Raw genomic sequence first — 114,843 nt, forward strand, 5'->3', positions numbered from 1 at the left:
TTGCTATTTTTTAAACTACTGAAACTTCTCATGCTGGTTGTTTAATATATTAAAATTGTAGTGTTTTATTTGAATAAAATCACAGATTTTTTTTTATTGCATTCATTGGCCACATGAAGCAGCATTTGGTTTTAGAAAGTCAACTTTTCTACCCGCCCCCTTACCAACTTTTCTTCTAAATGTTTATCTCTAAAAAGCCCCCACAATGAATGTATAGTACAGTATACGTGGTGCCTTGCTTCCTGCAGCCCAACAACGTGTCTGCTGCCATAGCAACTGCGGAGGAGCACAGAGCAGCGCCGCCTGCTTTGTGCAATGGATGTCGCTCTTAGCAACGACCAATCACAAGTTGCCATTCTTTTCTTTTCTTTTTTTTCTTGTGCAGGGGCAGTGTGAAGATGGAGGGATTGAGTGGGTGGGCTTTGGCCGTCATGCATCTGCCAAGCAATAGGACGCACGCGTCGTCACTCTTGCTTCTTCTAGACGTGGATTGGTGGAGCCAGCTTCATTTTGCAATCATATAAACATGTCTGCCGCTCGCGCAGAGTGTGAGCCAAAGCCTTAGCAGGAGAGCGCGCTGCTCTACATCAAACAGCATAAAAGTCTCGTTATGTATTTTCCTGCCTTGCTTGCAGGAGTAAATCTTGATTACTGCACGGGAATATGCACAGAGCTGCGCGAGGACGCCTTCCCGCAAAGACTGTGCTTTCATCACTATAATCAGCTGCCTAACTACTCGCTCGTAACATTTTTGGCTTTTTCGCTGCTCGGGTGAGAAGTGACAGGAGTGTAGACCACTCCTCTGTTGGGCGGGGCGTGCATTTCATTTTGTATTTTGTGTGTGTATTTTTTTTTTTCTCTCCCCCCTCGTGTTGCCTGCTCTGACACGTCTGCACTGAGTGAGTGGCATTGGCACACTGTCAATCGCTCACTATCAAACAACATAAAACACACACAGGCACACAAGCTGCACCTCATAAATTTTAGCAAGGCATGGTCTTTTTTTTATTTTAGTTTATTTTTGGCGCATCGCTTTATTATACAGCGCTGCATCCTTATTAATTTCCGATCCTTGTTGCTTTTTTTCTAAACAGCATCTCGCAACTTTTTTTTTTTTTTCATTTAAAACTATTCGGACACTACTGTATTTTCTCAATACATGGACTTCATTCCTGCACTAAGGTTTTTTATTTTTATTTTACAAAGAATTGTTTGCAACGTTGGATATTTTTGCCTCCCGATGAGGATTTTTGAGAGGAGATGCACCGGAAACCCCACGAAGAGCGCCAATAAATGAGAGATCACCAAAGGAGCAATTGTTTCCAAAGCCGTCAAATCCCACTGACAGAGAGAAGATACATTGGCGTGAAGATTCGCGGAGGATAAGATGGACAACCTTCGACAATTTTGACCTTTTTAAATACTCTTATTAAGGCATTATTCTTCATCCGCCGATCCCCGTTTTGGCACCTTGGACCGCGCGTAAAGAGACGCGTCAACTTGGACACATTTACGCCACCACAGCGCAGTTATTTTTCCTCATTTATTTTTGTTTTGTTTTCTTTAAACAAAACGTCTGTGTTTTGGGCCACGCTGCCGTGTACCCTGATTATCTTCGGCACATGTTCTAGCCCATTTCGTATATGAGTTTTTCAATTTGTGTGGCTCAGTGCACGGACTCTTTAGCGGTTCCGATGGATGATCAAGCCCGGATCATGCAGTCGATCGGCGGCGTCAGTTTGGCCGGCCACTCGGTACAAGGTGGCATGGCCCTGCCGCCTCCACATGGACACGACGGCACGGACGGGGACGGACGCAAACAAGACATTGGCGACATTCTTCATCAAATAATGACCATAACTGATCAAAGTCTGGACGAGGCGCAAGCAAAGTTGGTTGTTTTTTGTGACTTGTAAACCCTCTTTGACAACACGCGTTATTGTTATTATTATTGTTATTATTATTATTATTATTAAAACATATTCCCCACCGGGCATAAGAGCAGGCTGGGGGCGCGTTTAATGACACTGACAATGATCAGGTGCATTTAGTGCCTCATAAAGCTTAAGCACGGGTTGTCACTGTGAAGACAACATTTTTTTAATTGACATGACTGTCAACGCAAAACAGCCCATTTAGTGTTGTTCAAAAAGTTTACGTGCACACATCTTGTATTTGCCAAAGTGTAGTAAAATAATTGGAAATATTTCAGCTGGTTTATTGAATACATTAGTCAATTTGGACCTCGCGTTTTATTCAAGTGATCGTTTAGTTTGACCCAATATTGGCTGCATTGTTTTGTTACCTTAGAAATACATTAAGCAATCGTGTTGGAGAAAGTAATGATAATTAATAGAACAGGTATGACTTATCAGTGAACTTATATCAATATTTTCTCTTGTCTTATACTGAAACAGGAAACATGGACTCAACTGTCACAGAATGAAACCAGCCCTCTTCAGCGTTCTCTGTGAAATCAAAGAAAAGACAGGTAAGCCTTTCCTAAGTCTATTTAAGAACGTAATTAAATATTTAATAGTTGAACAGCAGAACAATCATACACTTTTTCCTGTCAGGGTTCCAATGTCTGCCATCCAGGTTAAGCAGGGGACCTTTGTCCATTTTAATCAATCACCCATTTAAAAATAGCAGCAAACAGTGGAGGTATATACATACAGTATATTAGTCATCCTTTGTTGCTTTATCTATCTAAACACTGGCTACTTGTAGAAAAAAAAATCCGATGCATTTCAGCTTTTAAATTACACACACGTGGCTTATATAGCTGACTGTATGCTCAGTGTACAAATAATAGCAATTACACTCAGTAAATTTGTGTATTTTTACCTTCACGCAGACATCTTTTTTTTTTTTTAAAGACTTTTTGAAAAATACAAATAACACATTTTCCAATTGGACTATGCATGTTAATCCGGGAGAATTAGTCTGCACAAATGTCTGATTTCTATGACCATCATGTGTGTATATTAGTATGTGTGTCAATGTAATGAAACATCCAAGACTGATATTGTCACTGATTATTTACAGTATGAAAAACTTTAAAGGTGTCACGTTTTGAAGAAAATTTCTAAAAATGCATGTGGTAAAATAAACCAAAATACTTCATTATAAAGAGATAAAATAAAATACAAAAATGATTCTTGCATGGAGCATTGCATCACCAATTAGAATGGTTATTGAAACCGCCCCTACAAAAATGACTTTCAGACTATTGCATTTCACATATGTACATTGTGTCATGCAATGCTAAAACAAGTAGTAAACAAATAGGAATAAGAAGGAAACAATGTTGTGGGTTCGGAGTAATTTTAGCACCCCTGATAACTTGTCAGATTTGTGACCTTTGTGCGGTTTATGAGGAAATTGGCTCGGGGGAGATCATAAAAGTTTATGAACTCCCCCCCTACTCAGGTGCCGGTCACAGAGGCAGACAGAGGGTCTGCGTTCGAGCCGAGGTGCTCAGCTTTTTGTCGCCTGTTAAGACAAAGCAAGAAACAGAAGGAAAAAACAGTAGGATGTCGCTCACGTAGTATGTCAGTTTTTATTTTGCAAGAAACCTCCCGGTGAACTGTAGACTTTTTAGAATTATATTTTATATTCCCACAATCACATCTCATGTTATGACACTGAGTAATCAGGTAAAATTAGATTACTGATTTGTTGAAACGATACGCCGTGGGCTCATTTGGAATGTTTCTGCTTTCAAATAAGTGCCACAGTTTTAAGCAGCTGTAAATGTAAAAATAGGCAAAAATGACAAAAGCTGCATGAGAAAGGTGTACACCGCTACATACATAATGGACTGTGGATGTGCATGTAAGGTAACCTGTGGTTTGGAGTCACTGACAGAGAGCTCAGCTGGTGTGGTGGCCTTGCTGACCGCCTTGTTATTGCAGCACACAGTGCACCTTTCACTGGCCCATGTAGCATTGCTCAGAGGGATTCCTTGGCCCTTTTCATGTCTCCTCAAATGGCACACGGGGAGGGGGATAGGGTTTGCTATGGAAATGAAACCCAAAAGCCATGTCATTTGCTGAATATTATAGATGGCCATCGTTTGGTATGGATAAAAGCCGAAGTGCATGTAAAGGTTAAATATTCGGCAATGTAAAATATTTGGATGTTGCATTTGAGAGGAGGGCAAAGTCAAGCAAAGCGAGAGGTTTTCAGGACTTTTTAAAACTTTCGGACACTTTCGTTTTCGTGGAGCGCCAGCATATTTCTGCATTACTAATGCCCTGGAAGTATTAATTCACTTTGATATGCTAATCAAGCATTATACAAGAAATGCGATTAAGTGGCAGCATGAACTCATTTGCCTGTCACTAAATTTTGTGTTTTTAGCAGGCATTTCACCCCCCTCTCGCCTCCACATACAGTTTCCTTTGGTGGGCTTTTTGATATACACGTGAGAGGTCCTTTATTTTCTTTGCCGTAGAAAAATGTGAGTCCAAATACAAACAAAAGTAATTGATTCTCAATCATTTTGGAACAAAGGGCAGCTTCACGTTGTACCTTCTGGCTGCAAGCTGTATACAGTGAATGCATTCACCGAAAATTGCCTGCCGTTCAGATGAGTTTTGCAGTTATTCCCGTGCGCCGGGTTTATTTTAACCTGCTGGCGACTCCCCTGTCTTGCTTTCATGCTTGGAAGAGTGGCTCACAGCGGCAGCAGCAGCGGGAGAGGCAAGAATAACAAAGGTGAAAGATTACCTCCATATGGTATTTCTGACCAGGAAGAGAGAGGTTCTGTTGCAGGACTCCTCTCTGAAGTGAGGTTTAATCAATAGAAAGAGATTACCGAGAACTATTACAGGCTAAATCACGGAGCGCCACTGAGAGGCTTAGTCCTCTCCACAGCTCTCTCAGCTGCATCGCGCTCCTTTGGCTACGTATTGACTTGTTGTTTTGCTGACCTTTGACTCATCAGGTTCCAAAACAGGGGGAGGGCTTCTCAAAACGTAGTACCGCCAATTAAGGGGAGACCGCATTCACATGAATCCTGCACTATGTATGAAAAGCTCAAGATGCTTATCAGATCTTACATGTTACATGTGATGCTGAGCAGGGGAGACGGTGTTAACTAAATACAGGCCAAGATGAGACTGTAATTAACCGCAAGCAAGGCAGACTAAAAGCATTACCTGCAGTAAATAGAGTTAAGCATTTCTGAAATCTATTGGGAATGTTTAATTCAATGTTACTCGACGAACCTAATGAGGCAGCTCATTTCGATTGCTGTATCGGCATGATCAATGCATGCTTGGTTATTATTTTATTGTACATACGCTGCTTAAAATATCTATTAGCCCATTGATGCTACTGTTATTTGCACTCACACCATATAGCTTACTTAAAATAGCTTATTTTCAGTGAACTCTTCACATGTTACTATTTTGAACAGAAATTAGAAATTTACCGTTAAATGCGCACATTGGAGCAGTTTTTTTTTTCATCTCTGAGAAGTCAGAAATGACAATATTTAACCACTAAAACAAAACTGTGCTGTTCAGAAATGCAACGATATATTTTTTTTCAAAAAGTAATTATGTGGTTTGCTTTTTTTTATTTTTAAATAATATATTTCATTTGAACATTTTGGGATAGTTAAAATTACATGCATTTTGATTTAAGAGATTTTACATACAGTACGTGTGTTTTAACCAAAACAGAAATAATAAAACGTGATTAACAATTGGGTATGTTTGGCATAAACCTTACATTAGGTGGTGGTTTAATACAATTGTTAAGCACTATATATTTTTCTGCTTAAAGCCACATAGCAAAAATATATACACAATAATGGGGTTTTATAATTTGCTCATTTTTGCTTTTGTGATTTGACTGGTGTTGAAAAAGCTCCAGCGCGCTCACAGGAGAGAACAGCAAGCTATTCAGCAGCAAAGACAATTGACTTTGGCTGCTTTTTGTCTCAGGGAGCCCAGCGATGCGGCTGCAGTGACTAGATAGTGTTGCGCCCAATGGCTCGCGCACAGCTGGGTTCCTGACTGGCTTCAATAGCGGGGCTGCATGTGCTTCCTCTGCTAAAGCACGACGGGGACACGGGAAGATATAGCTATTATCTACACAGCTCCCAAACACCCTCCAATTCCCCATCAGCAAAGACGAGCTGTAGGCGAACCAAACAAAGAGAAAGGGGACCAAAAACAAAACAAAACAAAACAAAGAATATGTATCAGTTTCATTTGGAAGGCTAAATGTCTTTGTCCTGTGGCTATAGATGTCTTTGCATTGCTACTATCAGGCTTTTGCACAATGATCCAGTGGTGTCTCTCCATCTGCACCCATCTTGCACGTCTCTCTCTCTCTCTCTCTCTCTTCTCGCCCTCCTCCTCTGTCGCTGGAAGCGTTTTTCGCGGGCTTCTGTGCGATCAACAGCTCATAATGTTTTTTTTCCACATACGTTATGCAAATGAGTCTTTATGGCAACTGGCATAACAATTAGCATCCTCCAACAATATTTTAGTAGGTTAATTGCAAAATTTCTGAATTGTACGTCTGAGCTGTTAATTAGGCATGACAGAGGTGGTGAAATAGTTATCTTCAGGCGGTGGCAGCCAGCAGAGGCTGCTTGGGATGCAAACAGGAAGGATTGATTGAAATGAGTTTACAGCGCGTGGCTGCTGCCGATTTGTTCCTCCTCGCGCTCTCTTACTAAAGTAAAAAAAAACAATATGCAAACATGAAATACAACAAAAGAGGCTCTCAAAGGTTGACCCGAGTAGAAATAGACTGCTGCTGCTGACTTGATATAAAATGTACAAACAATACTTTAAATCAGACTTTAAATCTAAGGTTGCTTTTGTTCATGTCACAATTGCATTGTTCAGAGTTTATAATAAATGACCCTTCTATAATTTGGGCTTGCAGAAATATTTGCTCTGCAAGGGAAAAAAAAACCTTGTATTTCAACAAAAAGGGGAAACTGCAGTAAGTGAATGAGGAGCCACAATACGGCTTGCTGATGTTCCACTGGCTACAAGCGCTGCCCTTTTTCCTGAATATCTTTGTAACTTTACTCTTTACTCTCCTGTGTCCTCTCGCATGTCTCTCGAACTGCGAGCTGCTATGCAGCATATGTAAGGTCACAAAGCCAGTTATTACTACCATACAAAGAGAGCTTGAGTGAGACTGGTGCAAAGCAAGTCCTCTCTCAGTAATGACTCTGCTATTTATAGGTCCCTATTTCATTAGCTCGAGCATTTCCTCCTGGGACAATAGACACCATGATGTTCATTTACTCTGTACACATTACATGCGGACAACTAAATGACCGATCATTTGCGAGTGCAGGCATGTTGCAAAGAGTCCGGCTGTCCTTTGCTGTCGTGCTCCTAACTTGCGTTGGAGGTGTGTATCTTATAAGTAGTTGAATGCGTGTTGCTTTGTTGACATTGTTGCTACCCGCACATTTTACATCTTTGTAGGGTGAGCAATAAAGACTCCAATTCAAAATGCATTCGTATCACATATATTTATGATATCATTCTCCGATGAAAATACATTACCCTTTAGACATTTTCCTCAAAACAAAAAAGGGACTTATATGTTATTTCTTTCATTTATAAGCCAGAAAATAAAGACCTCCACAATTCTCCACCGTTCAGCGTGAGCCTGCATTAGAATGATGTATTGAAGGCAGAAATAGGAAAAAGACGTCAATGCAATGAAATTTTAATCAGTGTCTTCTGCCGCTTTAATAAGGCAAATAATTCTTATTGGCTGTTGTGTTAAAATTTCTAATATTTAATTCATAACAAAGCTTGCATTATTCTGTGTACGCCTTGAGTTAAGCTTCACACTGCTGCGGGGATGATGAAGTGCACACTGTGCGTTTTTCTATGAGTTGCGGCACACTACTATTAAATTGTTTTGATGTTGTCTCTGAAATAAAATATGCATGTATAATACCTTTAATTAACTATTGTACTGGGAGACTGCAATGACCCCAGCCGCCGATCAGTGTGCATAAACACGGACTCTCCTGCCTTTGTAATTTAGCCAGCTGTCAGTAAGGTATGAATGACCATTGGCTGAGCGTACCATTTTTTTTTTATTATTATTATTCTAAGTCCTTGAAGTGCATTTTTGTGTCTGAAGTAATGGAAAGATGGCAATGGGCCAGCAGGCTAGGTGCTGGCTCATGTTACACTGAAAGAGCGGGCCCTGTTTTCGTCTCTCGGTGAAATGGCTTAATTGGTGTCAGAGCCCCGGGGATAAAGGCTTCTTGCTCTGAAACACAGCCACACAGGCCCTGTCTTCGCTCAACCAGCAGCAGTGCCCGGCGTCTGCTGGTGAACGAGCACTAAGCCGTGGCTTAACAATACCAAATGATGTTTGGGATGACAGAAATTAATATGCGCTTGCTCCCAGAAAGCTATGATTAATGACAGCGAGCGGGGGAATGCTGTTCCTCTCTTTGCTCCTCTTTGATAGGCTTTGAAAAACAAAACAAAAGACACAGATACAAGGGTCTACTCTCATTCCAAAGTGGAGGTCATCAAGGATACAGAAACGTACTAAACTTTGCACTGAGCATCACAAAGGGACATCCAAACTTGGACATGCGTATAATTACAACAGAGAGCATTTTAAATATCCTGAGTGTCACACTGATAGTATTTTTCATAACATACCGCAAGATGATTTAAAGTGATAATATGGCTGAATTGGCACTCAGCGCAGCGCCGACCGTGCCAAGACCAAACAATCCTAATTTGGATCAGCACCAAATTGTTGGCCTTCATGGATAGCCACATCATGCATATGTCTGCATTTTGTCATCATGGTTCATGCATTATTCAGTGAGAAATTAAGCAAAATGTCTAACAGTGCTTGCTTATATCAGAAACAAACCAAAACAGAAATCCGCATCGTTACCTGCATCATCAATTGGTGAATCTTCTTTGGCCAAACCTTCTTTTCTTAGCAACTTTTTGTGAAAAATCAATGATGATTTTTTTTTTTTTGCGACACACTAAAGGCTATCAAAATCCATACCTCTTAAAGATCTTATGACTCATTGCCTCTAATTTTAAATGCCGTCATTCCATTGAAATTGTGCACACAGACACACACATATTGAGCCAGCACTAAATGTGTGAACAAAATGGTGGTGCGATGTTGCCATGATAATGATCTGTATCTGTTGTGTCCTAGGTGGAGACACATGAATATTTAATTGTGTCTGCAAGAGAAAATCCCCAGACCGTTCTGTTCATTTCTTACTTCTTATACTGTAATGGGTTCCCCTTCCCTCCCAGGTAGTTCCTCACTAAGTAATGGTGAATTAAAATGATATAAATTGCAACGTAAGGGCTTTCTCAGGACGTTTATCTCTGCAAAATGCAGTTTGAAATTCAAATGGCAAGTTTTGTCAACCGCCATTCTGCTGACTTGGTGCGTGCGCCTCATGCTGGCTTCTTGAAATAAGCACTCCCTCTGTCAGAATGATTGATGTGCATTAAGCGTGCACTTTTTACATCACGCCGTTCCGAAAGATGATGTGGGCGCAAGGATATGAGTTAAACAGTGAATGAGTCTCCTATTTTATTGATCCATTTGTAGTGCGGGTGCTCCGTGAAGAGTGACAGTGAGCTCTCTTCCTCATTGTGGGTGCATTTGCTTGATCAAAGAACCTCAATGTTGGTCCGCAGCACCTTGTCATCTTGCATTTTCAGGAAAGGGACAGAGACCCTCGTACTTAGGTTCGTTTTGTGCCCATAATGCAATTAAGTAAAAGCTCTCCTTACAAACAGTCAGTTGTTGAGGGACAGGAGGTGTGGTTCCTCTCCTCTAAATATTCAGAATTAGTTGTTAAATTTTGTGTGCGTTTGTGTGTGTACGTTTGTGCACGCGTGTGTGTGCGTGTGTGTGTGTGTGTGTGTGTGTGTGTGTGTGTGTGTGTGTGTGTGTGTGTGTGTGTGTGAGTGTGTTGGCAGGCCTGATAGGCTGCAGTGTGAAGGTGAAGTGTGTGATGCTTGGAGATGCCTGTATAAGTATGCAAAGCACGGCAAGCGTCTCCCGGGTGCTGAAGGAGAGCATGGAGTGGCAGAGTTAATTTATTTAATGACTGAGCGTCTTATATCTCCCAAGCCCTGATTAGAATCCATGCTTGATGAGGGAAGCGATAGAAGGCTTTGCACTGCCCCCAGGGCCTTGCACGTACATTCTTGCTTTGCGTTTTTTTTTTTTAATCCACCCTACTGCCTCTGTAGACTTTTATATGTATATACAAAGAAAGAAAGAGGGACTAGTTCCAAATGCTTGGCAACTTTGGGGCTATGGTTAGGAGTCTATCCACACAAATGCAGGTACTTTTAAAACCTTGCATATATGTTGGGGTGTCGTGGTACTTTGAACTTATGCAATCAGCGACAATGATGTCGTTTTTGGAAAAAAATATTTCAACCCACATTTGAAAACTTTTATGTTCAGATGAGATGAAAATGCTGGGCCTTTTTTAAGTGAGTGCAAAATTATATATATTCTGAACAGACTTTTAGTCAAAGTGAATTTGTATTTTATGCATGGATATCATTCATCTGACAAGACTTATTTACTCACAAAAATCAATACATTTTCATTGCCAATATTCACATGCCCAGAATTATTCTTGAAGATTCCATATTATTATTATGTGTTATTCTTGAAGTGTTATACTGAATTATGTCTAGCAAGTTAGGATTTAGCCATGTCAGTTAAGATAAAGTATATGAATAAATGTTATGATGTAAAAAAAGAAAAAGAAAAAGCAAATAGTAAGAAAAAGGTCATTGGTCATGTGCAGCCATCAATTTTCTGAATCGGATCTCCTCATTTTGGTCACGGGCCATCAGCAAAGTCTTGGACACAACTTTTAGGTTTAACGTCTTTGTCAACTTCCTATGACAGTATGACAATTTTGGTACAGTTCCAATTAAGTCCACATCCATAATTCTGAGTTTCTCCTTTTGCAAACATTGTTTCTGTCACTTTCCCAAAAATAACTTTCTCCAAGACTGGTTAAAAGTACCTTTTCTGCCTTATAGATTTTATTTCATTACGTCAGTGTGAACTTTTTCTTTTCACACCTTATTTGCGTGAACATCGAACAATAATGCGTTTGTTTCATTGTAAGTGCGAAATTGTGTTTGTGTGTGGTGAGTTCGGCGATAAAGACAAAGCTCTGGTGCACTCTATGAACGTGGGAAAGCCAAACAGAGTGTGTCACTTTGGCAGCACAGGCTGTCAGCTATGGGAGGGCTGCAGTTGTAAAAATCATGACCTTCCTCTTTGCCAGCATGTCGCTCGCAGAGCCAATCCTCTGCCCTGTGCTGGCGGTGGGAGGGAATACAAACAGCGGGGGGAAAAATAGTCAGAACCATAATTGTCACTGGGTGTGGGTGACGATATAATGAAATACTTCTTGGTGTGATCATGAAAGCGAAGGTGAGGCTGTGGAAGCAAATGGACGGGGGGAAAGAAGGGGAAAGAACTTCCCGGCTTCTTCCTTTTCCACAAACTATCATCGGTAATGTCGCAGCAGCCTCACAAAGCAGAAATTATTTCTTCAGGCGTTGCTGTCAAGTGTTATTCAAATAACACCAGCCTCGCATTTGAATAACAGCCGACATTTTGAATTAATTAATCAGACAAGATAGTCTGGGCCTTTTCTCATTAGTCTACAGGTCAGGCCGAGGAAGATATATGCGCTGGTGATGATATACTTGTCTTCAATAGTGATTTATGGAGATTTTGGATTGTACTCGATTTGTCAAAGGGCCTGCTAGCAGAGAAATAGGACAATGCATATTTCATTACCTAATCTTTGATACGTTCCGTGATGCTGAACGATACCGTCCTGTTGTTTAGACGCGCTTTTATCGTCACTCTTCTTGATTCAGTACACACAGACATTCGCACAAACGCACATACACACATACACGTACACACACGTACGCGCACACACACATACGCACACACGCTCGCATGCACACACGCACGCACACACACGCACGCACGCACACACACACACACACACACACACACACACACACACACACACACACACACACACACACACACACACTTTTAATCATCTTTCAAAGAACTTCCCCATTTTACTTTTCATATGCAATTAAGCTCGAGCTGTAAATTATAACTGTGTCGTACTTTAATTATCACGGTGTAAAAATAGAGTTCCTGTCTTTGATAGGATTTCATTAACTCACTCAGTACTCCATGTCAAAGTCAAACTTTTTTTTAAAGCAGCAGGTTCAAATTGAACATTGCTTGAGGTAGGTTTAAAATAGTACTAAAATATACACATACTAATATACTAATATATTTTTACATTTTTTGTACTGGGGCAAACTTTTTACAGAGACGTAGAGTGAGTATTTTATGTGTGTGTTTTTCTAGAATAAATATAGGCATGGCTGTGTGAATGACAAGTATATTTTGGAGTAATGCAAGTGTTAATGATCTAGTGACACCAGCCATTTCAGGTGTAAGGTAATCAACACATTCTATTTGGAATAGATTTTTACATGCTCGAGTAGTAGACATGCAGCAAATGCAGCGTGCGTCCGTGATGTGTTGCTAATCTGAGAGCGTGCGCTGCAAGAGTGTGTGCTCACGATCGGAAGGATACTCCAAGCTGTTCCCATTGCGCCGAGCAGCCCACACAAAATGCACCAACAGCGGTGTGACAAAACATTGAAACAAATTGCTGTCAGGCTGTCGTAACAGCAAGTGCAGCGATTTTTATCTGACGTGTGGAAGCCCCAGACATGCAACGCTGACATGTATTGCCGCAACACCTTTGAAAGACGAGTGATAAAAATCAGGATATGCCCAATCTCTGAATAACAATGGCCATCATTATTTGATCTTATTACGCCTTCCTTTGAGAGCCAGGCCAAGATAGGAAGATTTGCATGTGTGTGTTTTAGGTCTTGATAATAAATGATCCTGGGTTCTTATTAGCATAGCTTCAGTGGAAATGTACAGTTCAACTGAATTATGGGTCCCTATCAAAGAGAATAGAACGCTGTTTTATATTCGTACGGAATTATTTATTGCTCAGAGCAAAGGGCCTTGCTTTGTTTGCATGCTCAGTGTAAGCTAATTCCAAGGTTAGGACTTTGCTAAAGTCCGGGCTGGAAGCATTATCCACAGGTGGATCATGCAAGGACACAGAGGTACTGTATATGTACATCATAAATAGTTATTTTAGTTTTTGTCTGTCATGACTGAACTGTCTTTCATTTTTATTCATTTGACTAAGCTAAACAGTTTAGTTTCCCTGATGTAAATATAATGGATAATGATATCCACTGAGTAAACACTTGGAATTAAAATTATCCTCATTGCTTACAATTCTTTCAAATACTGTGATACAAAGGAGTCACTGCAGGATGCACCATCTATTCTCTACTGTATTGTTATATTCTCCCTTATAGGTTCCTAATGAGGATTCGGCCCTCATTACGATTTTAAGGATGAGAGAGGAAAGCTTTTAATTAATGATATGTAAATGGTTCTGAATTGATTATGTTACAATATCAAGAGAGATGGGTAGAAGCTGTGGTGTAATATATTTTAATTAAGAATTAATTAAAAATGATGGCAATTTTATAGAGGCTCACAGAAAATAGAAAAAAAAAATCTCTGTCACAATTAAATCAGACCATGATTAAATAAACAGACAAGTGCAGGTAGTATTTATTGAGGAGTTATATATATATTAAATCCCAAGATATACTTAATATTAGAAAAACAAAATTACGGATGCTTGCGGTGTGTCATAGTCAACCGCAAGCTGGGATGTCTGGGGTTAATGGTGATTTATCTCATTCTTAATTCATGAGATCCTCCTGGTCAGCGTTGGTGGGATCAATGGTGCCGTGTTTGCCTTTTCAAATTCAACATCTACAATTAGATTTGCAATATGAAATTATGACATGAAGGTGTTTATTTTTTTTTTGTATCACTTGTGGCCTGTAAATGCATGCCTCAAACAATATCAGCCTGTTTATGAGGTTAAAAGATTTGTGTGAAGAAGATGATCCTCGTTAACCTTTTTAATTGCCGTCTGCTTTTCTTTCATTCATTCTTCAGCGCAGAAACAAACACAAGACATTAGCTGCATTAATGGTGTGAGCCGCTATTAAAGGCAGCGAGGTCTTTGTTTTCTGCTAACGGTGGCATGCACGCGCTGTGCTAAACTCTGCGATCAATGGCAGGGAGGCTGCTATCACAGCACTTGGAGCAGGCGTAGCTCACGGGGGAGGGAAGAGGGGGTCCCTGGTGGTTCATTTTGATTGGAGCACAGAGTTTGGTGTTGAAAGGCGAGGGGGAGAGACAGGCTGTTGGAAGCAAATCCCACTGGATCAGTTAGAGCTTTGCAACAAAAACACCTTGATTCCCGGGAACATTTGCTTTGGAAAAGGGTGAATTTAAATAAACAGGCAACCAGAGAACGCAATGATCTAAAGCATTTCTGAAGGTCTATGTGTTCAGAAAAAGAGAGATAGCGTAGCTCAAGCTTAGAATTAATTTGCAATTCATGTTTCATATAACAGTAAATAGCTGCAGTGTGAAAGAGAAAATTGAACTCTGAAATCTCCACATAGCGTTTGTATATAAAGAGCTCTTAAAAACAAAAATAACATGAGGTAACAGGAGGTTTAAAGATGCGACTAACGTAATTTTGTATGTGTGTGTGTGTGTGTGTGTGTGTGTGTGTGTGCGTGTGCGTACATGCATGCTTGTGTCTGTGTCGTCTGAAGGATTTTATGAGCTAACCAATCTGTTCTGGGAGGATGTGCTGCTTGAAATGGAGTGAGTGCTGAATGGATTATTAGTCCTGGTCCCTGCTCATACCATGTCACTTGTAACGGCTTGGAGGCAACATGAGCATCCCCATGTATACATACACGGCCGTGATCTTCAGACGAACATGCTCACGTGAGGGGGACGGCCATGTGCACATGTGCATATGCTATACACTGTGAATACACACAATTGTTGGAAAGAGCATCTTGTTTTTGGCATCTGCAACTAGTTGCAATACATCACTGTCAGAATCGTTTTCCCCGCCTTTCCGCATTTGACCGTTAGTTATCCATGGAGGCCTCTGTCAAAAAATGAAGTAGTCTAGGCATGGGCTCTCGAAAACGGAAGTCGTTCTGTTTTGTTGTGTGGCATCACCAGGTTGTAGACTTTTGTGTCATTTTGATTATGAAGCGAAACCCATAAAATGTGACTGAAGCTAGGAATGCCTCTGTAAATGGTTGTTTTTGGGACACTCTAGTTTTAAATAAGTGATGTCTTCAGAGATCAGTATTGTCACCGATCGTGACAAGCAGCACCAACGCTGGCCATGACAGAGAGGGGCGTAAGATGGTGGAGGGGACGTGGTGGGCGTGGTGGTAGTTGGGGGTGGGGGTGGGGGGTCAGCATCTGAACTGGATGATGGGAGCCAGAACATGAAACAATGCTGGGGGAACGTCTGGTGGGTTCGCTGCACAGAATTACAAGCGAGGGAGCAGGCCTGCTGAGGCAATTACAGCTTAATGGGGTCATTTGGAAGGCAATTGCCAGGGGTTAATGTAGTATGGAGAGATGAGGTGAGATTGAAGTAAAATTTTGGGTTTGAAAATGTGTTCAAATGAAAAGGGAGCAGGCGGACCAATCACACGATGGTGTACTGGGGGAACTTGAACGCGGAGAGGTGCTGATGCTTGCTCATATACAGAACATACGTATATACCACTTAGGCAAAAGCACACCTGCTTGCATATGATGTGTTTTTGCCTAACCAATTACCTTGAACCATTAACACTGTCTACACCTTTTTACTTCCCCATCCTACAATTTACTGCAGTTGTTGTTTACTTTTGTATTAGTTTCCTGCAAATATTACAGAAGACCATGTTATAATTGATACAGCTGAGAAGTTGTAAGAGACACCTTAGAGAATGGTTTAAAAGGTTCATTATACACTGTTGCGTTATCCAGTTCATTACCTTAATTGCCCAACATAATCTGGTGCTGGAAGGTAGCACTAGAGCTTTGGAAGGATTCTTTGCCAGGACCCCCTGGCCCTGGTCTCATCTCCCTGATCCTCTGATTTGTAGCAAGCAGACCAATCATGCTAAAGCCAAACTTTGATCAAAGCCAAGTTTACTTAAGTTGAGCCATGTGAAATCCCCTGAGAGCTGCTATGTGTGCTGAAGCACAGGAAGTAATAGTGCCGCTACGGCTGCCGCGCCTGCTGCTGCCTGCGACCGTGTTGGATCAATGCAAAAGAGTCGATTTATCATAAGCCTTTTCAATTCTTAAGCGTTTTTACACAATAATGTTCAAGAATCAAATTGAACGTCATCGGTGAGTGTAGATTAGTTGCAAGTCCACTTGCTCTATTCCTACAATCTCCTTCTGTGTGTATTGCTGTGTCTCCCCTCCCTGCCCCTCAGCATAGGCTTTTGGCCACAAGCCGGGCACTACTCTGAGGCAAATTTTCCCAGGCTCCCCAAAGGCTATTTTACCAGGAATCCCATTTGGTCTTAACCCATTAGTAATGTTCCAAATCATTTGCAGAAGCATCTATTTGCTTTATATGATAATGGATTCACAACTTGCTTTACTGGAACCGAACAGCCGACACCCACAGGTCAAACTTTCACTTCATTTGTTTTTATGGGTGGTTGTTTTCAATGCAACAGTGACTTTTCTCTACACATTATTTTAGACTACAATACTTTACAATATAGAGGTGGTAGAGCATTGTCAGTGCTGCAGGGAGGAAAAAAGGATGATGCAGCTCTGTTGTCATTTTAGAGTGACAAATAGACAGTGGCAGACCATCAGAAAGGGGGAAGAGTGAAATGGTGTCACTGACAAACTGCTCTGTCCTTTAGGCCCTTTGGCCTCCAGAGTATACGGCACATACAGTGTTTACCTCCGGTCAGCTGCAGTGTGAACATGCTGTCCGGTGATCCCCCTTTACCCTTTGGAGAAAACCTTCTGCTATTACGCCCATCATGCTCATTCACTGATCATTTAATTCAATAAAATTTCCTCAAATTAGATGTATTTTTGTGTCTCGTATCAGTGAGAGGTTCGGGTCATTTTGAAGTACATGAAGCAAAAACTTCATATCCACAAACAAGAAACATTGCACTTCAAGCTAGTAAATATTTTGAGCCCTCATCCATGTCACCAAAGCATCCCATCAAGTCTGGCCATCTTCCTGTTGGAAGGCATGAAAAGAAAATCAATGCTGTAATCTTTTCTTTTTGCCTCCTCCAATCCGTAATTGAAATGGAAAATCAAATGAACGGCGAGCAGATAATTGTTTTATCAATATTCCCTGCCTGCCCTACAAGGGTCAGTGCAGAATGATCATGAGTCGGGGATATGACGAGGACAAAATGTGAAATTGAACAGCTAGGAGGCAATAAATCAGGCCTGACAACTAAGAGTGACCAGCGTGTAGCTGCACACACTTCTCCCTTCAGAATATGTTCTGAAGCTGCCACACTAAATAGGGAATATTCATCTCATTATTGGTGCACTTAATATTATTGATATCAAATTTCATTCTTGGAGTCCAGACAGGAAGTCAAGGTCACTTGCGCTATAATTGTTGTCGCTCTTGGTACGTGATCTCAAGTGTATAATAGAGGGCAAACAATGTGGTCTGTGGGAAATTGCATTTGGGGAGCTGCTAAACTAGTAACAATTTTCCCCATGAGAATTTATCTTATCCCGAGTCAAACCATTGCCATCATAAAAAAAAAAAAAAAACTGTGGAGGCGATCTGATAAGAGTCATTCTTAGTGGCCATATAATTGCAAAACTACAACTAATATTGTTGCCAAAGTCTTGACCAATCTGTAATTATGTGATGCCCGTTTCTATCTTTCTCCTGCAGTCATAAGGCATTGAAAGAAATATGTGATTGATTTAGTTGAAGGGTGTTAAGGAGACGGCAGGAGAATGTCACAAACAATGAATGGTCACAGCTCTGAGGAAAATCAATGACAGAGGTTGAAGTCAGTCTCGCGTGCTACTTGGCAATTTTACACCGGTTGTGGAAAAGAGCTGTCTTCTGGCATTGCCGTGTTGATCAAAAGCAAAACTTGATCGCTTTAATGAAGGCGGATACAATAAAAGTGACATGTGAAATATAGACACTGCAGCAGGAATGTTTGTGTCGCTTCAAGTGGCAGCTCAACTCGACGGCCTGAACTTCATTTAAATTTGCTACTGAGGTTTGAGTAGGCAACACTCCCACCTCATGTGTCTGGGTTGCAACAGAATGACCTGATGGTTGCTTGCTAGGCGGCATTTTGCAAAGCCTCTTACGATGAGAGCGTGACTGAATTTATTTTACTTGAAATATTGCAGTTGTATCACATTGTTCAATCAACTGATGTGTATCTGATTTACAAATACAACTTAAGCCCACTATTCCATAAATACATATTTACTCTTGAATGAGGAGGGGGGGGGGGGGGGGGGGGGGGGCAATTGGCAGAGGGTCTTGCAAATGGCCAAAGTGATGAATTCCCCCCCACCAGCAACCCCCCCCCACACACACACTTTGTTGGGATTGCAGTTGTAAGCTTTGCACCATATGCTACTTTCCTCTTTAGCTGGGATTATGCCATCATTATTGCTGATAAAAGCTGTTTACTGCCTTGGCTCCAAATCGATGCTTGGGGCGCTCTGAAACTGGCATTCCCTCTCCAGAAGAGTTCATTCCTTGCCAGCTGCTCAGGATTCAACCCCTTTGTTTCAGATTTCACAGTTTTTGTAATGTTTATTTTCAATTCATCCCCGCCCTGTCCCATGACTCCCCCACAGGTTTCCTCTGCATTAGCATGTGTTTGGAACAATTTGACATTTACATTTGATTTGCTTGCAGAAGATTGAAGGTCTCTCAGACGATGATGACATAGCTGGTCATCAAATATTCCAACGAGCCTGCTTGCTCCAGCAGAGAATGTATTCAAAAACAATAATGCTTTCCCCCTTTTTTAAGTGACAAAATGCAATCATGGAATTGAAAAAGCACTGAATCTAGAACGATTGCAAAAGGCTCCCTTCTCATGGTGGTACCAATCAATGGTATAATCAGTCAATCCAGATCCAGCTCGACAGCTGTGTTAAGATAACAACTGGTTCGCACGGCTATAGCAGCCTCAATGACCTTCTGTGTCTCGTATTAATAATGTAAAACCAACACAAGACAACAACTCCCCTGGTTCTCATGCAGCCAATGATAAACTACCTTTTTGCCTTACCATCAAAGGCCACTCAGACTAAGCCATGTTTCAAGGAATGATCCATAATGACGCGTTTTTTTTCCTTCCCTGTTTTTAACCGAGGCTCCAGGTCCCTTAAATAACGTCTCTCACTCTTCCTGTAGCTCCCTACTACCCAGGGAAATCATGGTGATCAATATTTCCCATTTTAGAGGAACTGCAGCAAACGTTCACATTAGATTTACTGTAGCCCTCTGTTAGACTTTAATCTAGGTGTAATTTAGATACAACCAAACTAAACTATTCATTCACACCTCTGTATGTCTGTCTTTGTCTGTTGTTCTATGTGTCGGCCTCTGTCTATCCTTATAGCCGTCGATCCATCCTAGCTATGCGTTGTCATATGGATGTGCTTCCGTAATGTCTTCACAGCACATAAATCTCAGCATGCTATCTCACTATTGCTGAATATTGGTCAAGGGCCATTGACCAAAACAGCTTAATGCAACCTTAACCATTTCGGTCATGGCAGAAAGTGTAGACTGCTGACTGACTGACACCAGGGATCAAACGCTCTGTGGTTTATTTTAATGTTGTTGTCCAAGATAATGAGTATAATTACTTTCAGTAATTGTTGCATGTATGTATTTACCTTGTTGACTATATGGGTATTTCTAAGGCCAAACATGAAGCCCTATCAGCTTCTAAGAGCTCAAATGCAAATTGATGTTTGTACATATACAGAGGAGCCTTGAGATATAAGTTAAATTTGTTTGGTATCCACGCTTGTAACTTCTAAGCACCTACATTCCAAAACATTTTTTCCCCCATTAAAATGAATGTAAACACCATTAATCTGTTACAGCCTCTCCAACTTCCTAATTAAAAGTATGTCTTATCCATTTTTTTTTTTAGAATTACATGAATTACTTAATGGTGCAATCCACTTCATCACCAACACAACAATAGTGACTCATAAAGCTGTTTCATGCTGGTCAAATAAGGGACAACAACATGCACACTCCAGTGCGTCAAAGTCATTTTTGCAGGTCTGTATGAGTCGTGATCATCTGATGTACTTGAAGGGGCTGCAAAGGAAAACAAATTACATTTGTTTTACTAACATGTGCAAACATAGCCTTGCTATCCCACCTTATACCTTTAAATGCACATACCGTAATTTTCGGACTATAAGTCGCGGTTTTTTTTCATAGTTTGGGTGGGGGGGCGACTTATACTCAGGAGCGACTTATATACATATATATGTTTTTTTTTCACTTTTTTGGGCATTTTGTGGCTGGTGCGACTTATACTCCGGTGCGACTTATAGTCCGAAAATTACGGTAGTTAGTTGCGTGCAATGCAGGGAGTTGTGGACTCTTGTTGATGGCAGGTGGTGAAGCAGCGTGTGGGGTCCCCATCACAGGTGTGTGCAATTAGCCTGACAGCTAGTCCTGGACTTCGATGAAATAGAAGTCTCTAGTGTTTATGTGTGTGCATTTAAGCATCTGCCTTTGCCTATGTATGTGCGCCTAATAGTCACCCACGTGTATAGACTTCTGTGTGGCCTCACATTGTGCACGGTTGGTGCAGCAAGATGGTATACACTACGTGGGCTTGATCCAAAGTGTCTGTGTGTCATTACGAGGCTGGAGAATCAGTATGTCATTTATTTAGCAGCACGCTGTAGTAGGAAACGGACTTGGAAGAAAGGAGAGGGTAATGTATTGGAAAATATCCCTTTCGGCACCTCAGTATTACTTGTCATAGGGCAGGCTTAAAACGTAGCTTGATAGTTATTAACCCTAATCCAGGCATAAACACAAATCCTCAAGCACCAACCCAATTAATAATTAGCATAATTAACATGCATTTTAAACAGCGGCTGGTCTTGTCATTGCCAAAGCAAGGATGGAGGTAATTAGGGCTAACAGAGCAGTGCCAAGGGCCCGTTACCCGCGGTCGTGCTGCAGTCATTTCCCAGCGCAGGAATTGACAAGTGCAAGACAAGTGCTCTCTGCTTAGAGCGAAACCCTCTTTGACAGAATTAATAGTTGACAAACCACTCCTAAAGCCTCGGCATTGTTTCTGTCACTGGTTAGGTTTGATGTCACTGCTAGACATTATAAATCAATAGTGTCAGGATTTAGCAATGTTTATAGCCAGCGATGGTTTATTATTTCATGTGACTGTCATGGACAAATAGTATTTATCGTGGCGGTCTATAAATTACTGCAGACACACTGTTGGTTTACCCAAACCCAGTCTGCTCTTACCGAGACCATTCCGATGTCCGCTTACATATTTAGAGTAATTTATATTCTCAGCCGTAGGCCCGCATTAACCCTCTGGTTTCCCACACTCCTCTGAGACATATTGGCTCTTGATTGCTCAGTCTCCTCTGACAGATGAACATAAAGATGAACGTAAGTTTCAACATACGTGTCCCTTTCTTTTTGCAATGCAACATTTCAGACACTTGGTCTTAAATAAAGACAGACTTTTATCAATCTACTTCTCTTTGGGCAAATGCAAGAGTGTTACATTAAAAGTTCCGTGAGATGAGAGCCAGTACTTTCTGTCTTTATTGCTGTCGCATTTTAACAGTGTCATTTTGATAGCAGGGCTTCTTTCAGTTAAAAAGAAAACAAACAACAGGCTTCACCTTTACTCCTTAATGCCTCACTCACGTTAGCAGTTTGAATCCATATATTGCCAGTCACTTTTTGTACCTAACAATGTGTATACACAAGGATATATTCAATGAATGACAACTATTGTTTGGTAGCATGACTTTCACATTGATTTATTCTGACCTGACAGTTTGGCTCTGTCTTTTATTACGTGAGCTGATCACAGAAACCAAACTATAGACAATGTGTCTATATTAGTAGCATTACAAATGAGATTCATAAGAAAAAGTACATTACAAAGTATATTTCTGCCTATACTTCAGATGTGATTTACTAAATACTCCCATTCCCACCAACACTTCCACTACTTCAAACTTTATTTTGCACTTTGCGGTGTTCTCCCCTAAAAACCACCATCGCTACCGAAAGTGCCAAACCCTTACATGTCTTCAGCAGCATGCGTAATCTTTTTGAGTGATCATGCAATTTAGTGTCTGCTATTTATGAGATAGCAATCTTAGTAGATGACGGGCAACACGTGATTTTGATGCTCTATATGAAATAGATCTCGAGACAACCCTTGCTGTGATTTGTAATTCTATAAATGTTCTATAAATTTTTTACACATTTTTCATAACCCGAAAATACAAATGAGAATGTGAACTGATCGTAAACAGTGTTATTGATCAACTGTGCCGTGGGCAATAAGGTCCATGTTCAGAAGGGCGGCCATTAGTTGCTCCCGTGTGCTAATTCATTCCTGTGTGGAGGCGTAGCCGTTAGAATGCTAATTCTCTACTATGATCTGACAGCTGGGGTAAAGAAAGGGCCTCGCGTAGGGGAGCATGGCGGCTGAGTGCTTTGGGCTTGTGTTTTTGGTAATGAGGGGGATTTCATGGTGGTGGGTGCAGAGAAAAAAGGGGGGTGCACAACTGACCCCATGCTGTCTTTGCCCCCCCTAGCAGAAATGATATAAAAGAAAGATGACATTTGGTGTCCACATTTAACTTGCATTTGCAGTCCACTTGAGAGGTCCAGTATGCGTGACCTACCTTGATTAAGCCCGGGGCTGCGAGGACTGTACCCTTTAGACTGAAACAAAAAGTGGAGGCTCAGAGGAGAAAGCAGAGCCTGTATAATTGGGCCAAGTAAAGCTGCGGGAGGCAGCCAGGCTCCGCTTTGCCTTTTGTATATTCATGACCCCCCCGACTTGATTGATGGAAGGATAGCATTTGGTGACACTGTCATTTGCAAGTTGAAAAGGTAGTGCAGTGGCTGAAGCGGTGCTGTGGCTGTGCCTTAGAAGGAGCATCGAGAGGAGGCTCATTTCTATGCTGATGATATCCAGCCCCCTCTCATTTTCTTTGTCTCCGTTAGAAGGACATCTGCTGACAGCACATAGTTGAAAAAGAACCAAGTTGAAAATGAAAAGGCAAGATCAAAACATACATGCCGTGTTTACGTCGTAAAACCCTACGCGTGAAACATGATTTTAATCAGCGGAAAAGTTCGCTATTTCATATCTGCATAATTGTGTCTCATATTTCAGAGAAATGAAGCCATTTGGAGCAGATAAGAAACATTGCACAAAAATAGGAGTCGCGCAGACTGTTTTCTGATGCTATTCTGGCTGTCAAATAACTAATCAATCAATGGGGCTTTACGAACAGATCAAAATAACACCATTAGTTTCCTTCCTTCATTCCTTTCTTCCTTCCTTCCTTCCTTCCTTCCAGGTAATTCTCTCTCATACTTTATTGTCAAGTTATCTGCAAATCATCCACATGCATTTTTACTATCGTCGAATATAATATTCGATCATATACAAGGTGGATGAAACGTAACAAGACATTAAAAATATATTATGGCCATATTCCTTTTTCAAATATCTAGGCTGAAAAGATGAATTATTTATTAAATGTAAAAAGGAATGTAAATCTGCATATTTCAACATAAACATTGGTGGCATCATCAACAACAAACAGTTAAGTCACTTGACATCTGGAAAATAAGGCAATAATAAGGCAATAAAAAAAATAGTAAAAGATAATAAGAAATCCCTATTAGTGTTGTCTATTAAAAAAAAGTCTTAGTATTGACCTCAGGGATGCTAAAAAAATTATAAGCAATTTCTAATGCCTTGCACTTTTCACAAACCCTGTACCAGAGAAACAATATCTTTTCAGGTAATATTATATTTCCTAACAAGATGAAAACTTTAAAGGTTGACATCTAAAAGTAAACGTAGTCCACATAAACGTTCAAGACTGTCTAAAATTGTCAAGCTGTTGTAAACTTTGAATATATAACAAAGGAGGAGTCTGGCAGCAGAAATATTGGTTTCCAGCTGGCAGCGTTTCTGCCACAAACACACACTCATCAGAGCCACAATTTATAGCGGTAGTGCGAAGTGAGTGTCTACAATTCCCATCTTTGTATTTACACCAATTAGCACGTGAACTCCAATCACCAGGATCAACCTGTTTGGAAGTCTATAAACACAATGTCACAAAGAGTAGGATGCTGGCTGAGGGAAGCGGACAATAAATATGGACGTATCAATTAGACGTCAGTGATGCAATGATGCATTACATGCTGGATTATGAAATGCATGGGGGCTGCAGGTTCCGCTCCGTTAGAAACGGTGGGCTCTCACGTGGTGACGCGCTGGGCATGATTTGGTCCCCCTGTACAATTTAGCTCCTTTGTGACACCGGAGCACAATGAAGCACGTTTGTGTTTGTCAGTAAAAGTTATCACATTGATGTTCTTGTAAACTCAAAATTACATGTGATACTTAAAAGGGTAAGCTTCAAGTTAAAATGCCATATAACCAAAACAGAAATGGATGGTCTTATGTGAGCAACTCTAAATTGAGCACATATTTAATACTCTAAAGTCAAGGACTGAAACTGAATAAGGGGATATAGGTTCCTTGTCATAACTTGGACTCAAATCTTAAATTAATCTCAATAAACCAAACATGATCCAAGACCACAGCAGTTAAATAAAATATTGCTCTGCTCATTAATCTAACAAACATATAAAACAGGCCTTGCTCAGCTCAGTAAATGAAATGGCAGCGATAATGCTGATCCGAGCAAATTCTCCCTCCACTGACTAAAGGTCTGAATTCTTGTTATCCCACTGTCTTGATCTAAAATGTGTTACCCCATGCTGGTGCAGCATGTATTTAGCAGCATGGCCCAATGATGAACTTGCAAAAAGCCATCTTGCGAAAATAATCTGCAGTATTAAAAAGCTTCAAATGGCTCATGGAGCATTTGCTCCAAATGTACCTTTTCCCCCCACAGCATCTAAGCATAAATTTTAAAATGTTAATTACATTTCTTAGCGTGTGATGTGTCATGACTACGTTGTCTGTGAGGTTTTGCAGAATTGACGTGACTTGAAGCTTTGAAAACCGAAAAACTTCAAATGTTTTCAAAAGTGTGGCTTGAATATTTGCTGTGGAGGGCTGACTGATCGATCCGGCAGCTTGGAGCATCCTAGTGTGTTTATACATGGCTTGTATGGCAGCTTTCATAAGACATTTACCCCATGATTTGCGATGAGCTTATGTGTGAATAATTAATGGCAATTAATCCTTAATTACAGTAATTAGGCAAGTCACAGGAAATTAGGCTGCAGCTGGAGAAGCCCATGTCTAGGAAGGGGAGAACTGGGGATGCATTTAGTGACAGTGGACCTGCGGTGCTGTTGCATGGCGGGCCTGCACTGTTGTGTTCACTTGCCAGCACAGGCAACAGAAAAACACACACCGAGCAACAACACATCCAATAAAGCCCGCTGATAAAAGTCACATTACCCTGACATTTGACCTTCTCACCGTTTAAAGTTCTTCAGTGCCTCCAAATGTTAAGAAGAGCCGATCCAATTCCAGAGGTTGTGACTGGTGAGCAAACATTAATTGGTTAATGTTACACATCCAGCTCCGCTTTTCTCTCTTTTATAAATCTCGTCCCACTGTTTATTGAGTCCCTGCGGCTGTACACTTTAACACCGGTGTGCTTTTAACACTAACTTTATGAATCTGCAGTGCCTGGAAGGAGGGACAGTCCAGGAGATATTTATGTGTACCTCTAATAAAACAATTAGCCTCTTTAGAATTATTCAAGGAAAACTATAGTCAGCAGAGTTGTTTGCTTACTGATTTCATTGTTTGGTAATGGCCGGAGAGATTAGGTGTGTCTCACAAGGCAAAGAATGAGAAGAAGAATAGGGAAGAGGCTCTCTGTGTCTCGCTCTGAGCTCATTTGTGCTTCTCCATGCTTGCCTTGATGAATTTCCGCTTCTTTCTGCTCCTGTTGCTTTCAATTACACTCTTATTCACATTCCTAATTGCTATGCCAGTCTCGGTAGATGAACCATGGACTTTTTACAGTCCATATTTCTATTCTTAGACCAACGTTTTCGCCTTGGCAAAGTGGAGCTATGGAGATACGTATGAACATTTTAGAACTTGTGCAACGCTTGTGTAAAGTCATCGTTGTTTTATATACTCAGGGACTGCAAAATTTGGTTCACCGGCACAATCCAATGAGAAGTGCAATAATGCAATGTATTTTATTTTTTATTTTTTAGAGTGATCATTTAAAAGTAATAATGATGCAGTACGATTTTGCTCCATCACAAATTACAGCTAGACATGCATTCTAAAAATCAGTGACTCACATAGCAATAAAAGAAAATAACAATAAGTATAATAGCAGAATTTCAATACAGTTGTACCGGGACATGCTTGATGTTGGAGACGTATCTAATGTTGTGGCTGTACCGCTTATATGACTATACATAAGTGATTACATTCGCTACAGCACCTTTCATACGATGCATTTTTCCCTCCCACAGAATGGCTCTGCAGCTAACAGGGAATGTAAGTGAGTTGAGGAGGCATCCAACTGTGATATTACATTAACCCATAGTGCTTGGCCATGTCTGTTAGTGACTGCAGTTATAAAGAGAACATGCTCTGCTCAACTCTTTAGATTTCACAAGTGCCATTAGAAATAACGAAGATTTATAGGAAGAAAAAAAAAGGACATGTGACTTGCTCCGGAATTCTGAATTGCAGTCCACATCCTCCTAAATAAGACTTAGCGAAGATGCTCCATAAATAGCATAAGTGTGAGTATTCATGGCATTGTACTCCTCACTATTTTTTCTTCTCGTCAATAACAAGCAGGTCGGCCGAATAGAAGATTGGACCTCTTTTTATGTTTACATATATGCAATGAAGCATTTCAATCAGAGCTCAATAAGCATACTACATCGCTTGGATATTAAGTAAGCGATGTCTCTGCTGTCATATTCAAGAGACCCTTAGTTTTTCTTTTATGTATAACATGAGCAGAGCGCCGTTTGGTACCTGAACACCAGCGGGCTCCTCACTAGCAGGGCTGGATGCTGCTACAATGACAAGGTCAGCATGTTCCGCAGGCCCGGCATACGTATACATTCCTCACCATAAGTAATATAAATGAGCTTGTGTTAGTCGTAAACTCACAGTATGTTGCCTGCAAGCTAAAGGGTAACTACACAAGAGCAACACCTCCAAATCTCTTCTTGAGCAGGTTCAACTAAAAATGTCTGTCTGCAGGATGAAAGATGGAGCTGCCTGCGTAAATTGTATCTTTACATCAAAAAATGCTGCAGCATTCCAAATAACAGGCATGGCACAAGCACATACAATACGGTATACTTGCATTTCTCCAAAATACAACTTAAGGTTGGCTGTAGCCGAGTTTGTTTTGATTGGAGCATTCTTATATTTATACTGGTGTTTACTTGCACTGACAATCAATTATTAATGCACATCCACTGCGAGGTTATAGTGATATGGCGCTTAAGCTTTCCAAGCACAGTCCATAAATGAAGTCAACATAGTGAGAGCTTCAAAGGAGCTCTCTGAAATGTTTCAGGCTCTCATGGAGGAGGCTTATTACAGCTGAAATGTTTTTCTCGCGGCCCCCAGATTCTTTGTGAATGCTATCGCCTGGAAAATTCGGGGTATTTTTTGTAGTCTATATCAAGAGACATGTAAACAAAGAGACAGTCAGCACTTGGCTTAAGTATTTCAGCTCTCACTAAACTTGGAAAAATAGTTTGCAAGAGTGCACTTGCGCAGGGTGAAGTAACTCATGGCCATTATTCTTAGACATATTTTAGTATCGATGTTGAGCTTGCATCTAGAGGTGAACCGACTCTTTTTGAGGCGTCTTTGTTTAGTGCTGCCGGTGACAAATCTGTGGATCCGCTAATGGAGGTGGACCTGCAAGGCTATCCCCTGGCCTTTGTCTGACCCCTTTTGTGGAGCTGAATTCTTCAGATGTTTGCAGGATCAAGTCACTTAATCTCCAGCAAAGACTGGAGCTCAAAAAAGAGGACAGGGGAAGCAAGGGGGTAGGGGGAGGGGGGAAGGACAGCAGACAAGCACTTCTCCATGTCTGCGTGCACGGGAAAGTCGTGCACGTCTGCCTGCCTGTTCTGTTATGCACCATTGTTTCAGACAAAGCTCAAAATAGACAGAAACAGTGCAGCAGGCGGTGTGTTTTATTACCACTATAGACCGTAAAATTAGACATTAGTGAAAATGGTTCATTAAATGGCTAGGAATGTTACAATTCTACATAACTCTTCATGTATTGTCATGGTAAATGAATCCTGTTTCTGCACCCCAGTCTTCATTCCATCTGGCCCATCAGTGCTCTTTAAAAGCATTGGTCTATAATTGTCAGATCCGTGTCATATACAAAATGTGTTCTTTGTTTGGGATGCTTTGGTGAAAAATGGATAAATGACAAATAACAACAGAACAGTTGGAATCTAACATTGGAATGGTGGATGGAAGATCATGGCTAGCATGGCTGGAATAGTCTCTCCTGTTATTTGTTCTCAATCACCTTGATGAAACAATCCTGAAGGCTATGTGAATGAGACCACTGACAAGATGATTTTCCATCCCTAGCATGAGGCCGCTTTCTCCACTTAATGTCCTCCGTTAAAATGTTCCACACAAGTAAACTAGAAGAGTCTCCACTCTTGACACATGTGACAGTATTTGCATCAATTATGCAGTTTGCGGCTGCAGCAGCACCAAGCGGGTGAGAGAAAGGGGGGCCGATAGTAAAGAAAAGGGTTTGTGACAAGATGTGGTGGCAGAATTTGAGATTTTCTCTTTAAAATGCAGTCTTTAAAAAATAACATTCAAGACCATTTACATGAAAGCAGCCGCGGCAGTGAACCCGACTGAGGCGGCAACAGTCAACGGAGCGTTTTGACATGAAAGACTTTGCCAAATAGAGTACAGTATATTGAACTCTTCCTTGTCTCTGCTGTACTCAACGACAGTAAATGTTGATTATCTACCAAGAAGAATGTTACATGTTAAAAACTAGTCCGAGAGCAGGTTTGTGAATGTCACAAAGGAATGAAGTAATCACAAATTAGCAAACTAAACAGCCTCTGTGAAGTCTCGACAAAAATCTACATTTTCAGTTCAGCCTATGAGTATTTATTTATTTATTTAATAAAAACTATTTAAATGATGTCCACGCAATTTATTGAAGGTTGGCACGAGGAACAGGCTAAGATACCGTAAAATGAACGATGCATCTCAACTGTCAAAATGCAGGCCTATGCATTCACACACACAAATACACGACACCTAAAACCATTTACAAACAGTAGCGACATTCAGAAGCAAAGCAGAGAAAACAAAAATAGCTTTCCATAATTATTAAAAGAATGAACATTGACAACATTTAAAGAGCATTAACAGAAAACTTTAAAAAATATTTAAAACAAAAAGAGAGAAAAAAATTGGTTTAAAAGATTTGAAAATAATTAGACTAAGTTGGTATCTGTGTAAATCTGGCTGTGATTAAACTAAAAAAATGGCAGCTGACCTAGTTCTACCATTACTGGGTTGCCTTCTTGTTCAAAACGTGCAAATACATTGACGTGTTTGTTGGAGGGATACACAAGGAAGGCATCTGAAGATGTTTTTTTCTTCTATCCAACAACCATTTGCCGAAATGTGTGTGACAAACACAATTTGCGACGTGCCTTAAAACCAGAGCAGTGCAGCACAATGGCCGCTCCACAGCAGAAAGAATACCTTTGAAAAAGTGTCCTACTTTCAACAGACTGCAGCATAGCGTTTCATTTCACCGTGCCCAACCGTATTTCACATCCTCGTTAAGTGTAACTTCCAAATCTGCTGTGCCACGGTTTCTCGGCTCACGTACACATGCGACCACACTTACGCACACATGCACAAACACACATCAGCTGGCCCGTCACTGCCTTTTATCCAACGTCAACCTTCAGCTGTATGGTTTATCTGTAGTGACACTATAGCAAGGTGCTTGACTGCTTTTTGCCAACAGACTGCAACACTTTAACTGTACTTAGTCATGCATCATTATGGCAGTGTCTGGGAACGCCTGCAGATGGTGGAGGCCGAACCATTTAGAAGGGGAGGATCGGAGACAATGGCGCTTATTGCATGAGGATGAGCGTAACTGTGCACCAGAACATTCAACAAAAGGATAATTAAAAAAAAAAAAAAGGTGATCTTCAGTCAAAGAAAATCCTCCATGTAGCGCACATTGTGCCTGTTCGACAAAATGTATGAAATTTACTTGTGAATTTTTGCTAGAATGAGCCTTTTATGTGCGTATTGATCAGCGATTGTTCACGCCAGGGGATGCTGACTATGATTGCAGCCTCCTCTCTGTTCCTTATAGAGATTTAACCCTCTTGCTTTGCCTTTGGTTGCTTTGTTCTCCACTTCAAACCTCCTTGTGTCGAAAATGTGATAACATTACTGTCACTTGTCACTTTCTCTTTATTTCAACACGCGACAAAGCTTTTACATTCAGCACGCTGCACCACACGGGCATTTTCAACAGATCTTGTCTGCTATTGAAAGATAAACGCTACCTTCATTCAATAGAAGCTCATCTGAGGTTCACATAAAGCTGGCTTCTTCGTGCTTTAAGGAAATGAAGAAACCATTAGCACAATATTCACTGGCTGAGAAAGAGAATCTTATCTTTGTTCCGCATGACCATGCAGAGCCATATTCCTTTTGACATCATTATGTAAAACCAATTTCTCTTTCATATTTCCACTGGGCTGCATTACCACATCGATGTACTCGCTATTCCTTATTACAAAGTAGGTGGCCTAGAGGAATAATATATGCATTTGTTCCCTATGGCATTAAATATGCATATAGGTGCCTCATTTCATCACCGATCGGTGTTATTCCTTTAAATAAATCCGCACAGCCTGCAGCCCCTTTTTAATATTTAATTTGACAACTTTTAAATCTGTCTTTATGTGATGATGAAGTAATTGTTAGCTGTCACAATAATGATTGAATTATACAATAGCACCAAAGTGGCTTGGATGTGGTAGGCTGAATTACAGTATTTGTTTAGCTTCAGCCATAACGTGAGCTCCGGGGCAAGGGTATTCCTTTCACATGTAAAGCCTTCCGCCATATTCTTTTCATCTCTTCTCCCAGCCGGTCATGTCGTAGATCTGTGCAGCTTCCGCATTTGACCACACCGGGTTTTAAAGCCGAAACCCACCCCTTCAAAAGATCTTGACGATTTCTGGGTATGATCACATTCAAACTTGAACAGTCCACATCAGCAGAGCAACAAATATATAACAAGATATAAACTTCATTTGTATGCTTCAGGGCACCCCCTACAGCTTTGAGGTGGAACTTACTTTTATTTTACTGTGCTAATTACAATCAGGTTCAAGAGGATTTGTTGGCTCAGCCAATTACAAAAAGAGAATTCATCAAATTATTCAGATAAGCTGTTATATTTCTTGAAGAGGGCTACGTAACAAACAAATGGATCCCAGCAAACTGGTGATGTTCTGTCAGCATGGCGATGGCAGTTTTGTGCTATACAGCTAAGACTGTCTCTACTTTTTGTATTTCGCTCAAGGTGAAAAGAATCCCAAATCAGTGTTTAACTGTGGTCCCTCGTTGCTTTCAAATAGATAAATAGTACACACTAGTGTGTTGCCACTGTTTGCAATGCATCGTGTATGCCCCAAGAACTAAGGTGTTGTTGAATTGGTAACCTTCAGAAGTGAATATCCATTTCATAGGTCCTGCTGCCTATCAGGTTGAGTATTCCAGCTGTTATATTTCAACAGCAGACCTTTAAATCCCTCCACCACTGTAATACTCTTTCAAAGTAGCAGGGGTAAATGATTTGAATTGTGTTGCCGTGAAGATCCATACACATGCAGCTTTTGCTGACATTCATTTAGAAGCCACTCGGAGCACTTGCGACTCCAAGTAACAATGTTCCTGCTGAGCTCTACAGTGAATATACCTCTGACCTAGACAGAGGGAAGGGAGATTTATGAAATCCACATGTTTAATACATTTCATTTTGTCCGAGGGATTTGTATTGCTTACCACAGTATTTTAGGTGGGAAACATTCTGTATAGTCACAGCTTGTATTGTCTGAGGAGAAGAAACCCTGTCCTGCTCTGGCTGCTGAAGATTTGTTTTCTACTGCCTCCCTTTCTGCACACATATCAGCCATGTATTTCCTCACATATTGCATTTTGTTGCTCTGAGGTATCGGACGTACACACCCCTTAATCTTTAATGCATAATCCCTGAAAATCCGCTGCATAAATGAAAAAGATAACCCCACTATCAATGTGCTGACAGAATATAAGATAGCAAGGTAATTTAATAAAGGATTGGCGCTGGCCCTAGTGTGATATGGTGTGTGACCTCTATGTATTTGTTGTGTAATAGAGCTCCCGAGCATGGAGACTACTAGGTCTTCCTAGTCCGCAAACCCATGCAGAGTCTTTGGTGTCAAACAGAATGCAGCATATGGATTAAAGAGCAGGGAGCGTAGTCTGTGAAATATTTGCTTTCCCTACGTGTTGACACAGTCAAAGAAAAAAAAGGAAAAAACAGGAACCAAGCCTGTGCTTTCCCGTGGTAATCAGGTACAAGTTATCACGGTGAAGTGTTTGCCTTCCTAATGGTGTTTCCATTTAGCCTCAGTCTGTGTCATCGGCTTCCCATTTGGAGTGCGGGCAGAAAGAAGCTGCTAACTGCTGGCCTACCGAGACTCGGTGCGTAATCCATCTGTGTTTGTTCTGGTTGTGAGAACCAACAAAAAGACAAACAAATGAAGTGAGTGGGTGGGAGGGGTCCTGTATAAACATTTAGAAGCCTGGTCGTATGAAGCGTTCGGCAGCTGACCGCCGCAAGAAGTCATAAACACAAGTTCCAAGGTACACTTGTTTTGCATTGAAAATGCACTTGAGTGTAATGTTGACAGATATAGCTTGTGACGAGCGATAGTCAGAATGTATGAGCACACATTAATGCTGCTGTCAAGCTCTGATGCCAGAGTGAAAATAAGCGGTTCACCTCTGTTTTCATTCAGGAGAGAGCAGCAGCGTCTCCGCTGTATTTATTGACTTGTTTTACTAGGCTGAAACAGGGTGCTTTTAAACGGGCCTGCTCGCTCTTAAGACTCTCCAGACATTTACATTATTCCTGACTGAGTTACACACACTTATAAAGGACCACTTCCGTTGGCCCGTGTAGATATATGCACCAGTTCCACCTCTCTTACATTCATACACATTCATGCAGTTTATTACCCCATGCACCCTTCTCGATATTGTTACACTATACAATTCCCCTTGTTACTGTCGTGCATTGCTAACCTTGAAGGATTTTGTTGTTGTTGTGCATATAATTAAACAGCTTTCCTGATTACGTTGGAACATAAACAGCAGTTTGTTTTAACCGCTTTATAAATTGAGATTCTTTTGTAATACAGTGAGGAAAAAAAGAACACTTCACTGTTAGTGCGAAAGCTGATTCAGTAGTAAAAAGGTTTGATTTCACGAGGCTCTAAAAATCATCTTTCGTTGACTAATCTGCACAACTGCAGTAGGAGATAATGAATGCCAACACCAAAGTCACAGCCAACACTGTGATCCCCCACCCAGCCTAAACCTCCAGCAGTATTTACATGGCATTTCGTTTTAGAATAAACCTCTTTTCTCTCACACTGTGAAGATATTGAACCCTTTCACGGAGATGTCTTCTTAACCAAAGCTTATTAAAAAGATGGACATCAAAGTTGTGGGTTTCCATTTATCTTATGGCACTTTAATTGGCCACCACAGGCAAGGTACAACTCACTGCAAAATAGGAGGTGTTGAGTGCTTGGGCGAATGTCTGAAGACCTCTCAATGGGTTTGGTGCCAATAAATCGCCTGCAAAGAAAGCACAGCCTTTTTTTCCAAGGGTTGGGAGCATTATAGAATTTCACAAAAAGGTTATGAAACACAATACGGCGAATTAACCGAACACTTAGGGCCATGGGGCTCGGTTTCCTTTTTCCGGTGTATTTTCATGGTTACCATGTCCTGTTCTTGACCTCCAACTTCACTTGAGCTTGACGTCTTCAGAGCTTGACATGAGGCAATACACTCTGAAAAGGTCATGCAGTGTGATCACCATGAGCCAACTGAGATTACATTTTGCTAACTCTGTGGTGTGTTAACCCTTTCAGAGGACACTCTGCAAAAATGCATTGAGTATGTTAAAAGACACCTTTTCAGATTTCTTTCAAGTAAATGACAATGATCATATGTTATTACAGAATCACTTGATCTATTTAGTGTTTCAATAAAAATGTATTCCAAATAAAATGTGTTTCACCACCATAACCATGGGTTCATTTGTTATGATAATCCAGGGTTCGTTGTGTTAGTCCTCAATCTCAATCTGAAATTACTGCCCAGTAAAAGCGCAAAATCCAACACAGTAGAACAAATCTGGTTCAAGTTTCTATGCCCATGAAACAGAACTCAGGCTTGTGGTGAGTCATTGTTTTCCACTCAAGTGAACAATAAAAACATAAAAACAAAGCCATTAATTGTTGACATACAGTAAGTAAATGGCATCAAGAGCTGGCGTTCTCATTAACCTGTCACCTAATTATCTACCTCCAATCTGAGTCCTGACAAGCCCTGCCATCTGAACCCTCCACTAGGTTGTGTTGTGTCGTGTCAGCACTTGCCAACCGCAGTCAAAGCGCCATTAGGTGCCCGGGAAGACAAAGGCGTCTTGCAGCGGAGGTTCCCCCTGCATGCACGTCCACAGTGTTCGCCCTGTTAATGCCTTCCCTTCCAATTAAATCTGCAACTGTTAATTATTGTAATTATGAGCACGGGCTCCCAGCTCTACCCCCCTCCAGCCCCTCCTTCGCCTCGTGCAGAGACGCAACGGGAGCTGTTGTGTTGCTTCAGCGGCGCCTCATCTCTGCTTCAGTGAAGTCCAAGCGGGGGATTTGATGCAGAGGGGGATTGGGCACAGATGACAAGGGTGACATGAGTGGGACTGCACAGTTCATCTTGGATAACGTAGAGAACAAGTCACAGTCAATGCCCACTCTAACACTTCACGTTGTCGGTCGAAATAGAATTCTGGCAATATTTGGTGCTTTGGTTTTCTTGGTTTTTAATCTGTATAAACCATTTCCAAGATATTCTGTCCAATAAGAGCTAATACAATAGCGAGTTTGTTGAAAATTTAACAGCAAAATGTTTCGTTTTAATTGGCTATGTAGTTGATTGGTAGATTATAATGTTTACTAAAGATTTATTAAAATTTGGTTGCAGTGGTGTATAGCTCATTACACTCCTACTACGTGTTCAAAATGTTTTGGTTATCCTCTCTAAGACATTCGAAAGGCATCCTTATTTGTTTCGAATCTTATTCCACCTATGGTAATACCAAACTCTATTTTGTCCGTCAGAGAGACAGTTGCAATGAATGTGAAGTGATGTGTTGACTTTAAGGCGAGCTGAAAAAGAGTGGATGGCAGGCCGGCTGCCTGTTAAGTCTGTGCGTGTCTCAGCATCCTCTTTGGCCTGCTTCTGTCACAAGCTGTTGTTGGCCCGGACCTGATCTGCCCACCCACTCCTCGCGTTGCACTCTGCAGACCTAGTTGTAACCTGCAACATCAGGCTCTGGATGATTCCGGAAACAAGGCTGTTGTGAAGGTGCGTGCAGCCTAAGACACAAGAAGTGGATGTGTTTTTGTGAGCTTTAGCAGTTCTCCCTCAGAATCAAGCTCAGCCGTAACCTCAGTTACCTCACAGCAGAGTCCTTAACACGCCAGCACGCCGAGCAAAGGACTCGGCTTTACAATTTAGAGCTGGATTCGTTCCTACAAAAGACACTGGGGGAAAGAGCAGCTCCTTCTGCTTCAGGCAATGCAGCCTTTTCGTGAATACACTGCAAAATCTAAATGATGGACTGTCAACTCTCTTGCAAGAATGCCACTGCAAAGAATAATCTCTCTGGCAGTGGATCATGCTTGGCTGTATGCTACCAACGCCGTTTCTTTGTTTATGCGTCCATGTCGCTTTCACACGCACGCATGCCAACTTGTGTATGCATGCAGACGCACACAAAAATATCATATATAACACTGAGAAAATGCTTTGCATAAAACGCAGTTTATCTTGAAAATAACTGTCAACTGTAGTGGATTAATTACATTGAGCGTTTAAAATAATTAATAACAAGGCTTAGCTTGGTGTCTGGACAAAGTTTTTCTTGCAAATGTGTGGTTATCTGTGTGTACAAGACCTGCTGTGTGACCTGGTTTCATGCAATCTTCATCCTCTAATTAGGGGGCTACAGAAAGGCTGGAACAAGAGGAGGACTGATTAGTTGCCTTGGGGTATTTCATAAGTGGCTTTCAGTGCCACATTTGCATTATTTGCTTGGGGTCTGAATAACAAATCAGTCCACCTTTGCAGAAAATTTAGGCGAGCAGCTCAAGACCCTCAATACATTAAATATACAATATAAAAGAAAGCAATTTAAAAGCCAGCAAATACATAACAGCACGATGAAATGCAAGATGTCTGAGTGTTGAGCTCTTAACTCAAACACATTACCGAACTATTCTTAGACATCCCATTTGAGTCCATTACACTTGATGTTCAGTGCTACTATACAAGAATCTCTGTGATTGGAGCTCATTCATCTGGTAAGCAGACCTTGCGAACTATGTAAGCCCCATGTTGAAGCCCTGTGCTGTAATCCTGGTGGGTCAGTGTGTTTTGTGATCTGTAGCAAAGGTCCTTGTCCACTTACTTGGCCAGACTTGCCAACCGCTGCGTGCGGCCGCCACCACCAGGCCTGGTCAGCCATCACTGTACCACTTGGCCATTTGCCCACATGGACTCTTCGAGAGCTGGAAACAAAGCAGCCACTCACATGTCCAAATATAAACACACACATGCACATGCGCACGTGATCACTGAGAGTGACAGTGCCTCTTGTTTCGGCAGCCCTCCTCCCCACTCCTCGCATCCTCGTTCGTCATGTAAGGTGTCACTTCACACAAATGTCACTGCCAGTGCAGGACAGTGATTAATTTTAGTGTGCTTGGCAAAATGTCTTCAAGATATTCGTTTTGGTTGCCGTTTCCCATGCTGAGCCCACCACAGCTCCTTTCGTCTTTACGAGCAGGTCATGAGCGGCACCTTACCAAAGCCTCCGCCACTGTGGCAGACATTTGTTGGGTGGTTAAAGGGAGGGGATTATCATCAAGGCTACCTGCCCTGACAGAGATCGTCTTTTATGACCACTTTTTGTCACTCATCATCTGAGCCCAGCCCACCACTACCCTATTTGCTGCCTGTTTTCTGTGTACTGTGGGTGTGTGATGGGGGAAGTCTTGACCCAGCGCTGGCACTGAGCGGCTCTAACATTTCACTGTCAGCACAGCTGATTAGCTTATCACTCACTGTGCTGGGAAATACATCATCATTCTAGACAGGGATTCCCTTGTTTAGGTTGTGTTCTTCCTTGAATCATTCTACTTTGCAACCACCCAGCTCGCAAAATGTAGCCATTGATTTTTAATCCTTGTTATGTGGTGTATTATGATGCCAAGCTTTATCTTTGGAAAGCCCTCCACCAGTCTGAATACACTATATAGGTAGACAGAAGTTTTGAAACATACCTCCCAATTAATAAAGAATTAAGTTTGGTTCCACATAAATCTTATACGTCATCCAACATCGGTGGACGAAATCTAGGAAGTCATGAAAGCTCTGCAAAGTTGGAGCCATTCCTTAATGATGTAGCTGGAGTTTTGAGTGTTTCCTTGCCCTTTTGGGAGTTTAAGATCAGGGGATGTTTGAGAATATTTGCCATTTTTCACATGTCCTGTGTTGTTAGTTACCTAAATGTTGAACAGAGGGTGTGATTTACTGAAGTCAAATTCCTTGTTTGGCACGCTCAAACATGGCGAATAAAAACTCTTGAATCTTGAATCTTGAATAAAAAAATCTGTATGTGCCATCATACACATCTACCCCATTGATTCTATGAATATGTTCAAATTGTATTTCTGGTTTAGACAAAGGCTATTTGAGCAGTTTTTAAATCTGTCCATTTTAGTTCACTCACCCGAGACAGTGACACACAAAGTTGCTAATGTGCTTTGCCTCCCTACAGTGTGGTATCAGGTATGGTAATTACTCTGCCATTAACATTGGGAATAGTTAATGTGTATTAATGTGTTAATGGAATGTTAATTACTGTACATGCAATAGAGAGCCCGCAGGCAGTCTCTCAGTTTCTTTGTGCCATGTACATGTAGGCCAAGGTTTCAAACAAAAAAAAAAGAAAAAGAAGAAAACCTTTTCAGAACATCAGTGAAAGAGGATCCTTATGTTTCATTTGTCAGAACAAAAGAATTTCAGTGGTAATTTGATCCTGCTCCCATCTTCTGGAGCTGTAAGTGACTGATCCAGGCGTCTCAACAAAGACGATGATGTGAAGTCAAAGGAGACGAGGAACACGGCAATGGTGACACTGGCGCCTTTGTGAAATAAATACTGTAAACTCTCCGTATTCTCTGGTGTGTTGCTTTGGCAGAGAGTTTTCATAAAACGGTGGATTAGAAGCCCTGGACCCTGACTGCCAAGCCGGAGTTATAGCTCACCTTGGCCGAGACCCAGTTGCAAGCTAGATGGCTTGCTCCATCTTTCTCCTCCTCTTTCTCCACCCAGACGCCCACTGTCTGCTGCACACCTTTAAGAGAGATGACCTTTGCAGATATTGACAGAAAATAAATTCTGTTTCGATTAGTTAGCTTTGGGAGACCTTTCCGGATCAATGCAATTAGATGAACAGGGTGTCGATATGTGGCTGGAGCAGTGCACTAAAGGCACAGGCTGGGAGCAGAGCAGCAGGAGGTCAGGGTTACTTGTAATGAGAAGAATGTCCTGTGGTGGACACAATCACAGCGTGTGTCATTAAACAGCAACACGGCGCTAAAACCGGTCTGTCGCAACAAATTCTGCTAGATTTTTTTTTTGCGACCATAAATCCACAAATCTAGATGATATCTGCATGTGGCAGCATATCTTCCCATATGTTGTCTGCTGTTTGACGGTGCAGTCATTGCAGCAGAATGAGGTGGAGGACCCCGATGCTGCCCCTTCCCTCCTGAGCAAGCCACATTAACCCAGCAGGGCTCTGCCTTTATGGCTCTCCTGCTCGCACTTCGGTGATGAGAGTAAACAAGCAACGGGCCAAAGGTCACCTAAGCCCACAGAATAACGGACGACACGAGGGAAGAGGAAGTGGGAGGAAAGCAAAACGCCCTGAGGCAACCCTCGGATCACTGTCAGTGATGCAAGCAGGGAGTGATGGACGAGACAACAGACGGATAAATTTGTTAAATAGGATTAAGAACCTATACATTGTCTTTGTCCAGCAAATGCATGAAACCTAAAAAAAAGAAAAGAACCACCCCTGACTGAGAGCGATGGATCATCATAGTTTCTCCTTGTGTCTCAGCCACAAAGAGGAAATACTGCACCTTTGTTGTTTGAATGACAAATGAGGCCGATTTCTTTTTTTTCTTTTTTTTGTTTACATGATTAAATGAGTTCTAGTAATTAAAACCGCCAGTGTCATTGGAGTTCTGTGAAGTAACCAGAACAGCTATGGATTTTTAATTCTCAAGTTGCGATGGTGCACCAAGGTGACACAGCTTGTGCACGTTCCTTCGCAGTGAGATAAATCCCACTTTAAATGTGGAGGTGGATTAACCCAGATGCCCAAACTTGTTTTAATACCCATATCATCAGACAAAAAATGGAATAAAGATTTGTGCAGGCAAACAGCATTTCAAAATGTGACTACGGCTTTGCAAGTTACTATACAGATTTGTCAACCACACAGCAAATTAAAGATATTATCTGGCTGGAGTCTATTTCAAGAGAGCTGGGTGATGATGCTGGGTTGAGACAGTGATTCTGCAAACTTAAGCTTCCCCAACAAAGATGCAGAGACAGAGACACATTGCACTGTTATTCTTTCATTTTTGCCATCCCCCCATGTTTTTCTTATCTTGACTTGAATGGAAGACCGACGCATCAGCCTTTGAAACGTGTGCGTTATGAATGACCTGCCGTAGCTGATTGTGGCTCAAATACACCTTGGTGGACTCCTGCGGGGCCGTGGGCTTCACAGGGTAGCAAAGTAATCATTTTTATCCTGCTGATTTCCCAAATAGAAATGGACATGTATGATAAAAATGTCACGGCCACTCCTCATGTCAGCGGACTAACAGGATTACATGTCACTTACTAATGTCGCTCTCTGTTTTGCTTTGCTGTGAATGGCCACGTTATTGCACACATAGACTTTGTGTTAATATATGGTGAGAGACAAGTAGCTCTTTATGGTCTGTGATTATTTAGTTTGACTGAAACTAGTGATTTATGCCTATTTAGTTGAAAAGACCTGTAAATTCCCTCTGCTGCATTTCCCTTGGACACAGTGAGTAGAGTAAAAGTGACAACTAGGTTTGCTGTGGAAATGTACACTGAGTTATATTTAATATACCTGACATGAAAAACGTGCCTGGCGAGCTACAACCGGCCGCAACACCGAGGAAAAAGTACAGCCCGGGAGCTCGACTTGAATTTGAGAGCAAGTAAATAGTGAATTAGGAAAATATGAACCACAGTGGCAGACAAACCACCAGCCATTAGAGCATGCTGAATTATATCAACATTTGAATCATGTGCCATTTTTGCGTGTGCATAAACTGGAACGGTACCCCCCCACAATGAGCTTTGGGTGAGAGAGTTGTGCAGATGCTGTACGATGTGGACGAGGCTTAGTGAAGCAAGCGGCATATTGTCCACATGGTTGGCTTGTCTGTGTGAGCCTGATGGAGCTTTGTCCAGCATCTCAATGTCTCCAACACAAATAGCCGCATTCATCCACTCCTCTCACACCATTACACCTCGAAGACTCAAAGTCAGCCAATCCATAAATAGAGGCAAATTTCTTTTTCAGTGACATTGCAGCTCAACAAAATGTGGAATCAACAGTGAAGTGGATACAGATGGTGTTGTTTTTTTTGTTTTTTATTTAGTTACTGAAGAGCGGAATACAGAAGCCCAACGTTTCATAATGTCGCTGTAATGATCTGTTTAAAATCCTTGAATCGCGAAAGGGATTATTGAATGGAAACAACTCTGCCAATCAGAACGTTTGAATAGCCACTCATTGTACTTAGAGTCTCACTGAAGTGTTGTTATACTGACCCATTGTATTGTTTTGTTTTTGTCTGGCATCAAAGCTGCATTGCCAGTGTGTCCAGGTGTGCATGCATGCTATCTACTGGGTGATTACCACTTACTGACAGACTGGCGAGACAGAGAACAGCAGGGTCTGATTGCATGAGTAGAATTAATGAACAAACACTTCACATGAAATTTATTGGGCTCTCATTGTCGGACTACAAAATAATGCTATCAAATCAGGGCTGCATATTCAGATCTAAAAAAGCAAATAGCAGGTATATTGCCAAGTTCCTGACAGTCACTGTGTCAAAAATGAGACACTGGAGATATAGTTTTGTGTTTAGGATCACTCCACAAAGTAAGAATCTCTTCAGAAAGTAAGAGTGCCACTTCACAATTGAAAATTTGTCAGTTTATGGATGTTGCTGTCATGTCAACCTCACCGTACACAGTGTGCACTGCTGTGTGTAAATAAAAGAACAGGCTTAGACATAGATGGCAGCCACATAGCGCATTCACAGAAAGTGCTGACTTCATACCTGCGGGGAAAACATCACACTGGGGCAGAGTATGTCGTCGTAATACCGTAATTTTCGGACTATAAGTCGCGTTTTTTTTCATAGTTTGGGTGGGGGGGCGACTTATACTCAGGAGCGATTTATATACATATATATGGTTTTTTTTCACTTTTTTGGGCATTTTATGGCTGGTGCGACTTATACTCCGGTGCGACTTATAGTCCGAAAATTACGGTACTTTTAATTCTCTATACATACCATATATGTATGGATACAGTGGTTGCAACACTGCAGATATGCAATATACTAGATGCATCATCTATATTTTGGTTATATTATTTCGCTAACTCCATCTAAAGGGCATTTCTCAATATGGAGTTGGATGAAGAAGTGTGTGTTATGTGTATGTCACGGCATTGCTTTATCTGAGTCTCTCTCTCCTTGTCTGTTTGCCGCTGCAGGTCTCAGCATCCGGGGCGCCCAAGAGGAGGACCCGCCGGACCCTCAGCTCATGCGTTTGGACAACATGCTGCTGGCGGAGGGCGTGGCAGGACCAGAAAAGGGTGGCGGATCTGCAGCCGCCGCAGCTGCAGCCGCTGCCTCGGGCGGGGCAGCTGACAATTCTATTGAACATTCCGACTACAGAGCCAAGCTCACCCAGATTAGACAGATCTACCACACAGAGCTGGAGAAATATGAACAGGTAGGCACGTTTTCGATTGTCTCGAGGTTAAGAGCTCCCCGGCACCAACTTTGTCAAAAATGTTTTGAGAAAGCCCTTTTCTGTCAAAGCATGACTGTGCCACAGTGGGCAAAGCAAGGTTCGTGAAGTTATGCCTAAGGAACTTGGTGAGGATGAACTACTGTCTAGAACTTTAAATCAAACACGAGCCCTCCTGACTCAAAGCAGGAAGGCTCTGCTTCTCTCCTAGCTTGAAGCACCCCCAATGGTTAATTTCGAACCAGTTTTTTTGACCTATTTGCTGAGACAAGATCTGGATTCGGGTGCTGTACAGTTGACTCCCAGCGTATTATCTTTAAACTCCTGTGAACATTGACACTTACTCAAAATAATAGTTTTGAGTTGCTCTGTCCACATGGGTCGATGGTGCGAGCGAATTGGTCTCCAATTCTGTCGACGATGCCACACCAAGACATGGCGCCATATTGATTTTACAGATGTAAAAGTGCCGTTCCCCATGTAATTAGCAATTAGTGATTAAACAGATTGATATTATTGGAAATGACTGTCAGTTAAATTTTCTTGAGGAAAAAAGGCACTCTCGAGGAAAGTAAAACCCTCTGTGTTATAAGTTGCAAATTAATTAGCAAGTCATAGGATGAGACCTGTTTTTTTTTTTTCCAAGAAACAGAAAATGCGTTCCAGTAACTGTAAGTGAAATTTGTCCAGTGAATGGATCATTATCTCACTTGGTGCTCTGATCCTTCCATTAAATACAGAGACATTATGGTAAAAAAAAAAATGTAGCAGTAATGCTTCATCTAGCCGGAGAGGTAAATTAGACTTAATATACTCTCAGTGAGTGGAGGTAGCTTTGCAGGGGCATGCACCACTTTCCCAGAAGTGCATGCATCTTTCTTAGGGATATTTCCAGGTTTTAATTATCTAAATGTAAATACTTAACGAATTTTACTCAGAGTAATGAGCTAAAGCATGCACTACATAAATGGGTTATTCTAATTAATCATGTATGAATTACCGATTTAACTGAAAGCTGTTTAAATTCACTCTGCATTAGGCCAAAGCCAAATTGCAAATTGACATTTATATTCATACATGACTTCAGCTATTATGTCAAAGTAATATATAAACAATTGTACGGATTTGAAGCGTCTCATAAACTCATTCACCATATGAAAATCTGCACAATTGTCAAGGATTTTTGGGATTCGGGGGATTTTTGGTGAGTGTGCCATTTACAAAACAGACTGACTTCTTTTGTCTGTGTTTCTACTCGACAGGCGTGTAACGAATTCACAACCCATGTGATGAACCTGCTGCGGGAACAGTCTCGTACGCGGCCCATCTCGCCCAAAGAGATTGAGCGCATGGTGGGAATCATCCACCGTAAATTCAGCTCCATCCAAATGCAACTGAAACAAAGCACTTGCGAGGCTGTCATGATCCTGCGCTCCAGATTCCTTGATGCCAGGTTAGTCCATGTTATTCACAAGTTTATTGCTTCCCTTTGACCCATGGAGCCAAATCTTTCTAAATTAAAAAAAAAAAATAGAAGAAAATCTGACAAAAATGTTTGAGTATTATAGAGTATTATTAGTTTTAAACTCAACTACTATCGTAAAAAAAAAAAAATGCATTGCATCGTGTTCTCTGCGGATGCACAGCTCACAGTGGCACACTTCAAAAAAGTTAAAAGCATTAGCATTAGATCTGAAAGTAAAACTTCAAATTAAATTGTTTGATTGTTGAAATTGTTTTATTGCTTGATTATCTAGTATTGCACAAAATCTCTTATTTCTAGAGCGTTTACAAAGGCTCATACAAATATAAGAACTAACAAATATGTAGTATATTTAATATTTGTTAAATGTTTGAAAAGGTTTATGCTAATTATTTTGCAACCCTTTTTTTTCCAAAATCATTGTTTGTACTTTCTGGTCAAAACAGGCCGTTATCGCAGAGATAGAAGGTTTTAATAATATCTCTGCTCCATGCAGTTTTCTGGACAATTATCCCCGCCTACCTAAGAACAAAGTGAATTGAGGGTCAGGTCATGTGTAAAGCAAATGTTGAGTGTGGAAATGCGCAATTTTGTGAGGCTCACCACAAGTTTATGCCAAACAAGCCAAGCGGAAGCACATTTGCTGCCCACTGCCTGTGCTAGGCCCTAGTAAACACGGCAACAAATAAGCAAATGCTCACGAATGTGATAAGTAGTGCCCTTGGGAGGGAAGCGGACCCAGATCTAGTTAGGGTTTGCTTGTTTCTGCTGGAGATCCCTGGGGCTGTGGCACTTAAGGAACAATGCTCAACTGTGCATGCCGTGATTTCTATAATGTACCGAGATGCACTCCGACTGGGCTTCGCGCTCCATCACGAAGCCCACCCATCCACGGGACTAAACTCTGCACATTACACGCTTGGACTGGAAATCAGAGAGCAACAGACCAAATTAAACATTGTATGTGTTTCGTGGTTGTGTGTGCATTTGTTTGTGTGTCTGCTTGTCAGTGTGTTGGTCGGACCCCCCCTCCCCCTGTCTCTTTTGTCTTGACGAGACTTGCGGCAGGACACAGTACATCGTTCTGCTTCTCGGGGCCCTTAGAGCCCATTCCTCATCATTTTCACCATTTATGTGCGAGATTGATTGTGCAATTTGTGTGATCCAAATGGATGAGTTAATGCTGGTCGCACTAATAGGCTCGCCCGGCCTTTCTTTGGTTTTACTCCCCACTCAGGCGGAAAAGGAGAAACTTCAGCAAGCAGGCGACAGAAATTTTGAACGAGTACTTCTACTCACACCTCAGCAACCCCTACCCAAGCGAGGAGGCGAAAGAAGAGCTGGCCAAGAAATGCAGCATCACAGTTTCCCAGGTGGGTAGCACACATCCAACAGTAGCTGGTGGCTAATCAGGGTGGGGAAGGGAAAAGCCTAGAGGGACCCTTACCGTGGGTTACAGCACCAAGACACAGCGTCCTCAGCTAACCTTGACATTGTGACTGCCTAATGATGCTTCAGTCAAGGCAGTCTGAGCAGGGCCACAGGGAGGGGAGGAGGACCATCATCTTGGCCTCAATCAAAGCACTATGCTGTCCTTCCTTAACTGCCCCAACGCCTTCTCCCCCGCCATCCACCTCCCCCAACTCCCTCTCGACACTCATTCCCATCCACCACATGCGCTCTCTTTCCTGCCTGTCACTCACTCAGGTCATAAAGTGGCAAGAAATCATTAATTTTGGAGAAAAATAAGATTCCTAATGTTGTGCTTCAAAACACTGTAAGATGATGGTTTAAAGACTCCCCTAATGCTGTTATCTTTTTAAAGATTATCAAATGTGACTTAACGACTTCGCCTCCTCGTTGGGTGTAAACCTGAAGGCACTATCTCTCACACCTAACTTCCCGCCCCACATCTAAATTATTATTGTGTACACTCCCCTGTTATTTCTTGCTGACCACTATCTAGGTGCTTAACACAAACACGTTATATTGTTCTATGCTCGTCCTCGTGAGGCACAATATCAGAGAGACATCAATCTATAACATAACGATTCATCTGCAGTGTTTTGTTCTGTGTGGGGAGGGGAGTGTTAAGGGGTGTATTGAGTGTAGTCATGAAGAGTCAGATACTGTAAAAGCCCATTCTTTTTTGCCTTCAGGGGGTGGGAAGCACCATCACGGTATCTCAGGTATGTCATAACTTCTCCTGATCCACTGTTTTCATTTCTTTGTTACCTCTTTTGTTTATGTATGTAATAGCCACTTCACTGCACAGACCCCCTCCCTCCTCACACAACTAGATCATTGCTAATGCTATGATGAATTCAAAGAACAAGATTGAGTATAATTGATATTTTTAAAATAGAACAATCCACATCCCACCTTTAAATTGCACAGTTCCATTGACTATTTTGGTCAGCTCATATTTTCCAAGCACACTAATTTTCCCATCATATTTTGTGTGTACAGACTACAGTATGTGTCACATGCTACTTTGCATTTACTATTGTTTGTCTGTTGTTTGGCATCGACAGGATGTGTGATGTTCTGAATATCTACCTTTTGTTCTATTTACCCCCCCTGGCCATTGCACAATCATGCTGCAACACTTCAAGAAATGGGCACCAGTGGAACTTAGTTCAGTTTTCCGAGTGCCTTGCTAAGCAGGCCACTGTACCTGTCCCCATGAGAACAAATCAGTCCTTGCAAGAATTAGAGTGCCTTTAAAAATTCACTTGAACTCATCTCAGGCCCCATTAGTGGCGCACTCCTCGACAAACAGAGGCCACAACAGACATTACTATTGACTTATTCTTAATGCTTTAGCTCATTTTAAGTGAGTAGCAAAATGTGAGGCTCACCCTAATGTCTCGTGCACCCTAAGTGTGTTATCCCTCACAGTGCCGGAGCTTTACACACTCACAATCCAATCGCAGTGCCTTCTCTGTAGGCTTTGTTAAGTCATTTGTCAAAATCCCACGTTCTTTTTGTGGGCTTTGTTGATTATTCAAACAGTTCATCAAGTAACAACCATCCATCGTGAGCGGTCTGCCAATAACAGTCGGAAGCTTTGCCTAATACATCACTGCTGATGAAACACCAAGCATTATTGTTAGAAAGGTGGACATTGAAATTGTTTCATATTTTTTAGGCAACTCCAGAGCCATGCTGTAGTATATAATCTGAAAATTAATAAGAATTTCTTTCTTTTTCTCCTGAGCCACATCACTGCATTTAGAGAAACAAAGATTTGGGCTCATTTGTTATCTGTGGATAACATCATGTAAAAAATAAATTCTATTTGTATTGAAAGTTCAGGGTTCTCCAAACTGTAGTCATAAACCTATCATTTATTTTCATTGATTAGGGAGGATTATTGATTCAATTAGAGTACAACAGCTTCTCAGTCTCTCACAATGTGGAGCAACTCTATTGTTTACTCGCCAACAGTCCACATGCTCATTACACGATCGCTGACTTCAAGGCTGCTGATGTCAGGTATTCGAGTGGTTAACACCCCGGCTCTGCCCTTACTTAGCAGTCGACTGGATGCGTGGCCTTCTCCAAGATGGAAGCGAATTAGTTCTATAGATTAGGTTGTGATCCACACCTTGCATTGCTCGATAGTAAGCTGACCCGGAGAACCACTAAAGCCGGTATTCAGTGGGCAGGAAAAGAAAATGTGTGACATTTAAGGCTTTGCCGGACTATGTGCCTTTCAGGCTTATACTATATAGTGGTGGACTCATAGTACATGTTATCACAAAGGACAGGCACAACACGTAAATGAATACATGAACTGTAAATATTTAATATTCCCTTTTGACTGGCAAACGGAAGGATTTGCTTCCTTTCCTGCCATGGTGATTAAGGTGTGAACAAATTAAAGTAGTTCAAGGTCACATTTGATGATTAAGGTGTTCACTAATTAAAATTATGCCCAAAAAAAAGTGAGACAAGAATTCTAATATCAGTAAAATATGTGATATCCTCTTTGTGGGCTATTAAAAAAAAGAGTGTAGATTACGTCATTCCAATCCACTATAAGCAGGTTAAGTAAAAAGGATGATAGCCAGGGCTTTCATTGCTTCCAATTAAACCTTGCTTGTTAGTTTAACCTCTAGGTAAAGCCATCAAACAATTGATGTCAAGGAAACCCTGCTGCCGACAGTGGGTCTCGCCTGAATGGTCATTAATTTTAATTGCTTAGATATTAAAGATTTAGAGCGCAGAGACGTGTAGGATAGAAATGATCTGTTGTCCTGCAAATCCAGTCACTTTTTATGCCACAACATTGGCTGGCTGCTGGGGATATTAAAATTTAAGCACATGGGTGGAAATTAAATAAAACGTCATTAGGGGCAGCTGCTCTTTGGCTGGTCCAGCGGCGGGCTGCAAGGCCAGTGAGATAGAGTGGATGAGGTGGGGGCTACAGCAGCACAGCAATGAGACACTCTAATTTATAGAACCATTAAAAGCATGCATCATCTCATCATTATTCTGCTCTTATCACAGAGCCAGCATCTACTCAGAAGATTCAACTTTTTAGGGTCTCGCTAATGTTAGATGTTTCACTTGAGTGAAATTTGCATTTCAAACTACTCTGCTTACCCAGCTCCTCCCTTCACCTTAACACGTGTCCCTTTCTATAGACTTTAATTTCTCCAGTAGGATCTTATTTTAAAAAAACAAACATTTTAACACTGACTGTCCAAGTATGCACACTATTTACTACAAGTAGTTGAGTGACTAAAATACTGACAGTAGAAGTAGTAATTCACTGAATGGCTGGTATGCTCACTTGATTTGTAATTAGACCTCATAAAGTGTCAAATATGAACCAATGTATTAATTATGTATGTATGTTTTATAGAATGATGCCTGAGGGGCAGCCCAAGCTCACTTGCAGCAGTGTTTGTTTTTAAAAAAGCTCACCGATAGTGACATTTATATTTATTTACATATTTTCGAAGTGATCAAATATGTATAAACACTTGCAGAGATGTATATATTCCAATACTTATTCATACCTTGTTAATAAAATAATTATTGATATTTATTTTAAATTATTAATGTATGAATTATTGCAAATACATATATTGTCACATAGATTTAAATCATTAGGATCAACAATTTAATTGAAGAAAATTTGAACAAATATGCCAGAAATGTGTATCAAATTGGTAACCGGTCATATTAATCAGTGACCAAGTAGCTCAAAAATCTTGGTGACCCCTGACATAAACAAACATTTCTTGGGAGTAGTATACAAAAAGTAGTTCACCTCTTTCCCAAAAGTACTTTGCTGTGTTAAAAATGTGAAAAGTGTCATGTAAAATAACTTTTGAAAAGACAAAAATGGGTAACCATATGCCTATGTTTTTTTCATTCATATATTCATATTCATTTTTATTTCATCAGTTTTTTTCCCATCGCTCACTCATCTGTGTATATCATTGAGGGGAGGGGTGTATCCTTAACAGCCAGCCACGCAGTGACGGACATGTCGAAGCAGCAGGGGCCCCTCGTGTTTGGGTTTTGTCAGGAGACAGAGCTGAGAGCATGTCAGGCTCCCATCCATGAGAAGACACAAGTGGCTCCTTATTATGGCTTAATTAGCTTGTGTACCCAGTGGACATTGCTGCAGGGGCTGGGAATTGGGTACTTGATGGACCCAAACATGACATCTTGAAACAGTCACACTGCTCAGTGCACGCTGCTGTGGCTGCTTGATGTCTGACTCCTCTGCTTCTCCCCTCTGTGCTCTTCCACGCAGGTATCCAACTGGTTCGGCAACAAACGCATCCGCTACAAGAAAAATATTGGCAAGTTTCAAGAGGAGGCCAACCTTTACGCCGCCAAGACTGCTGTCAATGCAGCGCACGCCGCAGCCGCTGCAGTGCAGAACAGCCAGACCAACTCCCCTACTACACCGAACTCTGGTAGGCACTCCTGCATAATGAAGAAGAAAGATGAGGGGAAAAAAAGACCTGCCGTACACCGCAGGCCTTAACCTGCTGCCTCCCTCCCTCCCTCATGCACCATTCACGCAGGCGAGAGTGACAGGCTCAGCTCCCAGCTTGGGGATCACTGTGTCTCCCGTCTATAAGACACTTGGTGCCAAGCAAACTCATGCATAAAGGGAGCGTTCCTGACTCGTGAACCGAGAATACATGTATTTTTGGAAAAGAACAAAAAAAAAACATATCTGAATACTGCCATGGGATTTGTTTTCGCTTGACTTTTCTGTCAGCCTCCTGTCATTTTAAATGTAATGGTATGTAGTCACTTGGAATGTGGCATATTATTTGGCTATGTAAGTGTAAACATAGGAGCTAGGAGCATTGTGATTATGCTTAGATTATCAGTATTTTCCTTTGAAATAATACAAAAGGACCGTTGAAGTGCAATGAGTAAAATGTAGTATGTGATCGGTTTGGACTGGGATGAACTACGTACATTGGGATTTGGTAAGCTTATGAAGTGGTCCCTTTTTCTTGCATCCAGGATTCCAGATGAAAGATGAGGAGTTTCAGCTGGATTCTGCAGAGAGCAAAAACACTCTTTTAACCAACATGTTTACTGGTACTGGTCTTTTCATAAGCTTCTTCTCGTTCTTGTCATTTACCATGTGGTACCTTTCGCCAGTGTTAGATTGGGAGTAGATGATGTGGAGCAATTGGGAGCTTAAGCGACCAACCACATGTAGAGCCCCTTGTGTCGTGTGATTCTCACTCCATTTGTGTCCATCGTGTTGGTAAAAATCTTATTGTCCCCATCCGTTTGTTTATTTGCTTTTTTGCTTTCCTCCATCACTCTGGTAGTTGCTTGCTTTATGGGCATTTTCTCAAGTATATTTGTATGTCTCTTTGAGTTGGGTTTCATTTATTCAGACATGTTTGCGTGCGTTCGTATGTGTGTGCCCGCGTGTGTGTGTGTGTGTGTGTGTGTGTGTGTGTGTGTGTGTGTGTGTGTACGTGCGGTGCGAGTCTGCATTACTTGTGTGTGAATGTGCAGTCCTATTACAGTAGCCCGTTCATGTTATTCAGCTACTTACATTTTCCCTCTCTAGGTTCTTCAGGTTCTTTTAACCTCCCAAACTCTGGGGACATGTACTTGAGCATGCAGAGTCTGAATGGGGATTCTTACCAAGGGGCACAAGTCGGAGCCAATGTACAGTCACAGGTAGGATTAATAATCAGGGACAGTTCCTCACTGCCGGGGCAGAGAGCTGTCCTTGTCTTGCCTGTGTACTGAGCCATCCTCAGTGCAGTCTGAAGCACGCTAAAGCAAAGTGAGGCTCTCTGATAGCGCCAAACGTGTCTACTGATGATATGTTTTTGGATGGAAGGTTTGGCTGACAAAATATCATTTAAGATTTCAGACATCGTTTCTACGTAAACATTTGGTGAATGCATATGGCTTTGACTTGACCTCTTGGGTTGGTATTGGGTTTTGGGTAATGTGTTCCTCTTTTGTTACTGTCCTCTATCCTCTTTTGTCTCATTGTGTTATTGCTTGTTGTTGCTGTCTACCATTCTGTAATCTCAATGCGCAGTGGTCACAACTGTGCGCTTACAACAACCATCTGTGATATCGATTTATCCTTATAAAGTTCTGCTATACAATTTGTAGTAAATGTAGAATATGACTCCCGAAACGTCTTTTTAAAGCAAGTTTTAGAAAAAATCCTGTTTTTTTTTTTCCCTAACACATCAGGTTTTTGAGATATTTCCATTTTTTGTTTTTAGGTTTGACTTATAGAAGCTTGTGCAGTATAATTTTTCCCATACTTTGTAATTTATAGCTATAAATAAATAATACTAAATATATTACTATCTTACGATTATTATTATCATTAGTAGTAGTAGTAGTTTTAGTAGTGGTATAAAAACCTGATGTGCTGGAGGAAAAAAAGGGCAGATTCCATTATTCCATTCAAAATTAAATCTAGAAAGGTTTCCTTGCTTCTCTGATTTAAAAAACAAACAAAGTGTAATGGTAAATGCTCAATTCAACCAGTTACTGATTTTGTTCCTTGTACTTATTGTGAGTTCTCAAATGTAATTTAAATTTCAAATATCAATATCATGCCAGGAATTTACTTTCTTTGTTAAAACACATTTTAAAGCTTTATTGTTGGGTCTGCTTAGCACCTTTTCTGTCTTTGGAGTTGTGATACGCTTTCAGTCAAGTTAGTGTATGTTCTTGAGCATGTGTAAAGTAAGTGTTGCCTTGTTGCCACACACCAAGTTGAACAGCTTGTCCACCTTGTCTGTTCCTTCAGGTGGATACCCTGCGCCATGTTATCAGTCAGACGGCAGGATACAGTGATGCTCTTGGCCGAAACACGATGTACAGTCCACACAGTTTAAATGTGAGTACTTCCTATCTTTCCTCTGTGCTTTTGTGGGTTTTCTGATTCCTTCCTTTCACATTCCCCGAAAATGGACTGAATCGTGCTCTTGGCTGATTGGTCAGCAACTATAGCCCAGGGTGTAGGCCTACCCCTCCTCTCGCCCCGCTTGATAGGCTTGGATAGTTTCCAGCTCACTCGTGACCCCATAATGAATGGATATGAGTGATAGAAAAAAGATGAATGGATCTCTCTATTTACATATCTTAGCAACTTTGTGCGTCTTCTTGTGATTAGCCTAAAATCAATGTAACAGTTGCCCACAAAAGTTCCTGAGGTATTGTTTTAAAAAAAATTAATAATAATGCGATTAGATTAATATGTGATCTGGAAATCAGCTCAGTCCTCATCATATTATTTAATACGCAAGATGTATTTGAGTCATAATATACATGTGTGGAAAATAGTTGACAGTCTCTGTGCGAGAAAATACTATCGTCTGTACCGGCAGCTTCCGGTGTCATTTTGTCTCGGCTGAAGCCTTATTACTCTAAGCTTTTCCGACATGTCAGCCCCCAGCTAGATCAAGTGTTTTTCACTTTCTCACAAGGTTTCTCACTTCCATGTGCACTGTAGACCTGTGCCTAGTGGCTCACTGGAGCTTTGCAAAATCCTGACGAAAATAGCAATGGGCACTACTGAGTCATCCTCACCTTCTCCCCCACAAATAAATGATATACAAAAAGAATCTAAATGAAATACAATGGAAAATTGAGAATTAATCAAAAATATTCTTGAATAAGTCATTGTTGCACTGCATCTGTTTCCATCCAGAAAGTGCTTTGTGGACATATTAGCATAGACTAACCTTTAGCGTTGTTGATGGTGACGTAGATGGATCCAGTAAAGGCTAGGTCATGCCTAGAGCGAAGCAAAGTCAGGCTGGCTAAGACTGGCTCTCTTGGCGGGGCCCTGCCTTGTCACTTCCACTCAGCTCTCCCCACCTCAGCCAGGCCGAGCCCTCCCTCCTCCTGACTGGCAGGAGAATATGTAGCGACAAGCTGCCGGACGCTGCTGAACTCTGCTTAGACACTGATTTGAAGCATCTCTCCCGTTGGTTGGGAAGCAACACAAATTTGTCTCTTTGCTGATTTGACAGCTCAAAAGCTCGTGCAAAACAATATGACTCTTTCTCAGAAGAGGAAGCGAATTTGGTAGTTCAAGTAAGTAAGGTTGGAATTTGCCAGTTACATCATTGACCTACGGAACATTTAAAGTGTAGCCCATGGTAGCAATCTCTAATGCAAAGGTGACATGACAAGGAAAAACAATCTAAGCAATTCTGTTGATGTACATTTTATTGATCTACTAAAGTTTTATCATATACGTGTATACTGTGTCTACCCTGCCTAGCGCCCAAAGTCATTTGGGACAAGCTTAGGACAAGCTCTACTTCTCCTGCAAGTCTAATGAGGACAAGTTGAAGAGAAAACACCCTGGACCGCTCACCAGTCAATCTCATTTTATTATGCATGCAATATATGGGTGGAATTTAAGTCTCCTTTCTATGCTTGCATGGAATTTTACCTTATTCCAGCTTCCACGCACGTCTACATACAGTGTAGGCTGAAATCTACCTTTTGTGATACCAGCCCTGAGTGAGAGAGAGATAGAGTGAGAAAGAGAGAGATTGATCAATATCTTCCCCTAAAACACAGATCAGATGCCGGTTAAGGACTCGTGGGATGTTAAGTGTTTCTAGTGCAAGAGTTTGGTTCCATTTCAGGATTAAAACTGTCATGTAATCATATTGCAGAGAATGCGATAGTCATTTCACTCTTCCCCTGTTTGTGTCTCAGACTAATGGGGGGTGGCAAGATGCAACAACTCCGTCTTCAGTAATATCTGCGACAGAGGGACCCAGCAGTGTGCACTCGGATACCTCCAATTGATCCACACTCCAAGCATTTAAGCCTCAAGATGGGCAAGGACTCTGAACTGGCTGCACAACTGCAGAGGACCTCTGAAACATTTTTATGCCACATTTGGGTTTTTTATGTTTTATTTTTTTGGTGTAATCTCCCACAACTACATGCCACATGTAAGGATCTTTCTCATGAAGAGTCAACTTTTCATGATTGTCTCAGTGTTTTCTTTGTAAATCACGTTTGTTGAAGGGTGAGCGCACAAACTGCATGCGCAGATATCCAACAGCCTCTGATATTCGTCAAACGTTCAATTTATCCTCTGTATTAAAAATGCAGGATGGGTATTTACATGGCATTTAAAATGTCAAATGTATGTGATTACTCTTTTAATCCTATTTTGAAAATACTTTTTTTTCTTTGTTTTCTTCTAATAAATGGATTAAAACGGCCGTTAATGTGACAGTAACCATGCTACTGTTGACAGCTCAATTGCAGCTTTGTGGTTACGTCCAAAATTTAATTTACAACTGTATACATAAGTACAAGCCAATGATAATTCATCTCTGGAATATAAAGAAGTGTAATTGATTGTGTTACCACAACATGACACATTCCCATATTTTATCACGTGACGTTTGGTATGTACATATGTAAACATTTTGTACTGCTTGTGAAAGTCCCCCACAGTTGATCATAACTCGCAAGGCCCAGTGACACACAAACTTGTACAAAACATAACTTGAGAGTACTTCAACTTCCCAACAATCAATACACAGCTTTATTGCCTCATTACAATTCATACCAACAAAGTCCACCATTCCTGTAGCTTAGAGTGCTCACACACTACCTCTAAACATCATGACCATATTTTTTGTCCTACTTATTTTTTATTCTATTACTTGTTTTGATAACATCTTGCAACACTAAACGTCCTCATTCTCTATGTAATGTAATGTATATTTTAATCTTTTAATAAAACTCTGTTGCTATATTGCAGCTTAAAATGACAAAAAAGTGAATCTGAAAACTAATACCATGAAAAATAGAAGAGCGAGTGCATTGTTGGTCTGTGGCTTTTATGAAGGGAGTGCGATAAAATTGCGCTAAATTAACAGTAAAACTGTTGTAAATACTTAAAAAAAAAACATTTTGAATGTTGATCATCTTATTACTAAATCATACCCAAAAAACAAATAAAAAAAGATCACTCTTAAGACTGTAATGCATAGAAAGTTTCAGTATTCAGAACTGTATATTTCCAGCTCTGTTCAACAGGGTTCAAACTTCTTTTCTCTTTTTTCTATTGTATGTGATTCTGAAACTGAGAAGTCATGACAAATGATTTGTGGAAGTGATTCAAATGTAATAAAAATGTTTAGTGTTGCTTTCTAACAACGACGCCCTGGACTGAAAAGTCTTCCTTGTGGTAGTTGTGTAATTTAAAACAAATAAAACTTTTGCTTTGATGACAGCATGCATTTTTTTTAATGTGTCATGCCTCATTATAAGACACATGAACTGCCTGTAAAAAATAAAGACAGTGCAATAATAAATAATAGGAACCTATCTTGCGAAGCAATCCAAAGTACAGGATAGAAGTTCAGGATGTAACCTGGTCAGTAATGACATTAGTGCAATTTCGTGAAGTCTAGTTATGGTCGCCGGAGAGTTAATGAATCATCGGGTACCAATTTCACATTGAAAGCGACGTCCATTTATTCTCATTTTCTCTCGTTCACTCTGTGATTATGCCCAGCTCAACCCTCTTGGATACTTAACACCATCATTTTTTTCAATAGACTTCACACTCACACATAAAATATTTTCTTTGGTCTTAGGCCAATTGTCGATGGGCAGGAAGGAGACAAGTGAGATGTAACAGTTTGAGTCTAATTTAGGTGCAATGTACAGACAGTTTCCCAAGAGAGCATATTTGTCCATTCAACCAGTGCAGAATTTTGTTGAACACCTTTCTGTGAAAATCAAATCTTTGCTGTTGTAGGTCATTGGTTTATGATGTTACGTGACTAGGACCCCCACCCCCCACCCCATATAGTAAGAAAGAGTTGTTCAGCTGTCTGACATTTGTGTCATAAATAAGAACAGCTTGCAATGAAGTACTTCAGAACAACTGGCACATCAGACTCAGCACATACTTATGTGTTCAATGTGCCGCGGCCAGTTGGGGGAATTAAAAAAAAATACTCATGGTAATAATTAAAATAATGTGTTCAATTTCTACAGTGATTCAGATGATTTGATGTGAGCTGTTGTCATATTTATGAATGACATATGATAACATCCACGACACGTGGATGGAGCTCAGGAGGTGCCAACTAAGGAGTTTCATTGATTAATTGTGGTATATAATAAGGAAATACCCTTTACATTTTGTCTTTATACTGTAGTTTGCTACTGCTCTTCTTTTTGTCTACATAAAACTAAACTGCTAAGCACGAGCTGAATGCTGATTTCTAATAACAGTGCATATGCATGTTCATAGACGAAAATGATTATGAAAGCATTTGGAGTTTAAGGGCCATTACTGCTCTTCTTGGCCGTTTACATTAGAATCTATTAGCACAATATATTTTTTCAAATAGATAGATTTACTTCCTCAACTTCAAGCATTGGATTTTAAGCACTGTACTCAGCAACATTAGCCCCACAACCATTTAGACAAAAACAATAAATTTTCTGAGATTATACCTATTAGGGAAGTCTCATAGGTTCATTAAAGATGACAATATAAGTAAGTAAAATGCATTCGGAAAAGCATGCACCATTAAATATAAAAATGTAGAATTACATTAGCAATACGCACTAAGCAAGTGTCGATTAAATTAGAGAACAATATCATTTAGTGTACAGTATTCGAATGCTTATTAAATTATTATAATGTGTATTTTTCATGATTTGATTTATTGCTTCTTGTGCATAGTTCAGAGCCCTGTGTTACACTGTATTACACTCAAGTGGCTGTGAATACTTAAATGCAAAACATATAATTGCATCATATTTCGGTCGCATTTGTGAGGGGTTTCAAACAGATGTGAGAAATAAAGTGTGTGGAGGTGTGGGTGTTGATCCAAATCTGTAATCTCTCAGATGACTTGGGTATTCTCCAGAAACAACAAAATAATCTAGACAAGGCTTTTGCGGCTTTTCCATCTAGTGCGGTGTTAGTATACGCTTGCTAAGTGTAATGAGAAGTCATTAGATTAGTGCAGTTTGTTCTCAGTCCCTGGCTACGTATTTATATTTCATATTTTGTGTTTCACACTGTATTAACAGCTGCGCCTTGTTTTTGCCATCTGCAGACAATTTACAGTACAGAGAGCTGTAATAATACCATGTTTTCTTCTTGCAACTCTCTCAATAGACAGCGCACTGCAGATTCTTGACAGGTGCACAGACATTTGCTCGTGAGACAGGGCGAGGAGGATTATTACTGCATTATTTAGTTTTCCTGAAATAAACACACACATTGCCTGCCTGGAGTGATGTGTGACGATAAAGTCAGCATTGTGCTGTGCATGCACTAGCAGCCAATTATGATTTACGCCAGCCACCAAGACCCATGGTGCTTCTCCCCCTCCAACAAGCGCCACTTAGTACTGAGGATTTTCCATTGCTACCCTCTCATTTGCTCTGTATCTCCCCCTTTTATGACCTTTTTACATTCACCTTGGCTTGTTCTCCCACTTGCTATCACCACAGTGGCTCAGGTTGCACTCCACAGTCTAGTTTCAGTATAATAACTTGACACTTCACATTGCATTAGTCTTAGTCCTGACAACAAGGTTATGTGACCTATAGTGTCAGAGAGCATACACCATACTTGCTTGGAGAAGCTATTTATCAAGACAGCTTTGGGCCACCTATGATTCAGAGCCGAACAAATACAGATCAGTCCTATGGAGGACATATAGTAGTATTTGTCTACAACCTTAGCTAGCACCTTCATATTGTTTTGTCTCACCTTAAACAAGCCACCCAGAGGGATCATTACATTAGGATTCGAAAGTCATGTGCATGTGTATTTACAGTACAGGCATTCCAGTCATATTCAGCGGATGTGTGAGCACACTATCAGAACTTTGTAATTTATTATTGAACTGAATTAAATGGTGGGAAACTTTGGAAGACAGGGAGCCAATGCACTCGTTGAAAAAGGGAAAATGGAGTGTGGTTTTTGGCACCCTCCATTGCAGAGACATATATATATATATATATATATATATAAACTCATCTAAAATATTACGCTTTTCTTTACATTAATTTGTGCCTCAGAAATAGAATGTGCGGTCAATGCACTGTGTTGCGCTGCTCTTTTTCATTTTATAGCATGCGAGCTATGTCATCATTACACAATTGCAGCCTTAGTGAAGGTGTTTATCTTATTCATGTCTTTCTCCATTTCCCTGGGGTCTATTGGCCCCTGTCTGCTTTCTGGTGCTGTCTGGGAGTCCAAGTCTTTGTGGCACCAGGATCATTTTCCCTTCTGTAGCTGTTGTCACAAGCATGGATCGAGCTAATTCATCTTGCTAATGGCAGGTGGGTCAGTGGGGTGCTGTAATTGTGATTTCCATGGTCTTCTCTTTTTATTTTGTCGCAGCCGCTTGATCTAATAAAGCAAACAAACAAAAAAAGACAAACGCCTGTAAAATCCAGCATCTCTGTCATGATTTTGCATCTTCACATACCTTAATTTTACAAATACAGCTATATTATTTATATTGTCATTTACATGATTTGCTCATTAATTTTGATGTTTTCCATTTTCATATGGACCAGTAGACTGACATTTAAATGCTCATGTTTCCTCAACTTGCAACTCATAATAATAATTTGAAAAAATCCTCCAGTGAAAATGTAATGGGATATCTGCTATTCATAGAGCTAACAGGCATTTTAAGAGTAAGAGTTACCAGAATGAAGTCAGCTCTTGAAGCAGTCGGACTCGCTGGGGCATGAATCTCCAGAGAGCGCTAGACGTGGAATGAGCCCGGGCTGATTTGAGTCAGGAGGAAGGTCGTCACCACACAAATGAAAAACATGAGAAGTGGTTCAAGGTCTAATCAAGTCCTCAGACTGCACTCACTGGGAGCAATTAAGGTCCTCCCCCTCACTCAACATAGGTAACCAGATCCTTCTATTGACATTCTCAATAAAAGGTCATTTATTGTACATGGACAAAATGATCAGGCTCTATTGCCTCACAGCCTTATAACAAAATATAACTTGGCAATAAATTGGTGTCTTAGGGATTGCATTTCCACCATTTACAAAATTGACAGGGACATGATTTTTTTTATTAGGAATCATTTAAAAGATGGCTTACGCTGAGTGTGTTGTACACTGTGTGTCGCAATCAGCACGCACAGCTCTTGACTGCATGAATATCAAGACTGGTGCAGAGTCCTCCCAAACTGCTGAAATTCATTACTATCATTGCTTGTCTGACACTAATAAAGTCCTAATACTTTCTCCTGTCTTGTCCCTCCAACCACAGAGCAAGTCATCCAACAACTGTGTGTCCATCTTGCAGCTCCTTTTGACAAAGACTGTTAGAAGAAAACAACACCTATTTAAAGGCAGTGTTAATATTCTAACTCTTCTTAAGGTTATAGTAGCTTAATAAAATATCACACATATGTTTTAGGACTCAGACATCTGTCTCATTCAATGTTTCTTTCAATGTTAGTGGTTTTTTCTGGGTGTTGCTTTCTTGGTTAATAAGGCGAAGAAAGCAGATAAGAGCACAAATACATGCTGCAAAAAAAAAAAAAAATCCAGAAGGACAGCAAATGCCTTATACCATGCTTTGCTTATTAGACCTTTTTTTGTTACATTTCTACCTGCAATCAAAATTAGATTTGTGATTACATAAGTCTGGTGTCGCTTTGGCCCATGGGAGCATGTGACCAGAGTAAACCAGGAAACCGTTAACCTTATTCTGTCGGGAAGTCACAATATCCGGTCCTCTAATTAAGACGTAAAATCAAGTTTCTTCAATCCATACAAAACTGATTAAAAGGGAGAATATGTGCTTGTGTGTGTGGCTATTTGTTAGCAAACAGCTTGCTAGAAGGCTGGCATCCTCAAATTGTTGCTGTGCAGAGCCAAGAAATACTAAAAATACAAAATATAAACCCCCCACCCACCACTTTTTATTACACTTCTGTTCTATGGATTTGGCTGTTGTTGGTTTTCTTACTTTCCATTCGTTAACCAAGCCTAACCATCATCAGTATCATCAACTATATTTCCTAAATTAATATACATAAATGAAGGAATATATCAGGCTTCCTTGTGAATACCACACATCATTTCTAAAACTTCTTATCCACCATGTTATTTAACATAACCCTGGAGTAGTAAAATCCCTCCAATGCCGGTGGCGTTCAGGGAAGGGGAAACAATGAGTCTTTTGAATAAGTAAAGAGATGCTATTCCTAACACATTTATTTTGGCACGATCAGCAATGAATCATGGATGTGGCATGGAAGAGATGTATTTATCTGCGAGCAGGACAAGGACTGGAGAGGGTTATCAAGCACTTTCACACATCTATTGATTCCCATCAAAGTGAGATGTACCATCGAGAAGTAAACATGTGAACAGCAACAGCCACAAAAGGTTGGCCACATTTTCATCCAGTGATTATTTATAGAGAAGAGCATTTAAAGTAATTGCTGCACGGCAGCCAGCATGTAAGAAGTTCTTTATAGTTTTATTGGGCGCATCAGGGGCTTTGTTCTGATGGCTGCTGCAAAAAAGCTCATTTCAGCAAAAGGTGTCAAGGCCATACACGTCGTACATGTTCATCGTGCTTACTTGCAAAATGCCATTCTTATTCATGTCTGAGTGGGCATATGCCACACAAAGGCGTGCTCACACAGAACTGATTGCGCTATGAACACGCACAGTCGGGCTATGGCATAGATGCACCGACGTGACATTTGAAGCAAAGCTCAACAGTTCTCGGCTATCTTTGGAAAGTGATGATGATCTTTGCTGTGCTGCTCATCAACGTTGAGAAAGATTGCAATGTACAGCCGTCTGCGGGCCACACTCATTTGACATGTTGACACAGTAGGTCCTTAAAAGTGCATGTGTCAGGAACTTGGAACTAATAGTGCAATGTGTAACTTCAGAAGATTAGCCGTGGCCGCTCTGGTGTTTAGAAGCAGTTTTTGATGAATGTGTGTGGCAGTCGTACGTGAGGTGGGAGAAATGAAGGTGGCGTGGACGGCTCTGCAAGAGTGGAAACTAAGTGAAATATAAGATTGCAATATTTTGATAAAGTAATCACGCTTGGGGAGCAAATCTCAGACTCAGATATCGGCCTTTGGTGATTCCGTGCAGCTCCTCTGAACACGGCAGCATCAGATTTACAAATTGAAAATCATTAATAATTCTAACCAGGATGTGATAAATCTGGAATCACTCCCGATGAACCTGGACACCCTTTCATAAATCAAAAAGATTACTTGGAAATTTTTTAAAATCTGACGTCAGGGTGTCAGGCTTACTAATGGTTTTTGTAGATCTCTCACTGTGATATATCATTAATCTGTGATACATTTGAAGGGTGTCACCATGGCGATATGTGATTCCTCGAACATTAAGGATATGCTGGTCTGTGTCAATACAGCAGCTGTGATGGCGGAAAGCCGTATGCCTGTGGGGTCATTAAGTTGCTGTAGGTTCAACAATTCATTGAATGTTGACCATAAGGAGAATTAATTTAGCTTTTAGGATAATTGGTCGATTTCTTGTTCAAGAATACAACTAATTTAATAATAGAATGCAAAATAAGAAGCATTTTCTGACAAACACAACTGGCACAGTGTGTGTGATACGGTGATATGAATAAATTTGTAAAAATCACTACCTCCACATTTCCTTGTTAAGAATGCAACTATAAGTTTTCTCTCACAAGGTCTAGCTCATCTCCCATATTACTTACCTAAGACACTTAACACAATGTGCAATATAGATGCAGCAGAACATAAAACCTGAAGGGACACAAGAAATGCAGGGAAAATACATTTTTCTTGACTCCCTCTAAATTTCACATTTTGCTGCAGATTTTAAGGCCAGATCTTATTTTTAATTTTATTTAGGAAGTTAGCGCTGCCCAAATGAATCCTATTAATATTTTTAGCCAAAATTTGCAACAAAACAACAGTATGCATGACAGTTAGTGGATATGCCATTGTTCTTCACTTTTATTGTTTAATGATGGTATGCAAATTAAACACAAATTAAAGATGTGAAATATTTATATCTATATATGTAATTTCAGGAACTCATCATACTGAGGTAGCAGCGGTCCATTTCGGATAAGTCCATTGGTTGTGCTATTGCGTATCCGCAGCACGACTTGCTGTATATTTTAGCAATAATACACCACTAGTTATTCCCACCTAACCCCCGAGAATATCCACACTCCGGGATCTGTGCAGAGAGTATGTGTTGCTAAGACTGTGAGTAGTGCCATTGTAAAGTAGGAGGTATTGACCGTGATGGCGAACAAGGCACCTCTGTAATCTAAATGTCATTCACTGAAAAGCATCTCCCACATAGCCAATGGATTTCATCTAAACGCCTCTCCAAAAGATTCAATTACTTTTTCTCTCTTTCTGTTCCTTTCACCATTTAATCTCCGCCTTCCTTACCATGCACTAGTTGCTTATCTGCTGTGATTATAGTCATTATGCAGCAACTGCGTCTGATGCCTCCGACAAGCTCAACCAGATGCTTCTGCAACCAGGTTCTGTTTAGCTGACTGGAAAATTCTTTGGTTCTTCTTGTGCTGAGGTTTTCTCATACGGAATAGACATGGGATTCTCATTCCCAATAATAAATCATGGTCATAGATGTTTGCATTGTATACTAACGGGCACCTGACAATTGTTCCTACATACACTGACTGTTCCACCCGCAACCCTATTTTGTTTTCTTTTTTTATATTTCTTTGGTTGTTTATTTAAAAAAGTAACAAATTTACAATATACTGACAATAATGCAGTCGCTGAGAAACCAATGTCACAATTTAATCAAAATGAATGATAGCCCAAAAAACAGGGACCTCACAGCTCACAGTTCACAGTTCAGTCCCCCCGAGTTTATCCCACTGGGGTAAAATTCATTATTTCTCTCGATCTTATATACATGAAGATGGTGAGCTCAGCTGGGCAGAGGCTGTGTTCTGTCCTGATGGAGTCACATACAAGACATGTGTCAGACAACACAGCTGCTCTTTTCATGTTCAAACTGTCTCTTGCACGGCTTTGTCAAGGTTTCAGCTGAGGGGTGGAGTTTAAATACAACCGCACAAAACTCAATTTTTTGACAATGGCATCAAAGGAGACAGCTGCTTTTGTGTTTGAAGTGAGGAATGATGAAAGTGTTGTGAAGACAGTAGAGTGGTAGGGCAAGTTCATTGCTGCCTTGCTGCGGGTATGATTATCGTCTGGTATTGGCGCTGAGCCCCGAAACAACTGTCAGCATGACATGGGAATAATGATCTCCTTTTTTCAATTACTGACACCTCAGCAACTCTGACACCGAAACACCTTCTGTAGTACACATCAGAGAATCAACTTTTTCCTTTCTTTTACTTTAAGTCAAATCCATATGGTAAACTAGTGAATATTTTCGAGGAATTGTTTTAAAGTGGAAGAAAATATGGCAACCAAAGGTGAATAAATTAAGGCGTGGTCATTTATTTGAAGAAAGTTCAGCAACACTTCACGTGTGTGTGCATGCCCGCACTTTATTGGTTAGGTGGCTTCTGAGTGGGCATTTGGTGACTCAGCTGTGCTAAGAAAAATATTTGTGCTCAAAATGTCTCCTTTCACGCTTTTGATTGTGTCACAAATCTAATTGTAGCCTCTCTCTAAAGCATGCGAATGTCGTAACGGTTTTCTTCCTGATTTTTTTTTTTTTTAATTGAACACTCAATTTCGGATTGATATCAATCACGAGTCTATTATGATACATATTGATACTGACTTATCAACCAGCCTTGCTACATACTATACATAAACATATTGTAATTCCCATGTATATACCTCTAAATGCTGGCACCGCTTGGTGTCCATTGTAATTACATCTTGATCCATTGCTTGTAGCAGAAAATCCTGCATGACTTGAGTGATTCATGAGTAAAGTGACAAAGTTGCATTCTATACTGGCCTTCTTACATATGCCTATTGTCTATTCTATACTATCCCACTGTATGTTTCACACCCCCAATCCCGCCAACAAAACACCAATAGAGCATCGCTCCCAATTTCGATGCATACGTTCTTGCTGTACAATGACAATAAAGGCATTCTATTCTGTGGTGAAGAAAAGGGCAGAGCTTTGGACAACCAACAGAAAAAATCCTCTTTGAGAATTTCATCATTCATCACAACAAAGGCTTAAAGGTGGTGCCCAAATAATGAAAGAAAAGCTTCTCCAGAAAAAAACGGACACAGCAAGGTGCAAGAGTGGTTAGCAAACTACCTTACAGCAAGAATGTACTCTTACTTTTTCCAGCATTGCTGTACATTTAATTTTGAGTTCTTACTGTTTGGTTGTCTTTTGATTAATTGGATGTATTACCCCATTGAAAAATCTGGTTGTGAACCAATATGATCCTTTCACAATTTTGCAGATTTAGAGTAGTCTCCACACATTTTTCCAAGCCAAGATGTTTCATGCAGACACCCCCAAAACTGCTTGCTGTAATAAAATAAAATATCGATGATTTCAATTTTGATTTATACTCTCCAGTGATTTAATTTCACATTTGCTGCTTTTGAAATTATTTAAAACGGTGAAATAAAATTTCTACCACAAAAATCTGGTATTTTAATAGGGGTGAGTATATTTTCATATCTTCTAGAGTCATTTTTCATTCCTGACGATTCTTTGTAAAACTGTGTGTCCTTAAATATACTATAGGTTACATTTACCTCGTAAGATAGACAAGTTAATAGTCCTCCCGTTATGTCTTGCGAGCTCTACATTTAGTCAGGCCTCTAAAATACTCTTCTGCTAACTATTATTGTACATAGGTTGGCAGTCCATAGTCGAGCCTGTAAAATCTTTCAGGAAGGGTCATTAAGGATATTTCATTATCTCCATATTGCCAAGGTCAGGTTGTCCATATATCCACTTTACGGCTGCTGTGGGAATATGCTGCGACTGTAGTATAATAGACCAGAAAATGTCCACACCAGGAATGATGGGAAATCAATACTGGGCCCGACTCATCAATACAAACCCCATTTTCACAAGCAGGAAGAAGGTACTTGGCTCAGGGGGGGAAAATGTTGAGGAAAACATATTGAATCAGAGCTGGAAAAATAAAATAAACAATGTTGTTTTATTGTTAATAAAATGTTTGTTCTTAAATGTACTATGGGCTGGATGAGTTGTCACTGAAGTGGTTTAAAATGGTTTGGCTTGATTTAGTTTTAATCTGCCAGCACTGGTTCAGACAGTCCATAAATGTCTCCACACAGTCATGTAACCACGTTAAAGTAGAAAGAAACATGGCTTGTGACAATGATTTGGCCCATTTGTTACAGCTCTGGCAGCCAGGGGCCTCAATCTGCCTTTGGTTTGTTAGAAGAATGTTGATGCCTTCACTTTATTGCACAGTAATGGCAGAAGAAATGTAGGATGCAGACAAACAAAGGGGCGTTTATATCATTGTGACTCATGGAGGAAGTGAAGTGAACGCCATTAAATCATTACTAAGACAATTACAGTCTCACACTTGCATGATGTTTGACATGTACAAATAAACACACTTGTGAGTGAGGTATAAATAATATAACTTTAAATTTTCACTATTTGTTCAATAAACGTAGCAGTGAGTGTTGTGGTCCAACAGTACACAGAATTCACAATGTGATGTGAAGGAGAAAAGCGAAAACAGCCTCTGGTTGTTTAACCAGCCGCTAGTAGCCTTGGGTGTTGTTTGTTTATGCAGCACAGCTTCCACCAAATGAATATCATACTGGTAAACGGGTGCTGGAAACATGACGATTCTTATTCAAGCTTCCCCTTCTCTCCCTGCTCGTACAAAAAAAAACAAAACAAAACAAACCTCAATTAAATATTTATCAATGTCTTTCTCTATAAGGCAAATTATGATAAGATGCTTGAGACATTGTTGGTCAAAAACACTTCCGCTTAGTGTAGATACATTGTCTTTGTGTGAACATTGCACATTGTGTGCTGCATGCTAATGGCTTATTGACCATGTATAGTGTAATGAGACCTTGGGTGCAGGGGCAGCCATGATATATGAGGGTGACAATTGGCCTCTGCTGCACTGATGACCTGATTTCAATATTCAGGGACTTGGGGATAGAAATGACACTTTTCTCATTTCAAGCTACTGTATGTACTGTATTAGCCTCTGGCTGACTGTACCCCTGTTCAATCCCAGTCCAGGCACATCTTGGCTGGAGCAAACCCACCAAATCTCAACCATTGGTTGTAGACACAGCAAGGTGTATTCTGCTATACAACCGCCGACAGAGTGCACACAGCACAAGCTTTTGACTCATTCCAGGAGTCACCTTCATCTTTTCCGTTCAGCTGACTTGATGCATGCATTCAGGAAAAAGAAAGCAGGGGCTGATTCCAAAAGGGCTCTGTCTTCAGAGATAACCTTGAGGATGTATGGCATTTAGCATTCCGCTCAACCCTAGACATGGCTTCCTGAATGCGGTCATGGCTTCCCTAAAGCACATATTTTGATCCCTGGCCTAATGCAGGCAAACACTAATACCTTTTCATTCTAAATGGAGGAGTTCTATATTCTTCTTCTTAGAAAGGTGGCTTCAAATCACAATTTAAAAATTGACATTGCATGATAGAGCAAAATGGGAATGACGCTCAAAGACCTATTTGCATTTCTGTCTTTAAAGGAGAGGAACACAAGTGGCACAAGTGCAGTGGAAGGTTATAAAAATGCCAACTTGCGTATCATTCATCCTTTATTTCCTTTGTATTAGTGAGTGGAGTTGTCATGTATTGGCATTCGTGTCGAAACGCTGTGCCAAAGTGATGTGACGCCAAGAGAAATATTCGTTGTTTTAACCTTGAGCAAATATGAATACATTACATGTGATATCGGTTGTACCCCAGATGATGCGCTCTCACTGTGTTCTACTATGCTGCTGTATATTAAATGGAGCTTTTACAGCGAGCAGGAATATGGGATGTCACATTGCGCATGGAGGACAGGTGAGCCACAGGATGGCAGCTTTGTTCTCTTTCTTGCCAAGAATCATGGGAAAGACCCTCTGTAAAGACTTTAACGACAAAATAGGTCATTCATGGAAAGACCAACGGAAGCAAATACACCAGAGATGCTATAAAACAAAAGATAGGACAATATGTTGGCCAAAGGAAATTCTTTGTTCAAAAGTGCTGTTTCGATGAGCGCATGTCTGTGTGTGCGTGCGTGTGTGAGAGAGAATGTGTATGTGTGTCTTTGCGCCACAGGGACAGTGCAGTAGCTCATGGTGCTCCGACAGGTCCACTGTGTGTGGTGTTCTGCAGCATCAGCAGCCGGACAGGGGCCAGACGGTGGATTTATGATGCCAGGGAACGGAAATGACCTGCTTCTGTCATTGGGTGTGTGCCCCATCACGAGAGGCTCTAAACTATATTGGCACTGCGCTGACAGACATGTTTGTCATCCAGTCACTTTTGAAGATACCAAGCAAGGAGTATTACTCTTCAATCTGTGTGTGTTGTGTGCGTTACTACTTCCCAACACTATTTTTTGCCTCCACCAAGCTTGGAAATCTGATGTCATAACCCTGCATGCCACTTAGCAGAAATCCTTCCATATTCATTCTCTCAATGAATACACTCACTTTCATATAACCCTTTTTTTGGGAGCTGTTATTGACATGAATGCTTTGCATTGATATGCAGACCACCTTGGTTGGTGTTGACCCTTTTACAATAAAGTATAAAAGGTCAACGATTTGATATTGTTGGCTCGTAATCAAATTTATGACATTGAATTAGACAACCATTTGCATAATTCCACAATGCAAGAAGACATTGTGCATCTCAAACCAACAACAACAAAACAATCCATAACAGTAAATTGATGTTTTGCTTTATTAAACATAGTTGTGTAATTTCAAACCAATGAAACGTTTGCTTTGATGACAGCAAGTTGTTTTTAGTTTATGTGTAATGACTCCTTATAAGACACAAACACTGCCCGTAAAAAATAAAGGCATTGCAACACACACACACACTCACTCAAGTAAGAGAACGTTCAAGTGTATGGAGGGGGCTCACCATAACTAAGTTTGAATATTTTGGTCCTTACTGTTACTTTTTGATTATTCACAGTTTGTCGAGCACGGGCCTCTTCTTCCCTCCAGACAAAGTGGCAAAGGAGGGTTGCCATTACAGTCATAATTTTGTTATCAGATCACTAATCAGTACTATACTCATATATTGATGTGTTTATTTGTACATGTTTCAGAAGTTAAAGAATGAGACAGAGAGGAGTCTAGAACGGCAAACCAGAGCGTGATGAATTTATAATGAACTCTCTGACCACATGTATGTAGAAGCAAGCAGATAATAACGCATACCAATCTTACACGGGCAAAATAGAGAAGAGACTGCCAAGTGGATAATAAAAGACCCAGTACTAATTAAATCACAATCGTATCTTAAATCAATCTGTTGTCAGTGCAAAATGGATGAAAGATGCTGTAACAGAAGCAACCTTTGTCTGTGGCTGAGTCACAACACTAAATCACTTGATCAGCTCATTTACTGTATGCACCATACCATTTATTAAAGATGAGGCAAAACTATAAAAATGATCTTCAAAAAGTGTGTCAGATGATTTAAAGCAGCTTTAGCATTAACTACCTGTCCTACTTACAGTTTGCAATATGCTACGCACAACAGACACCAAATTCTCTCAGCATCCGCTTGAACTTCCAAACATTTCCACCATCACCATCCACGCAGCCAAGCCTCACCCATCCATGCTGATGAATATTTTATGAAGATGCAAAGATTTCCTCCTTCTCGGAGTGTAATCAAATGCACACAGTGCTGCGGGGATTTAAAGAAAAGATATAAAGTCACATCTTCAGGAAGAAATCCATTTTTCTCCAGGCTTGCATTCATTTAAGAATCAATGCAACTCTCGGGAGACTAGTCTCTTTGAATCACACAACCTTTTTGTTATTAGTCTGATCTTCTTTAAACATGGTTAAACGGTTGGCAGCAATTGAATGGAGATACTTAGTCATTAAAATGCTGCCATGTAATTTTATATAAGATCCCACTTTGAATTAAAAAAAAAAATCTAAAGTTGAATTGTGACCAGAATGCTAAATACAATTTGTAGATACCTATTCAATATTTAAAACTATCTTGCTCTCAGCTAAAATCATTTTGCTTTGAACTTGATAGATTCAACCGGAGGGGGTTTGATTGATGTATGACTTGTGTTTATTTTTATGGTCGTTCTCCCTGCCAGGATATGATTCTATTAGAATAGCTGATATCCTTGGAATCATTGGCACAGTGTGCAATCCATCCTCTTGTTATTTTTATTGTCATGTTTGAAATGCTGTATTGCTGAACTGTTTTAATTAGTACTCTGCGCTTCATGGAGATCATTGTTCACGCTTGCCTAATTATATTTAGATGGGCCAAATCTCCATGAATGGAAACCATTTATTCTGCATAGATGGTGAAGCAATGGACTTCTATCTTGGCCCCTGTGACAAGGCTATTACTGGTCTACTTTGACTTGGACACGCTAAATAAACACATCAATTTCAGAGGTCTGGAAAGTTAGGGATTGAGGCTAAGAGGGAAGTTATCAGCTGCACATGGTGGATGATATTGTACTGCATGGGGACCATATAAGTGTTTGCATTGGCTGGATTAAGCAGTACTATTTTTTTAACCTCAGCAAGAGCACAAAGCTACTTACTGTTGAAAAAGCAACAGAGCGAAATGCTATACTTCCAGCCTGCATTTGCCTTCACAATGGTTATAAAATAGAGAGTGATGGGGGGGGGGGCACATGATTGGTGATGTACTTTTCTTTTTTTTTGCATTCATCCTCGCCTGAGACCCAAGTGAATGTGATGGTTTCAGATTTGATTAGGCAGCCCAGGGGCCTCAGTAGTCCAGTTTTGCAATGGGCCGGCAGGGGCCTTGTACAGGCGTCTCATTGCTCACCATGCCTCAGTGGTGATGTACACATCGAGTATGACCGCCCGCTTGATTTAAACGCAGTGCGCTACGATGTGGGACTGCGTTCACGCTGTGCAATATTGTGGCCCATTCATCCACTCACCACTGGACTGGACAAATACATCGGGCTTGCCATCATATTTATATATGGAGAAAGAGATCATTTTGTACGAGTGCTGTGTGACTAATGGACATCACTACCTGAAATATAAACTGCAGAAACCTACTGACACAAGCAGACTATTATTGGCAGTGTCACCATGTGTTATTAGAAATGGATATTTAGCATGTCAACTTAATTATAGTATTGTTTCACAGGCATAGATGTAGCACAGTAAACAAGGGTACTCTCCTGGCCTTTAATTGTTGTTGCATTTGCTGTCAAATAAATATATTGTAAATGTAGAATACTGTACTGCCCTAAGGGTGTTTGGCATGGAGTTTACTTGAGGTATAGGGGTTGCCACTGGAATCTTCTTAAGCTCCTCCAAAGCATTTGACGCCATTAATCGTGGTATTTTACTGAGGAAATATGAATGATAAAGGTTTTGGGATGAAGGGTTGAGCTGGGTCAGCTGTACTTATTAAAGAACAGACAACAAGTTTTGAAGCTGGGTGAGCACAGTCAAAGTGTTTGGACAGCACTCGGGATTCTGAAAGCCACTATGAGTCTCTTTGGGCCAAAAGCAAAAAGCTTTGAAGGTCCTCACTGCAAGCCACTGCTTTACAGCCATACACCAGAGCCAGTAAGGACCATTATTTTCTTGAATGCAAATAAAATAAATAAAAAGAAAGAAGAGTTTGGGTATTACAAAGGCAAGCCTCTAGGAGAGTTTGTGGTTCATTAGTTTACACACACTGTCCTTCTGGTCGTACTCCGTGAGGGATTGTGGTGATACATAAATTGTGCATCCGTCCACTTTGACATTCCTGGTTGCCATTAAAAACCCAGTCTGCAATATAGCGCCACCTTTGAGATCCACCTGCTGCTATATCAGTGTTTGTATTTATCTTACAAACTATCTCTGCTGCAAGTTCAGGGACTTTATAGCTCCCGGAGAGAGCAGCTAAATTCCTGGTATAAAGACTGCTCAGAATAGCCTACAAACAGACTTTTTCAATACATTGCAGTTGCAAGGTAAAACTGCCTCAAGTGAGGTTGGGAATGTTTTTGTACTGCAGCACATACAGTATGTCATATATTTCTGGTATGCATCCCAAGGTATAAGAACCAATATCTTCTCTAATTCAAGTCTAGCATACGAGTGTGCGCCAAGCAGAGAGCACGTGATGCTTGCCACTCATTTCATAGGTGAAGCAACGACTGGTGTTCAAAAAGAGGAGGCTGGCAGGTGCATGATGTGGTTTTCACAGTTTTAGATTTTTCACTGGGCTGCCATGATGAAGACTGACATCTGAAGTATGACATCATGCCACTGGGCAGCTTCTTTGAGCTCAGCACCAGTGAGGTCACTGGTCTCCTAATGACTTCCTCAGGCTTCATAGCCGGCCTCCTTCTCTGCAGCCCATAGGGTTTCCTCAGCCCAGTGCTTGGCATAGGCTTCGTGGCACTGTGCTAGCCTTTCTGCTCATTGTCCTTAATCAAGAGATGTAGGCACACAAACATGCAGCAATTCAGTTAATGCATGCCCACTGGGGTCATTTAGAAGAAGCCGAGTGGAAAAAGTCCCCTGTGCACATACACACATAGTGCAATTATTTGTGCTACTGTGTTGACTGCTTGGTGTTCTGTACTTGTACATGTACATGCAAGTCTTTAAACATATGTTTTTCTTTTCCTTTGCACAGCAGTTTTGCTAATCGTTAATTTAATTTGAGGAGCAAGTTTCTAATTCCGAAGAGCGTTTTTATGCAGGTTGATGCCAAGCACCTGAATCAAGGATTTTATTAAACAGTAAAAATATGACACTATAATGAATAAAGAATTGGTTTCCTAAAGTGATATATTTTTTGTACTACATGCACTTCCAAAGGCAGAATGAGATTACTGACTAATAATATTTAGCCAGACTGGCTGGCCAGCCAAAGCTCGTTGCTAGCTATAGCTGGGGTGGTTCAAGTGGCACAGAGCTTGCCTCAAACTCCGACGGCTGACATGTTGGTGAGGTGAACACGTCCAGCCCAGCAAAGCTTTTTGGGCTGTCTCTGTGATTCAATTACTTAAGCCTGCAATTCTGAGTTTTGCTATTTGGTGTGTTTTGATGAAGCACAATATGCACATTTTCTCATTAACTTCAACGAAACTGTGATTGACTGGCAACCAGTTCAGGATGTGCACTGCTTACCGCCCAAAGACGGCTGGCTTTAACACGCCCGGGACCCTTGTGAGGATAAGTGGTCCGGAGGATGAATGAATGAATGAACTTCACTGCAAAACGGCTTATTTTGAGTCTTGACATGTAAGTTTGTGCACATAATCTTGTATTGGATACATTTATTTGCTCATCACTTACTCTCAATAACAAACAGCAATTCGTCATAACTTTTTTTTTTTTGCATTTTAAGTAATGGACCACAGGCATAAAGTGATATTTTTTTCATACTACATGCACTTCCAAAGGCAGGATGAGAGGCATGTAAATCAGGCAGCCCATGTACTTCTTTAATATTTAACATAGGTTATTAGACAGGGCAAAGATTTGACCCCCGAGCACTGCTGCACATCACATGAATAACTAATGTTGGCTGATTATGTTAATCAGCAGTACTAGGCGGGGAGGGCTGTGCAGGATAGCAGATACTGCTGCGGGAGAGGTTGCAATCTCAAATGCATGACAAAAAAAAAGGAAAAACATGAGAGGATAGAACCAGCGCATCATTAGCGAGGGAAACAGCCAATAACTGTGCGCTGCACATAGTGATTTACACTTCATTTGCTCAGCTTGAATTTTCCTTTCATATGGACACTGGAGACAAACATGCAGCATTTGTGATGTGACTGGCTGTAATCTCTTTTAACAGATAATCACATATTTGCATAATGATAAGGCAAATGGTAGTGAGAACATAAATCTATCCATCTTGCACACTGTTCTCCAAGCCAAGTAACCAGAAGTGGAAACCGATTGAGGGATCCAATAATAAAAGGGAGTACACTATTCACTCATAACTTTATTTTGGAGATTTCTGATGCCTTTCCGAGCCTTCACGGGATTTATGTAACCTGTCAGTTGCTTTCAAGTATTCTCTGAGAGTGTTATATAGGTGATGTGAGCGTTCAACAGCCCTTCCATCTGTGACATTTTTATCTTATGAGTGAGTGAACTTTAGATTCTCAGAAAGCAGTAATATGTATTTTTTTCAAAGACAACAGCACTCATTTTCAAAGTGTCATGAGGCCAGTGTCTGTCTTTTCTCATGTTTGTTTTGAGCTAAAGAAAAAAAAAACACGCTCATGAAAAACCATTTGGAGGGAAGAAGCGGGGTGATCGCAGCTATATTCTAGCCCCATCAGTAGAGCTCTGCGGCCCCCACCATAAAGAATTCCAACGAGACAATTTTGCGCTGTGTGGGGTGAGTTGACAGGGAGTGTTATTAAAGCACAGGGTGCTGACCGCTCTCAAAGTTATTAAAGTGCTGTGAGATTGTGTCTGTGATAGCCCCGCCGGTCGGAGTGTCCTTCACACGCAGGTACATTACAGTGGGGATATGGTCATCACTGAAAGAGGAGTGAGAAGGGAGGGTGAGGAGGAGAAGGGTGAGAATAGACACAAGGAACCGCTATGTACCATTGTCACTCCAATTCACAAAAATCATTGTTGACCCCAACCAATAGACTTCCACAGCTCCCAAGAACTAAGTTGCATGAATGCATTGATAAAAATATAAATGCTCTAGTAAGTAAATACACTTTTAAACTGGTACAAAACTTCAAAGTTTCAACTGCAGTCATGCAAGTCAAGAGAGACCTCAGCACAACTCTCAAGACTTTAGTTCATTCAGTGAGTATTCAAGGTTCACTTGATGATTTACATTAATGGGTACGGAAAATGGATGGATGGTTAACTTCTGCTTACACTTGTGTGATAGGTAAGTATCTGAAACCTAAGATGGGTGAAGCGCATCTGTGATGTGAGAGTGATTCACCTTTGCAAAGCGCCCATGTGATGTGGCATTAAAAGAGACCTCCATACATTAGTTTTGCTTTTTGCGCTTGGCCACACTATGGTTGTGGATGAGCTAGAACCTATTCAAGATGACTTTGGCCAAGAGGCAGTGTACACCCTGGAAGTTAACAGTCAATCGTATAGCTAGCACAAACAACCATTCAAACTCATTTTCATAGTCCAGAATTTTTTTTTTCCAATGAACCTAACACGTATTTTCGTAATGTGGGAGGAAGCCAGAGAGCCTGGAGCACTATGGCTGAGCAGCTACTTGCCCTGTGGTTTCAAGATTTTTTTTTTTTATTGATTATATGACTGGGCTGTTCTCTAGATATTTTAAGGAGCACTAAAATGGTATCAACATTAATAAGCTATTTGGACCTTCTCAATCTGTTTCAGCGCTTCTCTGACTTGACAGCCAGGGAGACCGCAGCACTCGATTTGTCACCAGGCCTGGATAAAACAAGACAACCACAGTTACTAGATTAGTTTGTGGCCTGTAACCACTGTACCTAATAGTATATTATCCAAGCTTCATCCAAGATCTCCTTGAGACCACTACTTCAGACATCTTGGGGAGACACGGTGGATGTATTGGCATCCCTTACACTGCTTTATGTGTAAAGGCACGCTCTACGGCTTCTTCTTCTTCTACTACTAATCCTGGTATATTTGGTCAATCTGCACACGTCAGAATGATTTTTATGTACGAAAGTGTGACGCATGAACACCCAAATCCCAACGGGATCAATATTATTAATGTCCATAAAAAAACAGTGCATCCGATCATAACTTAAATCTGAACTCTTGAAGACATTTTGTCCATGTAAGACAATGTTTCACTTTTAGTTATAAAATGATCTTCTGTAAGCAACAGAACCAGTATTATTCAGCAATTCTGGTGTTGTAAATGTTGTTAGACCTTGACATGAATCTTTGAAGGCTTTTCTTGCTTCTTGTCTAATTCTGCAGAGCTTCTCAGATCCTGCACTAAAAATCAATTGATTGAAATCCTTAATTGGTGATTAGCTGCTACTTTGTGGATCACAGGTCCTGGCAGCAGAATAAGCCTCACTCTTTAATAAGTGCTTGGTCAGTCGATGGCCAAGTATAATGGACAGTGCAGGGTTAGGCCAAGACTGTGATAGCTCCTCACTGCATCCACTCTTGACCTTGACTGACATTATGGTTCTTTGAAAATTTAAGTGCCCATCTTACAGTATGCCTGAGGCAATTTATGAGTCCATACACCTTTCCATAAGTCCCATTTATTGAATCTTTTGCTCCCGTTCACACCCAGTCTAGTGACGTGCTCAAATTATTGCTTATCAAAATGTGATCTATAAAGAAAATATGAATCTTAGCTGAAGGGATTGTTATCAGACGTGAGTCTCCGGCAAGGTGGTTATGCTCACTGTAAACAAGAAAATATTTTAAATGCATTTCCGTATAGGTGACTTGGAAGGCGTAATACAGAAATGGATATATATATACTATACTGACATTTTTTTTGTTTTTGTAGCCATACATGCATGTGCAGAAAAGTCCGAGCCCCAAATGCTCACAAAGCTGCTGGGGTTGCTTATTTAGTCTGAGATGACGACTCCAGAGACTGCTCTGTGGCTGTTTGCAGGGGGAGTCCTTTGGGGTGATAGTTGAGCTGAAAAGCCCAGTCAGAGCCAGTCAAAGGGAGCGTGGTGCAGTCTTGACCCTGGCTCCCCGCTCATTGTGTAGTGCAGCAGTGTAATGAGGCCCTGTGTGGATATTGATATGACAGAACAAAAGGCCAAGGTGCAGTAAGGACAGCAATCCACACGTTTCACACCATTTGTTTTTCACACCGTATCCATCACATTAATGGGTCACCTTTCTGTGACAGCTCATGATTACCTGCTTACCCATGGAGAGAGAAAGGGTGAGCGAGAGAGAGAAAGACAGAAAGAGAGAGGGAGGCCAAAAGATAAGGAGCAAAGGGTGCTCCACTAGCCAGGGTAAAGGGTGAGCTGTGGTAGGAAAAGGGCTTAGGGAGAGGGGGGATGGGAAACCCTTTACCATTTTTTTATTCTTTCATGAAGATTGGGTCTGGCCCTGTCATCATCCCCACACAGAATTTATGACAGGTCAGCTCTCCATGTAGTCACCTGATGGATGGAGAACATCCCGGTTTATTTGGGGCACAGTGGAAATGCACACAATTCCCAAAACTATATAAAGTATAATACACTATATCATAGTGTATGTGTTTGTGTGTGTGTGTCTGTGTATTTATACATGTATTTATATATTAGGGGCCTGGACTGGCTCCTATAATCCCGATTTGTCATTCATATTAGGGCCTGGACTCGCTCAGCCGTGGCAGCAAAACGACTTTTGTCATTTAGTTGCAGGGATACGTTTTTCCCAGAAATTAAATGTTATACTATATCTACTAATCTATCTATTGATATATAAATATATGTATATATATATTTAGATAGATAAGTAGATATATTGTAACATTTTCATGGATGGAGGATAGACAGAGGGGCGTAACTGGTAGCGGAAGCTTTTTTTCAATGCGAGTATAGACGATAGACGGGAACAGAGGGATGATTACATTATGAATAAGGACAGACGGACGGATGGAAGGGAGCCCAGGTTGCAGACAAAGGATGGTAAAATTTGGTAAAATGCCCATTGCTGTTTATTGTATTAATTCAGAACATTTTGAACCTCTTGCTTTTGCAAACCACTAGCAAGATCTCAGTTAATTTTAAAATAATGCTCTTGCTACTCTTGGTAGAAAACGGTGGCAGAGGAGAAAGCAAGCACCTTGTTTTAATTTATGTGTCAAAATAATGTGATCATTTAGACCAGTCAAAAATATGATTGAAATGCATTTAATTTGTAACTCATCAATGTATCATGCTCTGCCAATGTCTGGGAATGATGCACATATGCTATTTGTTAATTGCGAAAGGGTTGCTGCATATAACTGCAGACAGACAGACAGACAGTTCTTCATATGTCACTGCAATGCAGCAGATGAGGTGATGGTGTCAGTACATCTTGTCTTCCCAGTGAAGGCTTGCTATGCATTACACTAAAACATGAATTATATAAGTGGAACAACAGTGTTGGGACGGGACGTAAATCAGAAGGGAGAGACATTGCTGACAAGTTTTGCTATTAAAAGATAATTGCAATCAAGGTGCAAGACGAGCAATGAAGTGGTGATAGCAGATAGATAGACAGCTGCAAAAGATGGATTGTTTTAATTTGCACCAATTAAATTGAAGTTCACTGGATCATCTTCAATCTTCATGAATACTTGATTTTCTGGCCACTATAAAGCTATTAAAGAGAGTGATTGGACTCTAAGCCTTGGTGTACCAAATTTCATGCTGCTGTACTTTCATTAACATTGGAAATAATAGTGCGGTACTAAATGTAAACCAATCAGTAAACCAGGTGTACAGTATATTATGTACAGATAATTGTTGTCTCATTGTGAATGAAATATTTTACTCAATTTCACCGACTGTGCGTGCAAGTGTGTGCATGTGTATGTGTGTGTATGTGTGTTTCATCATGTTTTAGGGATAATAGATCTGTCTCTATAGTGACATTATGTGGACCTCTTGCGGTCGGGTTAAAAGCTGTACAGACACACAAGGATCATCATCAGAGGGAAATGTGGCCCGTCCCAATTTTCCTGACATAAAAAACTGCTGTGTGCATTACAAGTTCTTGAAGCCAACAAATACTCCTTCGCCATGACACATATACAGGTCATGAGGTTGAGACTACCACAGTGGTATTACAAAACTTTGTTAAAGTCGTCTCCCATATCAGTATTATAAACTATATCTATCTATCTATCTATCTATCTATCTGGCAGACAGACATATATACTATGTCCTCATGACCTGTATATGTGTCATGGCTTCAGGTCAGGCGAATGACCTGTAATGTCGCTTATCTATAATGAGATGACACATCAAAGATGCAGCTAATATGCATGTTATTACAAAGACATGCATTTAATGACAAGCGCGCACACACATGGTAGTGTCCCCAACCTTTGAAATAAATCAGTGTTTGTTTTTTTTGTTTTTTTAAACAAATGTCACTCATTTCATTACGGGTGGTTGTTCATGCTCAATTTAACTTGATTCAAACAAAGTATTATTGCTAAATTTCCTGTCTGAAATATTTCACTTGCATGAATGCTGATGCGCTCTTGATGGAATGTTGTAATGTTTAAAGGTCAGTGATCGTCATGTTTATTTAACTCTGATGTACTATATGCTATTGTTGTGTTTTCAAAACCTTAGAAGCAGAATATTGGAGCAGAAATGTCACACATTCAAGGCAGAATTGTTTGCTGGTATGATGCTGTAAATCCCAATTCCATAAGAGAAAAGAGCGCTTGGAGTGGTCTAATGCCAGACATCATTGTGGGGGCTGCAAGCCATGCTCTACAATGTTTGCTTTTGAGCCACACTTGCTCCCAGGCAGGGGTGATTAGTGCTTGTCTGTAATTTGGCAACCTTGACCATGTAACCTTGCTAAAACTGGATTAACATTTTAGCCGTGTATTGCTAGAGATGCCTTAAAACATTTTCCATTTTTCTACTGCTTGATACAAGACTACAGACACCATTCAAATAAGTGCTGCATGAGCACTCAAGGAGAAACCCTGATTAGACTTAAGCATGGTAAGTGTCAGAGAAACGTTGACATATCCATCTTGTCACTTTGTCACTTACTGACGACATTACTACATTACCTTTACTACATTACCATTATTTATTATCGTTACACTAAGTAGAATCCTGTCAAATTTTAGAAATAATTGCACTTTTCCTCACGTGAGGAAAAGTGCAATTATTTCTAATATGTATATATATATATATATATATATATATATATATATAAATACAGAACAAAATCACTTTATGTTCTCTGTCATTTTTAAAAGCTAACAGTGCTGGCAAATTCTCTATCCATTTTGGATGTTAACTTTTTTCACCTTTTCACACCTTTTCGAGAGATTATTATTGTTATGGTCTGCTTTCCACTTTAAAACTAAATTACTAAGTAAAGGTGGGAAGTGCTAAAATATACGGACAAATGATGTGGTCCTGAGAGAGACAAGGTGCCTTTTTAATATCGCCTAAGCCTTATGTGGCCAGTCCTTTCATGCTTAAAGGTTTATATTTCACGACTGGACAAGGTTGTTTCCTAATCTCTGTGTGGCCAAAGTGCTTTTGTGACATTGTTGTATTGGAGTTTACTACAGCATTCCTCTCTTACAAAAGCTCGGCCTTATTATTGAGCCTCTTTATCTTTACTGAAGCTAAGTTGTTAATTAGCTAGACCTTGAATTAGATTATTTGCATGTCTGAACAAGGGCTAAGGTATTAATGCTCCCTTAGGACAAACTGCAATAACCTGTTCGGTGACTGCAAGATCCCTGTGGAGGGGCTCCGTGGACGCTGGCCCCGAAAAGAGGGAAAGAGCACAGCCATTTCATCCAATTAGCTGTGGATTGTACTGCTCTTCTCCCTTTGAATCCTATTTGCCATGATAAGGTGTTCTTTTTCAGGGACTGTGCTGAGCTTTACTATCAGGGAAAAATGATTAATTCACAAGCGAATATCAACATGCGGGGCCTTCCATTTCGCACAGCCTGACTTGGGAGGAAGGAACTGCTAGGAAATCAATAGAGGCACTAAAGAACGACACAGGAGAGGCAGAGCTCGGCCAAGTAAACACCCCTAAACATTCTGAAGAATCTCAGCAGCAAGCTGCATTTCATTCCACACATCACACTTAGTAGCGCTCTCCATGGTGGGGGTGTTCTTGAATTATTCAGGACCTGTTAAACTGAGGGGATGGTTTTAAGACTAATGTAGCACAATATCATGTATGCTATTGTTATTGCATTGTACTGTGCAGTGTTCCCATTTATTTATCTCTTTTCGTCTGATCTTCCCAAGGGTATGCATTGTAATATGACAATCCTATGCTGCTCTGTGCATCCTCTCTGAATTACATACATGATCAGAAGCTCAATGGATTCCAATAGGCCTATTCATTTATTTATTTTGTCTTCCCTGGCTTGGTGATGGCTATGGAGAATTCAGTGTCCAGATAGGTGTTTTCCAAGCTCTCAGACGCTTGCAAATGATGTTTAAACACCCAGCACCTAGGGTTTAATTAAGTCCCTCTAATCGTGTTCCAATCAGAACCTTGGACTGATGGGCTGGAATTCCTGATGTGCATTTCTGTCAGTCTTAATTGGATAATTGATTGCCAATTTGAACCTGGCCACACACTGCATACACAATAAAGCTCCTGGCCAGGTTCCTGAGGAATCATTTTCCATTTGAATAAAGATGCTGCCTCGATAGGCTGAGCTCCAACTTCAGGTCTCATTGAAAAATAAGCCACATACACGTCCATGTATTAATGCCTTGGAATTTCTTTTAATGCATTTACATATGCAATTTTATTTGTCTGGTATTACATTACATATGTAATATAACCAGTATAATGAGCAAGGAGTCAAATCCTCCAAAACAGAACATTTTAAACCGACTTTTTGTCTTTGTTTGCTTTTAAAACTGCAACCGGTATTGCAGTTCATTTGCCTTACAAATCGTATGTAGCCTATGCTGCACGAAATTAGATATATTGGAACTACTTACATTTTTGTATTACAATGTTGATAGTGGTGGGAACTAAAGGGAACTACGTATATCATTGTTTTAGCGATTGTTTTGACTCGCATGCAGAAACCAACTCGGAAGTCCAGAAGGAGTAAGGAGTCATTATTGGAGGTGCTACAGTGGCGGGTGAGCAGGAGGAGCTGAGCCAGGAGCACGGAGCGGGAGCAGCGATGACGGAGCGTGAGGAGTTCGGCCAGAGCGGGGTGGATCTTGGCGGTGGTCCTTGGAGGAAATCTAAGAGCGTGGAACAAACAATACTTGTTCAGAGAATACAATGGCAAGAACTAGGAGTGAGATCTAGGAGCTAGAGGCACAACCGTGGAGGAGATCACATATGCAAGCCACTAAGGCGACGAGCTGCTGGCAGTACGCTCCTTAAAAACCTTCCCTAACGAGCTTGATCAGCCATACCTGACCTGTGGGGATCAGCCACACCTGTGGGTCCTCCGCCACTCGGCTCACGGCTGCCCCACGTGGATCTGAAAGGAACACCTCCCTGGACCCTGACATAAAGTATTCTGATTAATATTGCATACATATAATGCGAATTAAGCAGATTAATCCAACTATTTCCCTCCATCTCAGGAAGCCGCCATTGTGGCTAATATCACCCTCTATTGTCAACTGAAATAGATGTCACAACTGCCCTCGGACTCGTATTTGTCACGACTCACCCCCGGTTGTTTTATTATGTGGAGGTTGTCATGGTTTCTGTCTGCATCTGTGTACTCGCCCCTCCCTTCCTGTGTCTACTCACAATCAATGTACTAATCACAGTCGCCTGCCTCTCGTTACCTGTCTCGTATTTAAGTCCTGTCTGCATGTCACTCCCTCTCGGATCGTTCTTGTTTCTTGGTTCCTGTCTTTGTCAGTTCTGTTTTGGTTAGCCTGTCGGTCGGTCCATTATGTTAGTTTGCCGGTTCTGTTGGTCTTGTTCCCATCATCCTCCCTTCCAACTACCTTTTCCCTCAATAAACCCTGGTCCAAGCTGCATTTGGTCGCCCTGCTCCATTCCGTTCCTGACAGTATTGTGAACTTGACGTGACCAAACCCAGAAAACAGGTGAGCCGTGCAGAAAAACAGTGATATTTTACCAGATTCAAGTAGGTCCTGCTTATCATAATGTACTGTGTGTCAATCATACTTTTCTGTCACACTCTGAAGTGACAAACGGTAGAGTTGCCAATTTCAATACAAAGTCAACAAGGGATGTGCCTTCACAGCATTTCTAGTAAAAAGAGGAAAGCAGTCGAAAATGTTAGTGGCCAAGAACAACTAAGAAAGGATCTATAGCTATGATTCTCTCAGTTTCTCTCATGATAAATTTCATTGAGCACAGGTGCTTCAGGTTATTAAAGAAGAGTAAATGCTGTGGTCACGAAACAATCCACAAAACACCCAATGTCTCAGCTCCGGTATGACAGAAAAGCTTATAAAATTCGATGTAACAGTCTGCTCCATAACACTTTTGTCAGGAGATCCAGTCCACTGTAGTTAGGATTATTTTTATCAGAGACCAAAAGAAACACAGATATTGATGAAAAGACAGAGTAGCAAACTGCTGCAACTATGTGAGCTGCCATCTAACTTACGACGTACGATTAATAGACAGCTAATATATTATCGAATTATTCAAAAAAAAAATTTCTAACTGATAAATCATTTAGATTCCTTTTGTAATTAAACATTTTTCAAATCTTCAGAAATTCAGCTTCTCTAATTTCTGTAACTTCTCCAATTTCTCTTTTCTTGTGCATTTGTTATTTTGCATTTTTGTCACAAGTATCATCCTTGTGAAGTTTGCATTCAGATTCATGATAGAAATACTGAACAGATTGCATGCACTGTACAAGCCATCGAGGGTGGATCTAAAATCTTTCCCATGATACTAACCGTTTGATGAATCTTAAGATTGAGAAAGTTCTGAGAGTTTAACATTTTTATCAAGTAAACCATTGCTTAATTCTCTTGATGCAATGTGCCGCACTACAGTTTCGTAACAGAAGCTTGGCTGGCTCGACCAGAGTCAAGCAGCTCGGAGTGCTCGAATCTCGGCACTTCTCGGGCCGCTCCCAGGGCCTCTGTTGTGTTTTTGTGACAGGTGCGCGGATAGCTAGGCTGGAGCTTGGCCCCTTGCCTCTTGGTTAGCCAGGGAGCAAAATGGCATCCCCTGGGTCAGCTGTACAAAATATCTGGCTTTACTCACATATCCAAAAAAAGGGTGGGAAGAAGTACTAACTACGAGACTAGTATAAATCAATAAACTATCCATTATACATGAAAGTATCATAAGGCACACTTGTCGATAAAAGTGGGGTTAAATTTGAGTGTCATGATTTCTAAAAGTGCATTAAATTGGTTACCCTTGGAGAATCCACAATTTCCATTATAAGGCTCATACTCCACAGATACACTGATAAGTCAATTGGTCTGCAGTCATGATCACTTTGAAATAACACTTATGTCGCCGATGACATCAGCCAATGAATAATGGTGAACAGATTTCTAGATAACTGAGGGCAATTATGCACACTTACCTTGTCAGGGCCTGTGCAATGGTTGGATGGGAAACAGATCCAAGCAGTCACCACCGTATCAAAAGTTGCCCTTCGCTATCCAAATGTCAACAAACATACCACAATTAAATAATTTATGAAAATAATATTTTCACAGCTTTTTCTCTTGAACTTGAAGGTGACAAAATATTTGACATGCCCAAGCACAAAGCCTCTAGAGACCTAATTTTGTGTGGACAGCCACTGCTAAGTCGTGGACTGAGAAACCTCAAGTACCACTTTCAGTGGGCTCTTCAAGTCCTCGTGTCTGCCTACCATTATTTTTCTTTCAAGGGATTGCTTTTCTCCTCTTAGTACAAGCATGGAATGACCAAAAAGAGAATTCTCTTATTATAAATGGCCTTTCAACGCTAAGTTTTAGCAAGTACAACCGTAGTGGGATTAGATATTTTGGCCACCATTTGTAAAGTGTGAAGTTTCTCTGGAGTCTCCTTGAGACAAGTGACCAGTGCAAGGCAAAGTGAAGGTCTTATCAGTCACCCCACAATGGTGCCACCCAATGAATTATATTAGGGCCGGGTGTAGCTCGCCAAGCCTCTGCATTGTGCACCATCTGGGTGACAATAAACATGTCGCCACATGCTTTCCTCCATCATTCAAGTCTAGATAGCAGATCTGGACCTTAACTATGGCCCACTATCTCCTGGATCTCTGTGTGACCTGTTAGAGAGATGGAGGTGAGGCTCAAGGATATCTCTCAGAGTCTGCTCCAAAGCCAGGAGGTTATTACACATAGGGGATGGGGGGTGGGGGGGCAGGGCCTCTGTGCAGTGGTCTGTTTTCCTCCTTCGCAAGTGTCACTATGTTACAGAGATAGTGAGATACTGTTCTAAAAATTAAACAATGGTGGAATACAAAGTTCCAGAAGAAAACAGCGGTTAAAAGACCCTGAACTGGCTGCCAGTCACTAGGACTTTAGGCACTTCGCGATGGTAGATCTGTTTTTGTTTTTATGACAAATTTTGCTAAACACTGTACATGATGGCTATACAATGAAAATCAATTTCAGTGTAGTAAGAAATATTTCGGAGCTAATCAACCATTTTTGCAAAAGACAAACTCATTGAAATGAAACATGGTGTGAAATTACAAACAAAAGGAAACGGTGGTGAACTGTTGTGGGGTGTAGCTTTAATTCTTTCCTTGATCTGATTGCTGCAAGGATTTGACTTAACTTTTATCGGACCACCTCTGCTGCAGCGTGCAACACATTAAAATAAGTATTAGTGCAAGGCTCCATTCTCATGCTGTCACCAACTTGCCATCAATTCAATTGCCCTGCTGGCTTAAATAAACAGAAGTGTTATCGGTAGGAGTCTTGGCTTTGGCAAATTGTACTACTTTAGCAGCTGCTGTTTCGCTAAAAGTCTGGTGTTGTTACGGATCTCCATGTGAACCATGAAAAATTAATCATTCATAACCAAAATGATGAATGTGAGCCCAGAAACACAAGGTTCTGTGAATCTGGCAAGAAGAATAATTGGTTAATTTGACTAAACATGATAGCGCCCCTCTGATGAAAGCTAAAGCGAAACTTAAATGAAGCGTGTTAAAAGGGTGGGCAACAAAACAGTAGTGGATGACCAATGAGGAAGTAAAAAGTGAGGCATAAACAATGGCATTTAATACAATTTCATAAAACCACTTATAGAAGATGACAGGGGTTCACATGTAATCACTGTAAGTGGAGGCAAAGATGGGGGCTGAGGTGCCATCGCTGCCATGCCAGAACACTTCTCCATGACACATCCCCTGCTTCTTCTCATTAATCCCTGAAGCTACATTCATTAACAGTCACTCCCTCCGTTCAGCAAGATTACACACACACGCGCGTAGGAACTGTAGGTGAGCACACACAAAAATAACCTGCTGCTGAAAGGCAACTGGATTTGCTTAACATTATTATACCTACAGGTTGATTCATTAGTCAACACGGTGACTTGCTGGATGTGGTTTGCTGGCTTCTTCGTCATTTTGAAATTGTATTTCATCAGAAAACTGGTTGACAAGCAAGGACAGTTGTGTAAAGATGACCGTCAGGGGAGAAAGGTCCAAGTGGAGATTATAAATACCAAAGATTTACAGGTCCTGGGGGTGTCAGATGTATTGTGGAAAATAGTGCTGGGTGTGCTGTTATCAAGATGGGCCAGTTAGTGGCTTTTGGAGAAGCTCATGTTCTGAATGGCGCCGTAGTTTCTGAGGGCAGCCTTTATGGCTCACCAGTGCACTGACCACAGCCCATTAACTCAAAGAGCCTCCACAGAAGCACTGGAGCAGGGAAAGGGGCCATGACCTGCCAGAGACCATCTTATTACTTTAACACATTATGTCTCCCACTGCGATCTTTTTATTTAAGTGACTTCAGCTGCACGTATCATCTCAGGACAAGTTGGGGACAGACAGGGGGGCTTCTATACAACTGACAAAGAAGGAATGGGGGGTTCAAATGATTTACTGAAAACATCTGCTTTTGGGCGCTAGAGAAGGAGTACGAGGGTGGACGTTGAGCAGAAAATCGTTCGGGAGGAACCTGGCTGCAATGAGAGCTGTTTATGGCGATAAGAGGTTGAGCTGACCCCACAACCGCTCCTGAGAGGATTTGCAAGTTCTCACTGATGAGCCTTTGCAGCCCTCTCATGGCCACGTTGCCCATACAGCGAAGAGTACGAGGGTTGGTCCAGGCTTGGGATTTGATTTATTTTACCACCACACTGCTCTTTATGGGCCTAACCGCAAGATAGATATGCCCCAGTGTTACTGGCCTCGAGAGGAAGATGAAAACACTTTGCCTAAAAACAAAACAGACTCACTTACACAAACGATAAATGCCCCACTATGAGTGAGAGGACATGTGCGTCTGAATTTTCTTTACCGGTGTTATACCGACAGTAAAATAATTGGAGCGAAGCAATACAAATGAACGCATTATTGTACATAATAATCGTGTGAGATTAAAGCTGTAACGGGAAATTTCTAAACTGGGATTTTGCATTACAACCACAGAATGGTTGCTCTGAGATGATGTAGATTAGGCCGAGCACCTGCCTCCCATACCATGTGATACTACGTTTTAGTTGCTTTTCAAGGACAGCCAATGAGAAAAAAAAACAACATATTTTTAGTTAACTATTTACAATTGGTTAAAAAGGAGCAATGCTCTGCTGAGTGACAGGCAAAATGTCATTTCTGTTATGTCTTTTTCATTGCGCCATCATGGGAATATCGCAAATTGAAAAGAAATATAAAACATCACATACTCAAAAATACAGCAAGATGTTGGATTATCTGATAGGCTTAGTTTGCATTCTCTCACTTGCTTTAGTATAGTTGCTGCCATAAATATTTCTTTCTTTAAAAAAAAATACATGTTGCACCTTTAAAGACTGCTTTACTAATGATTTACTAATTTAGTTATCTTATCCTTATAGAAGTAAACACTGGAGTTAAACATTTCTATTATAATTATTCTGTGACATTGTCAAAAGTGGCCACTTTCTGAACAAAGTACTCATTAAAACACAGCTCAAAAGCCGTGGCTTGGTACCCATTACTTCACAAGTTCCATTAATTATTACATCTTTTCTCAGTTGTAAAAATAAAACATGATACTATCTCAATTATGAAATTAAAACTCTGGTTTCCAGGATCACAGAGTACAAATTAATAACACAAGTCCAGGATATTTAATTCATTCTGCATTATTTCTCACCATTGGTAATACCGCAAAGAAAAATGTGCACGTGTCATACTGTCAGAGGGATCTCTCTTTGAATTTTTTTTCCAGGCAGCCACCCAAACAAACCGCACATCAAAAATTACCATTAGTACTTGTTAGTTCACACTGGCGATTAGCGAGGGGCAAAACAGACTGATGCCAAGGGCCAAATGTATTTCTTCTATTTCATACGCCGTCTCTGCTTTATTGGAGACACTCACGAATGCGCAACATCCGAATGGCTCCAACAGCTCACATCAGAAAGATTCAATTCTTCAGGAAGTGGAAGTAACCGATTAGATTATGTCATTGCCACAATCTGTTACGAAAAATAAACACTGGGTCTTTTCATTAACCTAATGAAGACGAAGCACGTTGATGAGCTCTTAAGTCAATTAACGATATTTAAAAACAGGCGGTGCAGCCCCAAGGTAAATTAGCATGCAGAGAGTGAGGAGGACCCAGGTTCAAACAAATTGTGCGTGGAACCCTCTGGTTCAAGCCGCTTGACTCTCTCTCACTCTCTCTCTGTCTCCTAATGCGCACCCCTCCTCCTCTGGTCAAACACGCCTTCATTAGCCATAATTAACTGCATGCTTTTCTCTCTTTGCATTACTAAGTGAGTCCAAGAAGTCAGGATGCTGAGTAGCATGTGCTAAAATGTCCCAGGATGGCCCTTTTGGTATATACTGCTTAAATCATTTATCAGTGTGATCTAATGATTATATGATAAATATGAGGTAGTGCAAGCTTGATATAGAATATCTTGGAAAATATGTTTGTATATAGAACGTTCTTTGTTTCTCAGAAAACTTATTCTAAATACTCTTGTGGTATAAAACTCTCTCTTTCTCTCACATGCTCACTCAAGCAGTTTTCCCGACATACATGTGCACTCGGACACTCACTTGGTCTCTGGGCTGCAACAAGGTCTGAAAAGATTGCAGTTCATTTCGGCCCACGCTGGATGGAGGCCTCATTTAGTGGCTGCTGGCAACTCAATCAGGCTGCCTCACACTGATGAGTGAGTGACTACTTTCAAAGCACCAGTCAATATGTGTCTGCTGTGATAGAATGTCAGCACCCTGTGTTCCCTGACCCAATGTTATGGCTTTTTTATTTTGTCTAATCAATGATATATGAAACAGCACAGCGACGTTTCAACAAAAGATTTTTTTTCTTCAGCACTGTGTTCAGTTTAGACCGTATAACTGCTGCAATTTGGAATTAAATGAGCAGTTTATCATTCTTTTGTAGCTTTTTAAAATTGATCAGATAAGTATAGCATGTATCTGCATAGGATTTGTTTTCTTTCTTATCACAAATGCACTATAAAAACAGCGGCACGCTTTTGCGTATCGAGTGAAAGACAATGTGTACATCTTTTCTTTATTGTTTTCTATGCAGTGAGAAAAGAACAGCCAATATTCTGAGGGTGGGCAGACAAAGCGGGCTTACTTGTCCCCCATGTCCTTTATTTCACACAGCCCACTGCACATGCTCGGCAGTCTGACGACCTCTTGACCCGCTTGTCACTCTGATGGTCTCTGTGATCAGGAAGTGGTTATTTCATATAGATGGGCTTCTTTACAGTTTTTTTTTATTGAAAAAGATCATTAAAGATATTAGCTCAAGATGAATTTTCGCAATAGGTTTTAAAGTAACATTTTATTGAACATGTTGGGATTTTATGATTTGTGCACATTTAGGTCAGTACGCTGACCCCCTTTAAACTGAGTTCAATTACTTCAATGTTATGTTTTAGATCACAACTTATGCATCTTTTTTACTGTCAGGAATTCCTTTCGTGATATGCACATAAAAAGTAAGGTTGAGTAAATAATGAATAACCTGGGACGTGAACACCGTAAGATGCTCAAAACCAATACAGTGTGCTGTAATTTTCTTCCCTTATTTCAAACAATGTATGTGCAAATTATTACAACAAGCTTTATGGATCAAAATGTTCCAAACATTGAAGAGATTTAAATGTTCATTCTTTGTAATAGCCAGATTTTGGAACAAGGCCTGCAATGACTTTTTGGGATGTTTCAACAAAGTATTTGACTAATGAATACGTAATATTAGATCAATTCCCAAACTTTATGTGAAGCATATGCATAAAATTTAGACCTGAGTTGAGATATTTGTCCAATTCATTATATAGATCTTTAATTGAGTATTACCAATTGAACCCGCATTAAAAACACCATATGTAGTGGAGGACTACAGTGGAGTAATGAACTAATCCCAGACTGCCCAAATCATCCTGTTACATTAGTCATATCAGCTATATGAAGACCCTTCAAAGATGAATGAAGGCTATGACTTAATGTGAGTGTACACACTTTATAGTCTTGTCCTGCAATACAAGGGAAGAGACATAAATGAAGCAAAATTCCAACTGGCCTTAAAAGCCATTGCTAACTTTCTCCCCGCAGTCATCTACGGTTGTTATTAAAATATTTTTGTTGACGAGTAGTCCAGGTACATTTGATTACCATATGCAAAAGATATTTCACATATCCAGTATAATTTTTCAAGTGTGTGTGTGCGTGTGCGTGTGTGTGCGCGTGTGTGTGTGTGTGTGTGGTCATTGCAAACAATGCAGACAAATGCAATCATGTGCAACGTAAGCTAAAATGTTTTTTTATTTTTTTATGGGAAACAACACCAATGTCCTATTTACGTCATTGCATTTCATCAGTAATATAGCCCTAAGCAAGTATATCACTGTCCAGGCTGGGCCACTACCTCACTGAGTTTATGGCCCACCGTGCACTAACTGAATTCTCTCTCTGCGTGATATAGCCTGGAAATGGCAGCAAATAATTGCAAAGGCTGAATTTGTCATTACGAGTCATAATGAGATTCTCTTCCAGAGAGGCTTTGTTTGGTGGTGTGAGAAGACGCTTCCTTTTAATGGCTCATAAAAGAAAGTGTCACAATGTACAGCATTAGTCGGCACTCACTCTTTCATTCTATATATCATTTTAACTTTTATATTTGGAGAATAATTGGATCTGTGTTTACACTCTCAGCTTCAAACACATTATTTAAATTAACAAGGTTTAGTGATTGGTGGAATCCACGAGTCATCTTTGATATTCTTTTTAAAATTAATGACAGAAATAATATAGAGAAAGACAGTTTTGTCGACCATAATTCAATTACTCTTTTATTATGCAGATGTTTTCTCTAACTGACTACATTCTGTACAGTAGACTTGCAGACAGACTGTATCTGAACAGATATAATATGCAGATAGATAAACAGAGCATAGAACAGTGGTGTTGTGATAAAAAGATATATGCCAATGTGAAAGAAAGGAGGAGAGTGGTGAAGAAAATAAAACAGCACATGAAAAATAATCCCCCCCTTGAGTGTTGCACGCTCTTCGACTATTTAGGGCAGCCATGTCCAGCAGTGGATTTGAATATGCATGACAATACCAGCTACCCTTGCAGCACTTCTCTGTGTCCAGGCAGCAGCCTTTTCAGAGAAAGAATTCACATGCATCTCATTTGAATATGTAAAAGCCCTGTCAAACACCATGAATACATGGCCATGAAATAATATTTATGTAGTAAAGGATGATGAAACGCCCCAAACAAACGCATGCATGCAGACACTTGCTCTCACACTCGTACGCACAAACACACACACGCAAGCACAAGCACGCACGCACGCACGCACACACACACACATAATAGTAAAAGTAACACTATAGCACGATTCAAGAGTGTGCATAGAATATCACATGAACAGCAATTTTAGAATTATTTGACCCAGACTTATCGTTAGGAAGCTTTAATGCTTATTATTTTCAGTGGTTAGAATAAGTTTTAAGGCTGGTTCATTTTTTTCTTCACACAAATCATGTCTCTGCTCTCTCATTGGTCACACAGATGAAACCAGGAAGAATCTTAGGTGCAGAGATGGGGACTTAAGTCATTGGGCGTCATTTAGTTGCATCAGCATTATGTTTGATTGCTTCATTTGCCTTTTGGATCGGATTGAGATTGGCTTCCTGTCTCACCACAACTGAACCAGGCAGAAATTAGGTTTGGAACCATATCAAGCTCATTTGCTGTGATCCTTTGAACCACAACCAAGGGGAAGTTTTGGAGTAAGCACCAATGGGTGTTAACATCTAAGAATACTTGGCTGGAGTTGAACGTTTTTAGCAGATCACACTGTAATAGAGAGGGAGACTGCAAGTCGAGTGCCTTAAACAAATTACAATAATAAGATCTCAAAATCAAGTTATTTATTTTGTGGAGGAAATGAAATAAAAATCTAATCCCATCTCGGGCCATTGACGTACACACACACATACACATGTGTAAAATACACAATCTGACTGCACTCCAAGCAACAAGTACTTGTGTGATCCTCTACTTGTAGACCAGGGAGCTGGAGACCGCCACTTTGCAGCCTAAGACTTGGAAGGTGGCAAAGTAGTAAATGCATAGCCATCATGCTTGGTCCCTGTGCTAGACTAGCTAATTAAATACTAAGGAAGGAATAAAATCTTAATGAGAAACACAAGCTTGGTGTGGTGTTTGGCACTGACCAGCTCGCTCTTATTAGGTGTACTTGCCCATATGTGCTTGAGTGAAGAGCACATTACAGTTCTCCCTAATGGATGCTCATCTCAGGCACTGAGATGCTAGTGGGACCTACATTGCAGCAGTTTCCAAATTTGGCAGATGAGCGTGCCCGGCCAAGACATTTCCTTGTCTCGATAAATATTTTATGCAAATTAAAATTCACTTCTTTGGCTGGTTTAAGCAATGTCTCCTGTAAGTAGTGTATCCGTGAAAGCGATTGCAACATTTGCTAGTTTATTTATAATTTAATTTTTTATGCTGTGGCTGGCGGAGGAGAAAGACAGAACACCTGTGAGTGTTTATAATGTCCCATCTCCCTCACAGCTGCTCCTTTTCAAAACACCACACTGGTGCAATAATTTCATAAAATTTCATGATTTACCATCTGGTAGACTGAGCTATAAGCACATGCAATAAGCATTTGTATGGCACCAGTCCCAGAAAGGTACAATAACTGTATATTTTAACTTAATGGCTTTCCGGAGCATGCAAATTTACACGGAGCAGATTGCAGAGGTGCTACAGTGTAAGTCTGGCCGCGTCAGTCTGCTTCTGTCTCGCCTTGACCCCCCCCCCCCACACACACACACTGCCTCCTCAGCCCCACCCCCACCTATACACGCTCCATCATGTCTGTAAAACCACATTCACAACCGAGAAGTGGTCCATGTCAGAATCAAGATATCACACTCTGCAAAAGGAGAGACACAGTAGGAGGTACAAGCAGATTACTTCCCTTTTAGCATCTAATGTCTGTGCATTTGGGTAATTAAAATGATTACTACAACAATTACACCAAGTAATTAGAAACTAATTACACTGGCATTTTTTGTGATTACAGGAGCAGAGGAAAATAGTGTTCAAAATTAAATTCATTGCATATTCATGGAAATGAAATTAAATAGTGCTGGGTGGATGAGATAATAGAAGCTCAGAGAATGGTGTTCAGAGGGGTTTGGGAACCATCTGTAGCTAATGCTCGGAGAAGGCATTTTGTTCAATCAGGGATAATCGTTTAACGCCCTTCAAAGAACTTTATATATAAATTAGTACAAAATGCACTAAAGGGTGTGCTGTTTTTCTTTTTTTCCTACGGTGCCAGGAAGGATTAAACCTTTTAGCAGTGTAACGCAATAAAAACATTTAGCTATTATCTCCTCAAATAAAAGAAGAGCCGGGCTCTTTATGCTTCCTTTGTGTTGTTCTGTGCATGGTGATGAGATTGGATTAAATAATATCTAATTTAATATATCCCTATATTCATTTTTGGGGGGTGCATCGGTGCTAACTTCCTCCAACCTCCCATCTACAGTATGGATAATAGTCACGACTTTAGCTGCTGCAATGATTGTGTAATGAGATTCTTCAGATTAAATAGATTTCCTGTTAAACTTGGGGCCTCGTAGATCGGGTGTCAGGAATGAATGGTTATTAACATTTAAATATATCACGGGATGGGAGAGAGATGGGTGTGAGGGGGAGAGAGAAGAGAGAAAAGAGGTAAAGCGAGACAGAGAGAGATGAGGGGAGAAAACAACAATATGAATTTTTCATTGTTATCGAGTGTGGATTTTCCTGCTCACCAGATTTCTGTTGTAGCTGATGAAAGTAATTTGAGAGACACAAGTGGATCGCCTCAAAGTCATTACAGCAGAGAGACTTCTTTGTTCACGGAGCAAGGCTGCTACATCTCCCTGTGTATAGGTGTGGCTTGTGCTGTAGATTATTACAAGATATTAACAATGTACAATGCACTGGCTGGTGTGCTTGTGAAAGAACTTGTGAAATGGATGGTGTTGCAATCTATCATCATCATCATGTCAGTGTTTTTTTCTCTCTTTTTTTTCTTTTCTTTTCTTGTTGCACAAAAGCAAGAATAACATGGAGAAGGCCATTACAGTAAACTCTGACTGAATGCAAAGTTTTAAGGAGACTGCAGATATGCACTCATACTGATTCTATGCATTCACTCTCACAATCTTTTAACAAACCATACAGGGATGTATTACAAATCCTCCCTTTAGAAATGATGAGATTTACTTTATAGTTTCTTTTTCCAGAAATGCTCAATGCACTAACTTGTCACACGACTAGAAAGCTTTTCCCATAAAAATGGTCACGTCAATGGGAGGACAGGTGTGTTATTTACATAACACTGTGACTTGACTGCCTGCGAGCAGTCGCCGTAAATAAATGTCACATATCAGCTCTCGCTTGTCTTGTCCTCAAGTCGAGCAGTCCCAACTGACATCCATCAAAATTTGCTCGTGTCCAGCCCGGGATGTGTTGACATTGTTCATTCAGTATATAACACCTTTGATATGTGATCCAAAATGATCAAGTTAACGTTTCCTCTCATGTTCTTTAACAGATTCCGCCTGGAATCAATTTTTACAATGTGCCCCTTCAGGGGTGTACTGTGTCCTTTGGTATTGGGCTGATAGTTTTTTTTTATAAGATTCAGTCATTTCCCTATTTTTTCATAGTATCAAATACTATTGTTTAGTCCCCACGTGGTTGTTCTTTTACATATCATTTACTGATCTAAAGTGTAGAAAATGGCTTGCTCTCTTAGTTAATGGCTCAACAAACATGCAATTATTTTTGTACATTTTTTATTTTGGGGTTTCCTGAGAGATACGAGGTTTCTGCCTAACAGTATCAGTACGCTATATAAATAATGAAGATATACAAGCTCTAACTGGAGGGACGGTAGCAGCTTTGTAGTAGGCTATTCGACCGGACACTCTTGTCTAACACTCTTGAATTCTGAAAGAAAAAAGACAAGTGTGGTAGCAGGCTTTCCCAAGAGTTCAGCACACTACAAACTATCCTTCATGCTAGACCAGTCTGGCTTTGAGGATGTGGAAGCAGGTGTGTTGGCAGGACTGTGGAAGGCGCCTCTCCGGCACTGCTGCCCACTTGTTAATGACCTGGCTGTGGGAAGCTACTCCTTTGTGTGTGCCGTTATAAAGCACTCAAAGCCTCCAGGATGGCAGCAAGCTCACTCCTTGGCCCTGGGGCACAGTGCTGAGAATAAGACACACCTCATGCTTTGTTTTCTTGATCCTTCGTGGCTCCCCCACCTAGGTAAGGCCTGTGTATCGAAGACACTTGTGTGTCTAGTTGTGTAAAATAATTTACATGGAGAAAATTATATTGCTTTGATACTTTGAATACAGCTTCTGACAGGATAATTTGCAACTTGTCTAACATGTATTTTTCGTTACGATCCAACAACAACTCGTCGGGAGCAAATTCAAATACAAATGATAATGTATTTTGTGCTAATCGCTGAAAAAAACCTTGAAAACTCGACAGCAACTTCAAATGGTCAAATAATGTGCAAATCTATATTCTGTATGATTTTGCTCAGTTTCACTAGGGTTTAGTTTGTTAACTCATTTTTCCAACACAGACCATCCAGAGTTGATGCAATTTACATGTAGCCTTATGTTCATTTGACATTCACATCAATATTTATTATATTTATCACACATGTTCAAGGTTTCACTGGTCAGACAATAATGCTACAGTCCAAAAACTCGTATTAGTTTGATCCCAATTACTATTGATTTTACAATTGGATTACTGGTAGACATTGTTTTATTGTTAATATATTTAATCTGAAAATCAATATAAACAATTGTTGTTCACAAAATCAAACACACTTCTCATGTTCATAGGAAATGAAATTATTTTTAGAAATTGCCCCTTACTGAGAGTATGCAAGACCATTGTTTTGCAAAACATTACTTGAGAGCTCTCCTTACCTTGCCTCATGGGCTTCAGTTTGAGTGATGACGGTCCAACATGATTGAGCAATGCATAGAGAACCAGACCTGGTGGAGTAGCTTTATAATCTGTAACTTGTGTTTTTCATGCCTGGATGGAGGTTGCTTGGTGATGTGGGCTCATTCTACCAAAATTACCAGCGTTACTTCCTCTATTGCTTTGCTTGCTGTCAGCTCGCTCTTTATCACGGACCACCTTGATCTCTTTTTTTGCTTCGACGACCATGTGACATACAATTGACATGTAGGTTTGAAGACACTGTGATGGTATTGAGCTGTGAAGTAAAGGTAGCTACCAGGGTTCCTAACTGCGTCCATGTGAGAATTGGGATGGATGCAGGCATGCAGGCAGGCCTCACTGTTAGGTTTTTAGCTTAGCTGCAGGCCTGTTAGGAGAAATGAACCACGTTCATTCTTCTGCACCAGCAAGGTCAGGCTGGGAATCTGTAGTGTTTGAGGTCACATAACTACGTGGGATTTGAATCTGTTCAGATAGAAGTCACTTTATGAAAGCTGACAATGCCATGACAAAGCAAAACTTTCAAGTGCTACATTTCCTCTCAGCTCGTCTTAGTTTGGAAGGGTGAACCATGACCTTTATCTCATCTGTAACAGCTGGTTGCAGCCAAAAAGTGATTTTTGTGTTCTTGTTAATTGCTCATAGGCAATACCCTACAGAGATACCTCTTTTTTTTTCTCACCTTGTTGTGGCTGAATTATAAGTGTCACAAAAAGCCACAAAAGGTTTACAGCAAAAGCACAATCACCTTTATGGCAGTGGTTCAAATTTTGGAGTTTGTGCACCTTCAGAAGATTATGCTTTGATAATTTGAGTGAGTGAGTGAGTGAGTGAGTGAGTGAGTGAGTGAGTGAGCGAGTGAGCGAGCGAGCGAGCGAGCGAGCGAGCGAGCAGCACACATTCCGATTCTCAGAGGCTTCCTGCTATTTGACTATGTTTGACATAAGTAGCAAGGTGGGGGGTGTTGTCGGCCTCTAAAGTGAGATGAAGGTACAGACTGGTCAAATCGAAGGATAAAGTGCTAGCTATGGCTGCACTCATTCGTAATGCCCTGCGGCACCTCCACCATTAGCATTCCCCACTGCGACTTGAGTTCATAAGACTAATGGAGTTGCTACCTGGGGACATTAATTGTGCGTGACACGACTTGGGGGCTTTGGTGCACTCACACTAATATCACCGTGCCCGCCTGACAAAGCGCCCAAAAAGATTACAAACAAACCCCAAATAACTGCCAGTGTTGTGCTGGTGCTTGACAGGAGAGGATGCGCGAGTTTGGGGATCGAGGAGGCCCCGGTTGGCTTTCAGGATGTTCAACAACCTGAGAAGTGATATGTGAACGAAAAGGATGACTTCATCATTACAACTCCCTTAAAGTGAAATAGCTTGCATCAAATGCCCTCGCTGTGACACATGCATGACATCATCTGATAAAAATGCAGTCCTAGCCTTAAACAAGTGCAGAGGGAGCCCCACGAGGGTCTTCAATTCAATGTGCCACAGTCAGGAGAGCTGTGTGCAGACACTGGTGTCATTGACTATAAAAGTTAGAGCATATTAATGTGGACTGAACTCTGCCTTCATTGGGACAATCCAATGTGAAGATTTATGAGGGTCTATATACGGCAACATTCACTCAATTCTACAAATGGGTGACAATACAACCTGAAAAAATGAGGTTGCAATTTGGTTATACCTTATACAGTGATATAAAACCATTTTATGTAATTATATGACAGTATTGTAAATGATTGTAAAATAATATATTTTAAGCTGAATGTTTTTTGTAGAGGGCAATATACTTTGTGCTCATTTATAGACACATATGGAAACAGTTATCAATTCTTCTGTACATTTGTCAAATTACAATTACTTCTCTCAACAAACATGGCACTCATCAATAGTACGTCCACATGTGCATGTACCTTTCATACTCTTCTTGTATGCAAATTACCCTTTGCCTTGCCTTACAACCTGAAGTCTGTTTTCACCTGTCTTACTGACGCACACACACACCTACTCAGAAAGAGTCCTAGGTGGTGACGATCAAAGTGAGATGTTGCTTGAAAGGGGTATCCCCTCATCTGTGAACCCTTCCAATTGTTTCATCCTTTTTACCTAAAAATATTGCTTTATTGAGTTGCTGTTCTATTGCTTCTGCTTCTTTAACTAAAACTACTGTAGACAGACAACAAAAATGGCCTTATTTAGATCATATAGTATCTGCATGGCTTTGTTCTGGTCTCTTCCAACCAGCTGCCCAATGAAGCATGTCTCATGTCATAAGTGTTTTCAAACCTGAGATCTCTGATGAATATAAAACAAGTTTGATAATACCATGTCCTGCACCCTAAATCAAGGATTTTATTGTATATGGTGCAATAACAATAAAGGCTTTTCTGCCGCTTTCTTTTATCATGCTTAACATGTTCTGTGAAGTTATTTTAAACAAATTAGTGAAGGACTTCAAAAGTGGCATTTGTGAAGTTAATTTTTTTTACCCCCATTATTTCAGTGTATTTCCTTTATGTTCTTTACAACTTGGAAAGTCATTTGCTCCTTTTGTCATAGCATGTATACGCTAGATGGCCACAATCAAGAAAGCGTCTTGTAATGAATGTCAAAACTATTTCCATCAGATATTGTGAAATATGAGTTCAGAGAACCCATTCAGAGAGATAATGTGATAATTTGATTTTTCAGATAGGCTGAAAGGAAATGCCTTGTCTGGGCATTTTGAAAAGCCAAATCCATTACTTATTCTTAATTCACCCTGGCATAAATTAAAGGATTTCTGCAGGCCATTAACTCATCCATTAATACCCAGGGTCAAGATTATTGAAGCTCTGGCTAAGGCAATGTGAAGGACCATTTCTTCAGGATGTGTCAACTCGTGATTGCAATAGAGTACAATTAATTGTAAAATCATCTTCTCCCTTTACTTCAGATAAACAGCGGGAAAAGATAATAGTCACACAGCCAGACAATCTCGTTGCGATAAATTAATTTCCATTTGACTTGTTTTGTTGTTTCCGGCAATTCAACCCCAGTTGATTGTTTCGGAGGACGTAAAGTGTAAGGACAGGGGAATCCACTGAAAGGACGTGTAAAATTAGTTAGGTGTCAGTACAAAATTGAAACCCGTTGGGCTATGTTTAATTCAGATTGTTGAAGTGCTTGCTGATGGAGGACATGAAATTAGGGTGTGCACCATTGTTGCACCACTTGCCTCTGTGGCCATGTGCAGATTCATTATTTTGGAAAATGAGACAAAGAATACTTATTTTTATTTAACTTTTCTGGAACCCTGAGCCACAAGGTGACCAAAGCTCATAGAAAACTGATCTCGATAAGCTTTACAAATGGTCCTGTGCTCAGCAGCTCTCTGCCGATTTGGGACTGGTGCAAAAAGAAGATGAAATTAAGGCAAATAAAAATCATATTAAAGAATATTACAGCCCAACAGCCATTAGTCTATGGCTCGCTGTCAGTTTTTGATGGATTCCTCACTTAGTTCAATGAATGGTCTAATGACAATGATAGAATCACATGCAACTAAATAGAAAGCAGGAGTATTCCACAGACACATGAACATAACACTGAAAACAATTTTGCTAAGGCTATTAACAAATTTTCATGCAACCCACATGCAAACACTATTTAAATCTTGGAAGAAAACAATCTAAACAACCCATATACACACACACAGACACACGCACAGACACACACATATATATCCACTCATTCATTTTCCAAACCGCTTTATCCTCACAAGGGTCACGGGCATGCTGGAAGTTATCTCGGGGTGGCAGGCAGTGTACACCATGAACTGGTTGCCATGCAATCGCAGGGCACACAGACAAACACCCATACACACACACACACACCTAGGGACAATTTGAAACCCACGCAGGCACAGGGAGAACATGCAAACTCCACAGAGGAAGGATATCCTTCCTCTTTCTTGTGCGCTATTACATTCAATTTAAATGTTGAATCACACATTTACTCCAATTGACTTCATTTTTCTAAGTATGCACAGTGTCAGATACCATCAGTTTTGAGACAATGTCAATTTATCAGATAAATAAACAATCGGGTAATGAAATGTTTGTAGCCATTTTTAATTTCTTTCACTTGACAAGTAAATAGAGGTAGTATGTTAAAGTTCTGACATATTTTCATAAAAATAAAAAACCTACACTAAGCGTTTCCTTTTCTGTCATTCAGTTATATGCCTTGTTAAAACATTCATATGTGCAAATGTATTGGTATATTTTGCTGCATCCTTAGTCATGACACTGCAAAAAAATATGAAAGTCTTCAATCTATTTAATTAAGACAGCTTAGTAGTGGCACCCAGTTGCAAGGTGTTTAAGCTAATTACAGTATTAATTACAACATTAATTAAATGACATAATTGCCTTTCAAAACAATGACTCTGCTATCCTCAGTAAGGTAAAGGGTTAATTTACGTTGGATCCCAGGCATGCATTATTTACATGCTTGGATGAATAATACATTTAAGAGGTGGGCTTATAAATCTGCTGGCACAAAGAAAAGCAAAGCTCAGATGCTCAGAAAGGCTTATTTAAAAATCTGTCTTAAATGAAAATTCCTTTGAGCTATGGTCACATCGTTGTGGACCAAATCTGTTTCAGTGATATCTGCAGCTACTCGTGGGAATAAAACACTCTGTGTAAACCCAAATAAATGTGTAATTTCATTATTGTCTACTTTATGTATTCATTCATGCTGCATAATAAATGACTGTAAATCGTTTGCAAATTTACAGACACAAAAGAAAAAAATAGGACAGGATTAGGCTCGGATGATACCTCACTGTGCCAAAAAAAAAAACATTCAATTTCCATGGCGCAAGAAAAAAAATTACATCTCAGTCTGACTAATCAAGGCGAGTAAAATGCTGCTGCAATAAATTACTCCAGTGTGAAATAAACCACACAAACAGTCTGATGATAATAAATGTAAATTATTTCTGGGCAGAAATTTTCATGGTACATGAGTAATATAAACCATCAGGAAGGAGTCTTCCTTAACATTAATTACAGAAAATGACAAGTGAGCTGACAAGTAGGAAGGCTCATTATCTGAAAACATATTCACAACTTCGCAATTTGCAGAAGATGGACTCCAGCTAAATTAATCTCCTTTCTTTGCATGAGCCCCTTCTAATTTTCATGTTATTAACAGGTTTGCAGTATCACTCAGTGCTTGTCACCCTAATCAGATTTTTCGGGGGGTACGGGAAACTGTGGTGTCATTTGAAAAGGATCGGGCCTCATAATGTGCTCTCCATCATGCGTCTGAATCTACAAGGTTGCTTTTAATAAGGTTCCTTAATCATTTCTCCTTTTTGTTCAACTTTTGGCCTGGCTGCCTTCTATTATCATTGCTTTCATGAGGAGGTATCGTTAAAATGGAAGCAGCCTCGTACGATACATGAAGCATGAACAAAGACGTCTATTTTGTCGCTATGCTAGATAAATTAAACATTCTCTTCTATTTATAAATATGATGGTACGTTCATTTTATTTAACTTTCAATTCATGTCAATGACAACCTTGTAAATGTATTCATGGCACTAGACAAACAAAACTTACATGAACCACATTCTGCTCATTAGACTTTTAGAAATAGTATACTAAGCGAGCACAGCAATATAAATCACCAGTCTAATGAAAAGCTAATTTGAGTAATTAACAAAAGAAACTTGTTATTAAACAGATTTACAACCGGAAACTGTGATTGGCTGGCAACCGGTTCAGGGTGTCCCCCGCCTACTGCCCGATGACCGCTGGGATAGGCTCCAGCACGCACGCGACCCTTATGGGGACGAAGCTGTACAGAAAATGGATGGATGGAAGTAAATTTATATACGTATATTCAGATATAACTATCAGAGCTGGACTAGCAGATGTACAGGTCATTTGTCCTGTGGCGGAGGAACACTTTTATCCTTGGGTGGCCCAAGGTTAGCTCATCAAGCCACCCCCCAAAAATATATAATTTTAAATGATTTGTTTTTATTGTTAATATTTTTTACAAATCTTCCAAATTCTTCAGAAAATGCTGATAAAAAAATGCATAACGAGTCACGACAACAAATACCGCATGCATGCTGGGATGCCCAGCGTTGATGCAATAATATAATTGATGTAGCGCTATGCGGACATGAATGATTGTGCATTAGATGCAGTGGCAGACAATAATCATTACATTATGACATTGCCTGTTGATTTCTGGCCTACAGCATAAAAAACACTTTGGGTCTATCTGTCTAGGGCAGTATCATTGTCAATGTTGGTGGAGTAACAGTAGGATTAAGCGTGAGTCAATAGGTCATGCCAAGAGAGTGAGGAGCAGGTATGACATGTTAAGAGAGCCAATGTGTTTTATGCTGTTCACACGTGAGCTCTGTTGAAGAAATTCAGTCTGTGCATACTTTCTAAAATGCCCTAGTTTCGTAGACAGGTACACACATGTGTGCTAAAAACTGGCACATCTGTATTTTTGTGCAGGGAAAAGTCCAGTTTACTGTATTTGGAAATTTTGCAAACCACCTTGTGCCTCACTTGGTGGGTTTGATTGAGACACAGGCAGACAGATTCAGAGCTCCGCAGACGTATATGGTGCATTAAATTTCATTCATAATTTTGACAACAACGTGGGACAATCCCACCAAATCATTCTAGAAATGGATTCTCTGAAATAATTATTATCATTATTATCTTAAAAATATTATAGCACCCCTCCGATCGGTGGATAGAGTTGGTTCATCCATGGATGCATGATTGTGTGGAAGGTGGTCTCCAAATGCCCTTCCTCAGCGGCAATCTTTACATCATCCGCAAGTGGAGATCTTGCAGTTCATTTTCAACGTACTTTGGACGTGCCGATCTCCTGCATTTAGATGCCATGAAGATCACATGGCTCTCTGCGCTGAATTTATAAGAAATGAGGGGCGACACTTCCTTTGCATGGCAAAGAAGTTGGCTGCGTTACCTCCCACAATGGCGCAAACGCCCCCTTATACCCACGCTCCTCTTGGAAAACGTCAAAAGAAATGGAACTCCGCCCATGCACACAGTTTGACTGCGCTTTGCACAAGATTTATGCTGGGCACAAAAATAGGGTCCCTGGAGTTTATACATTTTTGTCTGTGAACAGAGTGTTATTAGACACCCGACACTGGATGCTTCAATAGCAGATTCTCATTGCTCTCTTCATTGGTTTCATGTATGACTAACTAAATAAACGTTTTATCAAATAAAATGTAAACTTAAAAGCTAAATAGATAGAACACAATGACTCAAGAGCCGACAGAATGCCTCTTTTTTCAAATCCCATCAATATAAGTTGCTATACTCTCTTCCTCTCCTTACGAGTCAAGTCAGGCAGTTGAGGAAAGAAAATTAAGACGACGTACATACATAACATATGTATACACCTTACCACAATAATTACAAATTGCTATCAGATAATAGTAAAATACATTTGTTTGGGGAACGGGCACAATCTTAAGAGTATGAACGTAAAGAGCTTGTTAGTGAATAATCGTAAAACCAAAAGCAGCACCAGTATACAGATTTAGAGCACACAGTGCCCATTTTGTACAAGATGCCGGTGGTTCAGAGCAGACACCTAGATATCCATCGCTATCTAAATATTAATATTTCTGACAATATACAGAACATGTTCAGTGAGTGAAACACAATTTTCAGTAACATTGTACATGTTATATGCTATGAATTAATAAATCTGAATATGAGATTGCTGCATGTCCAAAATGTAATCTGGAAATTTGCTGTATTGCATCCCCAGTTTATTTCACAGGTAGCCTCATGATAGCTGAAGCAGAAATGCAATATGTCATGCAAAATTAGTTCAGAGAGAATAAGTTTCAGGGGGAAGCCAAATGTTATGAGGGAGTCCATAATGGCAGAGGCAGCTTTATCTGTGCTGCTCTCTTACAGAGACTCTAATTACATTTCACAGATTGTGCTACAATAGCTGCTGGTAACCTTTAGTGGATGGGCTTTTCAATAATGCAAACTACACATTTTCATATCTGTTCCCCCCCTCCTGTGATTCCCATTTATTAATTTGCCGAACACAATAAAACAAAGACTCGTCGTAATGTGCTCCTTGGCTCAAAAAGCAGCCAACAAGATAAAAATACAAAGCCATCTCTCATGCAATGAAGAATGGTCTCGCATGCAAACAAGCGACATAAAGTCTGACGTTTTCAATTTGAAAGGCAATTTGCTATCGAATTGCAAAGTGCTGTATTCCTCCCTGTATTTATTTGTTTTAATCATTTTGTTTATCACCTTGTTTAAATGTTCATTTACCCTCTAAGACTTAGAGTCTAAGTCCAAGTACAATCCAAGTGTGACTTAAATTACAAAAGAATGCATTCAGGTTAAGTATTAAGTATAATTGATGATTCAACTGTTCAATTCATCTCTAGTCTGCAATTTTTCCAGAGCTGTTTTGTTTCACATTTTAATTTAGACAGTCCTCGCTTGAACAGTGTCTTGTGCGAGACCTTCAGAGCATACATAAGCAATATCACAGGCACTTCAACTGACAATGACAATCTTATCTTCTTTTGCGAATACAGAAATGTCATATTCCCTTGACATTACCAAACTTTCACTCCGCCTCTAATGTGCATCATAATACATCATTGACCATTTCACACAGCTTGCAGCCTCTGTATCCACACATAGCAAAAACTAAAAACTGTCTCGAGGCAAAAAACACACTTCAGTACTTTACTTTTATTCTGAGAACAAAATCTGAAACCAACCAACCTGACAGTGTTGGGGGATAAACATCAGAGGACAGCTGTAATGATAGATGTGGCAATAATGATTGACAATATATATAAATAAAGTATATATATATCGTAATGATCTAAATCCTGTACGGCAGCTGCTACAAGGGGTTTTTTAATTGAATGATTATTGTATTAAATAGTTGCTTTAATGGAGCGTGCACTCCTGCAATTATTTCTGCTTTAGGAACCTGAACCCTGGGCAGGTCTTTAGAGCCACAGGCATTTGAATTACTTCCAAATGAGTGGTCATCGTCATGAGTTTGATGTCTACCAGTGTCAGATCAGAGCACGGTATGATCTATGAAATAAAACCAATTGTAAAGATTCTTAACACAACCAAGCAAACTGGTCAGTCTTAAAATATTCATCTATGACTTGGTTCTAAAAATATAAACTGCAAAAAAAATTGGTGGATTATCCTTTGACTCAAATATAGCTACAGGAAGAAGAGACCGAAATTACAATTGAACAAATCTGATTTATTTCCTTGATCCTTGGCGGTTCTTCCCGTGATAGGATCAATATTTTCCACAGCAATCTCCTTATTCAAACATATCAAATAATGAGCATATTTAAGCAGAACAGTGATGATGATAGCCTAATTCTTTCCTAAACCCAAGCATGATTACAGAATATAGAATCGTTTATGAGTGATACGGCTGGTGTCTGACATCATATTTTCTCTGGTATTTGACAGAGCCCACATGATCCTGGAAGCTTAATTCAGACTCTTGAATAAGAACAAGAAATAAAAGATGCTAGAATTCACCTGATCTGAATTATTCATCAGAAATCTTAGTAATGCAGGTGAGTCTGCAAATGCAAACACGCTTAGTGATCATAGTTGATGTGTTGGATTTTTATGGACGTGTCTTGGACCAGGGTTTTAAAATTACAACATACTGTATGTGGCACTGAGGTGGTAGGTTTCCCTGGGTTCTAACCCTCCTACACGCACATGTGCACAATCCACGCGAGCTTTATAATCTGCCCTAATGTAAAAAACATATACTGTATATACATATATAAATAAACAAATCATCCATTCTTTCATCTTCTGAACCGCTTATCCTCACGAGGGGCGCTGGAGATTATCTCAGCAGTCTTTGGGTAGTAGGCGACGTACGCCCTGAACTGGTCACCAGCTAATCGCAGGTATAAAGAAAATAAATGGTATTTTCTTTGCCTTGTGAAACCCACTCATAACTTCACTGCCTCGTTTTCAATAATTTAATATACACCTAGACTGGTAAGCCACAGCTTCCATATTTCCGTCAAGATCAGTACCAAACTGAAATGCTTTCCCGCTCCCATCCACTGTGAAATTCATCACCACACATTTACAATATGTCAGTGGCAAAAAACAGATTCAGGCAGACTGAGGTGTCCATTTCCACCCAAGCACCAGTGGACCTCCAATGGGGAAATGCTTGACTGCGGAGATACCTGCAAGAAATTAAATTCTCCACTTGGCTGGCTCGGGTGACTGGTCCTGGTCTGCCGGCCTCCTCCTTCATTATTCCTGGGCCGATAACTGACTGAACTGGATGTCTTGTCTGTTTAAAGCCAGCTCAGCTGCTTCATGGGAGGAACAGGCTTGTCACTCTTCACTGGAACACACTGTATTAGCATCCCCACTTCATTTATTTGACTTGGATTCCTTACACCCATCACGCGCCACCTGTCCCCAAAAGACATTTGCAATTCACCACTGCTCAACCTCCTGCATCTTTTACAGAACTATTCAAAATAACGTGTCAAGATTTTTCATTAAAATGTCATTTATATGTCACTCAGTTGATTTAGTTTGGAAACAATAAAGGTGACCTTAATTGTACTTTTTCGTGAGACACAGCAGAAAGCTGGTTAAATTCGTAAAATCTTTACAGGGTTACTATTATTTCTTACTCAAGGGAAAAAATAATGAATGGAATAATAATAATCTTTGGAACATAATGAAATGAACAAATGGTTTTATACACATTGCTGTTGTTTAAAATTTAGGGTATTTTGATTTCCAGAAAATTTAGGTTGTACCCTTTCTTACTGTTCTACAATTTCTTGACTGTATTACAGTGTAGGGATTAAATAAGAAAAATGTTTGTGTGTGAACAAACATGACTCATGATGCTCAAAGCGCTAGGGTCGTTGGTAAATGGAGCATGTGACTTTAGGCAAGAGGGTGCGTGGAAACGCCGTTTTCCGTCTGTAAGTAAATGCATGTACATTTGCTCTTAAGACCAACAGCATTTTGACTTTGGTTCAGCGGTTGGGTAGCCAATTAAGGGGCGAACAAAATACTGGAAAAAAAGTTCCTGTTTCATTGGAAAATTCATTCTAAAACACATACAATCAAAGGCAATGCATGGACGTTGAAATTTAGTCATAACCTGTTCATTTCTCAAAAGACTTTTATGAGGTTTATTTTTTTGTCAATGCCAGAGTGTGTGCTATCAATACATAACATATAAAAAAAGGTCTGAAAATATTTTCACCTGACATTAAAAAGTTGTTTCTAGTTCCATTGTCATAATTGTGGTAGCGTTTAATACATGAGTATGGGGAAAAAAACTGCTTATGTGGGGTTATTGTTAGGTGTGAACCATTGACGAGTTGTCACGTAATGTGTTATAAACTCAGAAGCAACTTGATAGCTAACTGTTTTAACAGTGTTATGACTCAAGCGGTAGCATGCTCGTGGTTGTGAACCTGAGCCCCTGTGACCATATTCAAGTGCACTTGAGCAAGACACTGAATTCTTGATGCCATCAGCAGGTGAATGAGAAGACAATGTGCAAGTGCTTTGAATACCTTGAAGGTAGAAAAGCACAAACAAGCGAAAGCCTGAGCACATAACAAATCGAACCAATGAATATGACATACCATAACTATTTTGTTCACAGGTTGGCCTTCAAATGAGTGGCTTTCTAATTTAGATATGTAATACTTAGTAGAAAAAAGCAGAGAAAAAACATTATTTGTGGCATCCATTCACTTATTGGATCATAAAGCACTTTTATGCAAAGCCATCTCGGTAACAAACATGAAAAAAACCCAGACAGAAATCATCTTTTGCAGGTTATTTAACACCCAACGCCCACTTCTTGGGTGTAACCACAAAACCAATAGTGTTGCGGGCCAAAATGCTTTCCAAAGTGTCAAGTGATTGCTTTTTGAGGTTGCTGTTGGTTAACTTCCTAATTGGTATAATTTTTCACATGTACATAAGTGTCATGCCATGATGGGCTTTAGCATCCTTGGTAATGCAGTGGCCTGTAGTTCAACCTTGAGATCAATAATGTATTAAACTCAAGAGCTTATTGAAATAATAGAAGAGCTTGCATGGTGGAAGAAAGTCAAACAAAGAAAAATGCACAGACAAAAGTGTGCGATTCTGTGCCAGGCGTCTTGTGAGAAATGCATTGTTTTCATGCCAGAGCTCCAAAAAAGGGACAATGAACATCTGAGTGATGTGAAAACGCTGGTACATAGCGAGCAACAAAAAGCGGCACCTGAGTCCAAATGAACCGCAAAACCAAAATGTGTGAACACAAACAGTTCATCTTCTCTCATTTGGATAGCAGTCAGCATGTTGAGGAAAGTAGCCAACAATCTGAGACTGCTTTGTCTGTCCTGGTGCTTGTGGTGAATATAACATGTGGCAATCTGCAGTTCCCTGCTGCTATCTTTTGCTCTTGGATCTTTGTGTTTTGACAGTGTTTGAGAGAAGAACAGTCTGTGAGGTGTCAGGTGAAGACTATATGTGACAGATTTGGAGGGGAAATCAAGAGAAGACAAACAAGCAGCTAAATGCTTGGGAAATGTCTCAGCTCTCAGACAGAAGGCGATAAGTGCTGTTGACGTGGACATGACAAGCCAGCAACAGTAAACCTCAGGACACGCAATCCCACCGGAGGCAAAGGAGTGGACACAATTGTTAATGACGGAAGAATGAGCTTAACAGCTTTTATGAATGGAATTAAAAAGAAGGCAGAAGCCTTGCGAGCAGCAGCACCATATAATATCGGGCTGCTTTCTGTTGCTATTTTGACACAACAATCCATTTCAAACAGGGTTTGATTTCTTCGGATAAATTAAAAAGGCAAGAGATGCTGAAATATACTGTCAGGTTGAGTGAGCTTTTCCTGTTAGAGAAAAAAAAAAAAAACAGCCGAAAGCATGCTGTGTTTATAATTTTCTAAGATGATGTACATAGTACGGTTTCCCACTGGCGTAAAATGAATGTGTCTGATTGCACTGCATATCATTAAGAAACCAGTTCCTACACCTAATAAAGCATCAAGTGAGTGTAATTATAATTATTTTCAATTTTCTATGGTCTCTGACTTCTTGAACAGCAGATTTTTCTTATTGGACATTCCATTCCCCATACCGGAATGTCTAAAATGGCATAAGTCTAACGTTCTGAAATGTTTATCCAGGAGTGGATGTGAAATCAAAATAGGGATAAAACATTTGAATTACAGAACACAACTGTGGTGTCTGCCCTCTTGGACTGCGACATCATGAATATATATTGCATTATGAAGATGTGATGACATTTAGAGCGATCACATTTAGCCCTCCTTTTTGTGCCTGTGTTTCTGCTCTTTCCACTAATGCATTTTGCAGCAAGGAATGCATCTTAAAAGATTCCGTGAGAAATGTCAGCCTAAGCAGACATTACTTTGTGAGCCGAAATCCTTTCAGTCTGCTCTTGTGAACTCTCCCAACATCTACAGTAGCTTATACACAAGCCGACTTCATCCTAATTACTCCTTAGAAGGCAAGTCACCCCAGGTAGAATAGAAATGAAGCCGCCTCCCTCCTCCCTCCCTCCACCTTTTACTTCCATTTTGACTATAAGCACACTTCCTCTCAGACCGATGTGGTTGTTTACATTCATCTGTGGGACTGCGTCGGATGCAGCGAAAAGGCATGGGAGAGAGGGAGAGACGGAGGGAGAGGCTTGACCAGTTGGGCGCTGTCTCCCACCTCATTACCAGATGCAAATGAAACGGGTACACATGTTTAATATTTAGTGGCAGCAGAAATGTCAGGCTGGCACAAGATGGAATTAAACAGCACTGTCAGCGCAAGTGAACTCAAGGCTTTCTCAGCTATTTCACTTCATATTGAGTTACTGTCACAATTTATTTTACAGCGGTGGGACGACTAGTGTGAAAATGTTCTGTGATGCCGTTAAGAAAGGAGAGGGAATCAAGGAAGAAGTGTGAAGGGTATTGCTCTGCTGAGGCTTTTTAGTTGTTTCTCAGCTTTGTGACAAATCTTTATTGTCTCATCACAAAGCCGCACTATTAATCACAACCCCCCCCCCCCTCCCCAATAATTGTACTGGCATTTCTGTCTGATTGGTTTGTGCAAAGTAGACTGATTAAATCCAAAAGAAGGAACTAACATAATATGAGAGACAGAGCGAGACATAAACTCCAACATACAGTAGATATGTTATTCACACTGGACTGCTGAGCTTAACAGACCTCCCATGAGAAGGGTTTGGTTTAACTAATCCCGATGATCCAGACTCATATCAAATGTGTCAGACAGACCACACCATAGGCATAAAGGATTTAAACCAATGCGGATTTGCTTTCTGCTTTGAAAATAGCATTTCTGATAACTGTAAATCCCCCACTTTTTTTAGAGTGCAAAACTATATGTTGTCTTTTACCACACACCAATGAATATTATCACAGTCAGGGCTCAGGCAAGTTAATGTTTATTTTAATCAGCATGGCAGATAACACTGGGACCCACAGGGACCTAATTAAAGATACAGTACATAGGAGGTTTATCTCCACAGCACTGGCAAATGTCTGCTCAATGGTTTATCCTGGAAAAAGAGTTTTCAGTTGTTGTCTGACCAGACTAATATGTAGTCTGGAATCAAACAACAAGGTTAAAAGATGCAAAAGTGTTATTCTTAATTTATTCCAAGCAATTAAGCTCTGTCGACTTAGAATTAACGGAAAAGAAACTTTTGCTGTGGACAGGAAGTCAATACACTCCCACTGACTTCTAAAAAATAGAAATGGATCATTATTCCAAAGTGGGGGCTTTAAAACAGCATTTTAAATGTTACCCCACTGTTCAAGATCATGAAAACCTTTAATTTCATGCAAATGAACAGCCAGGAGCAGGGCGCTTAATGTAAACGAATGCTTCTTTTGTTGAAGTGAGCCACAGAGAGAGAGCGAGAGAGAGCGGTTGGGAAGAAAATTCCCAAGGATTCTTTAATTGCTATCTGAAATTATGTAAATCCCTCTGCTAGGCTGAGTGCAATTATCCTGTGACTCTGGCTGCCAGCTTTACTAATGTCTAACAAAATATCGGTGGGTGACATTTAGACGTGGTAATGCAAATGAGAATTAATTTTTCTTCCAAGACAAAGGGCAGTCGAAAGATCACACCATTTTATACAATAAAGGCTGAAAAATTAAGGTTTGCAAAATGACAAAAAAATGTTGATCTGGAAATGAGCCCACACTGAAGTCCATTTTATCAGCAGCATGTAGTGAATTCCATTACTTTCTCTATTCTGCACTATTACAGTAATGTATTCCTGTGGCCACAGAGAGCTATTCTGCATGCACAAGACATTAATTTGGAGTCGGAATTAATTGCAGTGGGCCTCGTTTTTAGTAATGATATGGAGAGCCCTCCTCACCCCGCCGTTGTTGGAACACATTCCTGCCCTAGTCAGGATGTTAGACTGTTTGGGTCACATTTTTCTATTTATCTCCCCTGGTACAGAGATGGATGTAGGCCAGCCACTGCAGCCTGGTGAGACTCCCTTGTGTTAAGCTCACAACACCTGTCCTAGCGTGCGCCGTCCCCCGCCCCCACTCCACCTCACGCCCAATCTTTACCAGGCCAAGGAGGAGCACCATCTCTCTCCCCCAACTGATTGTCTCCTGGGACTAAGGAGCAAGATGGGAAGCAATGTTCAGGGATGGTGTTCGCAGGGAATTCTGCCATCTAAAACTGCATTTCTTCACCGGAAACCAAATTACAATCTGCTGACATGGAGAGAATACTGGCTATTAATATTTTAGTATGAAGACTGTGTAACATCCCTCAGCTATGACAATTCTCAGATGAGGGAGAGACGCATGACACACCGACAAATGCCTGTTACGCGGTACAATTTAATGATGCATTTTTCCAAATAGAATTTTCGGAATAGACTTTAAGAATGTGTCTAACGTTTAGCAATTAAAACCGCAAACTCTAAGGATTAATACATTCATGCATTTTGAGCCCGCTGCAAAGTCCAGCATGTATTTGCTATTGCATTTAACCCCGACTGCACCTCATATCATCTTCCTCCTCCTCATCTCTAGTCTTCCATCCGCCACCCATACATCCATCAGAGTTCTGTCATGGTGGAAGGGCTTCGATGCTCCTTCCTGATGCGGCCATCAAGGCTCTCTATCTAACACAAGCCGACACATCATAATAACAGTAAGAGGCCTTTCCTGTCCACTGTCATGCTTGGAGAGATTAGTTCCCCTCCACAAAACCCAGGTAATTTGCTTTTGCTGAAGCACATTTGTCGGCGCTATTCTTTCAGGTTAACTAGTTCACAAGAGGAGATGAGACACTTGCTGCGGTGTTTGCACCTTTTATAGTGTTATTCCTCTCCGCTACTTGAAATAGGCACCAAAAAGCCATCCTCAGCCATGCAGGTGTCTGCATAGATGTTGCCGTAGTCATTTAATGTTGTTGTCGTTCATGCATACATTTACTGCCGCAATGTAAAACATAAAGAAGCATAGAGTGAATTGTTTTTCTGATGTGCTCATACTTGACCAATCTAAGAATAACTGACCATTTGGGGACTACTAAATGACATCAAATCAAATGTCATCTTTGGAAAATGTTTTTTAAAATATAAAGCAAATGTTGACATAAATTTCCTTGAGCTGACAGGAAAACAAAAATGTCTTCAAATAAGAGTTTCTCTCGCTAGGTCTGATATCTATATTTAATTTTTTTTGTTATTAATCACCCAGGGAAGCTCTAAACTCCCCCCCCCCCTGCATGAATGGGTTGTGCTCTATGTCTTCTCACATTTGCAGCATGATCATATTTCATAAATGCTGCATTTGAATTTTTATGTACGGAGTATGCAATATTCATGATAAACTGAATATGTAAATAGGTAACCTTTATTTATGGGGCCCTGCCAGAGTCCTACTCTTAAGTATTTCTTTCGTTGATAAGATGGATTGACAAAAATGTTAGTTAGGGGAATACTTGGGTGGCACTGGAATGATTGATAATTAGCAGCTCAATATATGCTGGCGGAAGGTCATAATTATCTTTTTTTCAGACAGCTTTTTTTTTCCAGGTACATACATCATGTATCTATTTGTTATTCTAAATGATGATAAAAAATGTTTACGATGTGCTTTTATGGTATTTGCTGCCTTGTATGAGGATATGTGTTGTATTCCTGCACTAAGCTGGAAATAGCTAAAATTGCACTGACATAAACTAGTCGAGTTTGAATGTTATCGTCACACATTTAATCCTACCGCTGCATTCCATTATTTCAAGCCAAGTGCCTAAAATTACCTGTCCCATCTTGAAAAAGCTCCTTCCCTGATGTTTAGAGAGCGGGGATGCTCCAAATACGATTTTACATCCACTTATGGAAATCCATTGTTCCTTGAGCATTTCCACATACAAACCAATACTGTGCTATTTCTAAGAGGTCCAAGACCTCAATTATATCAAAGGCAGTTTGTCCTGCTGGTGAGCTGCCTGCAGAAGGCCTCAGACAACTGTGTCAATGCTACCCCCTTGTGACCACAGTGCAGCAGAAGAATTTCAACATAGAAAAAAGGCTTTTTGCTCAGAAGACAAGGCTCGACTCACATAATGGAATATAGCATATGTATATATGTGTGTGTGTGTGTGTGTGCGCATATATGAATGAATGAATGAATGAATGAATGAATGAATGAATGAATGAATGAATGAATGTACTGGTACTACTCTGTTGTATTACCAATTATGTATTTTAGTGCATGTGATCCAATGTTACAGCAATTTCAGTTGTTTAGGAGGGGATAATTAAAGCAATTTTTGAGTTAAATAAAAGTTTGAGAGAGTATTTGTGCAGTGTGGAATTGAAATGTGGCATGACAATACCTTTTGCTTAGTTTCCGGATCGCTTTCATTAACACAAAATATGTCTACAAAGTTGCAATGTTGACAAGCAGACAGATGCATGTCAGAGGCTTATGAAGGAATATTTTGGAGGGCACTCTCCTTGCTGTCCCGCCAGTATCGTCTTTGTATGCGCTCAAAAAGAAATAATTAGAGACACAGATTTATTATTCTGCAAATATGCTCGGCTCACTTGTCACATGTGGCAGAAAGAAAGAAAGAAAAAACAGGTACGGTTCTCTGAAGTGCAGTTTGCCATGAGCTGCCACTTTTTATTTCCCAAGTTTGTGCACAGTGCAACATTGGCAACTTGAGTTAAA

At 40.4% G+C, this 114,843-nt stretch overlaps 1 protein-coding gene and 1 long non-coding RNA gene across 10 annotated transcripts; one reads left to right on the forward strand and one right to left on the reverse strand.

The window, feature by feature from the left end:
- Nucleotides 1–534: 534 nt before the first annotated feature.
- On the forward strand, nucleotides 535–56,092 carry pbx3b (pre-B-cell leukemia homeobox 3b). Of its 9 annotated transcripts, none has more exons than XM_037258303.1 (11): nucleotides 535–1,891; nucleotides 2,412–2,491; nucleotides 42,595–42,836; nucleotides 44,117–44,307; nucleotides 45,575–45,710; nucleotides 46,497–46,526; nucleotides 50,114–50,279; nucleotides 50,845–50,922; nucleotides 51,410–51,522; nucleotides 52,625–52,714; nucleotides 54,553–56,092. In XM_037258303.1, exons 1-11 carry the CDS (start codon nucleotides 1,644–1,646, stop codon nucleotides 54,643–54,645), a joined length of 1,467 nt encoding a protein of 488 aa, XP_037114198.1. In that variant the 5' UTR covers nucleotides 535–1,643; the 3' UTR covers nucleotides 54,646–56,092. The 9 variants fall into 9 exon arrangements, with proteins under 9 accessions (XP_037114198.1, XP_037114199.1, XP_037114202.1 ...); XM_037258304.1 differs by having other exon boundaries at nucleotides 2,418–2,491; XM_037258307.1 differs by lacking the exon at nucleotides 51,410–51,522.
- A 25,474-nt stretch (nucleotides 56,093–81,566) lies between these two features.
- LOC119127087 lies at nucleotides 81,567–94,353 on the reverse strand. The gene is made up of 3 exons (XR_005098754.1): nucleotides 94,230–94,353; nucleotides 82,159–82,245; nucleotides 81,567–81,976 (listed from the first exon to the last, which is right to left on the reverse strand). It is a non-coding gene; the product is annotated as an uncharacterized LOC119127087 (long non-coding RNA).
- Between the last annotated feature and the right edge of the window lie 20,490 nt (nucleotides 94,354–114,843).

This window comes from Syngnathus acus, chromosome 9 (genome assembly GCF_901709675.1).
Source record: "Syngnathus acus chromosome 9, fSynAcu1.2, whole genome shotgun sequence".
In the NCBI taxonomy this organism is placed as follows: Eukaryota; Metazoa; Chordata; class Actinopteri; order Syngnathiformes; family Syngnathidae; genus Syngnathus; species Syngnathus acus.

Bases quoted from the DNA above. Each gene is read 5' to 3' on its own strand.
- pbx3b (XM_037258303.1), top strand. From the start codon at position 1,644: ATGAGTTTTTCAATTTGTGTGGCTCAGTGCACGGACTCTTTAGCGGTT. The intron at 45,711-46,496 runs GTGGGTAGCACA...TTTTGCCTTCAG, and splicing joins GCAGCATCACAGTTTCCCAG to GGGGTGGGAAGCACCATCAC. The intron at 52,715-54,552 runs GTGAGTACTTCC...TTTGTGTCTCAG, and splicing joins ACAGTCCACACAGTTTAAAT to ACTAATGGGGGGTGGCAAGA.